At 39.8% G+C, this 144,179-nt stretch overlaps 1 protein-coding gene across 1 annotated transcript; it reads right to left on the bottom strand.

Annotated features, from left to right (window-relative positions):
* Positions 1–71,280: 71,280 nt before the first annotated feature.
* On the bottom strand, positions 71,281–143,861 carry nxph1 (neurexophilin 1). The gene is made up of 2 exons (XM_030741907.1): positions 143,441–143,861; positions 71,281–73,190 (listed from the first exon to the last, which is right to left on the bottom strand). Exons 1-2 carry the CDS (start codon positions 143,492–143,494, stop codon positions 72,435–72,437), a joined length of 810 nt encoding a protein of 269 aa, XP_030597767.1. The 5' UTR covers positions 143,495–143,861; the 3' UTR covers positions 71,281–72,434.
* Between the last annotated feature and the right edge of the window lie 318 nt (positions 143,862–144,179).

Genomic DNA, 144,179 nt, shown 5'->3' with positions numbered 1-144,179 from the left:
CTTTGAGAGAAAAGGAAGGTTGGAGATTGGCCTATAATTAGCTAAGACAGCTGGGTCAAGTAAATTTTAAGTAATGGTTGAATTACAGCCACCAGACTGATTGATAATTTTTAAGATTGAAGCATCAATAATTGGAAAGACTTCTTTGAACAGTCTAGTAGGAATGGGATCTAACAAACATGTTGCTGGTTTGGAGGAAGTAACTATTGAAGTTAACTCTGAAAGATCAACTGGAGCAAAAGAGTCTAAACAAATACCAGCAGTGCTGAAAGCAGCTGAACATGAAGATAAATCTTTGAGATGGTTATGATTAATTTTTTCTCTAATGTCTAAAAGGAAGGAGGACCCCCAATGTAGGATACCCCAGACTGGTAGGATATACTCGGCTTTATTAGGCAGAGCTAACAAAAGGCACAAACAAAACCAAACTCCAACATCACTGGTGTCTTAAGGGTTCTGACACCTTAAGCGCCTTGAGGTGACTGTTTATTGTGATTTTGTGCTATATAAATAAAATTGAATTTAATTGAATTGTTGGCTGCCACCAGAGGTGTCCTGTTGGCTATCTGCTAAGGCTCTGGAGAGTCTCTCCCGCTGGCCACACGACCAGTCCCCAGAAACCATCCCTCTCTGGGGTTGGCCCTCATCTGTCTTCACAGCTAGCCTTGCAGCTGGCCCCCTGAGATCATCTGACAAATCTACCTTCGTTGCTGGTCCTGTGGCCAGCCTCCAGTGCATCTCCATCTCTACTGCTGGCCCTGTCTTATTTGGTTCACCTGTTCTTCCCTGCTGTCTTCACTCTCCATAATTACCTTGTATGTATTTAAACCCTCAGTTTTCTTCTGTTCATTGTCGCGATATTACCTGTGCTTCCCACGAGCTGTGTTCCTTCCTTTCAGAATGTTTCCCTTTTTTGTATTCTTGCTGTGAGGCAATGGTGCTAGCCACCACACCTAAGTATTGCCCACTCCCTAGTGCTGTATTGATGTGCTCAGAATCAGCCCAGACTGGCAGGAAATTAAGGTTGATACCCCTACTCTTCAAGTCTTATGAATTTGTCCCTATGTGTTCTCAATTCTTGAATTGTAGCTCGATTAGTGCTTAATTTTATTTTGTGCCAGCTCTATAGTTTTGTAATTAATAAACTTATATACTGCCTTTCTACTCTCTTTCACTCTCTCTCTCTCACATACACACACACACACACACACAGTCCCATGGATTCATCTAGGAAAATGTGGTGTTCAGTACCTTGCCCAATGTTGACATAAAGGTAGGGATCGGTTTACTGACCTTCAGTTTGGTAGATGATCCTCCCCAGGTGGTGTGATGTGTCACAAGTTGTATGATGTGATGGGTCAGCTCACATAATTCAAGCGTGTGAGTGAAAAGACATACCATGAGCCAGGTGTATCTTTGAGTGAAGAAGTTAACATCAAGTGCAGAATAACTATACCTCATTGCTGCTTTTTTCTGTTTGAGCCTCCATATTTTTATTAGCGAGACCTGAAACTGTGAGAGATCAGGTCTAGAGCCTCATTGATCTCAGTCTCCTAGGTGGCTGTTTTTTGTTCAAAGCCCTTTGGCATGGAAAGTACATTGATCCATGGGTGATTTATCAACTCTGCAGTGCCTGCACCTAGCTGCAAGTCACAATACTGTATGCTGCCACGGTGATTAATTATGTGCTTGAATGGCAATACAGAGTGCAAGCTTGTACATGATGTGACAAGATGGGTCAATAACCAGCAGTCATAATGGGCCTGCACAGAGGAAGGGCCTAATGGCATGATTATAATTCTACAGAATGGGTGGTTAGAGATGCATAGATACATGACATTGCCTAAATATATACATAATTAATCAGTATTACAGATTGATTGCATTATATACAACAATGGCAGCAGCAGCAGAAAGCACAGGTAAAATGCATCTATCATTTTCAGTCATGCATTTTGTTTTGAGCATGTTTCATGAAAAGAAATGTCTACATTAAATATTCCAATTAAATATTTTAACTAGATAATGTAGATTCTGTTCAAACATAATGGCAGTACATTGTATATTTCTAATCACACTTGACAGATGGTGTTATTCAGTCAAAGATTGTTCTACTGACATAGGCTATACAAGGGACTGGCAACCTTTACTATCAACAGTCGTCTTTGAGCAATTCCTGAACACAAAAAAAAGAAAAATATTTGCAAAGCCATGAAACATATTTGAGCCTTTTAATGAGGGCGACACAGCCTATTAAGGAGAATTTGTAAACATTTTGAAAATGTTGACAGCAACATATTAATAGGTGTAAATCTCTTAACACATGTGACTACTGTATAGTTGGATAATGAAAATTATTTTTTAGTTATCTTTGCATTTTTGTTACAATAATGATTTTGTTGTAATTATGAAATTCTAAAACCGAAATAATAAAAATTGTCTGGTAATAAAAATAAATAAACAATTACTACAAAAATGTTTTATTTTAGTTCTGTAAAGTAGGCCGGTATGAGTCCAACTTGTGTTTGTGCAAATTAATCAAATCAAAACTACCTTATATTTTGTGATTTCCCATTGTTGGTCCTTTGCTCATGCACCCCTGGACTCATGCCTCTGCCATGAGTTTTGGTGTATCAAAATAGCAATCTTTCTACTTGAGTCTTCCATTTTGGTGTACAGTAGACAAAGTTCCAGGAGGAGAAATCTTTTGAGTGGTGCAGATGGTGTACAAAGAATGTGTTTGTGTGGTCAAAAAACTTCTATGTTTTGAATTTGCAATGGGCTAACACAAGATAGCATGCTACCACACACCAAATAAAATAATGTTTCTTTCTTTCTGTGCACAAAAGTGCAAACTACTTCTTAAGAAGTCATCTTCCTTTTTAAGATGACCAATTCGAAGTTTGAAAATCTCCTCTTGCTCGCGATACTCTGCCAGTGACAACGTTTCACTAATCTGTTACTACAGCTTTATTATCGTGATGATTTCTCACACACAAGGTCTTGATTATCAGACCCCATCTTATTTTAAACACCTCATAGTAAGAAATTACCCCAACAGAGTACTTCACTTGCGGCCCGCGGGCTGCTTCCGGCCCCACCCACTTCCGGTCCGCGAATTGATATAAAAAATAACACAATCAGTGGTTTCAACTGAAACCACTGATTAAATATGACCCACGCCCCCTTCACACCTGGGCACATGTGTTCACGCACATGATCAATAGAGGGTCATAACCACCTCCAGGGGACTACGCCCACAGGGGTTTAAATACCTGGGTCTCTCCACCATTTGGTTGAGAACTGAAGAAGCCTTTCGGATGAGAGGTGAAACGTCTTCAAGAAACAAAAAGAAGTCCAGTCGCCTTTTTCAAGCTCCAGAGACTACTATGACCTGGATGACTGAGAATCTACACAGACAAAAAATAACATACAATTTGGCCCTTCAAGTTACTTTTTTGACATTTCGCTTAACCCTCTCAATTGGACGGGAAGGCGAAATGTCAAAAAAGTAACTTAAAAGGCCAAATTGTATGTTATTTTTGACATCATTTCACGGACCGGAAGTGGGTGGGGCCGGAAGCAGCCCGCGGGCCGCAAGTTTGGATACCCCTGGACTAGGCCTACTGTTTTTCTCCTTCACTCACCTCTTTTCACTGTCTATGTGTTTATATTCATTTAATAATTCATCATCATCATGATGATCATCATCATCATCATGTGTCATAGCCAGATGGCTGTTCTTTTTTTGTTTTGATTTTTTGGGGATTTTATTTAGCCTGTCATGTCTGGCAGATATTGCAACCAGAATTGCAATCTGAATGCACTGTTGTGCCAGACATATTTACTCTTCCAAGATGAGCTCTATAGATCCTCTATAGGCTGCACTTGTTAATGTTTGTCCAAATATTTTTTTATTTGTGTTATTTTTCCCATACATATACAGAATCAGAATCAGAATCAGAATACTTTATTGATCCCAGAGGGAAATTTCTGTTGTTACAGCTGCAACCGTTTCATTTAGACGAGTAAACCAAAAACACAATAACATACACTAAGGCATAAAAATATAAAGACTAAAGAGATAAGTTGACTATAAACACATCTAAATCTATACAAATATGAAACTTGTGAGTGCAAAAAAAAAAAAAAAAATTAAATAGGTGTCATTATATATATATATATATGCACAGTCCTTTTTGTACAATGTATAAGTGTATGTACAATGTATGTGGAAATTTTATGTACAGTTGAATACTGATAAATGAATGACACTGATGAACCACAATGTCACCTATTAAGGGAGGAGTTATAGAGTCTGATGGCCACAGGTAGAAATGACCTCCTGTGGCGCTCTGTGGTGCATTTTGGTGGGATGAGTCTTGCACTGAATGTGCTCCTGTGTCCCATCACTGTGTTGTAGAGTGGGTGGGAGCCATTGTTCATAATGGCCTGCAGCTTAGACAGCATCCTCCTCTCCGACACTGCCATACCACATCACTGGCTTGTGGATCAGTTTATTGAGTCTGTTGGCGTCTGCTGCCCTCAGTCTGCTGCCCCAGCATGCAACAGCATAGAGGATGGCACTCGCCACCACAGACTCATAGAAGATCCTGAGCATAGTCCGGCAGATGTTGAAGGACCTCAGGCGTCTCAGAAAATAGAGACGACTTTGGCCCTTCCTGTATAGGGCATCAGTGTTCTTAGCCCAGTCCAGTTTGTTGTCAATGTGTACTCCCAGATATTTGTAGTCCTCAACGGTGTCCACACTGACCCCCCCGATGGACATAGGGGCCACTGGTGCCTTGTCTTTCCTCAAGTCCACCACCAGTTCCTTTGTCTTTGTCACGTTGAGCTCTAGATGGTTCCGCTTGCACCATGTGACAAAGTCCTTCACTGTCCTCCTGTACTCATCCTCATCACCCCTGCTGATACATCCAACTATTGCAGAGTCATCAGAAAACTTTTGAAGATGGCAGGTCTCTGAGCAGTAGCTGAAGTCTGTGGTGTAGAGGGTGAAGAGGAAGGGAGAGAGGACAGTCCCTTGTGGGGCTCCAGTGTTGCTAACTACTCTGTCAGACACACAGTGCTGCAGCCGTACATACTGTGGTCTGCCAGTCAGGTAGTCAACAATCCAGGACACAAAGGGGACATCTACCTGCATCGCTGTCAACTTATCACCCAGAAGAGCAGGCTGAATGGTGTTGAATGCACTTGAGAAGTCAAAGAACATGACCCTCACAGTGCTGGCCGGCTTATCCAGGTGAGCGTAGACTCGGTTTAGCAGGTAGGTAATGGCGTCCTCAACTCCCAGGCGGGGCTGGTAGGCGAACTGGAGGGGGTCCAGAAATGACTGGACAATGGGCCGGAGCTGATCCAGGACGAGCCTCTCCATGGTCTTCATTATGTGGGAAGTCAGTGCCACTGGCCTGTAATCCTTGACGTCACTGGGTCGCGTCATCTTCGGGACCGGAACGATGCAAGATGTCTTCCACATCACAGGGACCCTCTGAAGATCCAGGCTCATTTTGAAGACATGGTGCAGTACTCCACAAAGCTGGGTGGCACAGGCTTTAAGCACCCTGGGGGAGAACCCGTCAGGGCCTGCAGCCTTGTTTTTGTGGAGTCTCTTAAGTTGTCTTCTCACCTGGTCAGCAGTGAGACTAACTGTAGAGGTGGCGGGTGGGGGAGGGGTGGAGACGTCAAGAGGGCCATCACAGGAAGGAAGCAGGCTATTGTGAAGTGTGGGGGTGGGTGGGGGTGGAGTGGACTTCTGGAGACCGGCAGCAGAGCTGTCTGGACGAGGGATGACAGAGCCAGCAGTGTCAAACCTGTTAAAGAACAGATTTAGCTCATTGGCCCTGTCCACACTGCCCTCCATTCCCCTGTTGTTGCTGGTCCTGAAGCCAGTGATGGTTCTTATTCCACTCCATACCTCCCTCATGTTGTTCTGCTGGAGTTTCAGCTCCAGCTTCCTCCTATAATTGTTTTTAGCCTCCCTAATTTTTGTTTTGAGTTCCCTCTAGATCGTTCTCACCTCCTCCCTGTTGCCAGCCCTGAAGGCCTTCTTCTTATTGTTGAGAAGTGCTTTAATGTCCTTTGTTACCCACGGCTTGTTGTTTGGCTAGCATTTTACAATCCTGGTAGGAACAATGGTGTCCACACAGAAGTTAATGTAGTCTGTGATGCATTCTGTGAGCCTGTCGATGTCCTCTCCATGAGGCTCACAGAGTGCCGGCCAGTCTGTCACCTCAAAGCAGTCCTGCAGTGCTTCATAAGTGTCGTCAGACCATCTCTTAATTGACCGTGTGGTCAGAGGCTGACTTTTCACCAGTGGCACATAGCGGGAGCTGAGCTTCACCAAGTTGTGGTCTGACCTTCCTAAAGGGGGGAGGGGGGAGCAGCTGTATGCATCCTTAACATTAGCATACAGCAGGTCCAGTGTTCTCTCCTCTCTGGTGGGACAGTTCACATACTGGGTGAAGTTTGAGAGTGTCTTTTCCATGGTGACATGATTGACGTCACACACCGACGTCGGATTGGCAGAGGGGGGTACGTAAACAGCCACAATAATAACATGGGAGAACTCCCTTGGTAAATAATATGGCCTCAGTCCCACAGCCAACAGCTCGATATCCGGGCAACCCACACGTTCCTTGATGGTAATGTGGCCAGGGTTACAGCAGCGTTTATTAAATAGAACAGCTAGCCCTCCTCCTCTGCACTTCCCGCTCTCAGTGTAGCTCCGGTCAGCTCGAATAGTTTGAAAACCATCAATGGAAACGCTGTCATCTGGAATATCCTGGTGTAGCCATGTCTCTCAAAAGCACATTAGGCTGCATTCCCGATACTCTCTCTGACTCCTGACTAACGCTGTAAGCTCGTCCATCTTGTTAGCCAGCGATCTTACGTTACCCATGATGAGAGAGGGGAGACGCGGCTTATATCCCGTCTTCTCCATAAGTCTCTGACACTTGGCCCTTGCTTTTCCTGTGCGCTGTTTTTTTCCTCGTCTGCATCCTCGGTGTGTCCGTCTCCAAAGTTCTTCTGGAGTGTTAGTTGTTCTGGTTATTATGCCGGCCGGCCTTAGCGTGATCAGCTGATCCCGGTTGTAAACAAAGCGGACATGTTGCTGAGCAACAGCGGACCAGGAAAGTGAAAGAAGCACTTTCACGACGAAAAAACAGACCAAAACCCTCTCTGCTCTCATGTTTTGAGAGGGCATGGGTTAACTAAGTTACCCTATCTATATAAATAAATATTACGATGTTAAAGAAAAGAAAAGAAGAAAAACGATAAACACAAACGGAGCGCTGTAACGGGCAGCATGCACAGTTCCGCGCATGCGCAGCGCAGGTGTCCTTGTGATGACAGAGTTGACTGGCTGAGAGAGAAGAGAGAGAGATAAAAAGGAGAAAAAGAAGAAAATAGAAAGACGGGATAGTGAGGAGAGAGCATAAGCAAATAAACCACAATGGTACATCAACTGCTGCACTTTAAAAAAAAACACAAAAAAAATATAACAGCATACAAAAAAGAACAAACAATACTTTGAAAAATAAATGTATAAGGAAAAAAAAAGAGCATAGCTATGCAAACCAACAATCCTGCTATACTGTGCCTGCATGGGTAAGCGTGGGTGTCTGTGTACATGTCATGCAATGTACTTACTAACAAGTGTGGAAAGGTGCAGCTCCGCCCACCAGAAGCCCGAGACGGATAGAGAAAGATCCAGGACACCTGGGCAGTCCGCAGCCTATCAAGACCACTGCAGACCCATTGGCCACACACTCCAACGCCAACTGCATGCCCACCCTAGCAGACAGGAGAGGGAGGTCCCAGATGAAGCCCCTCCAGCCAAGGGGCAAGGACCTCAGAGAACCCAAGGCAATGGGAAGCCAGCCCTCCCCCAGAGGCCAGCCCCCTGGGTAGGCCAGCGGCAGGACCCCAGGGCCCCAAGAAAAGACAATCTAGCCTGAGTTGGAAACATGGTGTTCTATCCACCCCAACTACCCTGCGACAGACGCCCTCCCAGTGTGGCTGGTCCAGTGGCTGTTGAGAACTCGCTGGAAGTGAGTCCTCTGTCTCTCCAACCTGTTTTCATACTGGCAAGGGCCACTGTCATCTTTGCTATTCTGGATTTTACATCCATAGTTGACCTTCCATTGTCAGTTGGGCCCCTGGATGGTAGGTAAATTCAGGCACTTGCTCCAGCTTTGTTCCTCTTATGTACACTGAGACCTGTGTTGTATGCCATCGTTTTGTTTTTTGTGAGGTTGATCTCCATGTCATACCTTCTGCTGTTGCTATTAAGTGATAGTATTTGTTTTTCTATGATCACATTCACAAGCGTTGATGAAATTTATATTGTCAGCAAAATGCAGGTTGCTTACGAGTCTTCCTCCAATGTCACTGGTTCCCTGTGGGGGATTTTGCATTATGTTCTTCAAAAATATGTTGCACAGTATTGGCGATCCATGTATTATTCAATGACTGCATAATACTGATGAGCACTCTACTGATGTCGAACCTTCTTATCACTGCACAAAGTCTATCATGCCATACTCTGTTGAAACAATATTCTATAACTTTGTAGTTTATAAAGTTCTGGAAAACTTGTTTTCCAAGCTCTCTGTACTTATCACATATAATCTGTAAGTTGAATATCTGTTCACATGTAGATCTGCTTTGGGCCTGGCTGGGTACAGTCCAAAGAGAAGACATGGGCCAGGCCTCACGTAGGCCCACTACCCAAAGACATTGTAGGGGTCGTGCGCAATGTGTGTTTGGTGGTGGCCAAGGGCAGAGGCCCTGGCAGACTGATCCCCGGCTATTGAGACTGGCTATTGGAACATGGAATGTCACCTCTCTGGTGGGGAAGGAGCCTGAGCTAGTGCATGAGGCTGAGAGACACCGGCTAGATATAGTTGTATAGTTGCTCAATGCATGGCCTGGGCTCTGGAACCAGTCTTCTAGAGAGGGGCTGGGCTCTGTTCCAGTCTGGAGTTGCCTTTGATGAGAGGCAGAGGGTGAAGAAAGGAGCTGAGCTGTCAACTGATTACCATCTGATGGTGAGTTGTATCAGGCGGCAGAGGAGGATGCTGGACAGACCCGGCCCACCTAAATATATTGTGAGTATGTGCTGGGAATGCCTGGCAGAAGCCCCAGTCCGCAAGATCTTCAGCTCTCTGGCAGAACTTTGACAGCATTTCGAGGGAGGATGAGGAGATTGAGCCAAGCCAAGCCAAGCCAATTTTATTTATAAAGCACTTTAAAAACAGAAAGCACTGACCAAAGTGCTGAACAAGCAAAACAAGACAACAGATAAAGTGCAGATAAAAATAAATAAATAAATAAAAATAACATAGGATAAAAGCAACAATAACGTACATAGTTTATCTGAGTCATCCCCATCTGTGATGAGGCCAACTATGGCAGAGTCATCAGAGAACTTCTGCAGATGGCAGCGTGGGGAGTTGATGGAGAAGTCTGCAGTGTAGAGGGTGAAGAGGAAGGGTGCCAGCACAGTTCCCTGTGGGGCCCCCGTACTGCAGACCAGCCTGTGAGAGACACAGCCCTGTGTCCTCACGTACTGTGGGCGGTCAGTGAGGTAGTCCAGTATCCACTGGGACATGTGATGGTCCACTCCTGACAGCTCCAGCTGGTCTCTCAGAAGTCCTGGCTGGATGGTGTTAAAAGCACTGGAGAAATCAAAGAACATGATCCTCACAGTGCTCCACATCATCCACCCCGATGCCAGGCCGGTAGGCGAACTACAGCGGGTCCAACGAAGACGACACCATGAGCTGTAGATGGTTGAGGACCAGCCTCTCGAGGGTCTTCATTAGATGTGACGTCAGGGCTACCGGCCTGTACTGTAGCTGCTAAGATCCTTTGGATGTTTGGTCTTTGGTACCGGTACCACGCAGGATGTCTTCCACAGTTGTGGTACTTTCCCCAGCTTCAGGCTCAGGTTGAACATGTATCCCATGATGCCACACAGTTGATCTGCGCAGCACCTCAGGAGCCTGGAGCTGATGCCGTCTGGACCAGCAGCCTTTCGCACCTTGATCTTACATAGCTCCTTCCTCACATGATGAGTTGAGAGGGACAAGATGGAGGTGGGGGGATGGGGGTTGTGAGATGGAGTCCTCAGAAGTGAAGGGGGTGGGTGATGGCTGAGAGCTGAGAGGTGTGAGGTCCCAAGAAGAAGAAAGGTTGACAGTCATTAAAGATGGTGGGGCTGACAGCAGGGGGGACTGGGCTGGGGGAGGGGTGGGGTGGGTGGCTGGTCAAACCTGTTAAAGAACTGGTTCAGGTTGTTCACCCACTCTAAGTCTCCCACAACCCTAGGGCTTGGTTTGTGGCCTGAAATTGAGTTCAAACTCCTCCAAACCCCACTGATGTTGCTCTGCTGTAGCTGGTCCTCCATCTTCTTTCTGTAGATGTTTTTTCCATCCCTGATTTTCCTTCTCAGATCCTTCTGCACGGCTCTCAGCTCCTCCTTATTTCCTGATCTAAAGGCTCTCTTCTTCTCCTTCAGGAGAGCCTTTATTTCAGAGTTGATCCAGGGTTTGTTGTTTGAAAAACACCGTACCCTCCTGGTGGGCACAGTGTTTTCCACGCAGAAATTGATGTAATCAGTGATGCAGTCCGTGATGCTGTCGATGTCCTCCCCATGAGGGGCACAAAGCTCTTCCCACACAGTGGAGCTAAAGCAGTCCCTCAGAGCTTCTTCAGTCTCCTCAGACCATTTCTTCACTGTGTATGTCACAACTGGTTCTCTGTGTACCAAGGGTTTGTACACAGGCTGGAGATGAACCAGGTTGTGATCTGAGCACCCCAGGGGAGGCAGAGGTGATGCTCGTTATGCCTCGTTGATGTTGGCATACAGTAGATCCAGTGTGTTGGTATTTCTGGTGTGGCAGGTGACATACTGGGTGAAGGTGGGGAGAGTGGAGGACAGGGAGACGTGGTTAAAGTCCCCTGAGATCAAAAAGAGGGCCTGTGGGTGTTGTGTTTGGAGTCTGCTGGTAGTAGCATGGAGGACATCGCAGGCTGCAGCAGCGTTAGCAGAGGGCGGCACATACACAGTTATCACAATAACATGTGAAAACTCCCGAGGAAGATAGTACGGCCTCATACTAACAGCTAGCAGTTCAATGTCCTTACTGCAGAGCGTCTCTTTGATGGTTAGATGTCTGGAGTTACACCATCTATAGTTCACAAACACAGCCAGACCCCCGCCCCTCTTCTTACCACTCTCCCTGGTTCTGTCGGCAAGTAGATGAAAGTCGTCCATGTTTATGTGTGAGTCCGGGGTTAGCTCGGTTAGCCACGTCTCCGTCAGGCACATGAGGCTGCTCTCCCGGTAGCTCCTTTGATGTCGCGTTAGCGCCGCCAGTTCGTCCACTTTATTGAGAAGAGATCTCATGTTTCCCATGATGATGGACGGGATGACGGGCCTGTACCTTCTCCTCTGGCAACGACGACCTATGCCCGCACGTCTCCTGCATCTCTTCCTTCTCAGCTCGCGGGGAATATCGAGTCGTTCTACAGGAGGCACAGCAGAGCTCCCGATGGAGATCAGCTGGTCCCGAGAGTAAACAATAGGAGCGTGGCCACTCTCGCAATCTCCAAACATAAACACCATAAAAAGGGTACATAAAAAAAGTTTTCCAGAAAAAAGTCCACTCCATCATGTGGAAAAGAGCAGAAGATACAGAAACACCAAAAAAACCACATCTAATACTAAACAAAATGAGAAAAACACGGAATTAGTGCGGAGCTGCTGAAACTGGTTACCGGCGCCACGGTTCATCAGCATGTATTCTTACAGTGCTTTTCCAGAAACTTGTGAAACTAAAAATAATTAAAAAGAAGAAATTTATTCAATACAAATAAAGGTTACAATTTCATCACTCTAATAAGGCAGGTAGTTACACTACACATGACAATCCAGGATTTAGCATCTCTTTATAATCATCTTTAAATATGAAGCAAAGCAACAAAATATTAATTAATCTTTATCCATAAAGATGAAACATAATATAAACTTACAAACAAAGCCTCTCCACAGCTTAACACAGGTGGATGCAGAAGGATAATAAGACGAGCTCTGATACACCTCACTGTGCAAAATCCCCATACTGAAGTAACACCCCACAAACCTGTGATCAAAACAACCAATAGAAACAAATGTCATTCAAGTTATACTAAAGTCGACTGACTGCAGTCTTTAAGATAACCACTAGGGGGCGGTAAAATGCTCTCATCTTCCACACAACATCACACTCCCTGCCTGGTATTGAACACAAGCAGTCCAAGGAACTAAAAAAAAACCCCACAAAGAACTGTCCATGATAAATGTTTAGCTAGGTACTTAGGTAGGTATTTATGGAGACATAAGTACCACTACTTCTGTTACTGGCCTAAAGAAGGTTTTTACAGTCCCTCCTTTAGTGACCTTTAGCTCAATCTTCCTGACCTTTCCGTCGCTGTCAGCATACACCTTGGTGATGAGAACCATGGGCCACTGATTTCTTTTCACCTGAGAATCTTTGAGCAGCACCAAGTCGCCTTCCTTGACGTTGGGTTGGCTATCTTGCCACTTGGTTCGGCTTTGCAGCATAGAAAGATATTCTCGCCTCCATCTCTCTCAAAACGCCTTCGCCAAGTGTTTGACTCGTTTCCACTGCTGACGATACAAATCTGTAGTCTCAAAAGATCCTGGAGGAGGAAGAGGGGTGCAGACCTTCTGTGTCAGAATCATTGCCGGAGTCAGAAGAAAGGGTGAATCTGGATCAGTTGAGATGGGAGCAAGGGGTCTTGAATTTATTATGGCTGCAACCTTGGCCATTAGCATAGATAGTACATCATGAGTGAGATGTGAAGGACTAATCTGAGAAAGCATAGAGTCAAGGATTCGTCTTGAAACTCCGATCATTCTTTCCCACACTCCACCCATGTGGGAAGAGTGAGGTAGGTTGAACAGCCATGTGCATCCTTCCTCACTGAGATACTTAGAGATGCTGGTTTCATCTCGTAGGAGAATTTGCAGTTCCTTGCAGGCTCCCTTAAAGTTTGTGCCACAGTCAGATTAGATCATCTTTACGGGATCACATACCGCAAGGACGTGCTGCAAAGCATTAATAAAGCTTGATGTATCCATTGACTCTACCAGATCAATATGTACAGCATGTACACTTAAACATGTGAAGAGTACTGCCCACCTTTTACAATGGTGTGCAACAGTGGTGTGCGACAGTGGTGTGTGACAGTGGTGTGCAACAGTGGTGTGCGACGAGTGGAGATGTACCAGGGGCCGAATACATCTAGACCCACATTTGTGAATGGAGGTTCAATGCTCAGACGATCAGATGGAAGATCTGCCATCTTCTGCTCTGTGGCTCTACCATGAAGTTTGTTACATGTGACACACTTGCGCAGATTTCTGGAGAAACATCTCTTTGCACCTACAGTCCAGCTGCCAGCCATGCGGATAGCTCCCTCAGTAAAAACTCTGCCCTGATGGTGAACTCTCTTATGGTAGTGGTTTACAAGTAGAGCTGCAACATGGCTGTGGCCAGGAACAATGAGAGGGTGTTTCTCCTTTGTCTCGAGCGGGGCATGCTGGAGTCAACCACCTATTCTCAGGAGTTTACCGTCATCAAGAACAGGGTTGAGCTTCCTCAGGGGACTGCCTTTGGGAATGACTTCACCTTTCTCCAAACACGCCACCTCAACTTGGTATCTCTCTCTTTGTACATGACCAATGATGATAAGCTTTGCTCATGACAGTGTATCAGGTTTGTGGGGCTTCAAACAGTGATGCCAACCTCTGTAATCTTGTTTGTTGCTGTCCTTCTCTGACTTGAAGGGCTGAATGATATGGATGAGACAGGCTATAGCTCTGACAAGGGATTACCACCTGGAGAACCTTTCAAAGCGATGTGAACCAATACCTCTGCATCTGCAGCTGTAGTGATGTGGCTTCGTACCTCCACATCACAATTTGGATCAATGAGGTCATAAGAGGTTTCTTCATCTGCGTCTGTCTCCTCAGAGTGTTGCAGGAAATCTGGACCAGTAAGCCCGTTAGTTTGTGAGCGATGAGCTGGAGACACTGACCCTGGTGGCGACATCTGCAGGATTTTCATCAGTGTGGACATACTGCCACTGTTCAGGGTTCGAGAATCTCCTTATCCTTTCCACCCTATTGCTAACGTACACATAAAACCTCCTGTGTTCATTATAGATGTACCATAGCACCACCTTGCTGTCAGTGTAGAACTTAAGATTATTAAGACTGATGTGTAGCTCTTTCACAAGTGCCTCAGCAATTTCCACTGCCAAGACAGTGGCATCTAATTCAAGTCTGGGAACAGTGTGGAATGACAAAGGGGCTAATTTGGCTTTTCCCATAATAAACCCAACATGACCTTTTCCTTCCTCATCTATCACCTTGAGTAAGCCACAGCCGCAATGGCCTTTGTGGAAGCACCTGAGAAGATGTGAATTTCTGCACGTCGAGCGGTGGACAGAGAGGTAGCAATGTAGACTCGGGGAATTTTCATCTGTTCCAAATCCTACAGTGAATCTCTCCAAACAATCCATTCTGTTGCTTTTTCAGCTGGAAGAGGAGCATCCCAGCCACTGTTGTTGTGAGTAAACTGCTGCAACAAAAGCTTCCCTTGAATAGTAACAGCAGCTACAAGACCAAGTTGATCGAACAGACTATTGATGGTTGCAAGCACGCCTCTTCGAGTGAATGGCTTCTCACTCCAGGCAACACGGAATGTAAAGGTGTTGTTCACAAGATCCCAACTTAGTCCAAGGCTGCATTACAATGGAGGCGAATCTTTGTCTAGGTCAAGATTTTTCAAGTCCTTTGCATGATCTGTTGATGGAAAGGCCTGCATGACAGTTTGGCAGTTAGATGCTATTTTATGCAGTCTCAAGTTAGAGATGGCAAGCATACTTTGTGCTGCTTTTAGTAGACAGATGGCTGCAGTTGCAGATGGCAGTGACTTGAGCACATCATCCACATAGAAGTCCCTGTCTATGAACTGCTTTGCCTCTTTACCAAACTCATCCTCCCCATACACAGCTGCCACTGTAGCCCATAAGTAGCAACCACAGGAGAGGGGCGATTACCAAATACATGGACTTTCATCCTATATTCCAAAATCTCTTTGGTGGTATCATTGTCTTTCAACCACAAAAATCTAAGGAAGTTTCTGTGATCCTCCCTGACGGCAAAGCATTTGTTCAATATCTGCTGTGATGGCTACCTGTTCACACCTCAATTGCATTAATACTCCCTGCAAACTGTTGTTTAAGTCCGGCCCTGTCAGCAACACATCGTTCAATGAGATGCCAAGATGTGGGGCACTGGAATAAAACACAACTCTGATCTGGTCAGGTTTGCGTAGATGGTAGACACCAAAACTGGGAAGATACCAACATTCTTCTCCATCGTGCACTGGTGGAGCCAGTTCAGCATGATCATGATCAAAAATGTATTGCATGAAGACCAGAAAATGGCTCTTTATTTCAGGCTTTCTTTCCAGAGTTCGGCAGAGACTGGTAAAGCATTTCAGGGCTTGTTCTCTATTGTTAGGCAGTCGTGGTCTTGGTGTGCGAAATTGAAGGGGCACCGCCCAGCTGTTAGCATCATTTATAAACATCTCTTTGTCCATCAAATGTATGAACTGACTGTCCTCAATAGATGGCCCAACCATGTTGTCATTCCTTGTTCTTTCAAAAAATCTCACTTCCAATTAAATGACTACCAGAATTCTGAAGCAAACTGTCAGAAGGATGGAAGTATGGTAGCCTTTGAGAATTGAATGGCGTTGCACCTGTCCTTTCTGTGAGGTTCACTTTCAGAACAAGGTGGTTGGACAGAAGTGAGACTGGTGGCCATTCTCCAGAACATTAGTTCAGTAGGCATTAACTGCTTTAGGCTTGTGAGCTGCACCCAGACAGACGTTTCAAACTACCACCCAGCAAAGGTCAAGTCTTTGAGTGTAGGGAGCATTATTAGGCCCATTACGCTGGTCCCTCACCTTGTGGACTTGTAGAACATCTCAGAAGGAGGAGAATTTGTACATCATGGTCAAGTTCACGGATGAGATGGATACACTCAATAAGCGTGGGAAGAAGGATGTTGAGATGTCCAGCCAAAGGCTGAGCAATGAATCCAACTCCTCTTCTTCCAGACAACTCTGTGATTCCAGCACATGTGCGCAGTGTATAGGGAGCATCTTTACCCTTGAGGTCAAACAGGTCAAAGAACTCAGACCGTGCAAGAGACCTATTGCTTTGGTCATCAAATACAACATAAACTTTCATAGCCCTTTCTGGTTGTCCTTTGGGAAGCACTTTTATGAGGCAGATTTTAGAACTTGAGCATGAGTTACTAGTGTTGTAGTACTCGACATCAGTCTTGGTCTTGAGACCGCTTTTTGATGGTCTCGGTCTTGTCATGGACTCGGACCTTGCGGACTCGGGATTTTATTTCAAGACCAGTCAAGACCACAGCTCTGGAAATATCACTAAATTGCCAGAATATTGTCCAGTTAATTTGTTAACATCTTTGCTTTTATTGGATGCAAAATGTACTGATTCAAATCCAACAAAGATTGTGCTCCTCTGCCTCTCAAAGGAGCGCACCTCGCAGACTCCGCCCCGGTCGCTGCTATTATCGCTGCTTACACCTGTTCACCGCAGTTTGCAATCTACCACAGAGCACGGACAGTTTCATTCACAATGTGCACATTTGGTCGTGTGTGCGCTTGATTTCGTGGGCTACAGAAATTAAAATGACAACCGGGATGAACGCGAGAAGTAAGAGGGGAAAATGAAGAGCAAAAAAGAAAAATCCCAGCATGAAAGGTAAATACCAACCTTCATGTATTTTGATACACAAACTGAAATTTTAGCGCTGCAATGATTCTTGGATTAACTCAATTTGATTATTAAAAATCCTCGATGCAAATTTGTTGCTTCGATGTTTCCTTTTAACTCTACAACTCAGGAGTCTCTGTGTAAGCAGAGCATTTCATCCACGTCAGTCCTCTGTCGCTTCAACTAAGTTCCGTCATTTGGAAAAAACAAACAAACGACCCTTTAACAGGAGTGGATCATTGCTTAGAAGTTTTTCCACACCGCCACTGCTCTGTGCTGTGAGTGTGCGTGTTTGAATGTGCACGCGTGTGTTGTGCAGAGAATGTCAGCTGTTATTTGTCAGCGGTAGCCACCAGAACGGATCTATAGCCACAGTTTGCTAGCAGCTTATTTCTTATCCAATTACTTGATTAATTGACAGAGTAATAAATTGAATATTTGATTACTAAAATAATTGATAGTTGCAGTCCAACTTGTATTCAGAAAGCCATAATCAAACATTAGTTTTAAGCACCAGTGGAGCTATGAAAGGCCTTCAAGAATAAAAAACTACAGTTCCTACCAAGATGTCACTTCCTATTGTTGCATTAAAAACGTGATAGTTTATGCTCACAACATGGTGTCTGATATTCCTATGTAGGAAATGTTTTTAGCAGCTGATCGTTAAAAAATCTGGATTATGTTTTTGTTGTCTATGCTTTTTATGTGATTTCTGCAAACCCATTAGTGGAAGGAGACAGCACTCTAGGACACATTAAATGCTTGATATATAAATGTAACTTTTCTGGATTATATGCAAAATGTATCACTCTATCGATCTAATAAGTCCTGATTTAGAGTTCTGTATTGGTCCATTGTACATAACTGAAAATCCTCTCTGAACCAAACCTGACATGTACCTTGAGAAATGTAACTACACGTCCACAAAGACTGTGATTACTGCCTAGGCTTCAGAGGTGGTTTCCAGTTACATCGTAGGCCCCGTCACTCAATTAACAAGTGGAAGCGGCATTTAGTGCTTAGCATTAGCTTACTGATTAGCATTAGCATTAGCCTGGGCTGAAAAATATTTCTTGCTTGAACCCTGCAGTTACCATGGCTACCAGTGATGGCAGATAAGTAAGTTGTTTCTCCACCATTAGTACATTGAGCTCGTGGTGGGCAGATCGATTCTAATACCGATAATATCAATACCAGTGTTGATATTGGTATTGATCAATATCAGTGTAATGAGATCGATATTTTGGCTTCAGTTTCTCTCCTGTATGCAGTGCTGTGGTTTCATCAAAGATGCGAGCTGACTGTCTAAATGTCGCCCACAGCACAGAGCACTTTGCTCCTCCCCTCCCCACAGTGGTTTGTTATACTGTCATGTGACACATAACATATTTTACTTGGGGAAAAAAAAGGAATTTGCTATGAAACATTTAAAGCAAAATTAAATTTAAATTCGTACAGCTTGTTTATTTAAGAAAAAAATCTAGAAAATTAGTGAATGAACGGACATTTTTATTAAATTTATGTATTATACTTTATGAACAGTCTACCTGGAAAACAGTTTACATTTGTTCTTGAGTGATGATTTGATACACTTCATTTACCAAAAAAAAAAAAAAGATAAAGATAAAAGACAAAAGATAAAAGATACATACTGCAGCTTTAATCTGTATATGAGAGAAACCTGTAGCTTTAGTTCTTACTGTCGATGATTGTTTTGCCATTTTTACACATTTAGCTATGTGGTTTTGAAATAGCGCACATTTTTGTAAAGATTGTTGTTGGTTTAAAACAGTGATTCTCAAAGCCATTTGATTCACAACTGAATCAAATGGCTGAATTACCTCCTCAGTATGCAGTCAAGTTCTCCAGAGTCCTGCTAATGACTTCTATATTTTACTCAGGTGTGTTGGATCAGGGACACATCTAAAATCTGCAGGACACCGGGCCACGAGGCCTGGATTTGAGAATCACTGGTTTAAAACCAATATAACTTTATATATTGTTTATGAAAGGCAGAGAACAGTTAAGAGTATTGTGATGAACTATGAATAATTGTCACCCATGAGTATTAAATAAAGATGGTTACATTTATTTGAGCTGCGAGTGTTTAATATCAGGGTGGTTTTATGGGAATGTGAATCTTTCAGATCAATTTGAGAAGTGATTTTTATAATTTTTCACATTCTATTATGTCATATAGCATCAGGCATTGGTCTTGGTCTTGTCTCGGTCTCGCCCTCCCTCGGTCTTGGTCTCGACTGGTCTTGGACCCTAAAAGTCTTGGTCTTGTCTCGGTCTCGATACCCTCTGGTCTTGGTCTTGTCTCAGTCTCAGGTTAGGCGGTCTTGACTACAACACTGTGAGTTACTGGTGTCACCACACACTTCTGTGCATTTAGAGACTATGTCAGGAGAAGTAAAATGCTCTCATCTTCCACACAGCATCACAATCATGGAAAATGTCCATATTTTTATGTGATGGTAAATTTCCACTTTTACAGTATTTTTCTGGCACCTCAGCTGCCTAAATATTACCTTCTTTTTTTATTTACAGATTTTTTGTTTACAGTGCACCTTCACTACTTGTCTCTTCTTGATTTTCTGAGTCATTCTACACATGCTTCATACTGTAGCTACTTTCTCACCTGACAGCGTATCATATCTCTTTCCAATTGCTCCTTCTGTTTAAGATATAGTCTAAGGTTACTTGAGTGCACCTTCCTCTGTCCTCTAGCACAATGTATTATTGGACATGTGTGATAATTGCTGAAAACAGGTCTCCATATGCTTGAAGAGATATTGTATTTTAATTTTTAATGTTCTGCGATTAATGACTTCCTTCATTCAGATACATTTCAGATCAATTTTAGCTTTAGCTATTTTTATTTTAATTTAGAACAAATCTGTGCTTCTTTCAAAACATTGACATCTCTAAGTAAGTCTAAACATTTGAATGGAAGCGTATAACCATAATAATATATATATATATATATATATATATATATATATATATATATTTTTTTTTTTATCAGTGACAGCAAAATGGTGCAAGCAGCCAGTTCAAAGTTAATGTTATATGCAGGAACCTTTGAGGGAATTTGTAAATGAAACTGCATGAGCCTTTTTAAAACTTTAAATTAAGAAGTATTTATATAAATTTAAGATTTAAGAAATTCTTTTTCATTATTCAATTATAATTTTTTAACTGGCTCCAATGTTTAACCCAGTGCAGCTTCTGCTCATAACTATTGACAGTAGGTAAACAGAACACACAGGGACAATAATATACAGTGTTAAAAAAAACAAACAAACAAAAAAAAAAAAACATAAGCAACAACAACCATAAAATTAATAGCCATAAAATGTTAGATATTGCTGAGATGAATTTGTCAATAAAAAAATATATCGCAAAAAAAAAAAAAAAAAAGCACATATAATATTGTGGGTTTTTGTTTTGTTTTGTTTTTTGCTCAGGTCTGAAGACGGGAGGTAAGCAATACTTTGTTTAAGCGCAAAATATGTGAAGAAATGACAGAAGGAATGGCACCCTACATTTACCAGCCACCGCTATTTCTATGTCCATTACTATGTAACATGTTGCAGCATCTGACAGATTTTGGGCAGAAAGAGAGCTCTGTACCCTTCAGAATTCATTATTCATTCATCATTACTCATTTTTAAAGCCAGCTTTCATTTAATTTAAAATTTGCCTAAAGTAGCAAAAACATCACTTATCCTCTACTATTAATGTTTTGGAGGGCAGTGAGATATCGGACATTCTGACAGTCCAATTCTATGTAAAATGATGGCCTCCATCACAGCTCTCCAACCCTCTCCCCATCTGGGAAGGATATTCTCTGTGGAGATATGGACTCACCACTGATCATGATTGTTTTTGCTTCTTAAATTCGAATCTGATGTGAATGGGCCCTTTTTTATTTTCCAGATGTTCTGCACTGGTCTTGAATTAATCATTATTACTACAATTTCTTTCTTTCTTTCTTTCTTTCTTTGCATTTGCGCAATATTTCAAAAATTAGAAACATCCTTTCTCAGAGTGATGCTGAAAAGCTCATTCATGCATTTATTACTTCTAGGCTGGACTATTGTCATTCATTATTATCAGGCTGTCCTAAAAGCTTCCTGAAAAGCCTTCAGCTGATCCAAAATGCTGCAGCTAGAGTACTGACAGGGACTAGAAAGAGAGAGCAGATTTCTCCCATATTGGCTTCTCTTCATTGGCTCCCTGTTAAATCTAGAATAGAATTTAAAATTCTTCTCCTCACATACAAGGTCTTGAATAATCAGGCCCCATCTTATCTCAAAGACCTCATAGTACCGTATCACCCCAACAGAGCACTTCACTCTCAGACTGCTGGCTTACTTGTGGTTCCTAGGATACTTAAGAGTAGAATGGGAGGCAGAGCCTTCAGCTTTCAGGCGCCTCTTCTGTGGAACCAGCTTCCAGCTTGGATTCAGGAGACAGACACCCTCTCTATTTTTAAGATTAGGCTTAAAACTTTCCTTTATGATAATGCTTATAGTTAGGGCTGGATCAGGTGACCCTGAACCCTCCCTTAGTTATGCTGCTATAGGCCTAGTCTGCTGGGGGGTTCACATAATGCACTGTTTCTCATTCACCTTATTTACTTTGTTTATACTTCACTCTGCATTTAATCATTAATTATTATTAATCTCTGGCTCTCTTCCACAGCATGTCTTTCTCTCCTCTCAGCAGATGACCCCCCCTCCCTGAGCCTGGTTCTGATGGAGGTTTCTTCCTGTTAAAAGGGAGTTTTTCCTTTCCACTGTCACCAAGTGCTGCTCATAGGGGGTCGTTTTGACTGTTGGGTTTTCTCTGTATTATTGTAGGGTCTTTACCCACAATACAAAGCGCCTTGAGGCGACAGTTTGTTGTGATTTGGCGCTATATAAATAAAATTGAATTGAATTGAATTGAATTGAATTGAATTGAATTGAATTGAATTTCTTTCTTTCTTTCTTTCTTTCTTTCTTTCTTTCTTTCTTTCTTTCTTTCTTTCTTTCACCCTGTAAAGCCATTTTTTTTAAACTGGAGTGTTCACTGAACCTTCTGAGAATTAAAAAAAAAAAAAATTAAATATCAGTTACTATATATGATTTTTAATGTGTATCATATTTGATACATCCGTAATTTTGGTGCAATGTATTGCTTAAAAATGTATTGTGGAATGTATTTAGTTTATTCTGGAGAAGGAAAAAAATCACACTTATATTGTAGAGGTCCCAAAAACACACAAAAACCTGTATACCAAATATGATACACTTGGCTTTACAGGGTTAATATTTATTTTAATTTTTTTCTTGTTTTTAATGAGCCCCAGACGGACCCCAGAATGGACCAAGAATATTTTTCGTGTATTAAATGGAAAATTTTTCATAAATGGAATCTCAATATTGCAAAGGTTAATTTTTATTCATGTGTTCTGCAGGGAAATGAGGGAATTTGTTCAGTCCCATGGTGCTTTTCATTACAGAGTGGAGTGATCAGCAGATGGGTTCAGCTGCTGCTCCGCATCTGAATGACTTCTCTAAAGCTCATATTCTCCCAACAAGAATTCATTAAATACCTCCATTTCAAACTAATATGAAGCACTAAATCAGCACCTTCAGCAGCACTGTTTAACATCTTAATTGCATGTGTTTGATTATGCCACTTGAGCTAATTCAGAGACGTTTAGTTTTCAGATTGATAATGATGATGTAATTAAGAGGAAATAGATCAAATTATAATCTGTTTTTATTTTTCTTCAGAATATTACAAATCAATACTTTTCAAGCAATGTTGCCACTGGCTACAATACACATTGTTGTTTACCAGTTACTTGATGATGGTTCCTAAGAATATGGTGCAAGAGCAGCAAAGGTTGAAGGCTATGACTAAGTGAAAACATGTAATATGAATGTTTTTGTCAATAATAATTACATAGTAATAAAACTGTGCTGTATTGATATGTTTTTAGTAGTGTTGTATTCATAATAATAATACATACCCTTTAAAACCGGTTTGTGTGTGTGTGTGTGTGTGTGTGTGTGTGTGTGTGTGTGTGTGTGTGTGTGTGTGTGTGTGTGTGTTTGGAGGAATGAAATAAAATATTTACAACATTCAATCAATGCAGTTTGTCTTGCTTTTATATTGGATGGTGGGGTGGTGCGATGGCTAGCACTGTTGCCTCATAACAAGAGGGTCCTGGGTTAAATCCAGACTAGTGACCTGTCCACAGTATACCCCACATTTTGTCCAGTGACACTTGGGATGGATTCCAGCCCCACCATGACTCTGAATTGAAAGTGGAAGAAAAGATAAGTGGAAGAAAATGGATAGATCTATTCATTCAAGAAAGTCAGTATTAGGAAACAGAAAGTGGTGATGGTGGCTTTGGTATATGTTCCTGGTTAGTCACTCCAGGTGTACGCCTGAAGTGGCTGCTGCTCAGTAGATAGAGCAGGTCCTCTACTATTTGGATGTGTTTGGTTGAATCTCTGGCAGCTCCAGTCTGCATGCCAAAGTCTCCTTGGGCAAGATACTCAACCCCAAGTTGCTCTCCGGTGTGTTTATTAGAGTGTGAATATGTGATAGATACAAACTAATTAGGCATAGAATAAAAAGTGCTTGTATCAATGTGTGAATGGGTAGATGAGGCATGTATAAAGCAAAAAGTATTTATGAAAAGGATACATGTGACTTCAGATTGAAGCATGCAAAACATGAGCGATACAGAGCTACATTCAACATGGTTATCAGTGGTTAATTGAGATTAAAGGAAAAAGACCTCTGAAATACTAGTGATAACTGTCTCTATCATGTTAAGAAGAACATTACCTTATTACTTTAAGAAAAATAAAGGACTTTTTCTGATTTACTTATTCTTGGGGTCATGTTAAACTGTATAGATAAAATATATTTTAGATTTAAGAAGGGTTCCACCACAATGATGCTGAAATTTTTGTGCAGAAGTGTTCATTTTGTCCTTCAACCTGTACCAATCCCAACAGCTTTCCTTCCCCTTGTTAGATTGCTTCTCATTTAATGACCCTGGTTAAGTTCTTCAATATGTAAATTTTGTTAATGTGAACCCCCTTTGACTGGCAAAACTGTTTTGAGTTAATGAACCCTTTGTAATTACAATTTCTATAGCAACACTGGTACCTGGGTCTGGATGATATTACATGAGTCTGTTTTTGCAGTCAGCAGACACAGGCAACCAAAGCCGATTAAAATTTTCTCATAATGCAGAGACATTGCCTTGCAGCCCAAATATGTAGGAGCACAATGTATTGTTAGTGTTTCGTTTTTCAGAGGCTAATGCCATTAAGCTCCTAGAATATAGCTTTACAACAGGCCCAGTTTGTTCACTTTAGCTTTTCATTAGTTCTTGTCTGCTGTTGCTTGGACTGATAAAATATACACCACCTCACAGTTACTGAACTGAAAATTAGAAAAGTCAGGGAGTAATGGAAAAATTATAGTCTGATTAATCCCCAGAGTAAGAGTTGAAATTAAAGAAGAAAATCGGGGGACAAAATGAGAGGAGGAGCTCTATGTGTTCACGCAGGTCACCATCTACACAGTGCAAAAGTTCTTGCAAAATCTCAATGACCTGTTATTACTACAGTATTCAAGGACCTTCTAGTTTCATATTGTGATTTTATGTCAGTATTATATTACCTTGATCTAATGCTATTGAAAGTAAGTGAACCTTCTCTTTTACCCCCCAAAAGAAAAAAAAGCTAAATAATTAAATGAGATTACTGAAAATGTATCCAGTTCTGAGTGACATAAGTTTTCTCTGTGACTTGGAATGACCACCAAATTTCTCCCATAAACCAGACATGACTGACATGTGGATTGGTAGTAAAAACCTTTAAAATAGTGTGGAACAGCATGCTATTCACTAATCCCCACATAAGCAGTTATGTACCCCTCACGTTCCAAAGCATCTTCAGGCTAGACAGTGGTTCACATGATGCACTAAGTATTTCTTTTTCATTCACCTCTTTTTACTCTGTTTATACACTACTCTGGATTTAATCATTAGTTATCATTAATCTTTGGCTCTCTTCCACAGCTTCTTGACCACCCTCAGCCCCACTGGTGACGGCAGATGACCCCCCTCCCTGAGCCTGGTTCTGCTGGAGGTTTCTTCCTGTTAAAAGGGATTTTTCCTTCCCACTGTCACCACGTGCTGCTCACAGAGGGTCGTTTTGATTGTCGGGCTTTCTCTGTAATTATTGTATGCTCTTACCTTACAATATAAATTCCCTTGAGGCGACTGTTTATTGTGATTTGGTGCTATATAAATAAAATTGAATTGAATTGGTCGCTACTAATGGCCATCCAAACTTGATTTTCTATATGTCTGGGTGAATGAGAAAAACATTATAAAGCACCTGTTAAAAGATGTTACACAAGCACAGCCCGTATACCATTTATTAATTTCTCCTTTGTTTTCCTCCATCAGACAACAATGCAGTTAAGGGAAACTAACCAACAGTCCTTATCATTTGGACACACAAAGAATTAGTAACTTTCTGAACACTTCTGGTTTTTCTGACTGGATAGTTTGGTTGTTTCTACCAGAAAAAGTGACAGTTTCCTCCCTTTAACTCATTAACACAAACATTTTTGTTGTTGGTTGTCTTTGTTGGTAAAACTGTCTCCAGTGAATTCATCTTTTTCCATTCCTTACCAGAACATATAACGAACATTTAACAAAAAATATATATATATTTAAATATATGTCTGTAATATCTCTCAAATCCCTGTTTTTAAACCACAGTGACAGAGAACGCCTAGCAGCTGACAGTCTGCAATGGAGTTAAACTCAGTGTCAGCTGGTTTACACTCTCCCATTGACATTAATTGCAGGTGACAGGGCTAAGTACAAGGTCCCACACAATGACAGTGATGACTCTAGAGGAAATTCTTCATGCCCCCCCTCTGCTGTGACAGGAGTGATTATGCAGACGAGAAACTTGTCAAGACCACATTACTGGACCATGGCTGACTGAGGAGAATAACTGAAATAGCCTTTCTATTGACTAGGTACTCTAAACTATAAGGTCATTCTCTACCTTACACACAGCTAGCAATTCTGAAACACACTTTTAGCCAAACACTAAACACAGGTTACTACATTAAATAAAGCAATACAAGCTGAACACTGTGCTTCTTTTTTGGAATACACTGCCTTTCAAACACCACACCCGTGAACCAATTGCCCAAACCAGCCCCCACAGGTGAAAACACTTCTGAACTGAGCCCCATAAAAGAGGTCACAGGTTACACATCTTGGTTCACACAACAATGTAGGCAAATGATAGATAGATAGATACATAGATAGATCTCTTTATTGTCATTGTTACAAGAACAACGAAATTAAAAGTGCCATCAGTTGGTGCCTAAAAATAAATAAATAAAAAAAAATAATAACCATAATAATACTAAGCATTTACATGTAAAATAACAAATAAGTAACAAATAACATTCTCACACACATCCTACATGTCGATTTTGTGGTTTGTTTAACATTGCATTTAGTTTAGTTATTGCTGTGGGGTAGAAACTGTCTCTGAGTCGGTTCGTTTTTGTTCTGAATGCTCTGTATCTTCTACCAGAAGGCAACAGTGCAAACAAAGAGTGTCCGCTGTCTTTTGTGATGTTTTGTGCTTTTTTAACACAATGGTCGCTATGCAAGTCCTCCAGTGAGGGGAGAGGGCAGCCAATGATTTTTTGGGCTGTATTTACAACCCTTTGGAGAGCTTTTCTTTGAGCTGCAGTACTGCTGTTATACCATGCACCAATACAGTATATTAGTATGCTCTCTATGGAGCACTTGTAGAAGGATACCAGCAGATTTTGCTTGATATTGTTCCTCTTGAGAACCCTCAGGAAGAACATTCTTTGCTGGGCCTTTTTTGTCAGCTCAAAGGTGTTCGTGCTCCATGTGAGGCTCTGCTCAATGTGAACCCCCAGGAAACGGAAGTCAGCCACCCTCTCCACACAGACTCCCCCGATGCAGGAGAAAGAGGACAAGGAAGAGGAAAAGGACAAGCACCAGCACCAGCAACTATCACTAATGAGATCTGGGCCACCCTGGTTGACCATGTGGTCAATCATGGGTTGAGTTTTTGAGAGGCTGGGCAGAAGGTCCAGCCTAATGTAAGCTGCCATACTGTAGCAAATATTATCTGGACCTTTCGAAAAGAGGATGGGTAGGAAAAACCTATTTCCTACACCATACTACTGAACTTGCACAATTGAACTGTATACACCATTGTACTACTGCAGTGTAGTGCTAGATCATTATTTATAGTAGCATTTCACTTTACACTAGGAAACATTCACATCATGTTTCTGCAGAACTGCAAGACTATCCTGCTCTTGACGGAGACGGTCGCATTTTATCTCTCTCCCTGCCCTCCCCATCTCTCCTGCTTGCTGCTTGCTGTGAGAGCGTCTCTCACACACTGTCTGAATAAGAATAAGATTGAGAGCAACATGGATCTGGCAAACTGGGCCCTCAACACCATTGATCAATTTTTTTTCCACTATGAGATCGGGGAAAGGGGAGCCTGCGTGTCCGAGTGGAACAGACCCGGTTGGATACGTCATCAATTTTTGGAGCTCGTGGAGACCTGTGTGCTTCTCAGCCCTCGAGGTCGAAGACGTGGAAGACGCCTACATATTTGGCTATTTGGTAGCAGTATCTTTTCTGTTTGGGCTCGGAGGATACCTGATTTACCGGGAAATCAAGAAAATCTGGGCCGCAGTTCCATATCGGCAGAGGCTGCCGACCCAGGTGGGCGGGCTGTCCAGAGCTGTACAAACTCAGACTCAAAGCCTGGTGGACCTGAGCCGTAAAGCGGGCGAGTAGCCCAGCTGAGAACGTGCTCGCAGGCGAGAGGGGTTCGATCTGGAGATAAGGTTCGGTTCTGCACGGTGAGGTCGGTAACTAATGAATTTGGAATATTGGATTACTGAATGGGTTCCCCAGTGAGACTGAAGGCTGTTGGAAAAAACAAGCAGCCTGTTCCAAAACAACATCTGCATTATCAGGAATTCGGCTCCCTAGCCGGCCTTGGGCTGGTAATCATATCTCTCCAGGCCTATGTGTGATGGTCGCTCTCCCCCTCAGCCCTCTCTGTCATTTGTGAAGCTGGATCTGGTGTACCTCGGCCGCTGATGAACTTCCATCACTATCAGCAAACTGTTTTGGCCAGGAGCTGGCATCTGGCTCCACAATGCCCCCACCCTCTCGTCTCTGTCTGCATCCCCTCCTGACCCCTCCCTTCGCCGACCATATTGCTATCCTGGCTTTAAATGTGCAAATATGCTTTGCTAAGGTGGTTTTTTTGGACCCTGTATGGTGCTCATGTCGAGCACCGTACCAGATGACTTTTTTTTTAACCTAACTACCCCATGATGTGTGTTGTTTCCTTTTCTGGGGACTGATTATAGCGCCGGCAACGGCTGCACGACCTCAGACACCTGTCCCCCCTGTTTGCTTCTGTTTTTGTAATTCTCTTGGATGGGTGTTCTGGAACGCAAATTTCATTATATGTTTTCATTATATGTTTACATATATATGACAATAAAGTCTTCTTGATTCTTGACTAACCCGTACTGGAGGAAGGGGACAGCTGTTCACTCCAGAGCAGGAACAGGCCTTCATAAACATGGTCAGAGCAGACAATAGCATACACCATACAACACTACATTAATATCACATTTAGCAATATCTATTCTGTGAGCACAGGAGCCCCTCAAGGAACAGGTCTGGCTCCGTTCCTTTTCACTCTCTACACTGCTGATTTCAGGTACAGCTCACACTCATGCCATGTCCAGAAGTTCTAAGATGATGAGGACAGTGAGTACAGATGACTGATCTCAGACTTTGAGGATTGGTGTTTGAGCAATCACCTCCAAATTAATGTGGGGAAGACCAAAGAACTGGTGGTGGACTTCCGCAGGTGCAAATATCCCCCCTACATCAGTGAACATCCAGGGAACACATATTGAGAGAGTGGACTCTTACAAATACCTGGGTGTTCACATAAATAAACTGGATTGGATTGACAATACTGTGGCACTGTATGAAAAAGGCCAGAGTAGACTTCACCTACCCAAGAAACTGAGGACATTTGGAGTACAGGGGGAACTCCTAAGGACTTTCTATGACTCAGTGGTGGCATCAGCCATTTTATATGGAGTGGTCTGCTGGGGAACCAGCAGCACGACAGCAGACAGAAAGAGACTGAACAAAATCATAAGGAGGGCTGGCTCTGTCTTGGGATGTCACTTAGACTCTGTGCAGATGGTGGGAGACAAGAAGATGTGAGCCAAAATGGCATCCATATTGAGGAACGACTCCCACCCCATGAATGGGAATGTGGCAACACTGGGCAGCTCCTTCAGTGAGCTACTGCTTCATCCGAAGTGTGTAGGTTTTTATGTTATGTATTTTATATATTGTGTTTTTATATATTATTTATTCTTTTTTTTGTACTGAGTGTCCTACTGTCCCTTTGTTGTTTGCAACACCGTAAGTTTCCCACAATATGGGACAAATAAAGGATTGTTTTATCTTATCTTATCTTATCTTATCTTATCTTATCTTATCTTATCTTATCTTATCTTATCTTATCTTATCTTATCTTATATATAAATTTAGTTCATCCTGTCTCACTCCCATACAGTACGTTGTCTTCACTCCTACTTCATCAGCAAATTAAAACTTGAAGCTGAATCATTAAACTATTATCATTTTTGTGTACAAGTTTGATTTATACATAAAACACATTTAAACACAAACTGAAATAAAAAGCAACACACACGTGTACTATATCACTGTAATTATCCAGCTAACAAGCAATAGGAAAGCTACTGTAGAGACTAAGGCAGGGGTCGGCAACCTGAAAGAGCCATTTGAACCCGGTTTCCACGGAAAACAAAACAGTAGCGGCTACCTGAAGCCGGTAGCGGCTACCGCGAGTGACGTATATATTGAGAAACGAAAATAAATAGCTAGATAAATAAAATAATTTTATTTTAATATTTCAAGATCACAGTAATGTTCCAATTTAAAATTACAACAAAAACCGAACTGACAAAAATAAAATGCACTTCAATTGGATACTTATAATTAACTTCCGCTGCTGACCCCTGGACTAGGGTTACGTATCCTCACTTCAGAATGGGACAAACTCAGGATACTGTAGTGACTTACCCTGCTACTGAGCTACCTTCGTTCTCATCGATGACTCCAGCACATTTCTATTTCAGGTGCTCCTGTGCCAGGTCATATCACTTTTGCAAAGCTTGCATGTTACACATTTTTAGTTATGTGAAGCCTGAAGTGCTCCCACACTTTGAAGACTTGAGTCGAACCTTTTCCTCTGCATTAGCTGTGTTTCATTTGTAGAATTTATTTATTTCCTTTTTAATTTCGACGTTACCACCTTGCTCCATTCAGCTTGCGCTGCAGGTTGATTTTATTTTATTTTATTAACTTTATTAGGCAGCATTTATAAAGCTCTGCCAGTGACGTAAGTAGATTTTTATTATTGATTCATTGCTGCAGCCCTAATTTTTACCTTGATTTATTATATGTAACTATATACTGTACATGACTATTTTAGAAGAATGGAACCTGTTTCTCTCAAAAGGATTTCTGAAATACTCAAATCACAAAAGTAAGCTTGCTTTTTTTTTTTTTTTAAGGCAATCAGTTTGCATGGTTTTAACAAGTAAATAAGACTCTGATTCAAGAAAACAACTAAGAAATCATATGTTGCAGGAACTTTCACATTATCTGTTTAATTATTTCTGTGTAAAATATTAAGTATATACAATAGTTATACAATTTTTATTTTGTTACTTAAATCTGTGTAAGTAAATTGCCAAGAAACTAAAACCAAAACAAAACAATCTTTTGTTCATATAACATACATTTTTTTATTCCACTTGTTTTTGTTTAAGGTAACATTGGCATGCTTTTTTTTTTCAGTATAGTTATCAAAAAGTTATCAAATTAGAATTCACAGTCTAAGATAATATATATTTTAGTTTAGTTTTGTTTTTTTTTTAATTTTTCTTAGATATAGTAAGTAAATGGAATGGGTCCTATATAGTGCTTTTTTACTCTATATGAGCACTAAAGGCACTTCATTTACATGCACATTCATACAAGCACTTTCTATTTCTAAATGCTTTCTATCTAACATTCACACACACACACAATCACACTCTGATGAATGAATTGGCTCAATAACTTGCCCAAGGATACATTCACAAGTAAACTAAAGCCACCAACGATTGAACCAATAATCTTGCAGTTAGTGGATGACCTGCTCTACCTCCTGAGCTGTAGCCACCTACATTTAGGTATTGTTTTTAGAATTGATGATGCATCAGTTAAGTCATAATCCTTACAGTTAACACTATTTTTTAAATCTTGAAACCAATCAACAAAAATTATCACAGGGTTTCCCAAATATAAGAAACAAACTAGTGGTCGTGTGTGGCATATCTTGCAGGTGCTCAAACAAATTGAGAAGCAAGCAGTTTGAAGCTCAGGTCAAAGTTTGGCACTCTTTGCCACTTCCAAGTTCTAGTCATACTAAAGCTCCAACTGTGCCTCCAGAGCAGACTGCTACAGTGAAAAATTTCCCAGAATGTAACATATAAACCAGGAGGGTGGAAGAAACAATTAATTAGTCGCAATTGTTGGTGATGGTCTCACTTGAGCCATCTCAGACTCAGCCTTGTAAGATGACTGGAGAAAACAAACAAACCTTTGGACTTTTAGACCATTCTTGACAACATTTAAGTGGGTACTTGGAGGGGGACTAACATTTAACATAGGGTGTGTACAGTGCGTACGGAAAGTATTCAGACCCCTTTAAATTTTAGACTCTTTGTTTCATTGCACCCATTTGCTAAAATCAAAAAAGTGCTCAGCACCCCATCTTGTCAGAAAAAAAAAATTTGAAATTTTTTGCAAATTTATTAAAAAAGAAAAACTGAAATATCACATGGTCATAAGTATTCAGACCCTTTGCTGTGACACTCATATTTAACTCACATCCTATCCATTTCTTCTGATCCTCTTTGAGATGGCTCTACTCCTTCATTGGAGTCCAGCTCTGTTTATTAAACTGATTGGACTTGATCAGGAAAGGCACACACCAAATGAGAATCATGAGGTCGAAGGAACGGCCCAAGGAGCTCAGAGACAGAATTGTGGCAAGGCACAGATCTGGCCAAGGTTACAAAAGAATTTCTGCAGCACTCAAGACTCAGTGGCGTCCATAATCCTTAAATGGAAGAAGTTTGGGATGACCAGAACTCTTCCTGGCCGTCCAGCCAAACTGAGCAATCGTGGGAGAATAGCCTTGGTGAGAGCGGTAACGAAGAACCCAAAGATCACTGTGGCTGAGCTCCAGAGATGCAGTAGGGAGATGGGAGAAAGTTCCACAAAGTCAACTATCACTGCAGCCCTCCACCAGCCGGGGCTTTATGGCAGAGCGGCCCGAGGGAAGCCTCTCCTCAGTGCAAGACATATGAAAGCCCGTATAGAGTTTGCCAAAAAACACATGAAGGACTCCCAGACTATGAGAAATAAAATTCTCTGGTCTGATGAGACGAAGATTGAACTTTTTGGAGTTAATTCTAAGCAGTATGTGTGGAGAAAACCAGGCACAGCTCATCACCTGCCCAGTACAATCCCAACAGTGAAACATGGTGGTTGCGGCATCATGCTATGGGGGTGTTTTTCAGGGACAGGACGAGTGGTTGCAATTGAAGGAAAGATGAATGCGGCCAAGTACAAAGATATCCTGGAAAAAAAGCCTCTTCCAGAGTGCTCAGGACCTCAGACTGGGCCAAAGGTTGACCTTCCAACAAGACAATGACCCTAAGCACACAGCTAAAATAACAAAGGAGTGGCTTTGGAACAACTCTGTGACCATTCTTGACTGCCCCAGCCAGAGCCCTGACCTAAACCCAATTGAGCATCTCTGGAGAGACCTGAAAATGCCCGTCCACCAACGTTCACCATCCAACCTGAGGAACTGGAGAGGATCTGCAAGGAAAAATGGCAGAGGATCCCCAAATCCAGGTGTGAAAAACTTGTTGCATCATTCCCAAGAAGACTCATGGCTGTACTAGTTCAAAAGGGTGCTTCTGAACAAAGGGTCTGAATACTTATGACCATGTGATATTTCAGTTTTTCTTTTTTAATAAATTTCTACATTTCTGTTTTTTTCTGTCGAGATGGGGTGCTGAGTGAACATTAACCAGAAATAAAATGAACTTTTTTGATTTTAGCAAATGGCTGCAATGAAACAAAGTGAAAAATGTAAAGGGGTCTGGACACTTTCCGTACCCCCTGTATATAGGGTTTAGGGAAAGATGGCCGAAGAAATTCCATTGAAAGCTATTTGGGACACCCAAAGAGTGAATGAATGTAACACATTTAAACAAGTTGTACAGTGTACTTTCTGATTCTCTACCACTGCATCACAGTACATGCAAACACAAAAAATAAATGGAACACACTTTATAGGAAGCGCTTTGAAATGAGTGCAATCACTTTAGAGATTTTCCACTGAAAATTGTTCAGACCTTTAAAAACAGCAGCATACAGCTGGGTAATTATATATGCCTGCCTAATGCCTCTCACTATGGGTCATGCTAGAAAAGATATGTTTTGTATGTTTTTTGACACTGTAGCAGTTGCCATGAATTAGTCTTTTTAGTTGAGCTTTGATGAAATCAGCAAAATAAAGATCTACTGTCAGGATCTCAGGCCATGTTATAGAGTAATTTAAAAGTAATATAGCAACTGGTGTAACAAATTGCTTTCTTCAGAGAGCAATTAAGTAAGAGGATACGTTACTTTTTTAATATAAGGAATAATGTGTAATACATCACTTTTGGAGAAATAACCCAGTAATGGTGATGAGAGGGGTTAGCTATAATCTTGCCAAAGTGCCTTGTGATCCAGCTATTCTAAATATCCTGAAGCACTGGCAGACAAGACTCCAGACTAGCTCTTTGTTTATGGTGCAACTGATTATCAAGGCATGCAGAATTTCCTTAGCTGCTGGAGGAAAAAAGTCTCCCCTGCTGAGCTCTTTTGGTGATGAGACCATTTTCAGCTTCCATTTCAGTCCCTAGGTAATGGTACATAGCTCCTTGAATTAATTTACTATGAAAATCAGAAAGTCACTAATGCAGTTGGATCTTTTTCGGTCTTTTATGCATTCAGCAACAGGTGTTGTGAGTCTACCAAAATGGAGAAAAAAGATACAAAGATTATAAATTATGAATTATTATAATACCTTGGTCTTGCTACATCTATCACTACGGCTTTCTTCCTCTACTTGTCCAGCATTATTATGTCTGGTTGGTTAGCCATCACCAGTTTGTCTGTCTGTATCTTGTAATCCTACAGGATCTTAGCTTGGTTATTCTCAACCACCCTTGGGGATAGTGGTTCTCACATTCATTAGTTCTCAGCCTCCTTCCTTTCGCTTAGTGCACAATCTCAGGCTGCTGGATTTGCTGCTAAACCCTCCATGCATTGTCTTGATGTCAGTGGCTTCTGTCTCCTCCTTTGGCCAGCTTATTATCCCAGCAGTGTATCTGATGACTGGCAGAAGTGTTGAATGCCCAGATCTTGTTCTTCCCATTCAGCTGACTCCTCAGTACTTGCTTTACTCTCTGCAGGTACTTGGCAATTGCAGCTTTCCTAGTGGCCTCCTCATGGTTCCCATTTGTCTGTGGGATTCCAAGGTATTTGTAGCTGTCCTCAGTGTCTGCAATGTTGCCTTCTGGTAGTGCAATCCACTCAGTTCTGACTACCTTCCCTCTCTTTGTTACCATTTGACTACACTTCTCCAGTCCAAATGACATTCCAATGTCACTGCTGTAGATCAATACTTATCGAAGTGATTTACGTGGATCAGTAAATCAATGTGTCATCCCGACTGAAGGCTCTTAGGGTCATGTTGATCTTGTATAGTTCTAAGCATTACAGGATGCATGTGTGAAAAACTGAGTAATAGTCTTTCTTGTAGTCAGTCCGGGTGGTGCACATGTTGATCAGTGTGGTCTTACAGTGCTGAGTGACTGTCCTATCTGGTGGTGTTTTGTTCCTCTAATCTTACTGGCAATTCCTTTCTGGGACCTGCTCATGTGTTGAGCCATATTCTGAGGTAGGCTTGGGTAGCATGCAGGGCCTAGTCTGGGGACCTTTACTGGATGCATGCCCTGGACAGGATTTGAACCCCCGACCTATTGTTCTAAGCACGGTATTGATGCCCAGGCTGTCGTCCTTACATGATTAATACAGGAAGGTGGCAATCACTCAAACATTACAATTAAATAATTATTGGATTGGTTGATTTTGATTGGTAACTGCAACAGAGTGGTTTGATTACAAAGCATGAAACACAAATAGAATGTAGGATTTACTCAGAATAAAAAAAAAAAAAGCAAAACAACAACAACAAAAAATCTATAACAATGGAAAATTATCATGCTGACTGATATTTGCATTTATAGGGTGTGCTCAACACCTGCTTCAAATAAGCTACTTACTCACTATGCTCCTTTAGTTTTTATTTGTGTATGATGGAAAAATTAGTTCCCGTCCATCAAATCCCAAACAGCTGTCACAACCAATGAAGGAGCCCATTTGTTTCTAGACATTTCTACACTGTGCATTCGCACCAATACCAGCATGGCAGGCAAGGTAGGCCAAAAATCAATAAAGGTTGGACACAGTCCAGTTCCTGCCTCAATTCTCCTTTTAGTCAGAAAGGCATGCTGGGAGAAACAGCCTATTGAGCTGAGAGGAAATGTGGCCTCTCCTCTAAACCTCAATAATGTCTCAGTTATACATGTTGGTGTTTTAGGTGATGTTCACATGTTTTTAAAACACAGTAGTATAAATGTTCTTTTGTTTTATAAATTTTTTAATAAAAAGTATATATATATATATATATATATATATATATATATATATATATATATATATATATAATATGCTTTTGCTTTTAATATATTATATATATTAAAAGCAAAAGCATATACATGGCAAACAAAATGAGACTAAATCACAATAAATGAGGTTGTTTAGGCCTCTTTCACGACAGAAGGTTTAAAACGTGACTTACAGTGAATGATACAGGTCAGTGAAGCTGCAGTAGATAAAGATTTGGAGTGAAGCAAAAAAACAAAAACATTCTGCATTAGACAAAATACAATACTTAATTATTTTATTTTGTCTGTTAACTTTTTTTTTTTTTACTGTGCAGCCTAGGTATTTTTTGTCGCTGGTGGAATAGTAACTAAAAAAATTCACCTTCAGACCTAAATACTATGTAAGAGTGCATTCTAACCTCCAGTCAGAAGGCATCTAATTGCTAATCTATAATCCTTTTAATACGCTTTTGCCTTTTTCCGATTGATCCTTTTCCAACCGGAACAGCAGCACCAGGGGCTACATTAATCCTGTTATTGAAAAACTGGAGTGTGGCTCTAGAAATCCAAATAGCTCTTTTACCCTTGTCACCTCACTCTCCACCCATCTGGTCCCTTGCAATTGTCTGGAATTGATAACTCCATCAAATGAAACAAAAGGAACACAAGACAACAAAGGCTTTGTTGCAGTAGAGAGGAATTTTCTCTCCACTAAATCCACTAACAATATGTAAGCAAATATGTATTTCATGTACCAGTTACACTGTATCTTTGCTTTGTATTCCTCCTAGTATCTCAAAATAATAGGAAGCTTTAAGTGTCTGCACAATATTTTGCGCCGACTAGATTTCAGTCAAGTAAATCTAGTTGCCTTTATCAGATTCATTTTCAGATTTTAGTTATTTATTTATTGCACTTTCAATGCTTTTTTTCCAGGTTATTTTATTTATTTATTTATTTATTTTATTTTAGTGATGGCAGTGGTGGTCAGGGGTGAGAGGATCATAAGTTACATCATTACAAAGAAGCCTGAGGACTTTCCTCAATCATGTTGCCTTCAAAAATATATAGACAGCACCAATGTTTTCTAGAGTCACTGGGCAGCACTAAGTAGTTTTCAAAGTTGTGTGTGAACGTGTGAAATGTCAGTGTGTGAATGATGAAGTGCACAAAGTGACAAACCTCACTGGTCTTAATGAACAGTTTATTGAACAGTTTGCTAAACAGAATTATGCAACTGGCATTTTTTTTTTTTACTTCCATTCACTGCCACTGAATCTTTAGGGCTGCCAATTAAAAATTATACCATTAGTTGATGAGACCAAATCAAGAATTTATCATTTTTAAGTCCAAAGGAAAAACAAGTGAGAGTCAAGATTGAAAACAGGCAGAGGAAGGACAGAACAGATGTTTTTACATGTTTTTGATATGTTTGTTGTTTTGGTGATAAAATAAAATTTGCTGTTGGTCCAGTTTTCAGAAACAATAAACTTTTAGCTGGTGTGTAAGATTAAATTATATTTTAGAAAGACAATTTTACATAATTAATGCCCTTGAAAAAAACTAAATTAATATTTTCTTGCAGTCTTTCCTAATCTTCCCTTGATTGATTATTATTACTATTTAACAAGTAAATTGTTTCAAAACAAATATGCTAAATGGATGATTACAGGGGATTTTACTGTTTAATGCTGTAGGCATGGCATTACTTCAAGTATGAGTTTATCTAATCATTGAAGTTATAACTAAAATTAAAAGTTAAAAAAGAAAAAGAAAATAGAGGACCAGAGAATTGACCTAATAATAAAATATTTTTTTATTCTACTGTTGATAGTGAATCATTGCAAAGATATATTCTGTGTGACAGGAATATCATTGCCACTGATATGAAGAAGACATTTACAAAAAATGAATATCCGCTGCAGTGTATTGTCTTCTGGGGATTCAAAGCGCCTCAAAAATGCAGTGGAGATTAATTTAGTCTCTGCTTAAAACAATTAAGGGCACATTTATTACACATTTGATCATTATGAATAAAGTATGTTTTTACTGACATAATGTAACAAGAGCTGGATTGTTTTAGTTCCCTAAAACATTTTCAAAAAAAAGTTTTCCATAATGAGGCCATGTTTGCTTTAAACATTTATTTTCAAACATGCACCACAAATACAAACATAAATACATTTTTTAAAATATGTAACAATGTTGAATGATTTATGCTCTTTCACTAGTGTCATGAGAGTATTGCCTATCAAAGAGTGAGCTGATCAGTCCATATCACTCCATAGTCATCATTTTGCTCCTTTATACAATATGTATAAAAGTATTCATCAAAGTACAATGTATTAAATGTACAGCCTACTATATCGCCTTAGTGTTCACGTATTACAATATAGCAGATCATGGGATATTTCAGTGCATATAAATAAACCAATCTGGTACTCTGTGCCATAATTTCTGACCCACTTTGTAGTTGAAACATGTGAACATGAATCAGATTTTATTATTGGACACTGGCTCTGCACATTCCATGTTATAATTTTTAAAGTAGCAGCCTCAAACCTTCTAAAACAGTTGTGACTAAAGGTTCATTAAGGTTTTTGAAAATTTTCATGGACTTTTTAAAAAAATTATGTTTTTCTTCAAATTGCAGGCCCCACATCTGGATTAAAGGACCATGTTTGATTACATCTCTGATAGTGAATAATTAAGTGGTGTTTGGGGATCAATTTATTTATTTTTTAAATCAGGGATTTTGAGCATGTTATGGTGATCATAAATGTTTGAAGCAACAAATATGAGTAAGAACTGGGGAGCAGGGGCATAGAATTAGGTAAGGATGGTAGAGACACTATCAAATGATGGCAGTTATGTCCCTACAAATGTTTCAGACTGAACACCACACTCTGTTGCGGGGGTGTAATTAGCACCACACCGGACCCCGATTCGATTCTGTGAAACCATAATTAAAGCTCTGAACACACTTTCAGACAGGATAAAGAAATGTAGACACTTTTTTATTAAGTACTGAAAAAAACATATTAAGCTCATATTGCACAAATATACATTAGCACATTATATCAACTGCATAATTCTCAGTGCTGTGAAAATACTTTTTGTATTGAGCACACAAGACTTTAACACCAAAAAAAGCAGGCACTTCACTCAGAGCATTACAATGTTCAATGTGAAGCGCTTTGGAGCACAGAACAAGTCCAGGATTATCCTCATTGAAAACAGACTGAATTTCTTCTTTACTTGTCAGACAGAACCTACACCAGTGTGTTGCACTGACAGACTCAACAAAGCCTAACAAGTTATTCAAAGCAAGATTACCTTGTGTCATTTGAATTACAGATCCAAACAACAATACATGGAATTTGTGTTCCCTTTGTCTAATATTTTTAAATTTTCTATTAGAAACTCTCCCTTGGAAGAAAACACACATCTCATTTTTACAAAAAATGAGATGTGTGTAATATGTGCATCCAGTCTCACACCAAGAACAAATTCTTTTGGCTTAACTATTTCCTATTTTACATCCTTGTCACAGCCAGTGGCTGAAGCTCTAAGTGGACCCACTCACTTATAATAAATTGACAATTTATTAGGAACAGGAACTAGTAAAGGTACAACAATGAAAACTACTAACAAATGGAACTTTAATGAGTCTGTCAGGTAGCCCAGTCCAAAACACCATGGGTTCAGAGGTGGAGCAGTTCACAAAGAAAGGGGTCTAAACAGAGGCAGAAGCAGGGTTAGTTGTGTGGCAACAAATGATGAAAGTCCAGAAGTAGCCAGGGGTGAGTGGGTGATGAGAGTAAAGGAGCTTGTTTGAGGAAGGCGGCAGTAGAATCCAGAGAGGAGGAAGATGAGTTGTTGCAGCAGCTCCAAGGTTTGTCCAGGAGTGCAGGCAGGCTGGAATGGAATGAGGTTTTCTGAGGTAAGTTGAGAAATAGCCAGTTCCACTGGTATGGGAACGACACAGGTTAGCTGATGCTCTGGCAAAGACAGAGGCAAGAGCTGGTCCTTCAATGCAAGAGAGATCACCGGTAATGAGCCACAGGTGTGCAGGACCACCGTGCCTCAGCCTCCAGCTCAGCAAAGGAGGAGAAACCCGCCTGCCAGCCTCCTGGATCAAAAGGGAAAAAGAGCACCATAATCAATGATAATATTTTTGCCTTGTTGTCTCAGTGTTAAATGTAGAAAAAAAGGGTTCGCTAACTGATCCAAGTATGCTTTATTTTTTTCCTGTGTTGTTTCTTACTTCTTGTTTCAAGGAGAAAATCTTTGGAGAACTGCTTCTCATGCTTCACTTTGAACATCAGCTTCCTCCACTAAACAAACTATTGTTTAGACAGTGATTTCAGAGAGACCACCGACCTCTAAGTGTGCAAGAATTAATCCACACATCCCAGCAAGTGGTTTCTACATAACAAGGTAGATTTGCAACAATGGTCGCTCATCACTTAAAAATCCTACCTCTAAATGTTTTTGTGATGGCACTTTCTATTTAGTATTGACCTGTTCATTGGAGCAAAGTGCATGCACAGTGTTTAGGTGTTCTTTAAGCTACTGTACGTACAAAAGGAAGCACACATTTGTACAATTCAAAGGCAGGGTTGTGGCTGGATACAGGCCATGCTAAAGCTTTAAATGCTTACAAAGAACTGATCCAGTTTTATGGTGTGTTTTGCAAACAAAATGTGAATATTTTTTTAGACAACTGTACTCTGACCTTTGTGAGCTGTTGGCCTTTGACACTCTTGTAATAGTTGTGCTCTCAGTTCTTTGACTCGTGGACTTTGCTTTGCTTTTCCAACATCAATATTGTACACCGCACTATGAAAGAAGGTGCAGAAACTGGTGAGCACTTCATCATAAGAGGAGCTGAAGATATGGTGAGCTTTGTATCGCTCATCAAAAGCAGCTACCGTTGTCTGGGCAGTACTTGGGATAGGCTTCTTGTCCTCAGCAACGAAGAACCTCGGGATTTTCTTCTTTTGCTAACTAGTGCAAAGGAGGAAGTGCTGTCTTCTATCAGTCTTATCTAGGCCTGTAATGAGGTTTGTGTCTTCCTGTAGTTTGAATGACAAAACAGCATTATGTATTATTACAGTTATACATTAACTCACATACATGTACAAACTAACATAGCTGCTAAAGTTAACGTGGTTTTTATAGTACAACAAAAGCTGAGGGTACATGCTTTTAGAAATCTTACAAGATGGTTGGCTGTCTGTGCTGAGCTGATCTTTGCTGGAATCTTTGTTCTGTTTTGTTTTGTGGCCTTTTGATGATGCCATATGACTACTGAGCCTTGGAGAAAAGGAGAATTAGAGAAATATTTGGGAATAATAATTTGGCATGTTAAGCTGAAGAAGCAGAAGCAGCTGGTGATGCTGATGGGTCCAGTGATGACACTGCTGATGCTGATGGGTCGGGCAGTACTGAGGACTGTGATTTGTCTACCACAAGACAAGATCTACAATGTTTCACAGGGAAATATTTCCGTATAGTGAGAAGTTTTAAGAATATCCTTGATAAAATAATGTGAAGTTAAATAATTTCAAGATACAGAACTTGATTACCCTTTGTGAGAAAAGAGACAAAAGCTTAAATTACAAATGATTTGCATGACAGTATTGTCCCAACTGTCCTGTCATAAATGTGTACTGAAGATAAACTGATTGATATACATGATTATGATTGTTAAGAGATAAGATAAAACTTTAATGATCCCACGACGGGGAAATTTGCACATTACAGCAGCTCAGCACAGAGAAAAATGAAAAGGATGAGTAAAAACAAATGAACTAAAATAGAATAGAATAGAAAAACTATACAGATATACATAAGGACTATATACGTAATATATATATATATATATATATATATATATATATATATATATATATATATATATATATATATATCAATGTCAATACACACATTTACATATACACACATATAAACACATCAACACACTATATACAGAAATATTATATACATTTGTAGCCGGTAAGGTACACAGCATACACGGTATGCATTATATGGGTGAGTGTAATAAATAAAATGTATCTGACTGTATGGATAAAGTGATGCAGAGGAGGTAAAGTGTCCAAGTGACTCAAGACATTATGAAGTGTTGTACAGTCTAACTGCTGTTGGGATGAATGACCTGTGAAAGCGCTCCTTCCTGCAGCGAGGATGTTTCAGTCTCTGACTGAAGGAGCTGCTCAGCTCACCCACGGTCTCATGCAGAGGGTGATGGGGGTTGTTCATGATGGATGTCAGCTTTGCTAACATCCTCCTCTCACCCATCACCATCACAGACTCCAGAGGACATCCCAGCACAGAGCTAGACCTCCGCACCAGTTTGTCGATCCTGCTCCTGTCCCTTTCGGTGCATCCACCCCCCCAGCAGGCCACTGCGTAGTAAAGGGCAGATGCTACCACTGAGTCATAAAAGGTCTTTAACAGAGTCCTGCAGACACCAAAGGACCTCAGTCTCCTCAGCAGGTGGAGTCGACTCTGGCCCTTCTTATACAGGACGTCTGTGTTTGTACTCCAGTCCAGCTTGTTGTTGAGATGAACACCCAGGTACTTGTAGGAGACCACTGTCTCAATGTCCTTTCCCTGGATGTTCACCGGTGCTGTAGGGGGTGGCTTCCTCCTGAAGTCTATAACCATCTCCTTCTTCTTGCTGGCGTTGATTTGGAGTGCGTTGTTCTCACACCAGCCGACAAAGTCACTGATGACCCCCCTGCATTCCTGGTCGTTCCCATCTGATACACATCCGATGATGGCCGTATCATCTGAGAACTTCTGTAGGTGGCAGTGGTCTAAATTGTACCTGAAGTCTGAGGTGTACAGACTGAACAGAAAGGGTGAGAGGACCATGCCCTGCGGCGCCCCCGTGCTGCAGACTACCACATCAGACACACAGTCATGGCACCTGACATACTGTGGTCTGTTGGTGAGGTAGTTGATGATCCATGCTGTCAGCTGACTGTCCACTCGGCTCCCTCCAGCTGATACACATACACATGATTGTTGTGGACTTCAGGAAGATGCACACCCAGCATGCTCCTCTGACCATTAACAGCCCTACTGTGGAGAGAGTGAGCAGTACCAAGTTCCTGGGAGTGCACGTCTCAGGCCTCTTTCCCACCAACAGGGTTCTGGAGCCTGTGCCGTAATTTGAACCATTAGGCGGGTTTTCCATCACCGAAGCACTCGGTGCTCGGCCGAAAAACGGGTTCAATTCCGGCCCCGCAAACTAGCTGGTCTGGAACCAGGAACGCGTGCCAAAAGCGGCAGAAGGGCGTGACTCTGCCGTCTCAACATCAAGTTTTCTACCATATTACATGTGTATGACATGAGAAAAGCGAAGCGATTTTCACGGCTGTGAATTAGGTTGGGCTCTAAGGCTGAACTTGCTGCTTTGTATCAGTTCATATCACAGATAAAAGGACACAAAGTGGTTACTTGTTGCTGTCTGTGTTTCCCTCTGTGCTGCACACAGATGCTGCAGTAGTTTGGTTTGGACCCTAAAACGTATTTGCAGCACAGAAATGGGAGCGTGTTCTCCCACGTTTGTGCGCTTCGGCTTCCGTGTCCAGACGAGGACCCGCCCACACTCATACGTAAAGGAGCAGTTCACAGAAACGCGGTGGGAATAATCGTTTCGCCGGTTCCTTAGGATCGGCACGGGAACTTGCTCCGGCTCCGGAACCTCGGCGGTGGGAAAGTAGCATCAGAGGACCTGTCCTGGAGCAAGAACATAACATCACTGACCAAAAATGCTCACAAGCGCCTCTACTCTCTCCGCAAGCTGAGAAGAGCTGGAGCTCCAACCCACATCATATGCACCTTCTACACATGATGAGGGCATGATTTTTTAGATGTGTCACTACATGTCTAAGGTCTGGAACAAGGCCCAAACTGGCACCCTCAGATGAGAGCAAATTGATTAGGATGTTCAGGAACAATCCAGGAACTGCAAAGGCTCAAGCTCATCACAAAATGGAAACTGCTAGAACAGCAGCATCACTGTCCACAGTGAAGCAAGTTTTGCATTGCCATGGACTGAGAGAGAGTGCTGACCAAGAAAGAAGCCCCTGCTCCAAAATTAACACTGCCAAGCTCAACTGAAATTGGCAGCTATGGAGAAGTCAAATGCCTTCTTGAAAAAAGGTTTATTGTCAGATGAAAGAAAGATTGAGCTATTTGGCCACAATGACAAGCAGTATTTTTGGAGGAGTAAAGATGCCACTACTTCCAAGCTGCGTCATGGTGTGGTTTGGCCCATGTACCGCATCCTGCTGTAAGACCCTGCAGCACATCATGAGAGTAGCTGAGAAGATTGTCGGCACCTCTTTTCCCTCACTACATGACCTACACAGTACCCACCTCACTCGGAAAGCCCTTTGCATGTCGGGCGATCCTACACATCCACTACACAGCTTCTTCAGCCTTCTGCCATCAGGGAGGATATATATATATATATACTTTTATACTTTATATATTTATACTGCTTTATTTTACAATTTAGGATAGTATCATATTTTTTCTCATTTATTATGCTAATATTTATTGAGGTTTAGTTAAAGGTTTACTGTTTATTGTTTATTGTTGCACCATGGGTCTGAGAGTAACGGAATTTTGATCCTGTGTATGTCCTTTACATATTGCTGATTCGACAATAAAGCTGACCTTGACTTTGACTTTGAATCCTGCTTTATATTTTTTTTAAAGCCACTTAAAAATAAACTCTGAATTACTCAAAAAAGGCACTTAACAATGAGTTTCATAGAGTGATGAGTACAAATTGGAAATTTCTGTTCAAATTATCATTGATATGTATGGAGGAGATCAGGAGGAAGGTGCAACAGTGAGCGTCTACAGCTCTCTGTAAAACACAGTGCAGGTTCTGTCATGGTTTGGGGCTGCATTTCAGCAAGTGGTCCTGGAGATCTTGTCAAAAATCATTCATCTTCACAGAAAAGTCTCAAACATGCCTGCAATGCAGTAAACTATGCCTGGATAGAAAAACACACAATCGCACACTATCAGTCATGGATTGGCCTCCCCATATCCCAGACTTCAACATTACTGAATGTTATTGTACCTACATTACAATCAATCCAGTGTTTTTGGTCACTTAAAATATCTTTATAGAAGTTTGAGGTTATATTTGTTGCAATTTTGGCAGCCTTCTGAGCCAGATTTCTGTTTAAAAAGACATTTCAAGCAATAAGCAAAATCAATTCATGTTTACATTTCAGTTTTACTTTTTGTTTAAAAACATTAGCATGTTTCATGTTCACCTTGTTGGGGGTTTTGGTCCTCTACTTTACTGGCAGCAAGCAAATATTTATATCAGTGTTTTACAGAAAGGTTTAACATTCTGATTCTGTTAGAATCATAGAACCCCTGAGCAAATATAATATGTATAATGAAAATACAGCCTAGCGGGCTGTAAATGAATGCGCTTACATGATCACTGCTCCTCCTGGTGGATACACAAGACATTACCACCAGGCCTCCAAAATGCTGCTTAGGGGCGTTCCCACCCATGGCTGCACTGTCTATGTCACAAGCAGGGGATCTCATTTTGGCCACATACCAGCCAAGGATTGGCCAAGGTCCTGTCATGGATCAGCCAGCCATTTTAAGTGGCTTCATCTGTATATATATATATATATATATATATATATATATATATCACCACCTGGATGGGAAACTGCACCAAGCAGGACTTCATGGCCCTAAAAAGGGTGGTTCGTTCAGCTGAACGGACCATCAGAACCACCCTCCCCAACCTGCAGGACATTTACACCAAGCAGTGCAGGCTGAGGGCCATGAAGATCCTAAAACAGCCCAGCCACCCCGGACACTCTCTCTTCTCCCTGCTCCCATCAGGCCGGCGTTACCGCTGCCTGAGGGCTAAGACTGAAAGGTTGAAGAAGAGTTTTTACCCACAAGCCATCCGTCTGCTCAACTCTGAGCCCTAACTGGACCATTATTGCACAATGTAAATATTATAATTTATAAAAGTGTGTATAGTGTATAGTATATAGAGTATAGTGTATAGTGTGAATTACTTTTTTTTATTTTTATTCTTCTTATTTATATGTGTGTGTATATATGGTTGCAGGTACAAAATACATTTCACTGTGCATTGTACTGTGTATAACTGTGCATGTGACAAATAAACACTATCTTAATCTTATCTCTTAATATATATATATATATATTCTTGTATGTTTCACACTGTTTGAGCACACATAATATGAGATTTAGTAAGTCTCCCAAGCGCTGTGCTGCAAGTGACTGTGTGTCACTATAGACCAGGGATCCTCAAATCCAGGCCTCGAGGTCCCTGTCCTGCAGGTTTTAGATGTGTCCCTGATCCAACACATCTGAATCAAATGGCTGAATTACCTCCTCAGTATGCAGTTCTCCAGAGTCCTGCTAACGACTTCTATATTTGACTCAGGTGTGTTGGAGTAGAGGCACATCTAAAAGGGGCAGGACACCTGACCTCGAGGCCTGGATTTGAGGATCCCTGCTATAGACAGTAGAGAGCAGCAGAGTGCCTGCCGATGGAATAAGCTGCCGAAGCTTGTCATTCTGGCAAGACTGTCCAGGCGAATGGCAACACGTTTCCTCTGTTCATTATTTCTCCTGTTTTACAGGTCTGTTTTACAGGTCAGTAATGTGTGTGTGTGTGTGTGTGTGTGTGTGTGTGTGTGTGTGTGTGTGTACGTGTGTGCCTATGTGCCTGTATTCATGCACATGTGAAGACATGCACGTGATCCGTCCCAAATGCAACGTGGTGAACCCAGCTCATCACACAAGATGTTTTTTTTTCCTTTTACAAAAAAGTAACCAAGAATAAAAGCACCTCAGTGAAAGCCAGCATCCAGATCCCTAAGCAAGGACAAAGAGAGTAGGAGAAACCAAACCAGGCAGTGATGAGTCCAAACATCACAACACAAGATGGTGACAAGAACCCAAGCGTCTGCAACCTGCATCAAAGGCCAAGAAGCAGTGGATATCCCTGTGGTAAGGGAGAAACATGCAGGAAGATCTACATCAGCACCTGTTGCCTTCGCCTAAACCAACAGAGGCTGAGAGCATGACCCAGTCCCACCCAGGCAGCATGGGCACCCAGAAAAAGAACCCAAAGCACCATATGAGCTGAGGGACAGTGAACAGATCCAAAGCCCAGGAAGGACATCAGCCAGCACAACCCGGGCGCCCAGGCACAGCCCCAGTGGCACAGGACGACCCAGCCCACAGGGCGCCCACCTGAGCCCCCCCACACATACCGCCCCGCCACCCCCCGACAGAGCAAATTGTGCCCACTCCGCCCCAGAGTGCCAGGCACAGGAGCAGAGCACCAGGCCTGCAGGGCCGGTGACGAGCCTGCACCACACGGGCACGCACGGTGGAAGGGAGGCGGGCAGATAAAGGGAGGGATAGGGGAAAGGGAATGGGAGAGGAAGAGCCACAAAGCCCAGCCAGCAAGACCTGTCCGACCCCACCCATCCCCCAGCCACACCACCCCCAACCTCAACCTCCACATCACACCCACCCTGCCCACAGATGCAAAAACGGTGCCCCCACACCATCAACATGCCACCCTCCCCCCTACCATGCCAAGCCACCCCTCTGATGAGACACGGACAGGCCCACCAGGCCAACACCTACCCCGGGAGCCACAGAGGACCAGACCCCACCAGTACTGGGGAGAGGAGAGAGACTGTGGGGGGAGGAAGGTGGGATGCAGGTGGCGAAAGGCACCGCCCGAAACCCCCAAGATCTCCCCCAAACCTAATCAGCCCACCTGCCGCTCAACCCCTACCATAGTGTTAATCACCCATACCTTTCCTTTAAATATTTAATTAAGGGCGCCCAGGTGGTTTAGTGGTGAAGCCGGCGACTGCAATCATATGTTGCGGCACGGGTTTGAGTCCCAGCCTGTCGCCAATTTGCCTGCGTGTCTTCCCCCCATTTCTTTTCTCTCTCCACTGGCGATAAAAACCGCTGTGGCCAAAAATTCAAAAAAAAAAAAAAAAATGTATCAAATTATTATAATATATATATAGGGGAACATCTATAAATTATCATAATTTATGCATTTTCCAATTGCCTTATTGGAATTTATTTATTTTTAAGTGTGAGCCCCACCTACTCAGGTAAAGTGACTAGTGAGATGCATTAAAATGGAAGGCAGGTGAGGTAGGGGAGAGTGAGGCGGGGGGGCATCCACATTCCTGTAGGTGGCCCAACCCGCCATGTGACCTCCCATTACCAGTCCAGCCTGCTCCCAACACCTGTAGTGAGATATAGTGCTCTACATAAATACAGTTATTATGAATCGTGTGTGTGTGTGTGTGCTAAGTTAGTGCTGTGCATTAAAAGAAGAAGCGAACACTTTAGTTTATTTAACAGATCTTGTCCAGTTTCTTCTAAGTGTTTATATGTGTAGCATGTTTGTAAAATGTGTTAAGCCGGTCTGAGATCCTTAATAAAATTGCCATTTGAATGCTATCAGGAGCTAGCTTACCTGAGAACATACAAAGTCAGAAAGCTAACGTGGGTATTGTCAGCAAACATTAGAAGTACAATATCTATATAGGGATGTAAGATACTTCCTTTATAATGAGCCATTTAACATGATAATATGGATTATTTTCTATTTTTCTTCATGTGAAAGAATTTGCATTTGTATTTGCCCTTATATGTTAATCTTGTTGATGAACTGTGAACAGTGTTGATGAGGAAACAGAATTGTGGCTAAATTAAGTGACAAAAGCAACAGAGATGCTTGTTTTATGTGAATAAATTCTGGCAAGACTGACCAGGCGAACAGCAGCGTGTTTCCTCTGCTCATTATTTCTCCTGTTTTACAGGAGTGTTATCTGTCTTCACGCCCTGTGTAACGGGGCCTGTTACAATTATATTACTCATAATGAACAATATCTATCACTCATGTATTGTGTAATATACAATATTCATTCACTAGTGCAATATTCATTCATCAAGTGCAGTACTCACCATCTTCAATATTATATGTATAAACTTGTTTTATTTTTTACAATGTATATATTTTTTATACATTCTGTTTTATTTTCTGTATATTTTTAAAAGTTCTATTTTATATTTTAGAAAGTGTGACTTTCTATAGCATGGTGTGAAGAAGGCCAGACAGTGTCTCTACCTACTCAGGTGGCTAAGAGCCTTCAAGCTCCCACTCAAGGTGCTCAGGAACTTTTACGCCTGCACCATCAAGAGCATCACATGTGGGAGCATCATCACCTGGATGGGAAACTTCACTAAACAGGACTTCATGGCCCTTAAAAGGGTGGTTCGTTCAGCTGAACAGACCATCAGAACTGTGCATTGTACTCTGTATAACTGTGCATGTGACAAATTAACCTTATCTCATCCTCATGTGGAGGACAACACTAGAGGACAACTGCAAGCTAACTGCACAAGTCACATAACAGCTGGGTGCAAGATGCTAGCAGGCAGAGCATACATGGAACGCCATAACCAAGTGACTGGCATAGTATACAGGAACATCTGTGCTGAGTGTAGCCTGGAAACACCAAGGCCAAAAAGGGATATACCCTCAAGCATAGTTGAGAATGACCGACAAACTGGTGATGGCTAACTAACTGGACCTAGAAGCGGTGGACAAGCAGAGGAAGGAGATCGTAGTGATAGATGTAGTAATAATACCAAGCGATAGCAGCATCAGAAGAAGGAACATGAGAAGGTCGAGAAACACCAAAGGTTGAGAGAAGACCCCCAAACCTCCGAACTGGTGGAGTGGCTCCATCTGTGATCTCTGTCCTGAAGAGCGTAGTCCTAGGAACAGCTAAGATCCTGCACAGGACCCGCTTTGTCTTTTATATAAGCTTTCACATCACACTATGGTATCACTAGCTTGAGATCAAGACCGACAATTTACAGTCACTTTACTAAACTAATCCATGTTTAATCTTTACATGGGAGCTGAAGTATTTCTATTTCAAGTTAGTGCTATACAGTATTTTCTTATTTAAATTTTGCTTCAGCTGTTGTTATGGAAGTGTGAAAGAAAGCTGTGGTATCATTTATCTTTTTTATGGGCTTAGCAGATAATGAACTTAGTTTTAACTTAATAATGTTTCACTACAAGTATATTTAAAAAAAAATGCTTGTTTTATTTTTTATAAATCTCTATTGGTCAAGTGTAAAATCCACCCTATTACCATACACTTTAGCTTGACCCCTGAGGTCATACTGGTGTGTGGAGAAAGTGACCTGCATTCGACTCTATTAACCCCCAGTCAGTAGTCTAATACTTCTTTCAGTGTTAAATTCATCAGCCAGAAAGTTTATAAAGTGGAGCAATTTACAGCAGTTAATTCAAAACATGTGCTTAAACATAAGAAGAGACAGTGGATAAAGGAAAATGTTACAATGACAAGGCCTTGAAGGGATGTGGAAAAAAGGGGTGTGTACTTTAGCAGGTAATTAATTCTCACAGATTAAAGTGCTCTATGTTTCATCAGACATTTTCCAGTGCCCTGAGGCAGTGCTCTTTTAGACACAATCAGTATTAATTAAATTGTTTTCCATAGCGTTCTTGAACTTTTTAATAAGGATAACAAACACCCACTGAAAAACCCTTATAGCTGTCTTGCAAGCACTCCTCAGTCCCTTGGGAAATGTATGTCATTAAGAATGAGAGTAACCTTTATCTCTATGTCAGGCCAGACTCACTGATGTAGGTCTAATAGAGTTTGAGAATGGGAGTGGGAGGTGTTAAAAGTTTGATGAAGTTAGTCAAGGTCCTGATGTGTCCCTGTCATATGGGAACCATAAATTATTATTATATAAAACCATAATAGGTTTTTAAAGTAATGACAGGCTATCTTACCCCAATTCCTAGAACTGATGTCTGTATGAATCCATGTTTCAAACCTTTACATTTTTAGACTGTAGTCATCATCATAATCATCATTTCAGCATCAGAGGCTGAGTCTTGGAGAAAATGATGGTTAATCTTAGACAATGGGAGAACTAACACAAAATAAAATCTTGAGTTAGAATTAAAACTTAAAGAATCATGTAATCGTGTGTGTGTGTGTGTGTGTGTGTGTGTGTGTGTGTGTGTGTGTGTGTGTGTGTGTGTGTGTGTGTGTGTGTGTGTGTGTGTGTGTGTGCCTTAAATTAACCTTTAATAAATTAAGTTTACACAACTCACCCAAAGTAACCAGCCAGGACCAGCTAGGTGGTGTAGATATTCTACAGCTGTGGTCAGAAGTTTAGAAACACTCAACATAGGCATCAATATAATGTTAATTTGGGTCTTTTAATTATTTATTTGAATTGTTCTTTTTCCAGGCTGGAATAATTGTACAGCATACATCTTTAATTACTTTAAAAACAAGAATTTGGTGCCTGTATACATACAGGCTCAAATACATACACTCATTTAAATATTTTAGTAAGTGGTGCTGAAGGTCCTGGACTGCCGTTTAACTTGACAAGGGCTTATTAACTTCTTGTTAGTTATACTGCTTGACTACAACTGGTAGTTTATCTTTTCCAGCAGAAAAAAAAAAAAAAAAGATTTGTTTAGAAGCATTAACTGGGCTGGCCAATACTCAGAACAATTTGAAAGGAATTTATTTAAGCTCTCAAAAGGAGAATTATAGATTTACACAAGTTGGGAAGGTCTCTTGGAGTCATTTCTAAACAACTATACATTCTAATATCATCAGTTTAATCCAGCCAAATAACTTGTATGCAAGTACAAGTTTTTTAGATGTGTCACTACATGTCTAAGGCCTGGAACAAGGCCCAAACTGGCACCCTCAGATGAGAGCAAATTGATTTGGATGTTCAGGAACAATCCAGGAACTGCGAAGGCTCAAGCTCATTACAAAATGGAAACTGCTAGAACAGCAGCATCACTGTCCACAGTGAAGCAAGTTTTGCATTGCCATGGACTGAGAGAGAGTGCTGACCAAGAAAGAAGCCCCTGCTCCAAAATTAACACTGCCAAGCTCAACTGGCAGCTATGGAGAAGTCAAATGCCTTCTAGAAAAAAAGGTTTATTGTCAGATGAAAGAAAGATTGAGCTATTTGGCCACAATGACAAGCAGTATTTTTGGAGGAGTAAAGGTGCCACTACTTCCAAATTTATCAATTTCACCTCAAGTCACTTGGACACTGTTGGGTGTTCCAACAGGATAATGATCCCAAACAAACATCAAAACTGTTTTATGAATGGATAAAGCAGGCTGACATCAACCTTCCCAAAGCCCCACTATCAACCCTACTGAAAATTTGTGAACTATGCATGAAAGGTCAGAAACGTCTGTCAGGAAAGCAAAAATTTTAAAGGCACCAATTCTGCCACAAAGGATGTCCAATTCAATTCAATTCAATTCGATTCGATTCGATTCAATTCAATTCAATTCAATTCAATTCAATTCAATTCAATTCAATTCAATTCAATTCAATTCAGTTCAATTCAATTCAATTCAGTTCAATTCAATTCAGTTCAGTTCAATTCAATTCAATTCAATTCAATTCAATTCAGTTCAATTCAATTCAGTTCAATTCAATTCAGTTCAGTTCAATTCAATTCAATTCAGTTCAATTCAGTTCAATTCAATTCAATTCAATTCAATTCAATTCAATTCAGTTCAGTTCAATTCAATTCAATTCAATTCAATTCAGTTCAGTTCAGTTCAATTCAATTCAATTCAATTCAATTCAATTCAATTCAATTCAGTTCAATTCAATTCAGTTCAATTCAATTCAATTCAATTCACTTCACTTCAATTCAATTCAATTCAATTTATATAGCACTAAGCCACAATAGTCAGCTCAAGGCTCTCACACATCCAGGCAGAATTATGCTAAAAGCCTTTTGATTGCTATTAAAAACATCTGGTTGAGGTGCAACTTGCTAAGGGACATTTAACCAAATATTGATGGGGGTGTATGTATATGTTTGAGCCTGTATGTATAATTTTCACCCTGTGTGCAATTCGGGTGTACAAGATACATGGTGTAAAATCATCCCACCCTGAAGAACAATTCAGAAAAATATATTAAAGGCCCCAAATTACCATGACATTCATTGCCATGATGAGTGTATGTAAACTATATATAGTTATGTGACTACACCTTTACAGCTTCCATAGGAGTTGAGATTAAGAAGGTAAGTAGCAGCCAGGTACTGCTAATCAAATTCACTTGATTAATGCATCAACAGCAAGTGTAATTATCTATTCAAAATTAGAGGCTTTGGCATTTTGCTGGTATGGTGCTTTATAAAAAGAATATGCCAGCATGGATTAGGTTTGATCTCATTTCAATTCAGTTTTATTTATATAGTGCCAAATCACAGCAATGGTGACCTCGAGGTGCTTTGGACTGCAAGGTAAGACCATGCAATAATGCAGAGAAAACCAGACGATACACAGAGGATACACTGTGGAAGAGAGCCAGAGATTAATGCTTAACTAATGATTAAATGCAGAATGGTGAAACACAGAAAGAGTGAAAAGAGGCAAATGAAGAAGGGAAGCCCCCTACAGCTTAGGCCTATTGCAGCATAACTGAGGGTCACCTGATCCATCCCTATCTATAAGCTTGATCAAAAGGTTAGTTTTAAGCCTAACCTTAAAAACAGAGAACGTGTCTGTCTGTCAAATCCAGACTGGGAGCTGGTTCCAGAGAAGAGGGGCCTGATGAAGGCTCTGCCTCCCATTCTACATTTAAATACTCTAGGAACCACAAGTAAAGTTACCAAGTGGTATCTGAACAAAACACTGCTTCTGTATTAATGTCCTTTGGATAGATCAAACCAAACTAGAGATATTTGACCATAAAGCAAAGCAGCCTGTTTGGTGAAAATCAAGCATATCTGTACAAACACCTCATACCAAATGTCAGGCACAGTGGTAGGGGGGGTGATGATTCGGGTTTGATTTGCTGACCTGCACCTCAACCTTTGGATATGTATATATGTCATATAATTATTATATGGCATTATTGAATGTCATGATTAAGAATCTTAGAAATAGATTATATGAGTTATGAATAAATATTAATCATGTGGCAGTCTCAGTCCCTACTTATCACATACTGATACTTGATCAGATCTCCTGTAGACATCATCCATCCATTTTGTTAGCTGCTATCATAGTGCGGGAGGCAAGAGACATCCTGGACAGGGCTAAGAGATGGACAACCATTCATCTTCACATTCATGCTTAGTTACCAGTTAGCCTAACCTGCATGTCATTGGACTGCAGGAGAAAGCCCTGAGAGAACCCATTAGGCACAAGGAGAACATGAATAGAAAGGCCCAGTCAGCCAGTGGATTCAAATACAGGATCTTCTTGCTGTGAGGTGAAAGTGCACCACTACATCACTGTGCTGCACTCCTGCAGACATTCTCAACTAAAATGATTTATTATTTGATAAAATGTCTCTTTCTCACAGTTCACAAAATGCCAAAAAGTAGTTACAGAAAACGCACTTTCAGTTTACTTTTGCCCTTTAAAAATGTCATGCAAATACTCATGAGCAATTTTCTTCCTCAGTCACAGTTATGGTAATATTCAGTGAGTAATGTGTTCTGTGTGTTCTGCTAAAGAAAGAAGGTGGACAGGCTCTTGCAGCAGGAAACAGATGTACAGTTTGTCTCCCTAATGAAAAGGCCGAGAGCTGCAAGAAGTTTAAGCCATTGGATTCATTCATTCACACAAAGAAACCATCATGCATGCCAGTGTCTGCTTTGTGTGCGCTGCTGCACTTTCAGTCTTGTGGGAAACTTTTTGCATGATGACCTGAATCCTGCTCACTTGAAGAAACTGACTTTTGACTGTTTGGGTGGAGCCTAATGTGATTGGTCACTTTGATGGACAGTTTGATGGACAGTTCACCAAGTTACACCATGGCAGCAACATAAGAGCTGTTTTAAACCATATTTATTTAGAATTTGGAAAATAAAGTTTGCCAAATTAACTATCAACAGTTATCTGTATTCTGTGTAGCAGTGGAAATACTGACAGCTGTCCCTGTGTTAGTTTAATGTTGAATAAATCTTTAAAAGCAGAGGATTCAAAGACAAGTTCTGAAGCCTCTGCACTCCTGTCCCATTAATGTGTTAAACAGCATCACATATCTTTTATGATTAGAAAAAAACTTATCTAGCAATTTTAACTTTGAAATATACATAAATAAACATTTAAACCTGTCAACAAAAAGTTGCTCATTCTGCAGCAAACTCGTAACATAACTGGATGAGGGCTTCAAAATGTGCCTTAGAATTCTTCAGTCGTTAAGATTATTCAGTATCAAAGTGACGCCAGTGATAAATCATTGCATCCACCGGTGCACAGTAGAAATAACTGCTGTAGTTAAACTGGTAAACTTCACTGTGCAAATAGTCAACAAATCATCAAGACACCAAGTCAGTGATGTGTAGCACAGGGCAACACTTTAACAGTAAATTTTGATTTAAACAAAGGCAAATGTTTTACTTTTAATTCAATTTAAAGCTCTAATCTTATTTAGCTGAATTAAATCATAATTTATTAGTTTATTTATATTTTATATTAGTCTGATTTAGCTACAGTAAAATAAGTCCAGCTGTGGTGTACTCTTTAATGACTTAATGATAATGTAAAAAGTCCAATTTATTTTACATCTTGTGGAAGACAGGTCTGGCCAAGAGGGCAACAAAAGTTACAACAAATAAAACACATAAGAATCTAATAAGTGACTATCAATCAACAATCTAACACATATGCAAATTAAATCCAATCAAAAGTGATGTTAAAAGCAGTCACATTGACCACAAGACTTATCTTCACGCTCCCTCGAAATGGACTTAAACTCCCCCTTTGTAACCAGTTCTGACAAATTCAGCTCCTTTTGTGAATTATTATTTAAAAGCTTTTTTTCCTAATTCCATTCTGACTCTGGGGACAAGCATTTGTATAACATGTTGAGCGTGAAGTCTATGCTGGTTAAGACAACACTTATGACCATGTGATATTTCAGTTTTTCTTTTTTAATAAATTTGCAAAAATTTCTACATTTCTGTTTTTTTCTGTCAAGATGGGGTGCTGAGTGAACATTAACCAGAAATAAAATGAACTTTTTTGATTTTACCAAATGGCTGCAATGAAACAAAGAGTGAAAAAAGTAAAGGGGTCTGAACACTTTCCGTACCCACTGTATATAGGGTTTAGGGAAAGATGGCCTAAGAAATTCCATTGAAAGCTATTTGGGACACCCAAAGAATGAATGAATTTAACACATTTAAACAAGTTGTACAGTGTACTTTCTGATTCTCTACCACTCTGCATCATAGTACAGGCAAACACAAAAAATAAATGGAACACACTTTTATTTTTTTTTAAAGCCTGTCACGTCTGGCAGATCTTGCAAACAGAACTGTGATCTGAATGCATTGTTGTGCCAAACATATTTGCTATTTCAAGATGAGCTCTATAGGTTCTCTATAGGCTCCTCTTGTCACTGTGTGACCCTTTATTTTATTTGAATTATTTTTAACACGCTATGTGACAAATTGTGCCAGAAATGACATTCTTAGGAAAAGGAAAAGAGAAAAGAAAGAAAAGAGAAAGGGAAAGAGGAAGAAGAAAAAAGAAGAAAAAATAGAGAGAAAAATAGAAAAAAGAAACAGGAAAGAGTGCAAGTAAGTAAACCAAATAGTTCGTCACTTGTTAAACATAAGAGTGAATGAATTTAACACATTTAAACAAGTTGTACAGTGTACTTTCTGATTCTCTACCACTGCATCACAGTACATGCAAACACAAAAAATAAATGGAACACACTTTATAGGAAGCGCTTTGAAATGAGTGCAATCACTTTAGAGATTTTCCACTGAAAATTGTTCAGACCTTTAAAAACTTAAAAACAGCAGCATACAGCTGGGTAATTATATATGCCTGCCTAGTGCCTCTCACTATGGGTCATGCTAGAAAAGATATGTTTTGTATGTTTTTTGCCATGAATTAGTCTTTTTAGTTGTTTGAGCTTTGATGAAATCAATAAAATAAAAATCTACTGTAGGGATCTCAGGCCATGTTATAGAGTAATTTAAAAGTAATATAGCAACAGCAAAATTTTTACATTTCTGTTTTTTTCTGTCAAGATGTGGTTCTGAGTACATTAATGAGAAATAAAATGAACTTTTTGATTTAAACAAATGGCTGCAATGAAACAAAGAGTGAAAAATGTAAAGGGGTCTGAATACTTTCTGTACCCTCTGTACAGACACACAGATAAGAAGGAACCAGCCCAAGTAGATATTTATAGATTAGAGGTAACCAATGAGAAAGTCTGCAGATACACAGAGATGGCCATGTAGTAGCAGCATACAAAAAACAGTGATGAACACAATTTCAATTCAATTCATTTTTATTTATATAGGGCCAAATCACAACAGTCACCTCAAGGCACTTTATATTGTAAGGTAAAGACAATACATGCAATACAATAATTACAGCAAAAACCCAACGGTCAAAGCTCCCTTTTAACAGGAAGAAACCTCCAGCAGAACCAGGCTCAGGGAGGGGGGGTTATCTGCCGCGACCGGCTGGGGTGAGGGGAGAGAGAGAGAGAACAAAGGACACACTGTGGAAGGACTTCCACAGGCAGTAATAAAATATAAAGCACAATCATAAACAGTATCAAATTTCTTTAGGTACTGACCCGGCGCCTTCCTAAAACGTGAAAACATCATTATCCAGTGCAGGCAAAAAGTTGTGTAAAGTAAGTATTTCCTAACTTTAAGAGAAAAACAAGATTTATTCCTAAAACTAAGCTTAGTTTAAGTTTCAGTTTTGGACTAGCTTTCCGATGTGAGGTTTAAATGATAAATTCTTATCTATAATGATACCTAGATACTTACAAGATGTGACCAATTCAATTTTCCCCTTGGGAAGCTTAGACAACAACTCTGCCATTTGAGAATAACGTGAACTTGGATTTGTCTGCATTTAACACCAGTTTAAGTTGGGTTAAATGGGACTGGACAACATCAAAGGCAGACTGCAAGAATGCAAAGGTTTGTACTAATAAAGGAGATGAATATAAATAATTGTGTCATCTGCATAAAAATGGAATGCAGCATTTGATAAATTATCGCATAAGTTATTTATATTTAGAGAGAAGAGCAATGGTCCTCGAATGGAGCCCTGGGGAACTGCCTTGGACGCTGGTAAGACAGGAAAAAGAACCAGCAAAATGGATACTCTGTATTGTTGCTGATAAGTAACTGGAAAACCAACTTACAGCATTCATAGATAAACCAATATTATTTAGCCTATTTACCAGAATGGAGGGCATGATCGAGACCATTCTGACCAGCAGTGTGGTATGGCGCCTGCACAGCATCTTGCCACAGGACCCTCCAGCACACTGTGAGAGCAGCTATCCTCTTTTGCACTTCCATTACACTGTACAAATTCAGATTTAGATGTATGATTACACTGTTCCACCTCAGGTCTGAGAGTAAGGCATTTTCAATCTCTGTAGGTCCTACATGTGGTATATGTGGTATTGACAATAAAGAAACCTTGACTTTGACTTGAAAATTGTGTGATCAGCTGTGTCAAAGGCTTTTGACAATCAGGAAAAAGTGCAGCACAGTATTTTTTGTAATCCATTGCTTCTATAACATCACTTACTACTTTGATAGCAGTAGTTATTGTGCTGTGGTGTTGGCTAACATCTGACTGATACTGGAAAAGAACAGAATTTTTATCCAAAAATTCTTTAAGTTGTTCACTGATAAGAACCTTTCCTAAAACACACAATTTAGATATGGGCCCATATTTATTAACATTGGAGGGATCATCTCCTTTCAACAAACAGAGAACACAGACAGATTTCAGGAATCTCATTGTTCAGGAGAGTAAGATTAAAAATATAAGTTAGTGGTTCTGCTATAAAATCTACAGCCCGCTTTATGAAATAAGGATCCAGTTGATCTGGTCCTGCTGATTTAGTTGCATCTAACTGCTCTAAGGGCTGGTCAACCTGCATGATATTCAGAAGAGAAAAGCTGAAAAGTTGATCTTCACATTCTGTTTGAGTGGCTCCAGAGAGAGCCTCCTGTTAATTAGGCTGTTTAAAATCTGGATTTAAAGATCTGATTAAAGACCCTGAAGAAACAAAAGGTTCATCAAAACAGTTAAGGTCACGTTTTCCAGTTAAAATACACAAGTCTTTTACTGCAAAACCTGGCATCTCGGTTGTGGTTATATATAAGATTTTATTGTTTTCCAGTATTTCCTGAGATTATGAAGGTGTTTAGTGACTTTTGAGAGGTAGAACTGTGATTTGGCCATTTCAATTAAGGAAGTTGAGCGAATTCTGCGCTGTATAAAAGTCAGCCAGTCTGCCTCTGATTTCATTTTTCTGGCTTGATCCCAAGCAGCATCCCTTTCTTTGAGGATACCAAACTGCATTTTACTCTAAATCTAAAGGCTTACTCACAAAACTGCTAAAATCCCATTAAACAACTATTTGTGGTCTGTGCTTGGTCACTGATATCATCTGCAAAATGGCCCTTGAAAAGTTGGAGTTTAAGGGCAAGGAATTCAAATAGTTTGCTAACAGACACAGAAGAGTGGATGGTAGCATGGAATTTCTTTTTCACATAAATTGCAACACCACAACCTCTTCTGGGACAATCACAGTGAAAAATATTTTAACCCTTAACTGCAATATCTTTGTCAAATTTTCACCAAATTTAGTTTAGGAAGAAGACTTCTGACATTTAGGTGAATAATACCAAAGCCAGATCTTGTCATGTAATGCTGTGGCAGGCAAAGCGGAGGACCCCAAAGCAGTACTCCAGAGGATAAAGCTAAGCTTGAATTTCAACTTTATTTGCACATGGGCACAACACATTGCCAAAGGTGGACGGGAGCCAGCCGAATCAAAGACTAAACTCACTTAACTTGAGCATCAACAAAACATGAACACGAGAGTACACAGCAGGGAAATCAGAACATAAAAAAATGCATAACTTAAAGAAAGACTTAGGCTGCAAATGAGCAAAACTAAGAACATAACCCATAACACAGAAAAAAAAACATAAAATGAAAAAAAAGAAGTGCTTAATAGCAAAAACAACCCTCAAATCTAGTACAACCCAAAACGCTGGGTCAACGGTCCCAGTGCCATGACAGATCTCGCTTTAAAATCACAAGGAGTAGTCAAACATTTATAAGCTGGACCAGGATTAGGCTTTATGTTTCCAGATAAGACAAGCAAAAGAACAATGGAGCATTTTCTTTGTGCAGATTTTTATAGTATTCCAGACTGAATTCTCCTCGCACTCAGTCCCTTTGGGAGATGACAAACAGGGAAATAAACCAGTCATATGGAATAAATGAGTCAATTAAATCAGATAAAATGAACTGTCCACTGATGATAAAGTTTGAAGAGGTTCTAAAGGTTTTAAAATCCCAGTTTGTGCCTTTTAAATAGAATAAAAATATGGTTCATGCTGGTCTTCACACTGTTCTCATACATGATCTGGATGGAGCGTTGTTAATAAGGTCAATAACAGAAAAAGAGCTGCTGATGATAACATACTCATAGGCTATGATGGGGATAGATAGCAAATTGCTGTTAAAAATCCACACTAGTGCTGTTAAAATATAGTTCGATCCAGGTTTTTGATTCTTCCCAGTCATGTGTATGACATCACATAATAACCAGGAATTTAGATTGAGTAGAGAAATGCTGTGAATAAATTGAACAAAATCAGACCAACCAGGGTACAGCAGACAGCATTCAATAATCACTATTAGGGTGAAAAAAGAACTTCCCTTTATCATGAGAAGTCTGAACCCATCAATCTCAAGCAGGCTGTCGGCAGATGCAGCTCCAACAGGCCAGCAGGCTCCATGTCTAGGCCAGCAGAGAAATACAATTCCTCCAGGAGCAATGATGATGCAAGCTGCACTTCACATGCAGTCCAGTTGATGGGCAAGGCAAAATATTTCCTTAAGATTAACTTTTACTGTCTAATAAAGGGTGTTTGCTTAGCACACTTCCTGCATGCAGAGCTGGCCAGAACTAGCCAGAGTTAGTCCAAACTACTATTAATTTTAATAACAATAAATTAAAACAGTCCACTGATATATGTGAATAATCAAGCAAAACTCATTCACCAACTGGAGTTTTTCAAAATCAATTGAAAACACTGAAAACAGTCATTCATTCACAGACAGGTAAAGAGGTGCTGCAGCATCTTTGAAAGATGTACTTTTACTTCAGTAAATATTTATTTTTATATAATGTACATATACTGTAGTATTACTATATAATTTATATATTTATATAAGCATAGTATTTAGGATAAAATACATTTTCCACAAATGTAAAAAGCTGCCAAACAGCATTTGATCAGAGCATTTGTTCACTGTTTCTGAAAACAGTGAACAGTGATTTTACTAAGTAAAAGACCTAAGTACCTACCAGAAACAGCTCTTTGATATTGTTTTTGCTTGTCTCTTTATGAACAAGATTTGTAAATAAACAAATATACAAACTTATGAAACTAAAATAAAAGTGTTTAAAGAAAAATTTTAGCAGTGATAACAGATGACAGATGTGTGGTGTTTCCCTGTGTTCTGGAGATCTAGGGCCGAGACTGGAATGATGGATCTTCAACAGACATGACTAAAGTTAATCCAGTAGTTATCTGCACAGAGATAACTGCAAACCATGAAAAATTAGCACACCTAGCACGCAGCAGCTACAAGGATGGCGTGTAATATAGAGGTGTAACGATTCACCACAGTTAGACACCATGGTTTGGTGAACTAAACCGTGAATGGATCACATGGTTATTGTACTGAGAAAGAAAAAAAAAAGATCTAAATAAATCTGAGTTCTGTCTGTGTTTTGACCCTCTATACCGCAAGTGATGGCCGCTGGCCACATTGTATTTCCACGACTGCCATGGCCGACCATTTCTCCTACTGTCTGTCTATAAAAATGTTTTTGTACACTCTATATTTTGAGATCATTTAATAATAAACACTTTGCAATAAATCAGAAATAAAAAAATAGATATGTGTTAATTAAATATTTGATGATATTTTATGTTTTTACTCCGTTGTCACCTCAAATGCTCTGGCTGGCATTTATCTAGTGAGGGTATACTGTGAGATCATTGTTTACCTCATGAAGCATCCACGTCTATTTACTCTGATGGAGGCTGCAAATCTTTGTGAAAAGAGTCCGAAATGAGTCGATGAGTCAGAGAAGATCACGTCTGTCCAATGAGAGCGATATTGAGGTGAGTTTGTTGAGGATTTCTAGGACTTCTCTTTTGAAAACCGCTGCTATTTTGGCAAGCACTGCTAATTTGGCTGCTGTTAATCTGTGTTGCTGAAACTTTCTTTGAGGTGGATCTAATGTTGTGGATGACTCAAACACTACTATGATGTGAGAATGTAATCAAACTGTTTAGCAGAAGGAAAGTGTGATTTTTAGGACATTTGCACCTAATATTAGCTGGCATAATGTTAGCTTATAACCAGCTATTGTTGATTAGCTGGATCCTGTCAGCTGTCCATGAACTGACGGTCACAGGTTTGATCTGCTGAAAATCAGTGATTGCAGCAATATTGGGAATAAATAAGCATGAGATGACCACAGGTGGTACGAGTGGGTCACCTCACATCATCCTCCCTCACCCTCAACACTGGATCCCCCCAAGGCTGTGTGCTCAGCCCTCTGCTGTACTCACTGTACACCCATGACTGCGAGGCCACGTCAGAGTCCAACGTCATCATCAAGTTTGCTGACGACACTGCTGTTGTGGGACTAATCTCTCACAATGAGGAGACAGCCTACAGGAGAGAGGTCTCCCGCCTGGAGAACTGGTGCCAGGAGAACCACCTCCTGCTCAACGTCAGCAAAACGAAGGAACTGATTGTGGACTTCAGCAGGAAGCAGCAGAGGGACTACCATCCACTTGTCATCAGTGGTGCTGAGGTGGAAAGAGTGGACACCTTCAAATACCTGGGAGTGACCATCTCACAGGACCTGTCCTGGACTCATCACATAAACATCACTGTGAAGAAGGCCAGACAGCGTCTCTACCTCCTCAGGCGGCTGAGAGACTTCAAGCTCCCACTCAAGGTGCTCAGGAACTTTTACACCTGCACCATCGAGAGCATCATGCGTGGGAGCATCACCACCTGGATGGGAAACTGCACCAAGCAGGACTTCATGGCCCTAAAAAGGGTGGTTCGTTCAGCTGAACGGACCATCAGAACCACCCTCCCCAACCTGCAGGACATTTACACCAAGCAGTGCAGGCTGAGGGCCATGAAGATCCTAAAACAGCCCAGCCACCCCGGACACTCTCTCTTCTCCCTGCTCCCATCAGGCCGGCGTTACCGCTGCCTGAGGACTAAGACTGAAAGGTTGAAGAAGAGTTTTTACCCACAAGCCATCCGTCTGCTCAACTCTGAGCCCTAACTGGACCATTATTGCACAATGTAAATATTATAATTTATAAAAGTGTGTATAGGTATAGTATATAGAGTATAGTGTATAGTGTGAATTACTTTTTTTTAATTTTTATTCTTCTTATTTATATGTGTGTGTATATATGGTTGCAGGTACAAAATACATTTCACTGTGCATTGTACTGTGTATAACTGTGCATGTGACAAATAAACACTATCTTATCTTATCTTATCTAATAAGGTGATATGTAGCCATACCTCTCAGGCAATATGTATATACTGATCAATTTTGTTCTCATGAATCTTAGAAGAGGATTATTTTGTCAACTTTTTTCTGCTGAATGTTGTGTTGCATGCATTTTAGTAGTGAAACAATAACAGACCTCTAAGGTGAGATGTAGTAGACACTGATCAATTAACCAGTTTTTTTTTTTTTTTACTGAGTTTTCATTTGTTTCCTGATCAAATGTGGCTTTTATATTCATTCAAAGTTATTTTTTGTTATTGTTTGCAAGGAATAAATAAGTTTTAAGTAATTTGTTTGTTTTAGTCATCTAAATCAGAGGTCCCCAACCCCCGGGCCGTGGACCGGTACCGGGCCGTGGGACATTTGGTACCGGGCCGCACATAAAGAATAAATAACTTAAATTATTTCCGTTTTACATTATCTGCGCCTAAACTATATTTTATTTTGAAAAATGGGCGGATTCGCTCCGTTACTTCCCTCCATGACTTCCTCTTGACGTGTCAAGACGTTTCTGCTCACATGATACGTCACCGCTAAAATTAAACCCAGAAGCTTCAGGCCTGTCTAACGAAATCGGTTGGTTGACCTACATAACGCTTCTTTAAATTTTTGAGTGCTCAACAAGAGTAGAAAAGCGCTATGTAAGAACTAGTCCATTTACCATTTTTATTTATCAACACCGGGGATAGCAGTGAGGTAGACCCAGCCATCAAACTGACTCTCCAGCGCTTGACACCGCGGCTCTGCAGCCACGCTCCATGTGAAATCGGCCGAACCCAGTCAAACCAGAAGCCAGCAAAAATGAGTATCAGAGAAACAAGCTCAGGGGGCTTACACTGATTCAGTGTTATGGTGAGTTGTATTTTTCATGCGCTTTATACAGTAAAAATCACCTAAGTCGAAGTCGCACAAATCGGGTTTTCGCTCTAGTTGGATGGCATCTGCAGGTCCTGATTTTTCCTAACATTAATTCCAATAAAATCATCACATAAATCCGTCGGATATTCACCTACCTCGGATGAAAAGTCTGGTCCCATTGTAATAAATTTCCAGTTAAATGTGATCGCATAAACTGGATGAGTTTAGCGCTAAAACCCTCCTCAGCTCCTGTCCGCCCACTTCCATGCATCGGCTCGTTCGTGCACAACTACACACACACTAACAACGCCTGGAAATTGTTTTAGTGTTTATATCAGTTCATTTCACCGGGGACAATCGTGGCAAGTGTAAGCTACAAACTTGCACTTACGAGTAAAATTTCAGATTATAAAATTTGCAGAAGCAAATTCATAGATGAAGCAGAAGCCATTGCAGCGAAATTCGATAATAGACCCCAAACTGGGCCATTTGAATCCGACTGAGGTGATTTCTACTGTATTTGTTTTTGCGGTGTATCTTATTTTGAAGGCATGTTTTACCATGGCTCTAACAGCTGACCAGGGAGCGCTGTGGGCAGAGAGCCTGTTATTCATGTTGAGGCGGGATGTTACGAGAACGCTGCTGATAGAGTGGCATACGAATACAAAGTGGATTCCCGTTTTTTATTATTATACGTAGAAAATATCACACTTGGTTATGGTCGTATCATTTATTTTGACGTATTTATTCGCCACACCTTAAAAGCCGGTCCGTGGAAATATTTTCTAACACTAAACTGGTCCGCGGCTCAAAAAAGGTTGGGGACCACTGATCTAAATCATCATTTGAGCCAGAAATTATTTCATATACAAATGAACCAAACTGAAATGCACCAAACCGTGGGCTCTGTACCTCAATACAGAGACCACACCATGGATTAATGTACTGTCGCACCCCTAGTGTAATATAGTTATAATACTCTTTAGATGGGTTCAATTATTAGTTATTATTAATCTCTGGCTCTCTTTCACAGTGTGTCTTTTATCCTGTCTCCCTCCCCTGATGCCCAACTGGTTGTGGCAGATGACTGCCCCTCCCTGAGCCTGGTTCTGATGGAGGTTTCTTCCTGTTAAAAGGGAGGTTTTCCTTCCCACTGTCGCCAAATGCTGCTCATACGAGGTTGCCTGATTGTTGGGTTTTACTGTAGGGTCTTTACCTTACTATACCACGCGCCTTGAGGCAACTGTTGTTATGATGTGGCACCATATAAATAAAACTGAATTTATTTTTTCGTAGTGTACACACCTTCAGGGACATCTGTCAAACATCTTCCAGAAACCTTTTCACCTTGCAATTCAGAAAGGCCAGAAAGGGATGGAAAAGAGAAATTGGAAATTTGAGCTCTTATTTTATTTCTGTAATGATATTGTTTCTTTCTGTTTTAGTTATGTACTATAGAATTTTAATTGGTTGTCAGAATCAGAGTTTAAAGAAATGAATATTACTCTTAGGGTCCTTCTGTTACTGAATTTCTCTTGAGCTGTTTCTCTAAAAATAAAAGAAGCAATGAAAGATACAGTAAACATTGTGCCAGCTTAAGAAAAAACTTTTATTGTCATGCAGAACTCCATTTCTGTCTTCTGTATCAAAACCTTGCAGGAAGAGACAAACAACAGTTTGGAGAGGAATTAGCATGGCTGTTGTTTAAGTGTGAAGATTCAGAAATCATTAATGAAAACTAATATTTTATGGCAATTAAAATGATTAAAGCTGGAGGGCTTTTTGGTTTTAGTCTGAACTGCCATGGGAATGAGGTGGCAACGACGCTGGGAAGAAAACTGCATTAGGAACTTGAGGAGAACTGTATTAAAATGCAAATGTACATCTGTTAATAGTTCTTAAAAAACCAATAATCCCCTACAGTCAGTCATGTGTCAAAATGGTTAATGGAAAAATATCCCAGAGGCATGCAGGGTCCTTTTCCATTCCACTTTTGATTAAAGCAGAAATTCTCTTCAGGGAAAAGCACAGTTTAGGTCAGGATGGGATTGACAACGATGGCTTAATGTGGGCAGGAACCCAAACTCATTGTTCAGAAGCCCCTATTTCACAGATGTGTATGTCTTCTCGTGAACTTATCAAGAGAAGATGCTAGGCTTCATATCAGATGTGCAGTTATTACTAGCATTCCTCACACAGCTGAATAGGACCCAATCTGTGCTAGAAAATATTGATAGGAATGATGTTATGTGCTGGTAAATGGAAAGGAAGGGGGGCTAGGATGTTTTAGTGTAAGGACCAGTAATGCATGTATGGTGTTTTTTTTTTGTAATTGTGATCACTAATGCTAATGAATTATGAATTATTCAGACAAAACTGAAAAACAAACCTAAGTTGTTGGTTTTAACGATTAGGCGAGTACATAGGTATAGGTATTACATAACTAAGTGATATTGTATTTTATAGAAGAACATAGCGAAAAGAATTACGTAATCAGATATACATAGCTAAAAACTATGCTGTACTTGTCACACGACATGTCTTTTGTCCTGTCTCCCTCCCCGTGCCCCCAACCAGTCAGTGCAGTTCACTGCCCCTAGTTCTGCCAGAGGTTTCTTCCTGTTAAAATTAAGTTTTCCCTCCCAGTGTCACCAAGTCTTTCTTCGTAGGGGGTCGTTTTGACTGGGATTCTCCCTGTAATCCAACGCCAAGCCTAAAATCTAAAACATCACATAAACAGGGTAGCTCAGGAGTTTAACATGGGTTGTCAGTTTATTAGAAGGTCAAATATCAGTGAGTCCTTGGGCAACATACTGAACCCCAAATTGCCCTAGTGTGTAGTCAGAAAGTGCTTCAAATGCATAGAAAAAATGTGTGGTTGAATGTGGCATGTAGTCAAAAGAGCTTTGACGAGGACAGCGTCAAACTTTAGATTTGTGAAATATAAGAGTGACTTGAAACAGCCACTTTAAGCTCATTTGGGGGAAACGGTCTAGAGATCAGGTTTGTAGGTGGGGTTTTAGCCTGAAAAGGCTTCAGTTGTTAGTTGGTAATAGCTTTACATCATTATAATGCCTTTTACTGTAAGAACAGTTATGGCATTTGTGTAAGACATCTTGTACAGTTTTATTTGTTGCTGGGTTTTTTTGTTTTTCCTTAAGCAGTTGTACCTCTTTAAATGAAATTTATCATTGTCTATTGTTACTTGGAATTAAGAAGTACTGTTGTGTTATATTTGCTTCTACAGTACACTGATGGTATTTCGTATACACCCTCCCTTGCTTGTTAACAGTGAGCACTGAGGGCAAAGTTATGGAGGCAGCATCTTAATGAGGACAGCTATAAAAGCACCCCGCAGACCTCCAATGAAAACACAAACCTGGCATCCACTTTAATTACTGATAAGTTGTGAGCCAGGAAAAGGCAATGGATTTCCCTCCCCCAGAGGCTCTAATCTGTTTAAAGCTGAGTACTGATCCTAACTGCCGAGTCGGAGGATTTGATAGCAGGTGCCACTGTGAAGTCCCACAACAGACGCTATCAGTCCTGCATCCCAATCTCCAGATCTCCCAGGGACTGAAATACAAGCTTGCTTCTGTGTGTCCACATTTCTGGCATGTCCGATCATTCAGATCTGCTCGATCACACATGGTGCTAGATTAATTATAGTCAGGCACACTCCTTATGTGTTCTTATGTGGTCCTTTTTAGTGTGAAGAAAATGTGGAGACAGGCACAGGCTGTTTACATACGATCTGTTTGTACACTGCACAAATGTGAAATATGGAGGCTGTTTAATTTATCACAGTGCATACTAAGTGCCTAATCAGTTCAAAACCTAATTTTGTGTACTGCTTAAAATAAACTGCTAGTAAAGACAATTAATTACTAGTAAAGAATATTACCTTTAACCAGTTCATTGCACTACTGAAACACATAATCATTGTCTTACTGCAATGTATGATGTGAAAGTGTAGTGATAGTCTCTGTGTCTACATTGATGGACTGTGACACAATTGTCCCACATTATAGAAAACTTTAAAACATACAATTAAGAAGAGAATTAATTCATTGTATACACTTCAGAGGCAGAATGGTTTCCTGTGAAACAAGCTATTAATTTTGAAGATGTCTTTGGATGAGAACCATTGGTAGAACGCCTCACTGAGGAAATCTTTGGGACTAAGTGTTTAAACCCTTGAAAGAAAGCTATTATTCAATATAACCTGGTTTCCATTTTTTCTATCTATGGCCATCACTATGGTCCTATTATAATAAAAAAGTATCATATGTGTCTCAATAATTCATAGACCTACTAGTTATTTTACAGTTCTTTAATACATGTGTGACCAAATCAAAATAAGCGCGTGTATTTGTAGGATACTACTAATTAGTTTCAAATTAGAACTTTTAAAATTATAAAATGTTTTAGTTAACAAATCTTGTTTTAAGTGGGGTAGGACTCATCTCACTTCTGTCCAAGATAATGGACAACCCCCCCCCCCCCCCCCCCCCCCCCCCCAAACCCCCGATGTTGCATGAGAGTGGGTTTTGAGTCTCAACTTCTATATTTCCCTAAACCTGATCTAACTGTGATTGAAAATAAAAAATATAACAGGAAAGTATGCTGCTCAAAAAATAAATAAATAAAGGGACACTTTTTAATCAGATTATAGCATCAAGTCAATTAAACTTCTGGGATATCTGGTCACTTAAGTAGACAAGTTCCCACTGTTTTGCTGTTAATGAAATCAGGTGCACTAGAGGGGCAACAATGAGACAACCCCCAAAACAGGAATGGTTTTACATGTGGGGGCCACTGAGACTTTTTTCCCTCCTCATCTTTTCTGACTGTTTTCACTAATTTTGCGTTTGGCTGATCAGTGTTTCGGTTGGCAGTGTGAGGCAATACCTGGACCCTACAGAGTTTACACAGTTAGTTCAGCTCCTCCAAGGATGGCACATCAATACCTGCCATTGCCAGAAGGTTTTCTGCGTCTCCCAGCACAGTGTCAAGAGCATGGAGGAAATTACAGAAGAGAGGCAGTGACTCTAGGAAAGCTGAACAGGGCCGTAGAAGGTTCCCAACTCATCAGCAGGACCAGTATCTGCTCCTCTGTACAAGGAGGAAAAGGATGAGCACTGCCAGAGCCCTACAAAATGACCTCCAGCAGGCCACTGGTGTGAATGTCTCTGACCAAAAAATGATGAACAGACTTCACAAGGGCCTGAGGGCCCAACATCCTCCAGCAGGTCCTGTGCTCACTGCCTGGCAGCATAGAGCCCAATTGGCAATTGCTAGAATTCCCAGAACTGGCAGGTTCACCACTGGTGCACTGTGCTTTTCACATATGAGAGCATACAGTGCCAGTCAAAACTTTGGACATGCTTACGTGTCCAAACTTTTGAGTGGTACTGTATGTGACAGACTTGAAAGGGTCTGGAGGAACCGTGGAGAATGTTATACTGCCTATAACATCATATTGTGACTGGTTTAGTGATGAGACAATGATGGTCCAGGAAGTTGTATCCATGGAGGGATACACAGATCTCTACGGGCTAGGCAATGGCACGCTGACTGCTATTAAGTATTGGGACGAAATCTTTAAACCCACTGCAGACCCTACATTGCTGCAGTGGGTCCTGGGATTCTGCTGGTACACGACAATGTCCGGACTCATGTGGAGAGAGTGTGCCTGGAGGATGAAGGAATTGACACCACTCACTAGCCCCCATGGTCGTCTAACCTAAATCCAATATAACACATTATGTTTTAGTCCATCCAACACTGCCAGGTTGCACCTCAGACTGTTCAGATGTTCAGTGATGCCCTGGTCCAGATCTGGAAAGAGATCCCCCAGGACGCCATCTGTTGATCCATCAAGAGCATGCCCCCAGTGTTGTTAGGCATTCATACAAGCATGGGAAGGCCATACAAACTACTGAGTGTCATTTTGAGTTGCTGCAATGAAATTTCAGCAAAATGGAATAACCTGCTGCATCATTTTTTCACTTAGATTTTCTGGATATCTCTGAATTCTGCCCTCTGTAGGTTGATCATTTTCATAAATGATGTAGCAACTTTTTGTTCCTATCACATTACCCAGTCCTTATCAGTATAGATATCCAGCATTATGTTTTCCCATTGAGATCTGGTGTGATTTTAAAGTGTTCCTTTAATTTTTTTGAGTAGTGGATAACTAACATTTCAAAACAACAGTGTCAGGCAGGACTGGACAGGACCAGTATCATCAGTGCAACTCCAATATTTGTCCTCCAGATGCAAAAAAAAAAAAATAAAAAAAAAACCCTAAAAAACAAAATTGACAATGCACTTTAGTTGTATGGAAATTGGATTTTAGGCCAATTTTGCAGGAATTTTGTTGTGCACAATTCTCCACCCTCTCAGGACCTTTGAAGTACTGTGAAGAACTTTGAAGTTGCAGTTCAGTCTATTAGCCTATTGTGCTATGAACAGCTGATGGGCATGATTTGTCACAGATCTTCAATATCTTAATATCACATCACACTTAATATCACACCACAACTCACAAGAATAACTGACACGTACCAACATTCAGTTGATAAAATTTCTTATTTAATTCATATCACCATCCCTGCCCCACCCCCCCCACCCCAATAAAGAAAATTTCATTTAATGCTTTTAATATACTTAGTCAGTTTTATAGCTTCTGTACAGGATTTCTGTTTTCATGAAATTCACACCTAGGGCAGCAACATCATTTTGTTTGTTACTGGAACCAAGAACAAGCATAAATGGACTTTCAAGAGGACTTGGCAGAGGTGGTCAAAACACAGCTCATGGGGCATGTACAGAGCAGCATAATTGGGATAAACTATGTACAATACAAACCATTCATAGAAATTAAGGTCTAATATATAGAATTCAATACATTACATTTGCTATAAGTGACAATGAGCAAGTCCCATCCCCAACAAGCTACTGATCAGTCAGTCAGTTAATCAGAAATTTTCTAAGTTCAGAACATGGCCAATCAGGTAACCAACTCAGAAGCTGGTTAGGTTGTTATCAGAAAAAGTGTAACATAGTTTGACCATGTTACACTGTTTGAGATTGTTAAAAGATTTTCCTCACCTGACTGGGAGGAAGATGCCTGCTTGGTCCCAGCTCACCCTTTAGGCAACTTCACATTTCTAAAAGCATCGCACTCATATGTGAATTTTTATTGTCATCCTCAGCTACCTTTTGTAAACAATATCTGATGGTTATTGTTCATTCTTTTTAAATGAGGGGCTAATTTTGTTTACCATTATTCAGGATAATATGCAGAGTGAAAGTGGCACCAGAGGGGCAAACAGTCAATATCCTGTCAAGAGAGTTAATACACTGTATATTGAAGTATGCTAAAGGAAAACAAGATTATTAACATTCAGCTGGACTAGGGTGTGATGCAAAAATAACAAGAAACTAGAAAGGAGTTGAGTAGTGACTAGTCTGTACTATTACTAGCATGAGATGACCAAAAGGCCCTTGCTTTTTATATGATTCATCTTGGACAAACCATAATTCAGGGATAAAATTCTAACTGATAAAGTTTTTGAGGTCATTTTTAAGCATCTTACAGTTTAATGTAGCACATTTTATAACAATTAAAAGTTGCTCTTTGCTCTTTCAGCTAAATTCAGACCATTAAATAAGGGAATCATTTAGGGATGGCTAACTCTGGCATGGACATGTTAAGGGACATAAGGGCTAACATACACATTTCTCTGAGCTGGGTAGAAGTCCCAGTCTGTGCTCCACTTGTCCACTATGTTGTTTGTGAGTGTATGGAACTGTCAGCCGGAGGGGAAGTAGGGTGTGTCACTGTGGTAGTTGTAGTCTGGGCACACTTTCTGCACCAGTTTGTAGTCGGTGCTGTAGAAGGAAATGAAGATGCAGATGACTTTGAATGGTTTGGAGCAAAGCCAGGAGACATGGCTCTGGGTCTGCTCCTGGTAGCATGTCTTGGATGGATCAAAGTTGCAGAGTGTATTCTTGGCACCCTTCTCCACCTTCTCATACTCTATACGGCAGTTGAAGGACTTTGAGTCCTTGGCATCAATGACGGACTGCTGTGCTGCCACATCAAACTCAACTATCTTGGTTGGAGGCACCAAGCTAACAGACACATTGCCCTGACCTGTAGAGTTGTGGCGAAAGTAGACACTGAAGGTGCCATTGCCATGATCCACAATCTTACCAGTGATCAGTAGGTTAAGTTTGACCGTCTTAATGTTGGAATGAAAGTCCCCCCAGCCAAACATCTTCTTAAACTTTCCTGTCTTGACCATAGGCCGCCGTTTAGCCCGTGGTCGTGAGTCCTGCAGGTCCGTGGAATTCCTCAGCCAGTCCCAGAGGTCTTGCTCTGAATAGGGCTCTGGAGTGTCATAGCGAAGATCCAAGGCTGTGCTGTTCTCCTTGCCTTGTAGAGTCTGTGACAGCAGCCTACTGATGGACATTTCCTTACTGTTTTCTGTCCATATATGCTTAAGCGTGGATTTTGGATGTCCTGATTTGACAATGTCTGACTTTGAAGTGTGGGCACTTGCAACCTGGGGAAAAGAGTAAAACACAACTATTAGCTAATGTAAAACACAAATCTGTTAGTCGATTTATAATGTGTTTAAACCAATATTCATATTCAGTTAACTTAAGGCTACTTGAGGACCAACAGTCTCAAGATACCTACAAAATGAGTAAATTGCAAATGAGAAAATTCCCTGTTGTCACCAGATACATATCTACACCAGTTAGCCACAACATTAAAACCATTTACAAGTGAAGTGAATATGAAAATTCAATTCAATTCAGTTTTATTTATATAGCGCCAAATCACAGCAAACAGTCTCCTCAAGGTGCTTGAGGCAACTGTTCTGTATCTCAGTGTTCTCAATGTTCTGTATTGACAACTTGGGCCTTGGCATTAATGTGCATGTTACACATACCACTTGCCTAAATGTTGTTGCAGGCCAAGAAGGTTTTGTAAGTGATATGGAACTATCTGATGGCCTCTCTCAGACAGACACTGCACCTGGCACAATAACTGTTCAGGCACAGGATGAAGAAGATGTCAGAGTCCAAGGTGTTGTTCTAGTCCAGGGATCAGGCCAGTACAGTCCTCATCCACAGAGGCTACACCCTTCATAGCTCAAAATACAAAGGATCTTCTCCCATTGCCAGACACCACAGGACACCCCCAGTGGTCCAAGTGTCTAATCCCTGATGTGTCCGAGTGCTTTGGCAGCACTCAGGGAACCTACAAAATATTTGTCAGGATGTTTTAATGTTGTGGCTGATCAATCTTTATGCTACCTTCTGGAGTGACACAGTGTTTACTACATGGAAGCATTTTATGCATTATGGTCCTGGGTCAGTATGCCCAGCATTTTGAGTTTTGTGGACTTTCAAGCTTTATTTTGCAAATGTTCTATTGATTCTTGGTTTGCTTAGTGTTTGTATTGTGTTTTGTATATGTTCTTTAGTATATTTAATCTTGTTATCAGTTGCTTGGTTAGTTTCTCTCTCAGTGTTCCACACTTCTCTTTCTGGTCTCCCATGTTATGTTATTCACGTATCTGCCTCTCCCCTGTTTAGTCGTGTCAAGTTTGTCTTGTCTTTCCATTCAGTTATGTCTCTTCCTGTTTTGGTTGATAGGTTAATTCCCTTTTGCATTTCCATTCAGTATCAATCTTGTTTCTGTGATTTGTCCTGTTGTGTCTCCTGCATAAAGTCAGTCCCTTTTCCGTACTGTTTATTGTCTGTCTCTATGTCAAGTTCATATATCTTAGTATTGGTTTCAGTGTTAGTCTTATTTTGATAGTTTCTTGTCTTGTGTGTTTTGTCCTACATTTGGATCCTCTGTCCTCCTATGCTCCACACAGTCAGCTACCACTGACCATGACATTATGTTTAGTCAGTCAGTACTAGAGTTGTCAGGACCATTCCTTGATGGACCAATGAATTGTCATGGACTCTTACTGTACGTTCTCCTTATCACTGTTTATATTTATTTGACTTCTAGTTTGTTTAATGTAATTGTTACCTTTGTGGATTTCATTTGTATTCATCACCTGTTACAGTTGTTGTTTGTACTCTATAGTTTAGTCTTTAAGTATCCTTAGTTTTATAGTTCTCCACCTCTTTCATGTTCTCTGTATTGTGCAGTCTCTATATGTGATGTTCACCTGTTTAGTTATTTTCTGTTTTATTTTGGTAACCTGTGTCTCTTTTGTTCTGTGTTCAGGTTTACTTCCCCAGTCTCGTTCCCAAAGTAGTTCCAGCTGTGTTCCCACTGTGACTCCCACCTGTTTGCCCCTCGACTCAAAGCAGCCTGTTTCCCCATAGATCGTTACCTATTCCTACTGCTCCCTAGCACCCATTGTCTCCCTAGCACTGTCCTATTTTATTCCCGGACCTTGTTATGTCATCCAAACATGCCTTAGGATGACTAATTCTCCTGCAATAAAAGGTTGTTTTTAGTTGATGCCTGCTTGTCCTCAAGTCTGCATTTGGGGTCCTCATTCACCATGTAACCTGACATGAATATTGGACCACTTTTCTTGTCACAAACTACTCTAATTAACTTAGTGATGTAGACTGGTGACCTGCCCAGCCTCTTGCCCTATGACAGCTCTGCTGTAAACCTGAATCGAATAAGCAAAAGAAAATGTTTGTGTGTTATCCATGTGTCCATTTTTCTCGTCTATTTCCCCTCACCCCCTAACCAGTCATGGCAGATGGATGTCCCTTCCTGAGCCTGGTTCAAAGATGTGTTCAATAATTTGCATTGAAACTGCCACATGTTTTAAAGTACAGTGTCAGGTAAAGAATCCTGTGGAATTTCAGTTCAAGACCCCTAAAAAGACTCAGGCCAACCCTGCCTATACACAAACCTTAGTTTTGTATTGGGTGAAGTGTTGCATTATGACATATAACATATCTGTATTATCTATATCTTACTGACATTTACATGCAAGTATGCTGGCTTTTACTGTATTCTGGGAAGTTAGAGATAATAGTTGCTTCAATTTCAAATAATGGCAGTAGAAAGCTGCAAATTGGGAATTACAGTGCTACAATCTGAGAAAAAGAGAGAATACAGCAATCAAAGAAAACATATTGCTCACATTTCTCCTTCTGTCATATAGAAGGAACATCTGCTACATCACTAAAATATATTCTTAAATCATCACAGTACAAAATAAATTACATTGTGAAATTGAGGTGCAAATTCTAACTTTAGTCAAGCAAGCCACCCCAGGAAGGTTTGGGATGAAATGCTAGTCTACCAATTTCACATCCTTTGGGGACCCAGTTCCCAGTTATGTATTAATCTTTCTGAATTTGGCAATCACCTGACTGTGGTTCTTACAACACCATTAAGGTGACATTTATGGTAAATATATACCAACAAATATAACATAGTTTACCATGATATGTGATGCAGACATTTTTGGGCCCTTGATGGTAAACCATATTTAATTTAGTGATCCCCTCCATTTTTCTAATGACTTGAGGTTAACATTTATATATTTTATTAATGATTCTTGAGAAATATTTGGTAGGCTGTGATGGATAAAAATGACAATGTTCCATTTTTCCAATACTAAGAGAAAATTCATGCAAAAATATTAAACTGTTTAAAACTACTGCTTTAATGGACTGGTTCTTTTAAAGCGCTTTTCTACTCCGCTTGTGTGCTCAAAGCACTTTAAGCACTTTGAGTGCTTAAAGCACTGTTCTACTTCAACCTACTTCTGTACACAAGTGCTCTAATGAACAAAGTGGTAAGTTTGTTAGTGACACTTATTCTGTCATGGAAAGAAACTTTTTTTCCATCCATCCATTTTCCTGACTACTTATCTAATTCAGGGCATGAGGGAGCTGGAGCTTGTCTCAGCTGTCAAAGGGCAACAGTTTCAGAAGTTGATTTAGTAATAAGCAGCATCTTGCTATTCAGTAAAGTTATGGCTGTGCCATAATGTTTGCTATCAATTTCCATCTGATAAAGACACAAAACCCACAGAGAACACAAAAACCCTGGATGCAAGCACCAGGGACCACGACACCAGCAAGTCCACCTTTGAATAGCTCAAAAACAAGAAAATAAAGGATTTGGAGTAGATTTAAATCCAACTGAGATTATTTGGGATGACCTTAAACATGCTGTTAATGCTTGGAAAATCCTCCAATGTGGCTGAAAACAATTCTGCAAAGACGAGAAATTTCTCATTAACAATTATTTGAAATGCAGTTCTTGCTACCAAGGGTGGCACAACCAGTTATTAAGTTTAAGTTAAGTTTCCCCCAAAAGATTGGTTAATCACAGTTAATTCGAGATGTAAAATGAGCTGAGGATGAAGGCTGCGGCCCAACTCAAGGTTGCCACTCAACCGAGAACATGACTCCCCTCCCTGGCTCACTGGCAATTACCTTTTCACATAGGGCCAGGCAGGTTTGGATAAACCTGCATTTTGTATTTATTTGGGTTGTCTTTCTAATGTAAAATTTGTTTGATGATCTGAAACTTGTGTGACAAATATGCAAAAAATAAACAAATAAAATAAATTAAGAAAGGGGCAAATACTTTTTCACAACACTGAACTTTATTGTAAATGTGAATGCATTTTAGCTGTATGGAAATGAATGTTTTATTCATGTTAATATTTTGTTCTTCTAAATACTTCTACTATACTTATAGTGGTACTGTAATAGTATCAGTACTCATTTAAATGGATTGACACACTGAAGACCAGCTTTAGTACATACACTTTTTGAGGCCTTTGATTTTTTTTTTGCCTTTTTATTCAGACATGCATGAAAGGACCTAATTCGTAATATTTACACAATAGTGTAAATTAATAGCAGTAATTTAATGGTCGTGTGTTATAACAAGAACTTGAAAAGTCAACAAAAAACAAATCATCATAATCATTTTAATTTTTGGAAATAATCCTGTGGTTATGATTTTTTTTCTCTCTTCCCCACAAAAAAACATTCACATTTTAAAACACGAAGAGATCTTCCCTATGAACAGTATTTGCTTTGTAAAATTTGGTATTGGCATATGAACAAATACTCTCACTTAGCAAACATGAACATGTCTCTGGCTGTATTTGACTGCAAACCAATGCAATCTACCATCAAAGTAGACAGTAAATGGTTACAGGTGCAAGGCAGTGGTTTTATTTGAAAAAAATATTTGAGAATATAAACTGGATTTTGAATTTTGTATAAACTAACAAAAGCTTTTTTTTTTTCCTTTTTTTTCCCTCTCTGCCTCTTGACAGATGAGAACACTAGTAATTGTGATTACCATATGGCTAAAATATGGTGATATCTGCAGCCTCAAAATGCATATAAGATGAAAATTAGATTATAACAACAAATTGGACAATAGCAAAGCTTATAATAAAAAGTCACCCTCAAAACAGTAGCTTTGAAAGGCAATGCATTACTTCCAGATCTAAGTTAGTAAATACCATCCTATAAACTATATAAGACATATGGGATGGAATGGACTGTCACTGATACAGAGCTTTACTAGTCTTTCTGACCACTTGGAGTGCTTTAGGCTACAAGCTACATTTAGCCATCCAGGCATACAGTGCCTTATTAAATATATTTTATCTGTCTAACATTAATGGTCAGTTTAAAATAACCCAACATGAATGTCTTTCGATGGAGTACAACCCTCATAGATACGGAGAGAACATGCAAACTCCACACAGAGAGGACCCAGAATACGAGATTTGAACAAGAAGACTTGCTATGAAGTGACAGTGCTAACCACTGCACTGCACCACTGCAACACAAGCTAACAGAAGTTAGCAGCCTACTCAGTGGAGCTGAAGAGTCTCAGGAGATCTATCTTTAGCTTCATGGGTTAAACTCAGAGAGCGCTTAGCTGAGTGTGGCAGACAATCTCAGCAATCATTTTCTATCCAAACAATTGATGTGGCCTCATACCAAAGACTATCGCAGCATAACAAAGGGTAAGGATTACATTGGAATGGATTTATGATAATGTGGGTTATCAAAACTATAGAATCCAGAGAGGTCTTTTTCACAGTGCATTTAATAGAATTTATTAAAAAGGAACATAAAAACAGAATAGAAGGTGCATCACCACAGTGGACTCTTTTCGCTTCCTGGGAACTACCATCACCCAGGACCTCAAGTGGGAGCCCACCATCACCTCTGTCGTCAAAAAGGCCCAGCAGAGGATGTACTTCCTGCGGCAGTTGAAGAAATTCAACTTGCCAGCAAGGACCATGGTGCAGTTCTATACTGCCATCATTGAGTCCATCCTCACCTCCTCCATCACTGTGTGGTACGCTGGAGCCACCACTAGGGACAAACAGAGACTACAGCGCGTTGTGCACTCTGCTGAGAAGGTGATTGGCTGTAACCTCCCATCTCTCCAGGACCTGTACACCTCCAGGACACTGGGGCGTGCAGGTCGGATCACAGCCGACCACTCTCACCCTGGGCACAGACTTTTTGACCCTCTCCCCTCAGGCAGGAGGCTACGGTCCATACGGACCAGAACCTCCCGCCATAAGAACAGTTTCTTCCCCTCTGCTGTTGGACTCATGAACAATTACCCTAAGACTGTTACCACCACCCTCCACAAACGCTGATGACCCTATGTCTATGCACCTGTCTGATTGCACTGATGTACATATTAGTGGAATATAGTCTACATTCTTTTATCTTTTAATTAGTCTCTGCACTGTATATTTTGTAATTTTGTAATATTGTGCTATAGTTATAGCTCTAATATCTCTGTATATTTGCAATTTGTATACTTGTATATTGTCTTATAGTTTTTATACTTATTTGTTTTTTTCTGTAAGCACGAAGTACCGCAGCAATTTCCTAATGCTGTGAACCTGTTCACCCATATGGCAATAAAACCTTCTGATTCTGATTCTGATGAGATGCTTTGAGGAGACTTCACTTTTTCTTCCCTTTTAATCCTCATAGGATTCAATACTTGTACATATAGTTGTCAGTTGTAGAAAATGTCATAAAATTATTATATGAGCCAGCAATACAACATTATTTCACTTCATCTTAAGCAGCAGTGGATCATGATTTGAGACCTAATAAAAACCCCAAAAGTGAACTGTAAAAATAAAATATTCAAAATGAATGTTGTTGAAAATTGTTAAAAATGCATTGGTAGTACAACATCATAATGAGCCAACCCTGGTAGAAAAGAGCAGTATAAGTGAACTAGATGATGCCCAGTCACCTTCGATGACAGATGTATCTCAGCTGAGGATGAAGGCCGTGGCCAAACTCAAGGTTTCCACCCAACCGAGAACATCACTCCCCTCCCTGGCTCACTGACAAAGTCCCATCAGGGGAGATGCTTGCAGAATCCCCACTGCCAGTATCACTGAAACCATCCATCCATCCATGCCACCACCACAGTAATCCTAGAAGCACTTGGGTATAAGATCAAGGGTGCATGTAGAGGAAGTGCCTCATGGAGAAGAAGGCTGGAAGCCAAAATCAGTGATGCCCAGAAGGATATTAATTGATGTGTAGAAGGGTGCCATGAGCGACAGGTCCTGGATGAAAAAAATTTATAAGATGTCCATAACTGAGGCTCTAGAAACTGCTCACAGCTCTGGCGACTAGGATGAAGAGATATATGGCAGAAGCAGAGGCCAAAAGAATAAATGGCCCATTCTAAGGACAGAACAACTCTGATCATAAAGGATCCCCACAAGGATGTGACACCATCAAACTGCTATTGTGACAACCGAGCTGGGTAGGCACATGAGTCAATACATGAGCATAGCTCAGAAGGGCATTAGAAATAACACCAGAGAGCCAAAACAGCAGTTCCTGGTTGATAGAGAATTACATAGGACTCTAAGACTAGGCAGACCAACCTGAACACCCTGGACTGACTAAAAGAAAGTTGTTTCACACATGGATAACAGTGCATGCATAACATTCACCAGGAACTCACTGGGAATGTGAGAGAGAACATTCCAAGGCAACTGCACAAGTTACCATAAAATGTGGAATATTCCAAGTTCATGCACTGTCCCCGCTGCTGTTCTGCATAGGTCTCAACACCCTAAACCATCTCATCACTAAGCATGGATACGGATATGGACTCAGAAATAGTGACCATCAGTCACCTCCTGTACATGGAGGCCAAACATGATGAATGGACTGGTTTTTATATAGCAATATACAGACTATACATCTAGTTATCTGTTCTGGATTTTTCATTAGCTGTTTTACCCACTCAAGAAAAAACAAAGTCAGTGATGTTTAGCGCTTTTCCTTAAGTTGATTTTTATATTTTATTTGTGTTCTGACACTATGATTTGTTTGCAAAAGGGCTATAAAGTTTATCATTGTTGTAAAGTAGCAGACAAGGACAGTGTCAGCTGTGGAAGAGGACCTGTGAATGAGGGACAGGATGAGGCAAGTAGGAGGAGGAGGAGGAGGAGGAGGAAGAGATGGATGCAGAGGGACAAGAAAAGGAGGAGGAGAAGCAGGAGAATAGAGCAAGAACCACTGAAGTGCCAGGTACAGGTGCAGTGTTTGTTGACATAGTGTTGGCATTATGTCTTTCTTTAGGATTATATTAACCAACCATGGCTTTTTGACATCTGAAAACAATCTAAGAAATTATTAATTTCCCTTCAAACATATTTAATTCTTTCTCCCGTAAATTTTATCCAGATGAGTCTTCTGCACTCTCACTCGCCTGATAATACTGATTTTAATTATTTTCTTCATGTCCATAAATGTGCACAATATTTAAATTATTATTTTATTATTATATATTTCAATTATAAAATGAATCTTTTTTTATGTTTTCAGCTGTTAAAAAGTACAGAATAGTTTTTGACTAAATTGATCTGGTCTAAAGAGTTTAAAATGCAATTTGCTGCTGCTAATGATGATCCAACTGCAGAAACAATAAGCATATCCACGTCTGCAGTTATGCTGGTGGTTTTCTAAATTAGGCGTCTGTTTTCTGTCCACTGCTAGTGCATTATTGCTAATCTTTATTATCACTGATGTTTCTTTTAGCAGCACAAGAGGCTGAAGAAAATGCAGGGCCCAGCACAGGGGGAACTGAGCCAGGGAAGAAACTAGATGAGGATGAGGGTTTTGATTTTTATGCAAGCCCAAGCCCCAAAGATTTTGATCTAAACAGCCTCCCAGAAAGGGGATGTGTTTTTAGCAAACCAAAGATGATATTAAAAGAAAGTGGCTTACATACTGTGAGAAAGAAAACTCACTGTACTGCACAGTGTGTTTGGCATTTGTTAAAGGTAGAATGAAAACATGGAAGCATGTACATCAAAGAATTGAAGAACATGAAAGAAACCAAGTACATCAAGATAGTGCAGAAGCATATTTTATGAAGGCCAAACCAAGCAGACATAGCAAGTCTACTAGGAGGAAAACAAATGTCACTTCATCGTGAACAGGTCAGAAAAAAACGTCAAGTCATGGGATGTATCATAGATGTGATAAAGGTCATTGGAAAGTGTGGTCTTAGCTACAGGGGCACTAAATTTGAGGCTGCATACACTTGGGAAAACAGGGCTCTTGATCATGGAAACTTCTTGGAAAAGATTCTGCTGTTAAGCAAATTTGATGTTTCTCTTCAAGAACATGTTAGTGAGTGTATAAAGAAAAGCAAAAGCCTAAATGAAACTGGGGCTAAAGGGAGAGGATCCATTGTTACACTGCTCCCTAACACATCTGTCAACAAATTAATTAACATCATTAGCCACTTGATCAAAGAAAACATTTCAAGGGATGCAGGAATGTTTTCTGTGCAGGTAGATACCACACAGGATGTTACCTCCACAGACCAGTGTGCTGTTATCCTCAGGTAGGTGACTGACACGGTCCATGAGAAGCTCATCAGTGTTGCTTCATGTGAGTCATCAACAAGAGAGTATTTTGTTCAACTTCTTAGCATGCAAGGTCAGCAGAAGGGGTTCTCCACTCTGCTGTCATCAGAGTCTCCTAATCAAGTGCACATTTGGTGCCATGCACATTTGCTCAATCTCGTTCTGGGAGACACCACTGGTGTTGTAATAGAAAGTGCTTCCTTTTTCTCCATTGTGAATGACATTGCCATATTTATCAAGGACTCCTACAAGCGTATGAACATGTGGGAAAACGTGAGTGATGACAGGCGTCACAGACTGCTGTCCTCCATTGGTGAGACAAGGTGGTGGGTCAAGGACTAAGCCCTGAGCAAGCCAGACGATGCCTTGTTTGTTGATTTGATCATAACATTGGAAAGGATAGTGGAAGATTTGTCAATGAAAGCACATGTCAGAGCAAAAGCTAAGGGCTATATTGAGTCCCTACTAAAACACAAGACTGTTCTTACAGCATAGGTATTCTTGGGGATCTTTGAGATCACTTCACCCCTCTCCAGATATCTCCAAACAAGCAATATGGACCTAATCACCGCTCATCAGCTTGTAATGGGGGCCTTAGACCGCCTGAAAACATGCACCAGGGACATGGATGGTGTCACTCAAGCACCAAATGTATTTGCTGAGTGGGCAAACAAGAAGCTGAAGGAGAGCAGATTGAAAGAGGTGGTTCAGGTGGCTCTACCTGAAAAAAGATCAGAAAGCAGAAAACCATGCCAGGTGAAGTAGCAGAGGAACAGTACAGGGGAAACGTGCACAATATTATTTTGGACACGGTCAGTGAGAGCATTCAGACTCGCTTTTCAGCAAATGAAGCCCTTTATGATGATTTTGCATGCCTTGATCCAGGAAACTTTGGTGCAATAAGAGATGGGGGGTTCCATCTGAAACACTCCAACAGCTCAGTAAGGGCCTCCTTAGGTTTGATGACAGAGCCACACCTGGAAGGCTGAGCTCTGTAGTCTTGCCAGCCACTGGGAGAGACTCAAGTTGCCCCATTTGGAGTCATACACAGTTGTGAGTGTAGAAGAGACAGAAAATGTGGAAGAACTAGAGCCAACAAACACCAGTTGTGTCTCCTGTAAAAACTGTGCAGTTTGTGTTTATCACATACTCTCAAATACAACCTGCTGACTGATGCCTCTCATGTCATTGGACTAGCCTATAAGTTCCTGCTAACGCTTTCTTTTGGTCAAGTAGCCTGTGAGAGGACTTTCTCTACACTCAAGTTTGTGAAAGACAGACTGAGCACCACACTGACACAGGGTCATCTTGAGGCATTTATGCTAATGTTGACAGAGAAAGAGACCCTCATGACTTTAGACAATGATGCTGTCATAGAGTCGCAGAGACCAGTGTACTGCTCAAGGGCTTGTTAATGATGTAACTTATGACGGTTTCCTTCTGTTGGGGGGTTTCCTAACATAATAGGTCTGTATAGCTTTGGAGGTTTTTGGTTCCCAAATATTTGCTTGGTTTTTTTTATAAGCTGCTTGTTTGATAAAGTTTTTAATACTGCAAATAAAGTTCTATTGTTTATATGTATATATATATATATATATATATATATATATATATATATATATATATATATATATATATATATATATATATATATATATATATATATAGTAGTTTTTAAGTGCAAGCGGTCAGATTGGGATTAAACATCATGCTTTCTTTGACATGGATTTGTTAATGTTTTGAAAGATTAATATATATATATATATATATATATATATATAATAGCCATTTATTGTGCAGATTGTGGCTATTTATCTATCCTCATTGTTTGTCTTGTTCAGTGGATGTGCTGAAAGCGTTTATCTGTGCAGTTCTCAGGCTAAAGCGTCATCCAGCATGTATCTGGCTAAGAGTTTAGTTGGATCCTGGAGCTGCCAGCTGTAATGCGTTCACCTGAGGGAATGGTGCATCTGGTAAACATGGCCAGCACTGCAGCAAGCAAAGGCTTCTCAGATAGCTGGTTTCCAGCCAGATAGCCAGTTGGTTGCCCTCAGGCTAAGAAGAATGCTGCACAATGCAGGCAGCTTATACTGTCTGTACTATTCATTCCACACAAGTTCTTTCCTAAAGTCTGTCTGCATGCTGCAACACAGACATTTTGCAACTATTTTCAGAAGTTTCATTGATATCACATTTAAGAATTAATTTAAAGAAAAAAGCTAAAGATTTCATAAAAATAAAAACATGGTTTCATGGTTCTTTAACATCATTTAGCAAATCTTACTTCTGGACACCTGAGAATATGCAAACCAACTGCTATCTTATTTTTGGGTCAAGGATTGGTGATGGTACGTGGTAAATGCAGTGGTTCATAGCACTTTTCTACTCTACTTGAGCATTCCAAGGGCTTTATACATGTCTTCATTCACCCATTCGCACACAGATTTATACAAGCACTTTTTGCTACATGTAAGTGCTTTCTATCTAAAATTTGCATACACATTCACATTCCAATGAATGTATCAGTAGCAACACGGGGTTCAGTATCTTGCCCAAGGACACTTTGGCATGCAGACTGGAGCAGCCAGCAGGTGATCAAAGCAAAAACCTTCTGATTAGTAGATGGGCTGCTCTACCTCCTCAGCCAAAGTAACCCCAATGTGATGGAACTTGTGAAACTGATTTGAAGAACTGCTACACTCACTTCAGCCTATGTCATATGTATTATTACACAGAATATAACAGGTATGGGTGTCACTTTGACATCAGCTTTAGTTTTGTAAACATGGTCACTTAGCAAACATAAGCAAATAATTAGAAGTTGTCGCTGAGTTTTTAATTTTTTTTTTTAAGTCCTGCATGTTCTGGTCCTATGGTACCTTAATGCTATCATATCATTCCAAGAGAGAACTTTGCTCTCAGACTAGGGACTTAATTGTGGTTCTTAGAGTTTCCAAAAGTAGAATGAGAGGCAGGGCCTTCAGCTACCAGGCCCGTTTCCAGCTCCCAGTTTGGATTTGGGAGATATGACAATGCTTACATTTACAGCTGGATCCAGTGATTCTGAACCATCCCTTAGTTGTGCTGCTGCAGATGCTAGTGGACCTCCCATGATGCACTGAGTATTCTTTCTGCATTCACCTGTTTTCACTACCTACCTCTATTGCACGTGATTGACTTTTGTTTTATCACTAGTTAACCTTACACATTGTCACCCTCTTAAAATAATGGCCTAAGTCATTTTTTTTTCAGGTTTTTCAGAAAAGACAAAAAAACTGAACCAAATATTGAAAATATGATGATTTACACAAAAAAAACTTTAAAAAAATGACTTAGACCATTATGTTAGGAGGGTGATGATATGCAGTTTGTCATTCATCCATCTATTCTCTTCTGCTTATCCTGTTCAGGCTGGAACCTATCCCAGCTGTCATAGGGCAGAAAGCAGGGTACACCCTGGACAGGTCTCCAGCCTGTTTCAGGGCTAACACAGAGAGACACACTCACATCTTTGGGCAATTTAGAAATACCAATTAACCTATCCCCCATAACTTCATGTGTTTGGAAACTGGAGTAAACCCACGCAAACACGGGGAGAACATGCAAACTCCACACAGAAAGGCCCGGGCCAAGGTGGATTTGAACCCGGTCCTTCTAGTTGTGAGGCAACAGTGCTAACCACCATGCCAACCACTGTGCCGTCACGCTCCCCCAGTTTGTGATTCACTAGGTGATATACATCTGAATGAATAGAAATATTAAAAATAGTGTGTTTTGGTGTTGACTAAATTATGGAACTGAACATTCGGTGTCAGGCTGGGGTGATACAGGGATAGGTAAAGTGACAAAATGACCAAATGAGTTAATGCAAATAAAAAAGAAAAAATTGTCACCACAAAAAGAGGTCTAGCAATAATGAATTGAAAAATTGTACAAGTGTACCTGAATGACTTTAACCCAGCATCACAACCACTTTTCACACGTGTCAAACTGCATGTAACTAATACAGAAATAAACATTCCTGACAGACTTCAATTCAGATGAAACAGTGTTGTCTGTGTCCAGAACAGAATGTTGAAACCAATGACAACATAAACCAAGCACAAGAACCTGTCTTCAAGAACGTACTCCTCCTTGTTTAATGAAGAAAAATGCATAACAAAGAGGAGTGGTGGAATGATGGCGTTATAGCTTCTGATTTACTTTATGCTGCCCTGAGCAGTGTCCTTTTAAGGAGAAGTTCTTTCATATGTTCCTGTAATTTACTTGTCACTTTTTGCTGAACAAACAGGTATTATTGATGTGGCCAAGTTATTGCCAACAGCTGAAGAGTGGGACAATAAATCAAATTGCAACACTTGCCTTGCATTCCATTTTGCATTGTGAGTTCTATGGTAATTTGCTTCTCTGTGGCTAGAGGGAGGAAAGGCCTGAAAACCGATTGTCTTAATTCATATGCTGCAGTTAGTAACAACTGAGGAAAATATATCTAGTAACATCTATCTATCGGCCCGTTTTCTGAACTGCTTCTCGGGTCTGGAGCCTGTCCCAGAGAATCACACCCAAGGCTTTGTTTGCACCATCTCATTTGCTTCTTTTCCACTGTCAAATGAGAAAAGATGAGATGGCCTCTGATTTTCCTTTTGATAGTTTCCAATCATCATACTCAGAGGGAACTGCAGAGCATGGCAGGTATAAATACACTGAAAAGAATAAAGGCCTGAGCACAATGTGGCGTATGAAAAAAAAACTCAAAGAAGGAAGTTAGATAGAGAAAGAGAAGAAGGACAGTGTTAAAAAGGAGGCATGAGAAGATTTTATCCAGAGCATACAGGTAATTAGCCTTCAATTCAGACCATGCACACACCAGCTGAACACAAATGAATGAACATTTCAGAACGGCCTGAAGGCATATTCACTTTACAGCTTGTACATGTAAAAAAACTAAAAATAAAAGCAAACAAAAAGCAGTTTTGTCATTAAACAATTTGGCATATATACCAATATATACACCACTACAACTCATCAAAACATGCAAGTCCTCACCAAAATTAGTTTTATTTACTTTTCTATTAGTTTTAAATTTTATGTGATTTAAGATTTTTTTCCCCCACTGTGATGAAGTGGCAAATTCAATTTCCTGTACATTTTCATTTTCTTCTTCATTTAGTTCTCAATTTTCAGTAGTTTTTCTTTTTCATTTTAGTTAACTAAAATATTTTTTCATATCTAATTTTAGTTTTTACTTTGGTTTTAGTTTAATTAATTACCTTGGCATTCACACAGGTATTCATTATTAGCACCAGATACATATCTGTGTATTTCAAACTTGTTCTCTCTCCCATAGTGTCAAATGCTACCATTTTGTCAAACATGCCATCCCTGAGATACACACAGTGTCCGTTTGGGTAGGTGTTGTGACAAACTGGCGACAACAGTATTGGATGCTGAGAGTTCCTGTTTCACAGAGTGACATAAAGGATCTGAAGGGAGGGCTGTGGTGTAACTCACAAGATTGTTGACTATGTGAACGATTTATCTATGCACTTGTTTTTTTTAACTCTCTATTTGGTTAGATTTTGGAAAAGATCATGCTTTAGATAAAAATGCCTTTTGTTTTGTTTTGTCACAAACCCTGTGTACTGAAAATTAAACTGGGGCATATTAAAATGTGAGTCCTGATCAATTGTCTGTATGTGAGATGAGATTGGTATTTGGCTTGTATTTTTAAGTTTTAAATCTTGTGCTAATACAGTGGCAGCAGTGCAGTTTACCTTGTGCTTTTATGCATGTTTTTCTTATCATGCAACTTTTATTTTTTTTTTTGAGTGGACAGCTTAACATCCAGCAGGTATGCCTGGAGAACAGACTTTCATCCCCGTATTCTGGCAAGAATCACAGGCACTCAGAGAGCAACACGCACTATTAAAGAAACTACCAATTTTTTTCCCACAGTTGTATCATTTTTGTTCATGTTATACATCAAAATTTCATAAGTACTTTCACTTTTTCAACACTCTGTTTTCCCAATGCTAATTATTGCATGCTGGCACCTCTTGTCTATTCTAGATGATGGTGCACCATAATTACTCTCTATTAGCACAACTCAATACTAAATTCTGAAAGGCAAAAAGTAATTTTGTACCATGCAAATTATTTTCAGGTCTCCAATCTGTGTCTGTTTATGGACACAGATTGGAGGTGTGTGACTAAAAACACAGAGAATCAAAAGAATCAGAAAAGTGAGGCTGGAAAATAAAATCATACAATACAAAAAAATCTTTCTGGGTCAGTTTTTCAAATAAATTCTACAATAGGAAACATTTTTGTGGTTAACACAGATTACAAACTATCCTCTGATGTGTTTTCTACTCTACTACATTGAGCAGCACATTCAGACATGACCAGAGTATTCAGAGGCTGCTCTGAGTTCCAGAGCATACATCTTATAAAGTGCTCCTCAGGGAGAATAAGCTGTGAAACACAGCCGCTAACAGCTATCAACACCCACACTACATAATATGAGTTAAATTACTGGTGCTTGGCATCATACTGCTGCTAAGTGCTGCTGGAATATCACAGTTTGCCCATGTACTAGGGCTGCCTAATGGTCATGTAAGCAGACTGTTAGACACATCATTAGAGCAGACTTTCTTTCTCTGTGTATGCAAATGTGAAGACTGTCTGTGTTTAAGTTTTGCATGCTCCTACTATTATTTATCTGCCTTGATGTAACACTGCCACGGATTTAAGACAGTCCAACAAAAAATAAAAAAATAAATTTTAAAAAATAAATAAAAAATAAAGTCCAACAATACGGCTCATATGAATACTAGAGAGGAATCAAATGCCTTAATGACTTCTACTACTATCTTTAGAATACTATTAATAAGACTGAATGTGTAAAGCTCCCTCAATGATGAATTGATTAATAATTGTGTTTAATTTATTATAAAAATGGTCAATTCAACAAAGAAGATATTGACCCTTCTAAGGCTTTTGTAACATCAGGCATGAAAAATACAAAGATTCCCCCTGTGGTTGCTACAGGAATGCAGTATGTCTAACTAGTTTCTCAATCATCCATGTCATGGTAGTCCCTGGAGCTCGAAAAGGGCAACTGGACTCCTTTAAATTTCTCCAAAACATTTCGCCTCTCATCTGAAAGGCTTCTTCAGATCTAAAACCAAATGGTGGAGAGACCCAAGTATTTAAACCCTTGCGGGGGTTGTCCCCTGGAGGTGGTCATTGACCTACTATTGTTCATGCGCATGATCACATGAGCCAAGGTGTGTAAAAAGGTGTGATTCATGACAGTTAGTGGTTTTGGGTGAAACCAATGTCGGATTTGACAAATCGGATTATCAAATTACAGAAATATGTACCTTACCTTAAAAAATATGTTTGTGCCACTTATATTGTATGCATTTTTACGTATTCCAGGTTGAGGGGGCACAGATTCACAGATCACTTCTAGCTCTTCTGGGGGACACCTATGCTTCCAAGCCAGCTGAGAGACATAAACTCTCTAGCGGACAGACTGAGGCTGAATGACTTGTGGCCAAGGCCTAGCTCCAGGTTGGTCTTTGGTATAGCTGGTTAAGGTTTCTGTACTCCATCATGTCAACTAATTTTGAACAAGTTAAAGCTAGTTGATCAAATTTGGAAATAATTTGTGGATATGTGATTTGTACATATCGTATGAACGCACCAAATGGACAGGCGAATTCAAGATCTGCAGAGGATCAGCTTTTTTTCTTTTAATGATCCCACATTCCTGTAGTCTCTGAATTCTGAAAAAGGTGACTGACCTTCTTTAAGTTTCTTATATACGTAGATGGCTTCTTTTACTTCACTTTCAAACCATCGGTCTTCCCGGTTGAAAATGTGAACATTGGCATCCTCAAAAGTGCGTCCTTTATCCTTTAGGTGCAGATGGACAGCTGAGACATGTCCTGCTGAGGTGGCTCTTGTATTTTGTGCCATGCGTTTGTGAATTTCTCCAATGTAGATGTCCAGATGCTCTTCACTGCACTACACAGCATATACTATGTTGCATAGCTTGTGTTTGGGAGTTTTGTCCTTGGGATGAACTGGTTTTTGTATTAGAGTGTGACTAAGTTTGAAGCATGCTGGGATGTCATGATTGGAGAAAATTCTCCTATTTTTCTGAAAAGTCTGCCACATACAGGATGACAGTGTTGTTTCTTTTGTCATTCTCCTTCTTTCCAGTTGGTGTCTGACCTTCTTTCTTATGCATCTTTGAAGATTGTATGAAAGCCCAGCTGGGAAAACCATGTTTTAAGAGCTTTCTTTACATGCGTGTGTTCCTATTCTTTCCCTTCTGCCTTAGAGGGAATGTTTTCTGCCCAGTGTTGCAGGGTCCTGATCACCTCAGGTTTGTGTTACAGTGGGCCATAGAAGTTAAAGACTAGGTAGTGGTCTGTGTGTGTGGGCTTCTGGTAAACTTCAATGTTGAGGCTACCATCTTTCTCAAAAAGCACAGCACAGCACAGTCCAGGAACTGGAGCTGGTTCTGTTTTGTCTTTTTGAAGTCTTGCTGTAGTCGTTTTCTGACAGTCTCCATTGCCTCAGTTTTAGGTATGCAAGTGAAAAGTGAAACAAGACACAATGGTTTCATTCTGGATTTAGTGTAAGATGGCAGACCTTGTTGGTAAAGTCTGTGGAGTTTTCAGTGTGATGGGGTGTTTTGCCCACAAGCGGACATAAGATGGTGGTGAGGTGCTTGGAAATGTTGCTGGTGACTGAGTTTATACTGCTGACGACGAGGATGAAGGGCACTCTTTTGAGGATGTGAATGTTCACATTTTAGACCAGGAAGCCAGAGGGTTTGAAAGAGGAGTTAAAGAAGCCATGTATGTGTCAAGGCATAGATGTGTCCGTAGACAGGCGTAAACTCAAATGACTTTATTGCAGAGTTCAAAAACTAAATGAAAAAAATCAAGGCAAATAATCCAAACACAAAGAATCTTCCAAGCAAAACAAGGAACAGACAGACACAACACCATGAGGGGACAACGCGACAAAATGCAGAGGAAAATAAAGACAATATATACACACAGGTAAAGAGCCAATACGAAAAAGCTGGGAGGGAAACACTGGAAGCAAAACCAAACACACCCCCACTTCTCTCTGACCACATCTCCATCATGCTGGTCCCAGCCTATCACTCCCTGCTGAGACATTCCAGACCAACACAGAAGACCATCACTGGGTGGCCCAGTGATGCTGCCTCTGTACTACAGGACTGTTTTCAATGTACAGACTGGCAGGTCTTCAGGGAGGCTGCTGTCTGTGGGGGAAAAATGGATCTGGAGGACTCTACATCTGCAGTCCTCAGATATATAAGCAAGTGTGTTTGGATGTTACCACCACCAGGACTGTGATGTGCTACCCTAACCAGAAACCCTGGCTGGATGCAGAGGTTCACTCTGCTGAAAGCAAGGGATGCTGCCTTCAGGATTGGTGACTCGCAGACACTCAGGAGGGCCAGAGGAGAGCTGACTGATAAAGAGGGTCAAAGTCACATATGCTCAGAAGATCCAGGGACTCTTCTCCTCCCAGGATCTACAGAGCATGTGGGAGGGCATCAAGTGCATCACGGACTATAACTCCCGAGATGTACAATGCCCTAGGGACCCCTCTGATCCTGACCCACTCAGCAGGTTCTACGCCCATTTTGAGGACCCTACCACCCTTTCCACCACTAGACTCACCCCACCACCCGGAGAAGAGTGCCTCAGTGTGACCCCAGCAGAGGTGAGGAGGATTCTACAGGGGGTTAATCCTCCTCACCTCTGCTGACCCAGACAACATCCCTGGGAAGGTGCTAAGGGACTGTACAGACCAACTCTCTGGGGTGTTGACAGACATTTTCAACTCCTCCCTCCCACAAGCAGCTGTCCCCACCTGCTTAAAGACTGCCACCATCATCCGGGTCCCCAAGAGCACCACAGTGACAGGCCTGAATGACTATCAGCCAGTACACTCACCCCTATAGTCATGAAGTGCTTCGAAAGACTTGATTGATGTCACTGTGGACCCACACCGATACGCATACCGGAAGAACCGGTCCACGGAGGATGCCATCTCCTCTGTGGTTCACACCGCCCTCACCCACCTGGAGTGTAAGGACTCCTATGCCGTATGCTCTTTGTGGATTTCACATCAGCCTTCAACACCATCGTTCCACAAAACCTTGTGCACAAACTGTTGGAAAGAGCTCCTCCCTCTGCAACTGGGTCCTGGACTTCCAGACAAACAGGCCATAATCTGTGAGGATCCACGACGTCTCCTCCTCCCCCATCATCCTCAGCACTGGCTCCCCCCAGTGATGTGTACTGAGCCCTCTTCTGTTCACCCTGCTCACATATGACTGCTCAGCAAAACACCCAGGCTGTCATATTGTGAAGTTTGTAGATGGCACAGCAGTAGTCGGTTGCATGGCTAACAACGATGAGTCTGGCTACAGTCAGGAGTTGGAACACCTGGCGGGTAGATGCAGAGAGAACAATCTCTGCATCAGTGTTGCAAAAACAAAGGAGATGATTGTGGACTTCAGAAGAATCAGTCACTCCTTCCTCCCCCTTCACACTGGAGGATCTGCGGTGGAAGCGGTCCCCAGGTACAGGTACAGGCGTACACCTTAATAACCACCTCACCTGGGGCAACAACACTTCCAGCCTGGTCAGGAAGGCACACCAGCGCCTCTACTTTCTCAGGAGGCTGAGGTGAGCTGAACTTGGGAGCTCAATCTTCTCCTCATTTTATATATGTGTGGTGGAGAGCATCCTGGGCTGCAGCATGGAAGCTGTTCTGCGGCAGAGAAGAAAACTCCGCAGAAGGTAGTGAAGGCTCCACAGAGGACTGTTGGGAGTCAGCTTCTCCACCACCACTGACATTTACACCGCCAAATGCAGGAAAAGGGCCACCTGCATCCTGCACACACACTTTATGTTCTACTCCCCACAGGCAGGAGGCTGAGGAGCATCAAGAGCAGGACCACCAGACTGAGGAACAGCTTCTTCCCTGAACCTGTAAGACTGTTGAACTCTGGTGGGGCTGTGTAGCTGGACTACTCTTGCACAACTCTACATGCATTCATGCTGCTGTTTCACACACTTAAGCTGCTGTCATTTGCACAAGTCACTGCTGTGGCACCACGGGTCTCTACCTTACCATCACTCCACATCCTAAACTGATACGCTATATTTATTTCTAGTATTTATTATTATTTAACAGTACATAATGTGTGTGTGTGTATATATATATATATATATATATATATATATATATATATAAATATATATATATATATATATATATATATATATATATATATATATATATATATATATATATATATATATATATATATATATATATATATATATATACACACACACACACACAAACTGGTGTATATATTTGTGTAGATATAAAGGTATGCATACATGTATATTTTCTTTATATTATTGTTACTTATATTTATCCATCCATTCTCTTCCACTTATCCTGTTCAGGGTCACAGGGGCAGGAGCCTATCCCAGCTGACATGGGGCAAGAGGCAGGGTACACCCTAGACAGGTCGCCAGCCTGTCACAGGGCCAACACAGAGAGACAGACAACCATTCATACCTATGGGCAATTTAGAATTACCAATTCACCTAACCACACTAACTGCATGTCTGTGGGAGGAAAGTACCCGAGGAAACCCATACAAATGCAGGGAGAACATGCAAACTCCACACAGAGAGCCCCTGGCCAAGGTGGAATCAAACCTAGGACCTTCTTGCTGTGAGCTAGCAGTGCTAACCACCATGCCAACGTGCTGCCTTTTTTATATTTATCATTCTTTAAATTACTGGGAGCTGTCACAACTGTTACATGGGCAACACTGGGACCTGAGGACAGAATTTCATTCTACTGCATGCAAATGTGATACGAATGACAATAAAGAATCCTTGAATTCTTAATGAGCAGTTTAGGTGTCCCTAATATAGTTGGTGAGTATATATCTAAATAGCTATGTCATTAAGATAATGTTGTGTTTGGACAATAAATATACAACATTTTTTTGATGCAGCTAGAGTACTGACAGGTACTAGAAAGAGAGAGCAGATTTCTCCCATATTGGCTTCTCTTTATTGGCTCCCCATTAAACCCAGAATTAAATTTACAGTCCTTCTTCTTGCATACAAGGCCTTGAATAATCAGACCCCACCTTATCTTAAAGACCTAATAGTACTATATTACCCCAACTGAGCACGTCCCTCTCTGACTGCTGGCTTACTTGTGGTTCTGAGGTTATTTAAAAGTAGAATGGGAGGCAGAGCCTTCAGCTTCCAGGCCCCTCTTCTATGGAACCAGCTCCCACTTTGGATTTGGGAGACAGACACCCTTGCTACTTTGAAAATTAGGCTTAAACGTTTCCTTTTTGATCAAGCTTATAATTATAGCTGGATTAGGTGACTCTGAACCCCCCCTTAGTTATGCTGCAATAGGCCTAGACTGATTGGGATTTCCCATGATGCACCGAGTATTTCTTTTTCATTCACCTCTTTTTAAACACCACTCTACATCTGGCTCTCTCTCTAATCTCTGGCTCTCTTCTCCGTCTTCTCGCCCCCTACTGGTAGCAGCAGATGATGCCTCCGTCAGTCAGTCAGTCAGTCAGTCAGTCAGTCAATCAATCAATCAGCATCTAACTGAAGTAGGGTAGCTTATACCCTGGACAGGCAAGTACAATGAAACATCTGCTTGCTTTAGTCAGTGTTGTGACACTGGTAGAACTCTACTCAGCGCTGTACTCTACAGAGAATGTCATTGGCATTTTTGCTCTTGATGTCATCAACACTGCCCATCACTGATGAGTTAAGTCTCTATCAATGATGGGCCAAGTCCTTGCATGGGCTGCCCTTCCCAACATACACATACACATTGGCTTGGCCCATATACCAGATGGAACACCATCTTTTTTATCATATATTTTTTCTTGGTTCATGTAATGCCTTCCTCATCATTCAATGTATTATTAAAAATTTTAGCATGAGCATCAATCGATGTCACATTTGAATTTTGCAGGAATAACAATGCTACTCCTGCTGACTCAAAGTTTGCAGGCAGAGATGGGATTCTGGCTAGAGAAATGCAGAAGCTAATATGCCCTGAGGTACCATAAATCAAAGCCGGTTTTATTTTGTCAGCACGCAGATGGCCCAAATACACAATTCACCTCAATTAAGACTTGAGGATGGAAGCTAAAAGGGGAAAGTGTTTGGAGAGGAAAAAGGGCACCTGTTCGCCTGTCATATCTGCAGCTCTTCTGATCAGTGGCTCCGAGCTTCCCCCAGAGCTGTTTCAATGCTGAATTAATGATGGCAAACAAAGCCAAAGCCTCCTCACAGCCCCTTTGTGAGTTCATTCTCTTTCCACTTTGGTCCCTCTCAACTAATCTTCAGTGTCACACTTAATGAGATTTTCAGTTTGTAAAGTAAGTGGAGCAATAACTCCCCCAGCACAGGCTGCCATCACCATTCCCACTCTCTCCTAGAATGCTTTTAAGCAACTGCTTCTGCACCTTCTGTCTATTCCTCCTCTTACTAAAGGATGCATTATGAAGAATTATTACTTATAAAAATCACATTGAATTATTCACTGTGCAAAGAGTTGGCTGAAAGTACAGTACATGTGTAACGCATGGCTTTTTTTCACTTCATTATTCAAAATGAGCAGTTTCTGCAGCTTATTTAGTGCTGGAGAATACAATGAATCATTATCACGTAAATTAGATTAATATGCATATAAACACAAGCTGAATCAAATAATAATGGAGTTGATTGTGTTGCCATCTGCAAAAGATGTTTTCTTTTATGTAATTACTCTTTTGTTTAGTGTGATGTTACGCATAATCTGGATCTAAAAGACAGAAACATATTAACATTTGGATCTGTGGACTTCTGTTGATGTATCAGTGTTAACTACTGTATTATTACATGAAATTGTAGTTTTCTGCTACTGTTAACCTCAGACACTTTACCACAGGGGTATCGTACTCGGATACAGTCTCAGCATAGATGAACACACTCAATCATCACAAATACTTAAGTGACTTGAGGTGACTGTTTGTTGTGTTTTGGTATTATATAAACAAAACTGAATTGAATTGAATACCAATAGTGTAGAAAATGGAACATGCATGAGTATCTTGCATGCATGCAAAACAATCCAGGCCACATTTTTTTTTAAATTAAGGGCTTTTTAACGCACGAACAGTCAAATCAAGATTCACATTTGTGTAACGTGTTATACATTTTCCACCTTGTGAGTAATATCAAATCATCTGCTAAGAATCTTGGTATTTAAATTTTTTGGCATTTGAATTTTTAAATCTCTAAACTCATCCAGTCTTGTTTCTTTCATCTAAGAAACATTGGAAAAATCAAACCTATACTATGAGCCAATAATATGGAACTTTTAATACTGTAACTCACTTTTCACGTGTATTTCTAGCCTTTCTTGAATTGATCCAGAATGCAGCAGAAAGTCTGCTAACAAAAACTGGCTGGTGCTTGCACATGACCCCTATTCTTGCTTCCCTCACTGGTTTCCAGTAAAATTCAGAATTCAATCATTACATCCATATAAAGCGCTACATGGCCAAGTACAACATGACCTGTGTATGTAGCAGACCTGTTGAGACCTTATTCTAGAAGTTGGTCTCTAAACTTTATAAGTTAGCTTTTCCTTAATCTTTCACCCATTATTTTTTGGCTATAGTTCACACCAAATGCATGTATGGGAAATTTCTTTTTTATGTGAAAAGGAAAGTTTTGGACGCTTTACAGTCCTGTGAAAAACTAAGTGCATCCCATGATTTAATAGCTCGTAGAACCACCTTTAGCAGTAATAACTTGAAGTAATTATTTTTTTGTACAACTTTTTCTCACATCGTTCTCAGGGAGTTTTGGGCCACTCTTCTTTAAAACATTGTTTCCGTTTATTGAGGTTTGCAGGCATTTGTTTAAATTTTGATTAGCATTTGATTAGCACTGTCTTAATTTCTATGGAAGCATTAACAGTGTTCTTAGCTTTTCTTCTAAGACTGTTTTCCTGACTGTGTTTGTAGGCTGGCACATGTAAACCTCATTATGTGGTTTTATCCAAAAGTGAAAATTACTTTTTAACCATGGGCTTTATATTTTTTACTTTTTTTGTATTACAAATATACAAATACTGTAATTCAATTTCACTTATATAGTTCCAGGTCACAACAAAAGTCAACTCCAGGGTGTACCCTACTGCTTGCTTTGTGACAGCAAATATAGGCTAGACCCTGAAATTGGATAAGTGGAAAAAAATGTTTCACATGCCTCTATGGGTCATGTTTTGTTAGAAAACAACATATCACAAATATTAATTCTGCATAAATTACTAACTTGCAGGCAGTGGGTCCTGCAAAAAACATAACAAACATAATCTGTATATGAATCAATTTGAAATTAACAAAATAATTGAAATTATAAATTAAAATATTCAAATTATATCAAAAACAAATTGCAGGTTTTTAATATCCAATAAAAACATTTATAGAAATAAATATTACTGTTAAATATGTTAACTCACCTTTCATACACTGAAGTGTTTATAGTTTTTTTTTTAATGTCAATTTTAATGTTAATTTACATGATGGAATACAAACAAATGTATATAAGTTGAAATTTGTTATGCGTTAAAGATGATGCTATTTTGTGCTGTTTTACCTGTGTCAAATTAAGCATGATGACTATGCCAATTAAAACAAATGTAACTAGCTTTTCTCATAATATGATGAGAAAAGCTGCAGTTGTCCTGACAAGCCTTTTTGTACAGGAACTGTACTTTTTTCTCCTTGTCAGTGGCAAACCTCTCATGACCTTTTTTATTAAAGTCAGGCATGTCTCTGATCAGGGTCTTCTCCACGCAGCGCATAGCTGGAGCATTAAGATGATCCTGTGTCATGGTGTTTCTCCAGAAGCTTTTGATCCTCTTCAAAGCAGAAAAGCACCTCTCAGCTTCAGCTGTTGTCATGAGTGTGGTAAAGGGAGGACCTCAAGAAGACTGACAGTCTGTTAAAAATGTCGGTTGTTCTCCATGAATATCTGGTACAGGGGCATGGCACCACTGCAACCCTGGAACTCACTGTTCTTGTAGATGTGAGAGTTCTGTTTTGAACTCTCACATCTACATTTTTTGAAGGGAATTGCACATTGTATTGCAAAAACAACTCTCTATGCAACAGTGATGTACCGATGAGGTGCTGAATGAAGGAGAACTCTTTTGCATGCTTCAGGATTGTTTCACACACCTGTAAACAATATATCAATTTTAAACTTGCAATAAAGATATTTAGATTGAGGTAATTCTGACACACGCCTATGTTCAAGTCAAGCCAAGTGAGTAATATAGTTTAAGCTGCACATGTTTATTTCTTTTGATCTTTAACTTCATATTTGTTTGTCTAAACCTTTTTTCTGTTATTTGTTAGGATTATTATACCCAAAATTTATATATTAAGGTATTGGGATGACCAAAATAAATAGATAAAAATAAGTAAGTAAATAAATAAATATAATCACATTGCGTGAGATTGCTCTCTCATAAGCCTGGAATCTAACAAGTGAACAGTAATAAGAAAACAAATATTAAGTGCAAGACACCCTGCTTTGAACAAAGTCAGCTCTTGCAATGTTTTTTTATGTATTTATTTTTGGCTCACAACCACCATATAAGCATTCAAGGTAAAACACTGACCACAGTATCACAGCTTACCACTCTAGCCTGTCCTGTTGTCTCTGTTTCTTTATGGCATAGTGCTGCTGGCCTGCTAACTTGCTCCCAGATATTGAGTCATACCATAAATGCACTCCTATCAATTCTATCCCGTATGTAAGATACACTCGTGGTAGTTCATAACTCTAGTAAAAAGTTAGCCTCTTCTACAAACTGACTAATCTTTTACTTTGATTAAAAGGGACATTCAATCTTATATAGACTGTTGGCAGTGAGTAACTAATCTTTCTAACAACAGCTGGTATCACTTAAAAATAAATCTATGAATTTACCTGATTGTTAGCATAATGTCTGTGAATCTCGATGTTTATCTTCTGTAGCTGGTTGTCCATGTCCATGTTTGGCATGATCTTGAGGAAGAATGAGAGGGAAAACAATCCTTATCTTCAGGCATCCTGAGAAAGCCCCCTGCCTTCTTCGCATTTGGGGGATCAAAGTTCTCTGAGTGTCTGATGGCCTGGAAATACTTTAGGTCATCCTTGTGCTTATACACAAGGCTTACTGTGCAACTGTGGAAGTTCCACCATGTTGAAGAGGTTCAGGGGAGTCTATGGGCTACTACTTGGTCAAGTGCAGAGGTCTGCTTGGGTGACCTATAGAACAATCCAGAAAATCCACCAAAGTCAGAAAAAAAATGTCCCAATCCTGTTGATATGTGATGTTGCCCACTGCGTGATGAGGTTTATAGCAGATGTACATAGCAGTGGACATGTGAGCATTTTTGTAGACATCCATTTTGATCTGCTGCACTCGGCAAAAGGCTTCCCTCAGTAAGCTCTTCCCGTGATGGAGGGGTAAAAGTACTTGGGCATCCACATCAACAAAAGGCTGGAAGACCAGCACAGTGGGTGTATACACAAAGGGAATGAGGAGGCTCTATTTCCAAAAGAAGCTGAAATCCTTCAAGCATGGGCTGCAAAATTTTTGGGATTGTCTATCAGTCTGCTGAGGCAAGTGTTGCGTTCTGCTGGGGACAGAGCACTGAAGGTGGTGGTACCAGCAGACTGAATAAACTGATCAGGACGGCTTTTGACGAACAAATTGTTATGCATCATGGATAATCCTGACCAGCCTCAAACACTTTACTTGCTGGTGCCCACATTAATGTTAGCAATATAACTATTACCAATTACCCACATTAGCATTCTGTTAAGTTATTTTTAAGATAATGGTAGAGACTATGACTAATAACAAAATAGAAAAAACAAATAAAAAATGTTACACTTGTAATGACGGATTGTTCTGGTCCCTCACCCCCACCTCCACCTCCACCTAGTCACAACATGTAGGGTTGAGGGGCTGCCTAAGCTTGACCTTGAGAGATGAAGTAGCAGTCTTGACATAATAGATCATATCTTGAACATTACTTGACTATAGGCACCACCACAATTTTCATTTGATTCTAATTCTGTAATGTGAGTAAAATTTGTCTTGTCTTGATTGGTTAACTTTATAATGAATCACCAAAAATGTAGTAGTGCAGGAACAGTTTTGGGCCAATTTAAAAACATTCTAGTAATAGCCTACTGACAGTCAAATGGAACAAATATTTCATAGTATTTTCTAAATGTCCCCAGTAATTCTTCTGCTCTCATGTTGCCCCCCCCCCCCCCAAAAAAAAAAAAAAAAACACAGAGCTTATTCTGGCTTGTTTAAACCCTAGATTAGTAGATTGGTGTAATCAGTATTTTGATTACATACTTAGCATTAGTCTTTCATGAGTCAGTCCAGTAAAGCAGAGATTCTGTGTTTCCTGCTCACTCAGCTAAAGATTTATACTAAAGAAGACACTTAAGCAGTGACATTAGGTTTTGGTGGTTCAGTTCTAAATCATTCCCACCAGTAAAGACCAACCTATATAAGATTAGCAAGGTAACTATACACCTGCCCGTGAATCACCACCTTATCATGGTGGAGCCAAACCTGGGGAGGGTGCTCAAGGAGAAGAGTGCCTTGTGGGTAGGCCTTAGCCTGTTGGGCCCAGCCAGGCACAGCCTGAAGAGCAGATATGGGCCCACCATCCTATAGGCCTACCATCTGCAAGAGGCATCGTAGGGGTCGGGTGATGTGTGTCGGATGGTGGACTGATCCCTGGCTATTGAAGACATGGAACATCACCTCTCTGGTGGGGAAGGAGCCTGAGCTAGATTTTTAGATTCAGCTCATTCTTATTGTGCGCACAAGGCACACAACGAAATGATTGTTCCAGATCACTCATCCAGAGACGAGCATCTGCAGTCATGCAGCCAGCGCTACATTAGGTAATGTGGTTTAAGTGTCTTAAACCACACTGGACAAGGACACAATGCAGCACATGGACAGGGGCTCGAACCGGCAACTCTCCGGCTGCAAGGCGAACGCCTACCCACTGAGCCACTGCCACTAAGCTAGTGTGTGAAATTGAGAGATACCAGCTAGATATAATGGGCGCCTGTGCTCTAGAACCAGTGTCCTGGAGAGGGACTGGACTGGCCCTCAATGAGAGGTGGTGACCTTGTGTATCCCCTTGGAGGGGCATGATTGGGAAGAATGGTCTGATCTGAACCTAAGTGGTGTTCTGTTATTGGACTGCAAACCACAGTTTGTTCATAAGAAACACCGTGTTTGAACATAAGGATGGCCATAATTGCACGTGGCACCAGGACACCCTAAGTCGTAGGTCAATGATTGATTTTGTAATTGTATCATCAGCTCTATATCCATATGTTCTCAATACTTGGGTGAAGAGAGGAACTGAGCCGTCAAATTCAAGAAGGGGGCTGGAGGGTGTGCTTCAACAACAGGATCGTACCCTTTAGTCTCCCTGGAAAGGTGTATGCCAGGGTGCCAGAAAGGAGTTTGTCCATTAGAATAAACCTCAGGTTCAAGAGGAACCTTTTGTTTACTTCCCAGTTGCCAGATTATCTTTAACTTAGTTAGGTTCTAACATTTCTCATGCATTTTTCTGTTTCCTGGTGCTGGCAGTTATTTACTTGTGTATCACTTTTCCCTAATTTTGACTTTTGCCTTTTACCAGAATTTTTCATCTGAACTGTTTGCCACACTGCCTGCCTACCAGTGTATCATTAGATGGTTTCAGAATAAACATTTGGATGTTGGGCCTTTCCCCAGTCTCCTCTTCTGTCTTCCTTTGTTAAATAACTACAACTACTACTAGTAGTAGTATTAACCTTTAACATATACATTGCAGGAATAATTACAAAGAAATTAATAAATAGAAATTAATATGCTCTTAATAGGCTCTAATTCCTATGGTAGTTTTATTTTAATGGAAACAAACAAAATATCAACCAAAAATCCTCCCAAAAAACAAAAAAAAACACGTGACATAAAAGTTAAGAAGGCCTGTACAGGCCTATATTGAACATCTAAATTATTCAGAGAAGGCTTGGGGGAACGTGCTCTGTTCAGATGAAACCAAAATCATGCTCAACTTGATCTGCCATGTTTGGAAGAAGAGAAATGCTGAATATGACCTAAAGAACACCATCCGTACAGTGAAGCACGCACATGGAAACATTCTTTGGGCCTGTTTTTCACCTAAGGGTACAGGGCAACTTCACTGTATGGAGGGACCAATAAACATGGCAATGTACCATAAACTCTTGGACGAGAACCTCCTTGCCTCAGCCAGAGAATGAAGATGGGTCACGGATGGGTCTTCCAGCATGATAATGACCTAAAACATCCCACCAAGGCAACAAAGGAGTGGCGAAAGAAGAAGCACATTAGGGTCATGGAGTGGCCAAACCAAACCTCAGTTCTGTAGAAAAATTGTGGAGGGAGCTGAAGCTTTGAGTTGTCAACCAGCAGCCAAGAACCTAAAGGATTTAGAGAGTTTCTGTAAAGATGAGTTGGGCAAAATCCCTCCTGAGATGTGTGCAAATCTGGTGACCAACTACTGCTGTGCTTACCAACAACGGTTTCTACACCAATTACGAAGTAATGGTTTGTGTTTGGATCGAATACTTATTTCGAACAATGAAACGTAAATCAATTCATAACTTTTATGTAACCTGTTTTTTGTTTTTATTCTGAAACTTTGGTTGATATTCTGTCTCTCTCCATTAAAGCGAAACTACCATGAAAATTAGGGACTGCTCATTTCTTTGTAAGTGAGCAAACATTCAGCAGGAGATCAAATAATTATTTCCCTCACTGTATGTGCAAAGTTACATGCAAAGATACAAAACATTATGGCTTCATTAAAGGCTCAGTCCAGACTGCCGACATGATAAACATATCTGGCTCCTACCACCAGAGCACTGAACAAATTTATTGAATCAGTCTTTGAGGACAGAGATGGAACAGCCACAATTTACAGAACTCTCCTATTTCTGTCTGATAATGCCTCAGTCGTCACAAAGTGTTTACCTTTACCATTTGATGAAAGGGACATCAGGGCTCACTAAGAGAATTTGATGAGGAAAAAAAGAGTTTGAATATTATCAAGGTAGGACAAGGTTTTGCATCACTCACAGTATAATTGAACAGTAATGTTCCAATGAATATCAATTATCAAAAGTAAAGGCAAGTATAGATTACATCTGCACTACAGCATTGAAACACTTACTTCCCTTGGCAGATTGTCCTCCATTTCATCTGTGTCAAACCCTAATTTTCACATTCTGGGACATGCAAATGGTATATTCAACCATATGATCCAGTCTGATGGTTTATTTTATTCTTTGCTTATAACTATGTTTGTTCTTCTCTCAAGAGCAGCGTTGTACAGAGCTGGATTTAGTGTCTACAGCTAAGCTGGAATTTGTCTGAGGATGGGTAGGAGCAGCAGACAGGTAAAGAAAAGAAAGCCACACAAGCAAAGCCATATCTTATTATTATGCAGAATTGTATTGTAAACTAATCCCATAATCCAAGAAACCACCATATTTGTGTCCACTGACCCAAGAGGACCTCTTCTCCAACCTATGACAGGCTGTAATCAATATGATATAGGAGTGAAAGGCATGAATAACTCAGCTGATACAAACACACATGGTAAGAGGGTCAATCCAGCTCTTTGTACTGGGTGCCTGGAATTGCATTTCAGAAATGCTTTTCAGTTTGCTACAGTACATCATTGATTTCCAGAGCATGAGCTGACACTAGAGTAAAAGATGAAGGGGTATACACCATTTAAAGTACTTTCACTGACTCAGCAATTCTTCATTGACATCTCTCTGAATGTGAATAGTCAGTGGACATACCAGATGATATATTCAGAGGATAAAACAGGGAACTTGAACTTTTATTGTATGGTCTTTACCTTATATAAAGACTATGTAAGGTAAAGACCATGAGGCAACTGTTTGTTGTGAATGTATTATGAAACACTTTGTCACTTTCTAGCAGCTCTAAAGGTTTAAAAGGTATTTATTGAGATGTAAATAATGTATTGTATATCTTTCTCCTTTATCTAGTCTTCATATTGATGCATAATGCATAATGCTTGGGATGCACCAGTTGGGATGTACTGTACTAGCTGATGTTTTCCTTGTTGTCTCCCATGATCCTGTTGACAGCTGATACAGTCGTGCAAAAACACCATCTTTCAGTTTTGAGGTTTTACCTCTTAGGGCACTGGAAAAAACAATCATCTGGTCTTTACTGGGTCCTAAAATTATTTATATACAACTTCAGATCAATAACAACATATGACATATTACACTGTGTCATTATTTATTTAATGAAAACTGAGCCAAAAATCAGAAACAGCATGTGAAAAACTAAGTACATCCCATGATTCAATGGCTTGTATACAGCAATAGTGGTGGAAGTTTCTACTTTGTTTCTATTCTCTACATTCTTTTTCACATGACTTTAGTTGGCAGTGGTCAATGTTCATCTGTTGTGCTGCATTAAAATTGTAGTTGTTGTATAAAGTGGGTAAAATTTTATACATTTGTGTACTTTAATTTGTGCTTATTCAGATTTATTCTGAAAATCTATTATAAAAAGCTGATACTTTAATAGTGTTTTTCCTTCTCACAAAAGGGAAAATAAATAACAATGAAAAGAAAGCCAAACAGCCAAAAAAAACAAACAAAACAAAACAACAACAGCAACAAAAACAAAAACAAATCACCAGCAATTACAAAACAGATTAAACATAAGTCTCAGTCTCACTGTTTTTGTTTCTTTGTTTTGTTTTGTTTTGTTTTGTTTTGTTTTGTTTTGTTTTGTTTTGTTTTGTTTTGTTTAGAAGTGAATTCCTTTTCAAACTGACGCTGTAGTGACGTTGAATTTAATAAAACATTGCATTGGCAGTAGAACCTATTAAATGTCAGTACCAATATGGGAACACTTTTGTTAAAATAGTACTATTCAAAAAAGCATTGTCCTTGGGATTGGGTACACTCTATAAGTGCTACAAACAGAGACGTCCTGTATAAGAAGGGCCAGAGTCGACTCCATCCACTGAGGAGACTGAGGTTCTACGGTGTCTGTCTCAATGGTAGCATCTGCCCTTTTCTATGCAGTGGTCTGCTGGGGGGGCAGATGCACCAAAAGGGACAGGAGCAAGATCGACAAACTGGTGCAGAGGTCTAGCTTTGTGCAAGGATGTCGTCTGGAATCTGTGATGGTGGTGGGTGAGAGGAGGATGTTAGCAAAGCTGACATCCATCATGAACAACCCCCATCACCCTCTGCATGAGACCGTGGGTGAGCTGAGCAGCTCCTTCAGTCAGAGACTGAAACATCCTCGCTGCAGGAAGGAGCGCTTTCACAGGTCATTCATCCCAACAGCAGTTAGACTGTATAACGCATCATGATGTCATGAGTCACTTGGACACTTTACTCCACTGCCATCATTTTATGCATACAGTATACCTTATACATATATTACATATACATTTATATTTATTTACATTCCTCCACCCATAATGCATACTGTGTATGCTGTATACAGATTTACCTGCTACAAATGTATAAAGTGTTTTTTCTCATTGATAGCTGTATTTTATTTTATGTTGTTATGTTTTATTCTGTTTTATTTGATCCTTAACTGCTGCTCTCATTCTGTTCTTCTCTGTACTTTTCTGTACTTGAGTTGCTGTAATGCGCAAATATTCCAGTTGTGGGATCATTAAAGTTTTATCTCATCTTATTCTAAAATCTTTTTAACCCACAATTTTTACCTGAATATGTCATCCGATGGTAGAGAGGTAAATACATAAATTGTATCTAAAAATGCTTCAGGAGAGGTTTTAGGGATCAACAAACATACAGAGCATTTGTGAGCCAAATGTGAGTGAGTCAAAGGGCAACAGTTTTAGAGACCAGAGAAAGTGTGGACTCAAAACTTAGACAATGTAAAAAGCAATGTGCCCTGAGTATCATACTGAGGAAATTTATTATTAAAATGCAGTGTGTCACTGCTATCATCATCAATTTATATATATATATATATATATATATATATATATATATATATATATATATATATATATATATATGTATGTATATATATATATTTTTTTTTTATGAAAAGCTCACAGGATTAATATTCTTGCAAAAGAATAAATCCAAGAAAACTGTGGAAGAAAGAAAACCAATAACGTTAACGTAACCACAGAAAATAAAACACTTCTTCACTTTTGTCCAGTTAATTGGTTCATTAGCAGTCAGGAACCAGCCTTTTACAGTGCTAAGATTTTTTTTTAATTTGAAAATCCAAGTTCTAAACATATACTCATCAAGCACTTTTTCCATGCAAAAAAAAGTATGTCCATGAACGCATGACTGTATGCATGGTTGCATGTATGTAGGCATACGAACACCAATATTAAACAGAATTAGTTTATAATAATAGAAATTAGAAAAAAATATTCCCAGACCAGTTCTCAAATGTCATAAAATGAAAGTATTCCCAAAACCTTTCATTTTTTAAATAGAATGGCCAGTTGGAGGCATTTGCCAGGCTTATCATCCCATACCAGTTAAATTCATGCCAGCTGTTTCCTATTCAAAGCATGTTGCCCAACTGCCTTTTTTAAAACACACTGCTGTGGTGGGAGTTTATTTTCATATCAGTGAATCCAAACAAGGGCTAGTCTTCATCTCAGAGCTGCAGTAGCCTCGGAGGGCAAAATGAGTGGATATGAGACCACCACACAACATTAATGTGAATTCTTGTGGAGCTTAGCTGTAAATAAATAGCAGCTAGCCAAGATTAGCTCTTATCAGCCTAAGTGAAGCCCCTGTGCAAGGGAAGAGGAGGAGGGCAGGCAGGGTTATATTAATGCCATCTCCACTGCTCATTTTTTTCAACATTATAAGCCAGGTTGGTTTAGGCAATGCTTTCTTTTCTCTGGCTGTTAATGTGAAAAATCAAAGGACCCTGTTGCATCTGAAGTCAGAGGGTGGAGGCTGTTAAGTGAGTGGTGTGCCCACATCTGCCTTTCTCTCTCTACCTCATCAAAGCCGAGCAGCAGAGAAAACAGAGCTGTTATCCATTACCTGAGAACTAATTGGTCCTTCAATTCCATGTCATTTTAGAGCACTTCAGTAGCTCTAAAATGACAGCGTGGTCACGGAATGTCATTGTGTTTGAGCACTTTATTGAGGTAAGGCATATACCAGACTTGATAAAAAATAATCCATTCTTTTCAGGCGGGGGCATGTAATGGTCACATCAGCGTAGACAGGGTATCGCTGTGACGGGATGTCTAACAGAAAGTGTACCAAAATTGCATAAACATGAGACAAACCAGTGGTTTAAAAGAGTGTCTTAAAATAAATAATTTGTTAAATGGATGGGAGGGAAATGATTAATGATTATTATAAGGCTTCAAAAACGCAATTAAAGGACGCTTACATTTGCTTAATTTAGATTTGCTTAATTTGTATTACAACTTTTCAAACAAGATACTTCTTACAAAATACACATAGAATTTAGACATGTACAGATACAGCCACTTAAAATGGCCAGCTGGTCCTTGACAGGATCATGGCAGGTCCTTGACCAATCCTTGACTGGTCTATGATGTTGTTAGTTTTACTTACAGTGTATGGATTGCATAATTTTAAAATGCAGAAAATTGTCTGCCACAGACCTCTTTGTGATATTCATTATAAATCTCCTTTGAAAGTCTATGCTCTGAAAGGGGCACTCCAAAAAAAGCGTCCACACCTTTGGATAAAATAAATGAATACTACAAATCTCTGGTAAATAGCTACAGTAATTGTAAGGGCAAAAAATACCTTTGCAGATAGGTAAGAGAGCCCAGACTATGATTAGTATTACAGTGGATTCTGTTGTGGCAGGTCAGGTGCTCCCCCCACCCCCACAGAAGGAGAACAACTTCCAAACCCCAGCCCAAATATCACTCTCTGCGCCCAGTGTGATTTTACACAGCACATGGTCCTCTTTGGACACTGACAGAAAGTATTTACAAATCGCTGTCATAAAAGCAGTCGTCCTGTTTGTACATTCCTGAGTTATAGGACTGTGTTAAAATTAGAGGTTTTTGCTTTTTGTGTTATAGTTCTTGTTGGTCCGCTGTCACGCATCAGTTGCATTACAGTGAAACATTTGTCACTTCTTAGTCATCAGTTAAAGCCTTCCTCCTGCAGACAAGAAGCAACCCCATCTCTGTGTGGAAAACTTTCTCAGTGAATGGCATTGTTGTGTTTTGCCCTTTAATATAATTGATAATAGAAGATTTGTCTGATTTTTAAAATCCAGTTTTTAAAGGCATGCAACCTGTAGTATATAAATAAAAGAGAAGTGTTAAGAGAACAAATTTTGTTTCATCATATTGAATTAGCTTAAAAATTGTCATTTGCCATTCCTACATGACGCAATGATCGGTCAAGTTAGAATGTGCCTGTTTAGTTTGTTTAGGCCCGCTCAGTTGGAGAAAGGTTGCCAGCTTGATGCCAATTTGCAGTTCAGAGCTGCATTCATGAAATCTTTGACATCAGAAAATCACTATTGCTTGAGCAATAATCAGAATGGATTCTCCTCAAATTTCAACAGCAAAACACAAACCAGCAAAAATTGAATAACAAGTTGGAAAATATTAAATTTGTGCAATTCACATAGTAGTCTGGATGCCATTTTATTGGTAGTCTTCTAATGTCCGACTTTCTGGAAGGCACCATGAGGTTTGTCAGTGCAGCGCTCAGTCCTGTCACACATTTCCGTATATCAGCCCTGCTTCCACAAAACTCGGCTCAAATAGTTGATCAGAGTTGCACACACCACCCACATCCATCAAGTTAACATTGGTCTAATACACTTTAATTTGCATGGTTGCAAGGTTAAAACGGAGCTTGAAAGTCAGTATTTGGTATAACTACCGTTACTCTTCAACACAGCCTGAACCCTCTCAAGCAGCTTTCTGTCATTTCTTTACGTACTCTTCAGGAATAGTTCTACAGGCTTCTTGAAGGACACTCAAAGCTCCTCTTTGGATGTTGGTTGCCTTATGTTCTCTGTCAAGATGATCCCACACTGTTTCAGTAATGTTGAGGTCCGGGTGTTCCATTGTGTGTTTGTCTAACCAGGCATGTTTTTACTGTGATGGCAGTGTGTTTGGGACACATATGGATATAAACATATTGATGACAATTTGAACAAAAATTTCAAAGTTGGATTAATCTCTCCATAATGTTAGGCACCTTTCTATTTTTTTTGAATGATTCATAGTTCATTGTTGAGGGGCTTAACAAGCAAAGCAAACAAGCCAACAGGATTCCTCTTCAGGTACAAGGAATGAACTGAAAATGATTTAAAAACCAACTAATGTCCAAATAACAACTTTGAAAGATCTGGAGTGTACTTTAAAAAAGTTAAAGTAGGTGAAAGTCTGACTTCTACTATGCAAAATACAAAGAAATGGTGGGTGGCTCAAGACTTTTAAAGAAAGTGATAGGATAAATCAAAATATTAAGCTGTACCCTGATGGAAAAAGGTGTAGGGCATACTCATAAAACAAACTGAAGTCTACACCAGTAATATCCCAGGAAACAATAAATGAAAGATTAAGTGCTACCACTATCAGACAACCTACACATCTGCATTTGGATATATTGTATGAGGAAGTTTGTGTGCAAGAATATTTCTTTCTTTAATTAATTTTCTTTTAAATTGTATTTATTAGATTAAGAGAATGGATAGATGGAGATTTAATGGATAAATGAAGACATGTTTGCTGGGAATAGTTATGGTGATTTGCAGTCCATTTTGCAGTGTAAAATTTCTGAATGGTCAAATTGACTGTAAAATTTTATCCATTTTGCATTTTCAAAACGTAACTTTACATTAAAATTTTATATTTCAGCAGTTGAAAATATTTAAACATGAAAGCTATCAAAACTATTTGAAATTATATACTTCCAGGTTTTTGTGAAGAAAGCACCATCTCTTGGTGATACTCAGCAACTGAGTGAAAGAGGTGTGTTTATAGTTGCAAGTAGATACGCCCCAGGAGAAAGAGGATGGAGTCCCAGCAGCTGGGAGTCGAAATTTTAAGTGGTTATATTTATATGTGTGCAAGCATTTTGTACAGCATTACTAGAAAGCAGCTTACTGAGATGCTCAGATGCCCATGTGGCTTTGCATGCATCAGGGAAACTTAAGAAAACTGATTACATGAAAACAGTGAACATAAAAGTGTGATTCTGACAGGACAGAGATTATCCAGTAGCAGCCCACTTCACTGACAACACGTCAGAGGCCTCCTTTATGGGGTAAGATAACTGTCAAAAAGAATGTATGTGTAAGGAGTCTAAATACGTACATGTAAGTCAATAAACGTGCATAAATATAAGATTTGTATTTCGAATGCAATCTATAAAGTTACAACTTCGCAACAATACAAATACAAATCACGAATTTACAAGTACAAGTTACAACTTCTCAACAATACAAGTACAAATCACAAATTTACAAGTACAAACCTCAAACTATTGAACGTCATACTGCGCATGCGTTAAAAGACAATATTCTGGGCGCCTGGGTGGCTTAGTGGTGACGCACAATACCACATACACACGCCGCATTGCAGTGCGGCCGGCCCGGGTTCGCGTCCCGTGCAGGCCCGGGGCCGATTTGCCTGTGTGTCTTTCCTCCATTTCCTGTCTCTCTCCCCTGTCACGAAAAGCTGCTGTGGCCAAAAATGGGAAGAAAAAAAAAAAAAAAGCCAACATTCTTATGGAGGATACTTCTTCCTGGTTGGTGGCTTATTGTGTTGATTATGAAGTATGATTCTGAGTTTCCTGTCATTTTTGTGGAGTTTCCGTTGAGGTACATAACCTAATATTATGTGTTTGCTAGGCGCAGCTAACGGAGATTTTGAACACCGCTCACAGTCTGGTGTCAATGATAACTAGCAGGTTAGGTTCGTCAGGGAATGCCAGGCAAACGGTTAGAGAGGGCAATTCATCACAGCCTGTCGAGGGGCAGCAGACAGACAACAGACAACAGATAAGACAACCAGTAAGGCTTTCTCCACCGGAATAGTTCGGAATGAGCCACCAACCAGGAAGAAGTATCCTCCATCTGCCATAAGAATGTTGTCTTTTAACGCATGCGCAGTATGACGTTCGATAGTTAGAGGTTTGTACTTGTAAATTTGTGATTTGTACTTGTATTGTTGAGAAGTTGTAACTTTGTAACTTGTACTTGTAAATTTGTGATTTGTATTTGTATTGTTGCGAAGTTGTAACTTTGTAGATTGCATTCGAAATACAAATCTTATATTTATGCACGTTTATTGACTTACATGTACGTATTTAGACTCCTTACACATACATTCTTTTTGACAGTTATCTTACCCCATACTCCTTCCATTTCTGTGGTGTTGAACACCTAGGGGTGGAGGCAATTACTTTTTCTTAAAGGGAAGAGAGTTTTTCTGGATATTTACACTACAGACACTGTCACCAAAGGGAATAAACAACAATTTTTCACTCAATATAAGGGGACATTTTCCTTTTGATCCAGGTGTTCCTCAAAAAAAGACCAGATATTAAAAAAGAAAAATGAATTGTTCTTTTGGAGCTTTACATTAATTTAATTATGTGAGTGTTTTAGATACCAAGTACTATTTCTGCTAGTTATTGATGTTATGCAGTAATTAATCCTACAGGTCTTTTTGCTACGTATTTTGTCATTGAGTTGTGTGTAGTCTAATTGGCTGTCATTGTATGAACTCACTGAATAATTCTTGTGATTATATTTACTGTATTCATTTATTTATCTTACCTATTTAAAGCTATAGGTCAGTATGCACTTTGTTACTGCAACAATGCACAGTGGTGTTTTCTGTAGTTTTTTCTGTGTACCTCTTATTTAATAGTGTAACGTACAGGTGCTTTATCAGAGCAAACGTTTCTGCTGAATCACCTGTAAATTATATTTGTAGTATTCACTTCTTGTGTCGTTTGGAATTCCCTAGATTAGCGTAGCTATTAGCTTAGCTCTTAGCCGAATCACAAGCAACAATTAGTTCTTGTCTTGTAGTGGTAATGGTACTTATAATACATGTAGCTTGTCCATAGCTTTAGAAACCATGCACACTGAATTAGTGACCCGGCACCAGACCAGTGAAAAAAATCCTAAAGCTATCCAGGTCCCGGTAGCCGGTGTGGACAAAAGTAGCTTTGTCCCAGTTAGCTTCCTACCATCATGTCTTCCCCAGTAGCTAGCAAATCAGGCCAGCTGGGTGATTGTGAGGAGGAAACCTCCAAATTGTCAAGATGTCTGTTAGACCCCATTTCTACAAGACTGCTTAAGAAGCCCTACCATTAATTAATGCTTTAGATCTTAAATATGAGCAATCTGTTTTAATGGGCTACATACCACAGGCCTTTAAGGTGGCATTAATTAAACCATTACTCTTTAAGCCATCACTTGATGCAGCTGTATTAGATAATTTGTGTCCAATCTCCATCCTCCTTTAATCTCAAAAAGTAGTTTTAAAACAGGTAACTGATCATGTGCAGAGGAATGGTTTATTTGAAGTATAGGAAATCATCACAGTACAGAAAAAGGACAAGGCAAGGTTACAAATCGTCACCCTCCTAAAATAAGGATATTTTAGGCAAAAATAAAATTTTCATTAAAAAATGACTTTGGCCATTAAGAGGGTGATGAAATAATCTTCTTATGGCCTCTGGCAGTGGACTCATCTCTGTGCTTGTCCTGCTAGACCTCAGTACAACACTGAATACTTGAGAGCATAATATGTTATCACAGAGATTAGAACATGTGCATATAGGTATAGGTATACGCATAGTAAACAAAAATGTTGGTCTGCGTTGTTGCATTTGAGCAATATTGCTAAAATTAGGCATTCTGCCTCAGGGTGATGCTGAAAAACTAGTTTATGCATTCATTACTTCTAGGCTGGACTATTGTAATTCATTATTATCAGGCTGTCCTAAAAGCTCCCTGAAAAACCATCAGCTGATTCAAAATGCTGCAGCTAGAGTACTGACAGGGACTAGAAAGAGAGAGCAGATTTCTCCCATATTGGCTTCTCTTCATTGGCTCCCTGTTAAATCTAGAATAGAATTTAAAATTCTTCTCCTCACATACAAGGTCTTGAATAATCAGGCACCATCTTATCTCAAAGACCTCATAGTACCATATCACCCCAATAGAGCACTTTGCTCTTGAACTACAGACCTACGTGTGTTTAAAAGTAGAATGGGAGGCAGAGCCTTCAGCTTTCAGGCCCCTCTTCTGTGGAACCAGCTCCCACTTTGTCTTCGGGAGGCAGACACCCTCTCTACTTTTAAGATTAGGCTTAAATGTTTTCTTTTTGATAAAGCTTATAGTTAGGGTTTGATCAGGTGACCTTGAATCATCCTTTAGTTACACTGCAACAGGCCTAGGCTGCTGGGGACTTCTTATGATGCACTGCTTTGTTCTTCACTCACCTCTTCTAACTCTCTGTGTTCATACACCACTTTGCATTAAGTCATTAGTTATTATTAAACTCTGGCTCTATTCCACAGTGTGTCTTTTGTCCTGTCTCCATCACCTCACCCTCAGCCAGTCATAGGAGATGGCTTCCCCTCCCTGAGCCTGGTTTTGCTGTAGGTTGCTTCCTGTTCAAGGGGAGATTTTTTCTTCCCACTGTTATCAATTGCTTGGGGGGGTTGTTTCTGGAATTTTTTCTGTATTATTGTAAAGTCTTATAATATAAAACACATTGAGGTGAATATTGTTGTGATTTGGCACTATATAAATAGCATTGAATTGAACTGAATTGAAGCATAATCTGAAAGAGAAGCCACTTGTACAGCACCAGCCTATTCATGTTTCAAATCAATTTTCCCCACTCAATAACACGCATGTAGTCCTTCAACCACTGGCAATGGTGTCCAGAAAACAATGTGGGCTTTACAGATCACTGGAAAATATTTAGGGGGAAATCTGATGTTAGGAGAGATGGCATCCATCCCACTTTGCATGGTGCAGCTCTCATTTCTACAAATTAGAATTTTTTTTAGTTCAGATAAAATAATTACTGTAGGTGATTTTTAACATCATGTAGATGCTGAAAATGACAGCATCAATACTACATTTAATTCACTATTACACTCATTTGGCTTCTCATCTTTTTAAAAATGCTGTTGATCTTGTCATGAGATATGGTATAGAAACTGAGTGTTTAACAGTATTCCCTGAAAACCCTGTTTTACTGATCACTTCTTAAGAACATTTAAATTTACAATAATGAATTACACAGTAGTGGGGAATACATTTCATTGCAGTAGATGTCTTTCTGAAAATGCTGTAATCAAGTTTAAGGAAGTGATTCCTCCATTGTTATCTTCTTCAATGCCATGTGTTAACACAATGCAGAGCAGTTACTTAAATTATCTTGTTAATAGCATCACATCCTCATTACATACAGCACTGGATACTGTGGCTCATCTGAAAAAGAAGGCACAAATCAGGGAAGTTTGACTCTGATATGATTCACAAATGTGTACTTTAAAGCAAATAATTTGTAAGCTAAAGAGGAAATTGTGTTTTACTAATTTATAACATTTTTGTTTTACCTGATAAATGAACAAAAGAACAATCCAAGGTTTTTTTTTTCAGGTCTGTAGCCAAACTGACAAAGAGTCAGAGCTCTTTTTAACCAGGTATTTCTTTACTTCATGCATTTCTTTACAAATAAAATTTTAACTATAAAAAAATAGTCATAACCTTCCCACAGATGTATCATTAAGTACAACTTTAATAACTGCTGTTTCTCTCATATCAATTTTTCCACAGTAACTTTGGAAACCATCAGAGTATTTTTAGACCTGATTCCTACAAGACTGTTCAAAGAAATCTTACCATTAATTAATTTGTCACTTTGTCTTTATTAACAGGCTACATAACACAGTCTTTTAAGGTGGTGGAAATTGATAAGTGGACTGATTCTTATATGTCTGTGTCTGCCTCAACCCCCATTCACACCTTTGTTCAGGGGACCTCAATAGGTCACTTGATAGAATGGGGTGAAGTCCCAAATTGGTTTCACCCAAAACCTTTGATTTTAATGACCCACGCATCTTTTCACACCTTGACACATGTGATTATGCACATGAACAATAGTGGGTCATGACCACATCCAGGGGACTATGCCCACTAGGGTTTAAATACCTGGGTATCTCCACCTTTTGGTTTGAGAACTGAAGAAACCTTTCAGATGAGAGGTGAAACGTCTTCAAGTCACAAAAGTCAGTTGCCCTTTTTCAAGCTCCAGAGACTGGTTCTTATATAGCTCTTTTCTACTCTACTTGAGCACTCAAAGCACTTTACACAACATGCCCCATTCACCCACACAAGCACTTTCTGTATCTAAGTGCTTTCTAGCCAACATTCACACACAAGCACATTCCAGTGAACACATTGGGAGCAATCTGGGTTCAGTATCTTTACCAAGAATACTTTGGCATACAGACTGGGGCAGCCAGGGATAGTACCACTAACATTCCAATTCATAGATGACCTGTTCTACCTCCTTTAGCTACCCCTAATCAAACCACTAATTTAAAAAATACTTTACTTGACACAGCCTATAAAAATGGCCTATAACTGGACAAGATATATCTTGTCCAGTTATAGGCCATTTTTTTAACCTTCCTTTGATTTCACAAAATCTTGAAAGAGTAGATATAAAACAGCTGGGTGATAATCAACTGGTTTACATGAAAAAAATTCAGTCTGTAATTGGAATTCATCATTGCACAGAAACATCACTGGTGAAGGTCACAAGTGATCTTATGGCCTCTGGCAGTGGCGCTGTCTCTGTGCTTGTCCTGTTATTCAGCTTGTCCTGGCTGGATCAGTTGACCCTGAACCCTCCCTTAGTTATGCTGCAAAAAGCTTAGACTGCTGGGGGCTTCTTCTTCACTCACCTCTTCTTACTCTCTGTGTGTTTATTGCAGTTAATCTTAGTGTGTTTTTTTGTTTTGTCTCTCTCTGCTCTCTGTTTTTAACCCTCACCCCTAACTGGTCATGGCAGTTGGCTACCCTCCCTGGCCAGAGGGTTTTTACTATTAAAAGGGAGTGTCATGATCCGGGCAGGCTGTGGTGTGTTTTCCTTTTGCCCTCTGCAGCTGGTGGATTGGTGGCAGTTTCTACCTGGTTTCCACCCTTGGGCAGAGTTCCTTATCCCAGGTTGGTCTCTTGTTAATCATCCTGTTAATCACTGAAGTCTTTGTATTTAAGATGAGCAGGGACTGAGACTCTGTACCAGTTCGTCCGAGCCATTTCAGTGGTAAAACTGACTTTGATGTTGTTTCCTATACTTTATCCTCACTTCTCAGTAATATCCTCTTCAGCTCTTTGCTCCACACTGCAGTGATTGCACCTGTCACCTCCCCAAGTCCTCACAGCCAGCTCTCTCACCCTGGTAAAATCTCTGCATTGGATACTAGCCTGCCTGCCCGTTCTCCACTGCAAACCTCCTGGTTTCTTGTGGATTACAGCCTGCCCACTGATAGTCTTCTCCTCTCAAATAAGAGATTCAAACCACACACCCCAGTCCTCACAGCTCCCTTTCATCCATTCATTCACCCAGATCCATTAAAGCAATTCATTGTGGAGGTCAGTGCCTCAGACTCTGGGGTGGGGGCAGTGTTGTCGCAGCATGTGGACCCAGATGCTAAGCTACATCCTTGAGCCTTTATTTTTCGTTGATTAACTCCTGCCAAGAAGTAGGGAACCAGGAGCTGCTAGCAATTATGTTAGCTTTGGAATACAGAGGCACTGGCTGGATGGGGCTGAGCAACCCTTCATGGTGTGGACTGATCATAAGAACCTGCCTTACTTATAAAACACTGAATGACTCAATTCCTGTCAGGCAAGGTGGCAATTGTTTTTTGGGTGCTTTAACTTAATCTGTTAAAACCCTGGTTCATGAAACATAAAACCTGATGCATTCTTGTCACTTTTACACAGATATGGATTCAGCGGTCACAGAAACTGTCCTGCTCTCATCCTCTGTTGTCGGTGTATTAACTTGGGAAACAGAAAACCATATCCACCAAGCCCACCACATACAGCCAGAGCCAGCTGAATGGGAAGAACAAGATTCAGGTAATCAATACCTTTGCTCTGCTGGTAATCAGCTGGAATAGTAAGCTGGCCAAAGGAGGAGATAGAAGCCACTGACATCAAGATGAGAAAGCTCCTTACTATGCCTGGAGGGTTTCACCTTAAATCCAGCACCCTGAGACTGTATGCTAAGCGGAAAAAAGGAGTCCAAGGACTAGTAAGTGTCAGAACCACTATTCAGGATGAAAGATCCATGAGTCCATCAGAAAGATGGCCACAACTGATCATGTGCTTAGTGAATACCTCAGGCAGCAGAAACTCAAGAAAGAAGAGGAACAAGACCAGGAATCATCATGGAAGGACAGGCCCCTGAACAGCACGTAGAAAAAGTGGCAGCTGTTGAAAAATCCTACCAATGGCTGACAAAGCCAGACTGAAAGACAGCACAGGGGCACTAATCATGGCAGAAAAGGAATGAGCACTAAGCACAAGCTCAGTAGAGGCTAGAGTTTACCATACCAGGCAACATGCCAGGTTCAGGCTGTGCAGAGATGCCCCTGAGACAATCCAGCACATAACAGCAGGCTGCAAGATTCTAGCAGGCAGGGCATACATGGAAAGCCATAACCATTTGGCTTCATATACTGGACATTCGTGCCGAGTATGGCCTGGAAATCCAGAGGTCAAAATGGAACACACCCCAAAGAATGACCAAGAACATGGTCCTGTAGGATTTCTAAACACAAACGGACAAATCAGTGATGTCTAACAACCAGACATAGTAGTGGTGGACAAGCAGAGGAAGAAAGCTGTAGTAATAGATGTAGCAATACCAAGTGATAGCAAAATTAGGAAGAAGGAACACGAGAAGCTCGAGTAATACCAAAGGCTGAGAGAAGAGCTAGAGAGGATGTGAAAGGAGAAAGGTGAAAGCAACAGTGGTTCCCGTGGTAATCAGAACACTTGGGGAAGTGACCTCCAAAACTGGGGTAGTGGCTCAAGCAGATTCCAGGAACAACATCTGAGATCTCTATCCAGAAGAGTGCAGTCCTACGAACAGCTAAGATACTGCGCAGGAACCTCATGCCTGGTGGAAAGATCACTCTTGTGTTGATGGAATTAGTAGTATGAAAACATTGAATTATAGAACATAGTGGGAGTGATGACAGCTCACGGTAAAACAGCAGTAGACCAGGAAAGAGGAAGTGCTTACAACAAAATGTTCAATATCAAAGTCCTTGACAGCAAAAACTCTCATTTTTTCAGAATTTTCTATAGTTACGTTTCATGTCTAAGCAGCAGAATCTACTCCAAAACAAACCAGCACTCAACTAGAAATATAAACAAGCATATCATATTATGAACGTTATATGCCTGTTTCGTCAGTATAAGCTGCGCTCTTAATCGACAACTAACCCATTCTTAGTGAGACACATTACTAATCCATACAGAAACAGCTGTTATTTGCCAACATCTGTGATTTCCCCAGGCTGAACTAAGTCACGTCACATCTTGCATGTCTGAGTCACAACTCAACCACACAAAGACACACACACACACACACATACACACTGCATAAAGTTAGAGTGCTTTCCCTCTATTTGAATATAGCATAAAGCTGCGTGATGTGATGCTGCATAGTTAGTTAAACTGCAAGATTCTCCACAGAATTCCACAATAATTTGACAGCTGCAGTATCAGCTGTACAGGAATTTCTCCTGATCACTGAGAGTCACTCATACCCACTGAGGATTTAGTCCAAATCTTTAAAAAAAGGAAGGATTTGAGAGCAAAAATCCATCCCTTCAATACTAACTATGAGTCAGTGCTATTCTTCATAACAAGCTAAATAAAGAAGGGTGTAAGAGGAAAATGTGCACGTTTTATACTGGAGTATAAAACATGCAGTATACTGAAGTATTTATATATATATATATATATATATATATATATATATATATATATATATATATATATATATATATATATATATATATATGTACAATGTATATGGACAATTTTTAGGTACAATTGTATGCACACATAATAAATAAATACTGAATGAATGAATGACACTGGTGAACCACAGTGTCACCTATTAAGTTATAGTCTGATGGCCACAGGTAGGAATGACCTCCTGTGGCGCTCTGTGGTGCATTTTGGTGGGATGAGTCTTGCATGAATGTGCTCCTGTGTCCCATCACTGTGTTGTAGAGTGGGTGAGAGCCATTGTCCATAATGGCCTGCATTTTGACTACATCATTCATTTGACACAATCCTCAGGCAAATAAATAAAAATATTTCCTTCTGTAAAACAATCAGCCAGATACACAAATATTTCTTTGGTTTGTGGAATATTTTTAATTTCTGCCAGTGTCTTACTAATGATTCATTATTGGCAGGTGTTTTTCAAGTCAGTGTTTAACATCAAGCAGACGGGTATGAGGGACTGTAAGAAAATCTGCTCCTCTGGTGAGGACACAAGCATCAAAATAGTACTGCCAACCCTCTCGTCTCCTTCTGCTCTAAACTCTGCATTTATACTTATTGGAAGAAATCTGCAAATGCAAACACATTCAATTAATGCCTAGGCCCATTTGTTGGCGGTCGGGGAGGGTGCGAGGGTCCTCTCATTGCTGCTTGTAGCTTTATTATTTCTAGGGCCCAAGGACAAAACACATGAATGTCCTATTGTAATCGCTTCATTTATTATGGCCCAAGCACAAAACGTATGAGAAGGCCCTATTGTAATTGCGCTATTGATTGTTTTTGAAACATGCAAAAGGCCCTATTGTAATTGCTCAATTTAATATTATTTATTTTTAATTATTATTTAGACAAATGAAGGCCTAAACATGCTCAAAACCCATGAAATGTTGCACATGCATCAGGTCTAGTGAAAATTTATGTATTTTATTGGTTCTGGGCACAGCCTTCCAAAATGGCTCAAAAGCACCACCTGTAAATTTGCAAAAGATGAGCCCCTCCGCTGTGTTTCACTTGCGTGTATGAAATTTGGTAAACATATGTAACATGCCAAGATGCACAAAAAATCCTTTCAATACCCTACACACAAAAGGAAGTCTGCCATTTTGAATTTATCAATAAATTTTGCCACTGTTTTTGCTATTTCCAACCCTCGTATGTTTTTGAAATTCTCCTGCAGTTGTAGTGTGATTAACTTCATATTTGGCCAGTTTAAAAAAAAAAAAACAGACCTGGCTGAATATAAATTGCGAAGCTTTTCAGTTTTCGTTAAAAGTGTGGCTGTGGTGTGGCAAATTTCGATGACTAACCATGAGATTTTAATTGGCTGCCATTCACATATACATTACCCAATCTTGCCCCAACTTCTCAAGTGCAACAAGGGTCCACCCCAAAATGTAACAGAATAGCAATATTTAACAACAGTCACAGCACTACCTAATGGGAACAGGAAATGTCATGTTTTACTCTTTGAGGTCCAGCTTCAACTTGGCTGAGCAGAGCAGTCTCAAATTTTGTCAGAGAAAGCCTTCAGGAGTTGGCAGGCATGACCCTGGCAGCATGGTGAATTTCAGTGTGTCACCATTAAGTACAAAATTGCTGTAACTCAAAGACGCACTGTCTAATTTGCACCAGATTTTGCTGGTTTTATAAGAGTCCCACCCTGAACACACTGAAATGTGAATAGTCAGTAATTGTGAGCACCACCTGATGGCAAGAGAAAATGTCATGTTTAATACTATCAGTTTTACCCCAACCATATCAAAAGTGGTGTGAAAAAAACATCAGACCTGGATGATGCTTCAGTATTAAAAATATGAGTTTTCATTTGACGGTGCACCCTGGTGCCCATGTGATTCACCATGAACCAGCAAGTGAGTGTTATGGGGCTTGAAAAGCTCAAAGAGTCATGAAATTTGGCACACAGGTCTGACATGACAAAGGTTTTCAGGTTTTATTACTCTAGTCATTCAATACAACAAAATGGCTCCACAGCACCACCTACAAAATTTCCAAATATCAGCCCCAGCCCTACATTTCATCTATGTATCTGTAATTTTACAGAGATTGGAGAATGTCGTAGGCATTAAAGGCACCGCACTACAGATGTTTGAATCAAATCTATCCAGCAGACTCCAATTTGTCTTCTTCACGCCCTGGAGTTCCACAAGGTTCTGTGCTAGGGACAATGCTATTTACATTGTGCATGTTTCCCTTAGGCAGCATTATTAGAAGGTATAGCATGTTTTTTCATTGTGATGCAGATGATATCCAGCTTCATCTATCCATGAAGTCAGATGACACACACCAATTAGTTAAACTGCAGGAATGCCTTCCAGTTATTAACTGCAGTTGTACTGCCCTACAAATCTTATAAACATGGTATCTAACCAGATGCTTACTCTAGATGGCTCCAGTAACATTGTGAGAAATCTTGGGAGTCATTTTTTACCAGCTGGTTTATTTTATTTGCACAATATTTGTACGTTGTATCAGTGTGATGCTGACAAACTAGTTCATACATTTGTTACTTCTAGGCTGGTTTAGTGTAATTTATTACTATCAGATTGTCCTAAAAGCTCCCTGAAAAGCCTTCAGCTGATCCAAAATGCTGTAGCAAGAGTACTGACAGGGACTAGAAAGAGAGCATATTTCTCCCATATTTCTCTGTCTATTTTTAAGATTAGGCTTAACTTTTTCCTTTTTGATAAAACTTATAAAGCTTATATGCAGGGCTGGATCAGCTGATCCTGAACCCTCCCTTAGTTATGCTGCAATAGGCCTAGGCTGCTGGGAGGTACCAGAGATGCACTGTGTTTTTTTTTTGTTTTTTTATTCTCTCACTTATTTTCACTCTCTTTGTGGTTAGACACCACTCTGCATTTAATCATTAGTTATTATTACTTCCACAGCATGTCTTTTGTCCTGACTTCCTCCCCTCACCCCTATCCGGTCACAGCAGATAGCGTCACCTCCCAGGGTCTGGTTCTACCAGGGGTTTCTTTCAGTTAAAAGGGAGTTTTTCCTTCCCACTGTTGCCAAGTACTTGCTCATTTGCATGTTTGTTGGGGTTTTTTCTGTACTATTGTATGTATGACCTTACAATATAAAGTGCCTTGAGGTGACTGTATGTTATGATTTGGTGTTATATAAATGAAATTGTATTGAATTGAATTGAAACAATGTACAAATCATACACACTGCCCTGAATAAGTCAGAAAAATCAGTGCCTGACAAGACTGAGAGTAAAGAAAAACAAGTAATAAAGATTATCACCACACACCCAATGGGAAACAAAATAGAAAATGCCACTGGTCATGGTGCCATCATTGTCTGATGAACAGCAGGTATGCTCAAAACATCATATAGTATTAGATTCCATAAATAAGAATACTGGAGTTCTACATTGTGCAGAAATCTTTTCTATGGTTTTATATTTTTTCAGCTCTGCACCTGTGATGGTGAGGATGTGAGTGGATTCTTTTCCTGTTTTGAGAATTTGGATTTTTACCAGTGATTCCAGTTTTTCAGGTAGTGCATTCTCCCAGGCCTGCAACAAATTCCAAACAAATCTACAAATAATATGATTATACAGAACATCATCAAGTATGAAGGAGCCTAAGGAGAAAAATATTGCTACAATCAGTCAGATATAGAGTATTACTGATCTTTTGTGGAAACAAAAAATGCAAAAAGTTCTTTCTTAGGGATTGTCCACAAAAAAAAAAAAAGACTGTCTAAGTTTATAGAAGGACCCCTAGTGGTTGAGGAAAAACCATATTCCTTTTTGAAGCAAATGTAGCATGATGTTACAGAGACCCAAAGTCTTAGAAAGACTTAGGGGAAAATGTGTAGTCAAAAATGACCAAACCAGAAATAACAAATTCAAAAACAGGGAATAACATAGCTTGTGTTCCTTTGGGTGCATTAATTTATATGATATTCACACATTCAAATTATATCTACAAAAAAGTGTTTTAGTTAGTGAGGTTACCTAACATGCTGAAATATCAGGGATGGAGTTTAACCCTGGTTGTTTAGTTTTTGTTTGTTTGTTTATTTTAAGTCATCTCTTTTCACTGGATTGAATTGAACTGAACTGAATTGAATTGAATTGAATTGAATTGAATTGAATTGAATTGAATTGAATTGAACTGAATTGAATTGAATTGAATTGAATTGAATTGAATTGAATTGAATTGAATTGAATTGAATTGCATTGAATTGAATTGAACTGAATTGAATTGAATTGAATTGAATTGAATTGCATTGAATTGAATTGAACTGAATTGAATTGAATTGAACTGAATTGGATTGCATTGAATTGAATTGAACTGAAGGAGTTTGTGGTCAGTTGAATGCTAGTTTTTCCCTTTTATAATGCATTGAAATCCAAAGTTGATACAGTGATACAACCATGATCAAAGAAGTTTCAAAATTCAGGGGTTTCTTTGCCATGGCTTGAATACAGTGACTCCCTGAGAAATACAATACCAGTCAAAATTTGACAGGTACTTTATGTTCTTTAAATCTATAGCCAAATTATTTTAGTCATATAAAACATGACTGCTAGCATCAGTTAATAATAGCCACAAATTGAAAAATAACTGCTTTAACTGGAAAAAAAACTAACAAGAAGAACAAAATTAATGAAAAATTATAATTTCCTCATGTAGCAGGTCTGAAAAAACAAATGAAATGATGAAACTAAATGAATATAACAATTTGATCTATAACGTCTAACAGATCGAATAGTTCTTTCTAATAGACACTGTGGGAAAAGTTTAAAATTGTTGAAGACCATCAAGTCCTCTTTAGCCCATGTTCCTTGTCCCATAAGCTTTCTTTGTAAGACTTCCCAAACCTTACAGAGCAAAAGATTTCTCCCTCTCAGTCTTTGTAGCACCTTTATCTCTCATTCTGTGTATGCTACAGCATTTATCAAATCAATTACTGGTGATGGGAGTTCCTCCTAACAGGTAGTGAGGTGTCGCAGCACTAATTCATCCTGTCTCTTTGATGGATTCCCTCACCTCTCTGAGTATTGGGCCTGAAGCTCCAGGAGAGCATGGCCGATCTGTCAGGCCTCACAAGTCATTACTTAAAACATTAACAGCTCAGGACGCAGAGGGAAGCTCCACCATGATGACCTGCTAGAGACTTCTGTGTGTCGTTTTTCTGTGAGGATGGACAGAGAGCAGACTTCTGAAGTTACAAATCCACAGATCTGCTACTTCAGAATATATTTAGCAGTAGTTTTGATGCAGTGGGAATATGTATGAGCCAGGAATGGTAGGTTGATCCCTCAGGAACATTTTACATTTTCCCAATTGCACAGGGAACCCTTTGGTGACGTTATTTAATTTTAATTTCACAGCTGCTGGAACAGCCTTGCTGAGTGTCTAAGGAAAGCAGAAAAATGAGCCATATATTGTTGTTAGCTTAAAACCAATTTTTTTTAACCTGCTTATTTTTTTTCTAGTGTTTTGTATTTTATATTTTATTATTTCAGTGTTGCATCTAATCTGTATGGGAGGTGTTATATACACTAACTTTCTGAAACATCAGTAACAAAATACTAACAAAACAAAAATTTCAAATAATAATATGTATCCTCTGTAAGGAAGAGACTGGGGATCAATCCTTTATGTGAAAGGAAGCATCAAACTTTAAACAACTTTCCTAACTTTGTAACATAAAATGTAACAGCATCCAAGAAAATAAATATTCTGACTTTTTGGTATTTTTAATTAAATAATAAATGAAACAGGCCCAGAATAAACACAGTGGATTATTTATTTATTTATTTTTAGAAATGATGTACTGGGGCCTATTCCAGGAAGCAGGTTCAACAAACTCTGATTTAGCGCGTGCGTGAGTAAGGAAAAAAAGCCATCATCAATGGAGCGCTGATACCAGGATTCACCATGGCAATGAGCAAATAAAGAGCGGAGCCTCCATTTTAATCTGATGATGGAGGATCGCACGTGTCAGTGTGGAGCATGACGAGTCACTTTAATCAGCCTGACCCACTCTGTCAGCATCATAGACAGAATAAAAGTTTGTTATCAAATATATCATTTCTTTTATAATGTCTGCTGTCATCATTTACACAACTTGAATCTCCATCAGATGAAGCTGAATCCTAATTTTACATTTGATTTATAAAATCTAATAATTCAGCCTGACGGACAAACTGCAGGAGACAGAAAGTGAAGATAAAACTGTGGAGAAACATCTCAGACTGAGTTTACTGAGCGACCTGTGTGTTAGAGACTGAGACAGCAGCAGACCCCAGGGCAGAGCTGACCTCAGGTCAGTCTTTATTTAATAAAAACTGTTTTTGCTGCAGTTCATGACAATTCGGTTTATGACAGTTCGGTTTATGGTTATTTGTTTAAATAATTGTACAGTAAAAATGGAATCTATTGATGGAATAGCAACCTCACTTTACTCATTTATTTAACTGAGGATTTCATTATTTCTGCCATTACTGGATAAAAATGAGATTTGCAGAAAAACTGCTTTAACCATTTTAATCTGATCTAAGATCAGCGGATAGATGACGGCTCTCTGACAGCCACAGCAGAGATGTTTCACTGAGTTACTGTTAAAGGTCAGAGGTCAGTAATAGTTTCATATTTAGCTGAAAACATTCAGAGAGGCTTTCCAAGTCTGTAATGAATGTAAAGTTTTACCAGTAAAGGCAAACATGTTATGATAAATGTCTCAGCTTTATACCTTTTAAAATTCAGCACATTTTGGGAGGATGAGGCGTTTTAATTAAAGAATGCAGATCGTGTCGGGAAGATGAAGCCATTATGAACAGATCCAGACTGGATGAGCTACAAAATAACTGGAGCCTGAACTGGATCTGGGCCTTATCGCATCTGAATCCGTGATCCTGATCCGTTTGGATTTTTTAAGTTCCACATTCAGTCTTCTGAGTGTGTAGCTAATAGTGTTTTTGGTGACTATGGTCACAACTGCCTTCAGATCATTAACAAGCTCCTCTTGTGTAGTTTTGAGCTGATCCACCATCCTTCTCATGATCATCGTAACCCCATGAGGCAAGATCTTCCATGGAGCTCCAAACAAAGGGCTACTGATAGTCATTTTACATGTCCTCCATTTCTGAATAATCACATAAACGGCTGTCACCTTCGCACCAAGCTTCTTGCTGATGGTCTTGTAGCCCATTCCAGCCTTGGGCAGGTTGACAGTTTTGTCTCTGGTGTCCTTGGACAGCTCTTTGGTCTCGCCCATGATGGTGGTGACGATGGCATGGAAGAAACCGATTCTGTGGATACATGTGCTTTATACACATAATGAGTCAGGAGAACCTGTAATTGATTGATCGCAATCTGTGTGCCACATGGGCACAAAACCAGTCTGAGGAGTCCAGAATTCTGGCTGAGTTGTAGGGGATCAAATACTTATTTCACTCAATGACATACAAATCAATTTATAATGTTTATGTAATTTTTTTTTCTTTTTAATTTTTGGTTGATATTCTGTCTTTCTCCACTAAAATGAAACTATCGTGAAAATAAGTAGGGGATCAAATAATTATTTCCCCCACTGTTTACTAATATTAGTGGTCACCACCATTCTAACACATTGTATCTGTTAGAATGTCTCTCTGTATCTACAGTGCTCTGAAGAAAATGTCTGCCTGCTTCCTGATTTTTTTTTTTTTTTGCATATTTGTCACACATGTTTCAGATCATCAAACAAATTAAATACAAAATGCTATTAAAGCTGCAAACAGTGACGAGAGGGCCCTTGTACCTGGGCGCACGTTGAGGCGTGCCCCAGTCAACCCATCCCATGGTTTGCGCGTGCTCAAAGTCAGCAGTGTCATGGGTCATGTGGATGTTTTAAGCCCAGGAGGTTACTCAGGTGTTGCCATTCATCTCATATGTGCACAAGGTGGTGATGGCAAATGCCCACTAATTACATGTCACACTGCTGTATATAATGTGTGGACTTATCAATGAAAATTTCATTCTTGTGGGATGATAATTATCATCCTAATGCTGATTTCCTGTTGCCACTAAGTGGCAATATAAGTGTGACCTAATATTGCCAAATAGATGTCTCCAGCCTCAGACAGTTTAGGACAGACTGGAAAATGTATATTTGAGATGTGAAAATTTTGTGTGCTGTGGTGAATGATTGAAACTTGGTGTGTGACCACAAACACACCCTTTGACAAAAATGTAACATCACCAAGGTTTTGTATTGAATTGAATTTTATTTATGTAACACCAAGTCACAAAAACTGTCACCTCAAGGCACTCTATATTGTAAAGAAAGACCCTACAATAATACAGAGAAACCCCAACAATCACCTAACAGTGGCAAAAACAGCAACACTTACCAAGAGAAACATTCAAAAAGTCATCTCAGTACTGCTGTCATCGGACAGAATTGACCTTCACTGACTCATTAACTCCTATCGGAATCCTTTCACAAAGTTTTACAGTCTCCTCCTGATTAAATAAACATGGACATCCGGCACACTGACACTGCAGTCATATTGACAACTGAGGCAACCAGTGGACTGACAGCCTACACTCACTACAGACAAACAGAGTTGTCTGTCCTACAGCAGCCATCATAGGATTATGGACTTGAATTGGAAGGGTTAAGAAAGCAGAATTCAGGTGGTGTTAATCTGCAGTCTAGTGACATCTAGTGGTGAGATTTTACACAATGTACCTTTAACAACAGGTGATAAGTTTCTGCTATTCTTCATCACCTCTATCCACTCCTGTGCAGCATACAATCTGGATCAGTCTGTTCTAACAGAGGTGACACAGTACTAGGACAGGAAACATGGAAATACATGTGAGCACGTCTACACTGTATATTCTTGCATTGAATTAATTTTCTCTGTGTCCATAGAAAACACATGAATTGATTGCAATGAAATGTTAAGAGGGGTATGGCCAACAATAAGAAGCACATCTGATCCCAGGAAGGAAGGGAGTGTTTGAAGTCAAGGGTCAGCTTGATAAGAAGTTATTCCTGTGGGTCTGAGGAGAGAGCGTGGAGAATAGAAAGTCGGAAAAGGAGATAACCAGACAAGGAGACAGAGAGGCGATAAATAAAAAAGAGATAAGGGAGGAATGGAAGGTCCCCTGCACTACTTCCTTTAAAGGATGAATATCATTCCACTGACTGACAGCTGTCAGCCACAGAAAAACACTCCTCATACCTGTTTTCTTTCCCCTCTGCTGTAACTGGAAGCCTTCCAGAAGCAATCAAATGGAATCACAATTCTAAAAATCAATATGGCCACAATCTTCTGGGCTGTGGTACGTAATGAAGCACTGTCATTTGCTGCAATGGGGAGCTGATAAGGACTCTCATTGGCCTACTCCATCACCACAGTCCTTGCCCCAGATAAAAAAAAAAGGACACAAATATCTTTGCCTGTAGTGTATTGATTAGTGAAGCAGAATAAACTACTTTTAAGTGGGTTTGCAGTGACATTAATTTTATTATCATTAAGCTGTACTCAATAATTTTTTATAGTGCCCAACAGTGCCACCATGGGGTATGCATCCTGAAAAAAAAAAAAATCTATAACAGCAATTTAAAGCAGCTTCAGCTCATTCAATCCAGTGGGACATAGCTGACTGACACACGGTGAGCCATGCATAATCAATAAAAGCAATTATTCACTTACTGACTGAACTGAGATTTTAAGAGATGTTTAAAATGACTAGATTACATTCACTTTTACTTCTCTACTATTTTAACACACACACACACACACACACACACACACACACACACACACACACACACACACACACACACACACACACACACACACACACACACACACACACACCCCTATAATTTCTATTACATATGTAAAGGATGTTTAAGCAGTCTCACACATTTACTTCAATAGCAGATGTCTAAGTACTACTAAAAAATATCTATTTATGTTGTTGGAAACCAATTTTAAACTGACCTTAATATTGCTGAATACTACTCTAGTTTTAATGATTTGTAAATTGCATGTTTCATTTATTTATTTGGGGTAGAAAAATAGGTTAATGTAACCTGGAACATCTAACTCATTGGAGGTGATGAATATAAAAAAAAATAATGCTGTACTTAGGTTAAGTGGCTGAGGAAAATATTAAACATGTTGTGGTGTTGAACTCTTATGAACCAAATCTCGGGCTCTTCACACTCAGCTGGTGGTTGTTGAGAAACATTTGTACATTTACAGTACATGACATGCCCACCAAACAGAAGACAGGCACAGTTAGAGACTAGATGATGGAGATGCAGTGGTGGAGCATTTGTTTCCTCTGACGTTAGTAAAGAATAGGGGAAGGGGGGGCTTATAATCTTCTATTGATTGCTAAGTTATCCAAGAAGCTCAATTAATTGAGTTGTTTTCATGCCGCTGTCATTACGATTTACATACATTTAGGCACTGAGAAATTATAGTTTAAGGTTAAAGATTTAACCATGGCTCAGATAATAATGAATGTCACCACAATCCATCCTGAGGGGTTAGGATGGATAGGGATCAAAGCTTTTTGATTTACCAGTCAATCTTTAACTACCGACATGAGCTTTGGTTAATGAGCGAAAGAATGAGTTTCCTTTGTTGGGTAGCTGGGCTCAGTGACATCTTCCATTACCAGACTGTATGAATTAATGTCATTTATAGTTGAAATAGTATATCACTAGAATTCAGCTGAGGGGGCACAGTGACTTCACAGGGTGGGCCTGGACCCCAGAGGCCCATCCATACTGCCAGTGGTGGGTGCCATGATGCCAGTAAGCACAATCAGGAATGTCAGATTTAAGGCCTAATTAAAGTAACTGACCCTCATTATTAACTCCCTGGCCATAAATATTTCCGCCGTCTCTCTACAGGAGTGTAGAGAGACGGCTGAACACGTGTCATACTTCACTATCACATCAGATTTGAGGTCAAATTGCAAATCTGCTATGAATGTCTCTACCTAACTGACTGATGCAGTACTACGCTTCTTGTGCCTTTAAAAAAATATTTATCTATTGCTTCCCTTGAACCTAAAGCAAGTTGAGTGAATATGTCAGTTTTGTTTATGTTTTCCTTATGTTTCTTGAATTTTACTGATATATAATATACAGAATATTTACTGTTTTTGTCTCTTTATGTGTGGGGTTGTTTTTAAATTTAAAACAGCTTGAATCTATGCAATAGAAATGATACAGTATAGTTTGTTTGAGTTCATATTTTGTATTAATATCTGCATTATTTATTTGGAACCTACCAAAGATTTTTGGTAGGTATTTGGTAGGATTTTTGTTTTTCTGTAATACTTGAGGCATTTGACAGGCCAGGTCAGAATTAAGATTTTAGTTTATTATATATACTTGTGTAATTTAAAGTACAGATGTATTATGTTTGGCACTACATTTAACATTTAACAACTTCTGACAGGAAATAATTAAATCAGAATTAACCTTATGCTTCACTTATGAGTAAAAATGAACCCTTATGCTTAATAGAAACAGTGATTTGATTATACTGTGATGCTTATTGATATCAACTCCAAACTCTGTTCCCTACACAGAGATTGTCAGGTTTTTATTTCATCCATTGACAGTTGTGCAGCGCGCGTCTCCTCAGATGCATCATAGATCAGCTTGTTTGCTAAGAGTGACAATGACAGCACAAACAGCCTGATCTGACAGACATGTGGGTGTTGACAACAAATTGGAGTACTGTACTCATAAAGCAGCCCGAGCACCCCTCCCGCCTCTTCTCTTTATCCTTTTCCTCTTCGTCTCCACATCTCACGTTTCTCTCACTTCATCTTTGCACTACAGTGTCAGAAACTGAACCAAGGGTGTCACAGACAGCTCTGTTTTGATTGGAGATTTAATGCCAGATTTTTGCTTTGATTTGATGTAAAGACTGGAGAAGAATAATACATATAGCACATGGAAAGCAGCCTGATTTTGAATCATCAACTTAGCCTTGAGAATTTTTATTCTTTTCTGAATCTCCAGCACCTACACTGAATAATAACAATAATGAAATATTGCAAAAACACTGTAGCCACTGATTAAAATATCCTTAAACTTTAGTTCACATTCACAGTCACAATTTTATAGATTAGTATGAGTGATTGTCAAGCACTACTATTTGGGATTCAGTGTAGATTTCTGGCCAGTAACAACGTCCATATGAGCAAGTTCTCATACTCCCCTGGTGCAAGCCATCTTAGTAAGCTCTAGGGCAGTTATTTTGGGCTAACAAGACCAAGCTCCAATTTAAATGAATAAGGGAGGAAAGATAACTGCAGTTTCAGTGGTAATTGGACCATAAAAACAAGTCCTCCAACTAAATCATCAGATCTGTTCTTTCCTATGTCCAAAACAACCCGTGTAAACATTCCTGGAATTGAGTGGTTCCATTTTGAAAGACCACCAACATACAAAGAGAGGTTGTAGGATGGTGGTGCACAATTATTGTCAACCAGAAGACTGGTGTGCCTGTCTTGTGTAAGACCACTCTCTGTTTGATTAGGCTTTGGAATGTTTGGGCTAAAATGGGCCTTTTTATAAAATAACACTAAAAAAGCTTCATATTGTAGATTACCAGGATGACACTTTTTACATACACTTATTTATATGGCAATTCAATTTTATAATATAAATATAATTTATAAGCTGCTTGGGCAAACTGTCTGTAGAGTTTCTTCCTTTTTTTGTGGGAGAAATATTTCTAAAAACTACATCTAGTGAATCACCAACAAAATCTGATAAGCTTTATTAGATTATGGGCTTTTGGTGGTAAGTGGGAATGTGTGTTACATAACCACTGTCTTTAGCATTTCAGATTTTTCCCATAGGTTTTGATTCAGGAATCTTCAAATAGATTATCTTTGTATTTTAGTACCTCAAAAAAGAAAAAGAACAACGGTTCATACACTGCAGAACTCCCAATATTCAAATTTATTGCATCTAACAGTATATGAGGTTTCATTACATTTCCCTAAGGCAGTATTATTAGAAGGCACAGCATACTTTTTCATTGCTCTACAGATGATACGCAGCTTTATCTATCCAGGAAGCCAGATGACACACAATAAATAGTTAAACTGCAGGAATGCCTTGAAGACATTAAGGCCTGGATGACCTCTAATTTCCTGCTTCTAAATACAGATAAAACTTAAGTTCTTGTACTCGTCCCCACAAATCTTAGAAACATGGTGTATAACAAGATACTTAGGCTGGATGGAATTACCTTGTCCTCCAGTAACACTGTGAGAAATCTTGGACTCATTGTTGACCAGGATATGTCCTTAAATGCACATATTAAATAAATATGTAGGACTGCTTTGTTTTATTTGCACAATATTTATACCTCGCATCAGGGTGATGCTGACAAACTACTTCATACATTTATTACTTCTAGGCTGGTTTTTTGTAATTCATTATCAGGCTGTCCTAAAAGCTCCCTGAAAAGCCTTCAGCTGATCCAAAATGCTGCAGCTAGAGTACTGACAGGGACTAGAAAGAGAGAGCAGATTTCTCCCATATTGGCTTCTCTTCATTGGCTCCCTGTTAAATCTAGAATAGAATTTAAAATTCTTCTTCTCACCTACAAGGTCTTGAATAATCAGGCCGCATCTTATCAGACTTTATAGCACCCGTATCACCCCAATGGAGCACTTCACTCTCAGACTGCAGGCTAACTTGTGGTTCCTAAAGTATTTAAATGTAGAATGGGAGGCAGAGCCTTCAGCTTTCAGGCCTCTCTTCTGTGGAACCAGCTCCCAGCTTTCTACTTTAAAAATTAGGCTTAAATTTGTACTTTTTCATAAAGCTCATAGTTTGGGGTGGATCAACTGATCCTGAACCCTCCCTTAGTTATGCTGCAATATGCCTGGGCTGCGTGGAGGTGCCCGTGATGCGCTGAGTGTTTTTTCTTCACTCACTTATTTTCACGCTCTCTGTGTTTATACGCCACTCTGCATTTAATCATTAGTTATTAATAATCACTGGCTTTCTCTCTTTTTTCCTGACTTCCTCCCCTCACCACTAATTGGTCACAGCAGATGACTTCCCCTCCCTGAGCCTGGGTCTACCGGAGGTTTCTTCCAGTAAAAAGGGAGTTTTTTCCTTCCCACTGTTGCAAAGCACTTTGAGGTGTCTGTATGTTGTGATTTGGTGTTATATAAATAAAACTGTATTGAACTCAATTGAAGCAATGTACGTATCATACACATTGCCCTGGAATAAGTCAGAAAAATCAGTGCCTGACAAACCTGAGAGTAAAGAAAAAAAATAACAGAAAAACGAGACATAGAAGTCTCTAGCAGGTCATTATGGTGGAGCTGCCCTCTCCCAATGGCAACCAAAAAGGAAAATATGCATAATATCTCAAATAGCCATGCCATTGGTCATGCCACCTGGTGTTTCATTGTCTGATGAACAGCAGGTATGCTCAAAACATCATATAGTATTAGATTCCATAAATAAGAATACTGGAGTTCTACATTGTGCAGAATTCTTTTCTATGGTTTTATATGTTTTTCAGCTCTACACTTGCCCCATGTGATGGTGAGGATGTGCGTGGATTCTTTTCTGTTTTGAAGAATTGTATTTTCACCCATGATTCCAGTTTTTTAGGTAGTGCTTTCTCCTGGGCCTGCAACAAATTCCAAACAGCTCTACAAATCATATGGTTATATGGAATATCATCATGTATGAGTCAGCCAAAGGAAAAAGTATTGGTACAATAAGTCATAGATATATAGAGTATTACTGCTCTTTTGTGGAAACAAAATATGCAAAAAGTTCTTTCTTAGGGATTGTCCACAAAAAATAAAAAAAATAGACTGTCTGTGTTTACAGAAGGACCCCTAGTGGTTGAGGAAAAACCTGATTCCTGTTTGAAGCAAATGTAGCATGATGTTACAGAGACCCAAAAAAGTCTTCGGAAGAAGGGAAAATGTGTCGTCAAAAATGACTGTTATTTTCATTGTGTTCCTTTGGGTGCATTAATTTATATGATACTCACGCATTCAAATTATATCCATAAAAAAGTGTTTTAGTTAGTGATGTTACCTAACATTCTGAAATAGCAGGGATGGAGTTTAACCCTGCAATGAAGTCACTTCATTGCTGGTAGAATTAACCCTGATACACGTAAAGAACTTAACTGTGTATATAAAGAGCTTCGTGGTGTTTTGGTTCACATGATATCAAAGTCTGAGTTGTCATTATAAGACCAGTTAATCCCATAGTTAAGTGGATTATTACCCCCAAAGACGAGGACAGTGGTGCTTTGTACTGAACAAATGGGAGACTGAAAAGCTGCAAAATGATTTGTTAAATTTGAAAACGTCCATCTTATTGGACTGTTTTCAGAGGAAGTATACTTTTATATTATTAAGGATAAAGAGACAAACTGCAATATCGTCACAGATTAAGGTGGTTGAATCGCATCCTGGAAATGTCCTGAATGTGCTGGAAAAAATACATGTTTTTTCACAACTATGTTCCCCCTATTTGTTGGTGGTTTAAAAAATTGTATCATGGAAAACTGAAAAAGCTCTAATATCTGAAAATCTCCACTGACTTTAAGACTAATACAATTCTTTAACTGCTCCTTAGACAGGGCAAAGCTGGGTTCACTGCAGGTTTTACACTGTTAAGTAAAATCCTCCCATATTTCACTCTAATGATTTTTACCACCAAGAAATAGTCCGGTAATGTCAAGCAATATATGGGTCTAAACCCATGTTTGGAGAGCACAGATACGTGTTCATCATTCACTCACTTTTTTCATAAGTCATCCATACATGTCTCTGGAGTGGGGTGACAGCACCCACATAGCCAATCACTGTAACCCAACAGGATGGAAAGATCTAAAGTAGAAGATAACGGACATGGCTCGTAATTCCCATCAGTGGATGCTGTGACTGCTGGACTGTGCAGCAGACAAGAGCTCCGATGGCAGATCCATCACTGCCGAGGCAGTGGAGGGAAGCATTACTCCCACACCACCACCCCCAGCACACACACACACACACACACACACACACACACACACACACACACACACACACACCACCATTTCGACTATTTCCGCCACCTTCTCCTTTTCTTTCTGCCTCCTTGAGGAGAGCAGCATCTCAGCCTGCTCTGTTTCACTGGTCAGTCAAGCCCATCATCAAGTTAGAAAGCAAGGCCATCCATCACTATGCAGCCCCACTGCTTGCAGTGTTTGTTGTATCCACTCACTACTATGCAAGTGCAATATCTTTCCATATCCCCTAATGGGTACATTCAGAATGAGCAACTGAAAATGAAGCACTTGTCAGTGAATGACATCATGATATAATTAGAATATTTGTTTTACTTTTCAAATCATAGTTTTCCTAAAATTATAGAAAAAAGGGTTCTACTATTTTTAAGCAAAGAAAAACAATGGAAAGAAATTCACTAGCATCAAAATTTGCAGTAAGTAAAGACAAAAACAAATTCTGTACGATCACTTTTATAGATTTTAACAGCATGAAAATGTCACTCAAAGCACTTTTTTTGTTTTTTAACTAAAAAACAAATCCTAGTCTGCGTGTGAGTGTGTGTGTGTGTGTGTGTGTGTGTGTGTGTGTGTGTGTGTGTGTGTGTGTGTGTGTGTGTGTGTGTGTGTGTGTGTGTGTGTGTGTGTGTCTGCATGTGAGTGTGTGTGTGTGTGTGAGAGAGAGAGAGAGAGAGAGAGAGAGAAAGATTCATTATCCATATCCAGGATCTAAGGGTAAAAAATGTAAGAAGTGGAAGCATCCAATGGTCTACATTACTTATCATGATCATGATGTCTGTTTTTTACTTTATTTATTTTTACATAATTTGCACTTGGAACAAATCATAATAATATTAATAATAATGAATTTGAATATAATATTTTTATTTTTGTATTTTGTATTATATGTATTATATATATTTGGGTATATATTCAAGGAACTAATTTATTACATTACTCATTACTTTCTTTTTGTGTTGCTCTAATAATATGGCCTGAGATGCACTGTCAAATAATTACCAGTTACAACATAGAGACTCATTTTACCATGCTAGTGGAATTTATGTTGATTTACCATAATTATCTTTAAAGGATCATAGAAAACTATATAAAAACAGATATCTCATTGATCATCACAACTCCTGTTTGTTTTGGTACTGATTTTACTAAAATACAAAAATATTTTTTATTTTATTATTCTAGTATTTTAACTGACTAGAACTTAGTGCAACATGGCAGGAGCAGCGGTGCATCTCACAAAGAGGTATGATGCTGTATACAATATCCAGCATTTATACTGCAACACTGGCTCCACTATGTAACAAAGGCAACACTGACCTCCATAATAAATGACATAGATACCATGTTTTTCTACTGATGTTAAAAGTTAGGATAAATAAGAATAATAAGGTAGATTCCATGACCTAAAAACAATCAAAAAATCAGAATCACTTCATATGAATGCAGATATCACTTTGAGTGCTGCAGGAATCTGCTCTATTGCTTTAGCTGTGATGAACCAAGCACGTGGAAGACTCCAGAGTCATAGGAATACCTGCAGATGTAAAGCAGGCCGAATGAGGTTATCTAGTCACTTCCTTCATTCGGAGACACTTTGCTTCCTGGGCTGCTTCAAAGTGCTGCTATCAAGGTGTCACACACTTTTTCCATAAAAGGATTGCTCTATTTGGAGAGGGGAGCAAGTGTGGGGTGGGGGTGGGTTGAAGCTTCTCTCAGGATAAAACCCAGGTCATAGGCATGGCTGAATTTTCTCAGAACAACACCCTTCAACGATCAGCTCCAGCTTTGACCTTTGAACTGGCAACACGATTGAAAATCTGGAGCATCGCAAGGAGTGGAGTAAAGGCTGTAGTCATTAATCACAGACTCTTACCATTTCAAACATAATGCACACACACACACACACACACACACGCACACACAGTCATAATACTCCCATCTCCAATGGCTGCAAAGTCAGACTGTGAGGCTGTTTTGTGAATATTTAAGGGCGAGTCCTCTCTCTTTTAACATCATCAAAGATCCAAATTCGTGGCATATGACCCTCATTTGCCACCCTTAGGATGTGAATAGTCATCGCTGCATTGATGCACGCAGAGAAAAAATAAGCAAGGTGCCGATTCCAGACACCACAGTTGGTGCAATTACCACTGACTTTATGGTAAAACACCAAGGTCAAGTGTTGTTTTGGCTGTTTGTGGGAGCACACGGTCACCTGGGGAGCCTGAGCTCTGATCACACAGCTCAAGACTCACAGGCAGGATCACAGAGGTTACAGTTCATGCAGTGTGAAAAACTACAATAAAACTGAGTCACCTTGATGCATCAATTCAAAGTTCTACACAATCAGTCTGCCCGCTTAGATGCACAGCAATGTCCAAATTAAGGGTCGAAGATTAACTGCATACATGAGGTCCAAGTATAATTATTTTAGCCCAACAATTACATTATTTTACAAATGCTCTTTATAACTGCATTGTATTAAATTAAAATACATGTTTAAATGTATGAAATAAATATGATGGAACTGAGCTGAAATGAAACTGAACCTAAAAATACACAACAAGCACAACAAAGCATGGCAACTAACAAATTATGGAGACAAAGTGAAGCAATTTCTAGGTTGAAAAAAAAAGAAAGAAATCTAATTAATCGTGGAAATATTTTGACAATTTAAAATTCACAGAAAAATAAATACTTTGAGACATTTTGAACTTTTAGATTTTATCCCACTGACTTTATTTTTTTTTTACATAACCACTTGAAGAAAAGAAAGCATTTTTAGAAGGATTCCAGTGGTCTGATTGTGTAATTCTGGACAGCTAATGATCATTAAAATAACTTGTTGCCTAATATCTGTTAAACATGTTGAGTTTTGTGTTACTTTTTTGCCTGTTCATTGCAGATAAAAAAAATAAATATTCATAATGAACAAATAACTGAATAGTTTTAGTCTTTTTGCTTCTTATCACAATATCTTTTGATTTGCATAAAGGCATTTTTGTTCATTCGGAGATCAGAAACAGGATTACAGATATAAAATATATATAAAAATTTAATAAATAACCATCAGGAGCAGAACAAATGAACATCTTTCATTGCCACTGGTGAATGTCATTTTAATTGCTGACAGGTTTATGGATGTTAAGAAGGCAAATACTGCATAATACAAATGCTTGACCAATAAACAGGCGCATCTTTAAAGGGCTCCACAGATTTAGAAGCTGTATACTAAGCAGTGACAAAACAAACTTGTGAGAGCCTTCTGGTGGACAAACTATGTAATGACAACAATATTAGAGTGCTTATTCATAAAATTTAAAAAGTAATTTATATGTTTAGAAATCCTAATATTGTGGAAAATGTATGTGAAAGGTATCATTTATTTATGTAGTCCATCATTAAATGTTAGAGAAGGTTTGTATTTGAATCACAATCACTACAAGAATGTGGCTTGTAGTAAAGCAGCTTGAGTGGTCAGTAAGACTACAAAAGCACTATATAAATGCCAGTAAATTTTCAGAAAATTTTACCTTTCAAATTAATTCTCAGACATACATAGTTCTTTTTATTAAGCTGGAGTATGTCAAATAAATGAAAAATGAGTAATGGTAATTGATGGTAACAGGCTAAAGCACTACCCAAATGAACACTGTTCTTGATTTCTGTAATAGTTCAAACTTTCCACAAAACCTACCAAAGCACTCTGGACCCTCTGCAGAAACACACAGAACGTCCTTGTGAACAGTGCAAACCTCCTCATGTTTCTCTACGTTGCAAACCAGTCATGTATATGAAAGCATTCACAGCAGCTGGTGACTAGTCATCACCACCTAAAGACACAGTGGAGTCACTAAGTGAAAACTAGTGAGTGTAACAGAGCTGGGTAGCTGGGCTGAGCTGAGCTGAGGCCATAAGGCAGCAGCAGTGGGGGAATTGTTCTCTGAGACTGAACTCTCAGCCTTTTTGTACTTGGCTCTTTCCAGCAGCCGAGCTCTCATAGCTCTAAAGTGACGCCTCCATGCTGCTTTAAAAGCTAAGTAGCACAAAGGTTGAAGAAGGAACTGAGAGAAATGTTCACTTAGTCGACATCTGGACTAAAAAAAAAAAAACTTCACACGCTCAACAGCTCTTACTTGATGACCACACAATGCACTTGTTCAATTGCGCGTGTATGTGTGTGTATATCTTCAGTTGCACAGCATGTGGGCATTTGTGAGAATGCATTTGCTATATAATTGAATTAATGCTGGCCTGCTCTTGATTTCAGCTTCAAACAGCTCAATGAAAACATATTGCTTTTTTATTATTATGAGCTCATTTAGAGGATTGCGGACTGAAGAGAGGGCTGTGCTAGGAAGGGGGTCGGGAGAAGGGTGGAGGAGCAGTGGAGGTGGTGGTGATAGGGTGTTCTCACAGTGTGAGGTGTGCTGTAGTGATCTCAGTGGGACTTTCTTTCCTCCCTGCCATGCAGACTGTTTGATACAGTAGGAACCACTGGCACTGGTTGATAATAACACTTTAATGTGACTGCTATGACTGTCGCCAATATAACCACTGCATCTGTTAGTCTCGGGGTAAGAGGGAAGGGAGTAGGGGGTTGGGAGGCGATAGTGGTGGTGGCAGTGGGAGCTAAAGACCAGAAAGACCTCACTGCCTGACAAAATGCTTACCAAAGATCACTTTGTTTTTAAGCTGTCAGCGGCTCAAATCCTTAAATCCTTCATGTAGTCAAAATTTCTAACTATGGCAATGAGTACAAGCCTAACTGATGACATCATCCCACCACAAAAAAAGGGTCACAACAACATCAAATAATAATACAACATGGAACAAAATTTAAATAACTAGAATGTTCCAGCAGGATAAGAAGATCATTAAGAACAAAAGCCATGGAGAAGTATAATATAATATAATATAATATAATATAATATAATATAATATAATATAATATAATATAATATAATATAATATAATATAATATAATATAATTTGCCAATAGCCCTGTGACAGTCTGGCAACCTGTCCAGGATGTACACTGCTTCTGGACCTGTGGCAGCTGGGATAGGCTCCAGCCCTGCCGTGACCCGAAACTGGATACGCAGAATAATAGGAAGAGAGTATATACATATTGAAACAGAAATATGGCATGAAACTATAAAACTTTAATTAAATTAACAAAATGTAATTAAATATATTTTAAGATTCCAGCTTTATAAGGTGTCAAAGAATGAGACAAAATGTACTCAGCACCTTCAAAATGTTATCCATAACAACTGCTAAAAAATACTTGCTAATGCTACATTCAAATAAATAATCATAATAATAATAATAATAACAATCCTAGATGGAAATAAGAAGCGTGATAATTAAATAGTAGACCCTTAGGTTAAAGTCCCACTGTGTCTTATATACGTACAGCAGTCTACCTGGGCTGTACTGTTATCAGGGTCAAAGCGCGGCTCTCAGACAAGAGGCTTAAGCAGAGACAAGAGCCTTTAACACGAAATAAAACCATCAAAGTTCAGCTCTAATCCTTGCTGCTGTGGATAAGGCTGACTGTTAACGGGCTGCACAATAAGCTCTGCTTATTTTAGGTGTGTGTGTGAGTGTGTGTGTGTGTGTGTGTGTGTGTGTGTGTGTGTGTGTGTGTGTGTGTGTGTGTGTGTGTGTGTGTGTGTGTGTGTGTGTGTGTGTGTGTGTGTCAGAGAGAGAGAGAGAGAGAGAAGAGAGAGAGAAAGAGAGAGTGTGTGTGTTCCCTAGTCATTGTAATATGCCGAACAGGATTTATTGGTGAATTGACATCACCAATCTGCATTTAAAAACCCAGAAAAAAACAATTCTACAATAAATCCATAGCTCCATAAATCTACTACTATAAATGATACTATACTCCAAAATTTGAACCAGAAGTAGATCAAAGGAATATTAGGGGAGAAATTTCATAGAGCAGGGTCCAAAAAATTGGGAGTCCGCTGGCAATTTTGTTTCAAGAAGACCATGGTGTCAAAAAAGGTCACACAACACAGGCTTTTAAGTTTAGTTCACAGTTAGAAAAGGCCATTTAAATTTTAGTTTTAAATTTCGTTGTGGTTAGGCCAATTATTATTCCTGTTATGCCTCCATGTTGATTCTCTGCATACTTCAAGAAGACGGGGTGTGTTTCAATTTCAGAACCTTGGAGAGCTCCCATTCAAACCATGTTTTATTTTATTTTATTTTAAATAAACAAATCATGCACATTAAAAAAAAAATAAATCACTGCAGATGCAGTATATATTACGCCACAACACTGATAAACATTTGCAAATATTATGCGGGAAGAAGAAAGGGAAAGTTACTAAAATCTCGGTATGAGTTGTGGCATTTGAAACACATTTCAGCTTAGTCAATGTTTATTTGAAAATAAACAAAAAAAAAATGTACCAGGTGAACGATCTGCATCACTTTGAAACAGAATACTGCGTGTAATGTGTGTGTGTAACTAAATTAACTTGTATAAAAGATGACTTCTTATTTTGTCATAAAAACTATGTATTTAAAAACATCAGGCCTGATAATAAAGCCTAAATCCTGCTCTTTTCTAATTAGACATGCATCACAGATTGATAATCCCGTTTGTGCAACATAAAGCAATATTGTCTTTTTGATGTGTCAAAAAACAAAACAAAAAACCCACATGAATAGACTTGTATTATAATAATATTAAACTGTATTGTGTCTTTTCAAGCTAACGTGTTTAGAAAGAAGAAATGTAGTTCAGTGCAGAATTTATGTTTCATTTGTATAATCTGCTCGCAGGTCGTATTTATTTAGTTATTTTTAAGCAACTAAATTGTTTTTAAATACGCACAAAAGGTCGTTTTTTCATAACTTTAAGCTACCAGAATTTTTAAACCTAAATCCAAACTCCAACTGGAGTCTCTCACTGGTTTCCATTCTAACGGGCTACACAGTGTGCGTCAGGTAACCCGACTGTGACAGGGAGTTTAGGTTTTATAGGGCGCCCTCGTGAGACGTTTCTGCTGCTGTGACTGTCTGTGATCGCATATTAAGACATTACGTTTATTAACTGTTGAAGCAGTAAACATAAAAGATCTTTTTAAAACATATATTCGATGCAATTTCCCCCGGGTAGATTACGCACAGCGGTTTTGCGCGCGAGGAAGGCCCATCTAGCGCAACTTTTACTGTCCCACAGTTGTAGTAAAGTGCGTAGCTAAAGTTTGAATTCCACCTGGATACTTTCAGTAGTGTAACATAAGGTGAAGGGGCAACAGCAGCGTCTCACCGCTCATGTAAATGCATTTGGAGTGCGCAAGCTTGAAAAGGTAAAAGTCCTCACAGTGCGGCAACAAGAACAAACACGGATTTTCGTCTTCCTGACAGAATAAATCAGAAGTGCAGAAAAGTTGGAGTAGAAGTACAGACTGAGCACGAAAATGTAACTCACCAGGTAAAGCGCAGGCGTCAGAAGGAACACGGCGCACCAACACGTCACCTGCATCCTCTCGGAGCTCAAACTTCCACTAATTTCCCTCTGCTGGTAGTTGCGGCTTTGACGACCATAAATCCACCTGGTATCCGCTTCACAGCACGATCAAGCCCGTCAGCTGCCCAGGCAAAAAGGAAACAACGAACCCCATGGCAGCAGAACAAAGCAGAGAGTTGCAGACTGGGGACAGGACCGATGGGCCGGTGAGGCTGCTGCTACGGGTTGACGTTAGAGGGAGCGGGGGGGCGACAACCGGTGGTTACTTAAGAGTTAATCCAGGTAGAGGGAGCAGGAGGGTCATAGCTGTGAGCACGTTCGGGTCTTGATTGTCTAATGGCCGGCGCGTGCAGCGGTTGGAGCGCTCCGATCTGAAGGGAATGGCGAGGCTTTCTGCTTTATAACGCGCGGCTACAACACAACCAGGGGGACTCTCGCTCTAGGGGGGAGGGACGAGATGAGCAAAACAGGCAAGGAAAAAATAACGGGAGTAAATTCCTCAAAGATGTAACGAGGATGCATAAAGCAAAGTCCCCCTCCCCCTTCTCTCTCTCTCTTTTTTTTAAACAGAAGCATGTGGAGAAAATGCTTTTCACCTTGGCTGCTGGTTTGTGCGTTTGATGTAGATGAATGAGCTGACATTCACAACTCCGATGCCAATAACTTTACGCAGCCCCCCTACCCCGACAAGGGAGCCTCA

This window comes from Archocentrus centrarchus, chromosome 11, assembly GCF_007364275.1.
Source record: "Archocentrus centrarchus isolate MPI-CPG fArcCen1 chromosome 11, fArcCen1, whole genome shotgun sequence".
NCBI lineage: Eukaryota > Metazoa > Chordata > Actinopteri > Cichliformes > Cichlidae > Archocentrus > Archocentrus centrarchus.
This window is presented reverse-complemented; position numbering and strand designations above follow the sequence as displayed.

Coding starts and splice junctions, on each gene's coding strand:
- nxph1 (XM_030741907.1), bottom strand. CDS start 143,494: ATGCAGGTGACGTGTTGGTGCGCCGTGTTCCTTCTGACGCCTGCGCTT. Junction 73,191..143,440: donor TGACGCCTGCGCTTTACCTG/GTGAGTTACATT, acceptor TCTTTTCCCCAG/GTTGCAAGTGCCCACACTTC.